Source organism: Daucus carota, chromosome 1, assembly GCF_001625215.2.
Source record: "Daucus carota subsp. sativus chromosome 1, DH1 v3.0, whole genome shotgun sequence".
NCBI lineage: Eukaryota > Viridiplantae > Streptophyta > Magnoliopsida > Apiales > Apiaceae > Daucus > Daucus carota.
Genome location: NC_030381.2, coordinates 5,021,877 through 5,155,754, shown reverse-complemented (window position 1 = coordinate 5,155,754; position 133,878 = coordinate 5,021,877). Strand labels below are relative to the sequence as shown.

The 133,878-nt window shown below is 34.9% G+C and overlaps 29 protein-coding genes and 1 long non-coding RNA gene across 44 annotated transcripts; 16 read left to right on the top strand and 14 right to left on the bottom strand.

Moving 5' to 3' along the window:
- Positions 1-1,905: 1,905 nt before the first annotated feature.
- Positions 1,906-2,887, top strand: LOC108216672 (protein PHLOEM PROTEIN 2-LIKE A2-like). The gene is made up of 3 exons (XM_017389502.2): positions 1,906-2,040; positions 2,185-2,278; positions 2,390-2,887. The coding sequence occupies exons 2-3, from the start codon at positions 2,229-2,231 to the stop codon at positions 2,754-2,756; spliced, it is 417 nt and encodes a 138-aa protein (XP_017244991.1). The 5' UTR covers positions 1,906-2,040; positions 2,185-2,228; the 3' UTR covers positions 2,757-2,887.
- A 1,095-nt stretch (positions 2,888-3,982) lies between these two features.
- On the top strand, positions 3,983-5,363 carry LOC108197202 (lectin). Its single transcript, XM_017364754.2, has 3 exons — positions 3,983-4,145; positions 4,229-4,317; positions 4,801-5,363. The coding sequence occupies exons 1-3, from the start codon at positions 4,050-4,052 to the stop codon at positions 5,165-5,167; spliced, it is 552 nt and encodes a 183-aa protein (XP_017220243.1). The 5' UTR covers positions 3,983-4,049; the 3' UTR covers positions 5,168-5,363.
- Positions 5,364-5,924: 561 nt separating this feature from the next.
- On the bottom strand, positions 5,925-14,314 carry LOC108203348 (lecithin-cholesterol acyltransferase-like 4). Its single transcript, XM_017372219.2, has 11 exons — positions 13,884-14,314; positions 13,543-13,634; positions 11,879-11,997; positions 9,317-9,452; positions 9,121-9,172; positions 8,636-8,736; positions 7,760-7,942; positions 7,090-7,247; positions 6,916-6,970; positions 6,758-6,811; positions 5,925-6,510 (listed from the first exon to the last, which is right to left on the bottom strand). The coding sequence occupies exons 1-11, from the start codon at positions 14,119-14,121 to the stop codon at positions 6,094-6,096; spliced, it is 1,605 nt and encodes a 534-aa protein (XP_017227708.1). The 5' UTR covers positions 14,122-14,314; the 3' UTR covers positions 5,925-6,093.
- A 620-nt stretch (positions 14,315-14,934) lies between these two features.
- On the bottom strand, positions 14,935-20,487 carry LOC108203339 (protein NARROW LEAF 1). 3 transcript variants are annotated; one of them, XM_017372197.2, is made up of 7 exons: positions 20,289-20,487; positions 19,987-20,169; positions 18,483-18,980; positions 18,063-18,206; positions 17,202-17,442; positions 16,166-16,666; positions 14,935-15,681 (listed from the first exon to the last, which is right to left on the bottom strand). In XM_017372197.2, the coding sequence occupies exons 3-7, from the start codon at positions 18,966-18,968 to the stop codon at positions 15,266-15,268; spliced, it is 1,788 nt and encodes a 595-aa protein (XP_017227686.1). In that variant the 5' UTR covers positions 18,969-18,980; positions 19,987-20,169; positions 20,289-20,487; the 3' UTR covers positions 14,935-15,265. The 3 variants fall into 3 exon arrangements, with proteins under 3 accessions (XP_017227686.1, XP_063947234.1, XP_017227690.1); XM_064091164.1 differs by lacking the exon at positions 20,289-20,487 and having other exon boundaries at positions 14,935-15,334; positions 15,433-15,681; positions 19,987-20,265; XM_017372201.2 differs by lacking the exons at positions 19,987-20,169; positions 20,289-20,487 and adding an exon at positions 19,307-19,454.
- A 5,578-nt stretch (positions 20,488-26,065) lies between these two features.
- LOC108227902 (protein EXORDIUM-like 7) lies at positions 26,066-28,406 on the top strand. The gene is made up of 2 exons (XM_017403296.2): positions 26,066-27,367; positions 27,839-28,406. The coding sequence occupies exon 1, from the start codon at positions 26,396-26,398 to the stop codon at positions 27,365-27,367; it is 972 nt and encodes a 323-aa protein (XP_017258785.1). The 5' UTR covers positions 26,066-26,395; the 3' UTR covers positions 27,839-28,406.
- A 460-nt stretch (positions 28,407-28,866) lies between these two features.
- Positions 28,867-32,894, top strand: LOC108207682 (pentatricopeptide repeat-containing protein At2g35130). 2 transcript variants are annotated; one of them, XM_017378122.2, is made up of 8 exons: positions 28,867-29,003; positions 29,847-30,034; positions 30,156-30,388; positions 30,703-30,952; positions 31,095-31,240; positions 31,553-31,758; positions 31,854-31,978; positions 32,123-32,894. In XM_017378122.2, coding segments are annotated over exons 1-8 (1,734 nt in total). In that variant the 5' UTR covers positions 28,867-29,001; the 3' UTR covers positions 32,707-32,894. The 2 variants fall into 2 exon arrangements, with proteins under 2 accessions (XP_017233611.1, XP_017233618.1); XM_017378129.2 differs by having other exon boundaries at positions 28,997-29,117.
- Positions 32,895-33,648: 754 nt separating this feature from the next.
- LOC108206709 (glycine cleavage system H protein 2, mitochondrial) lies at positions 33,649-36,123 on the top strand. The gene is made up of 3 exons (XM_017377099.2): positions 33,649-33,809; positions 34,882-35,141; positions 35,808-36,123. The coding sequence occupies exons 1-3, from the start codon at positions 33,734-33,736 to the stop codon at positions 35,934-35,936; spliced, it is 465 nt and encodes a 154-aa protein (XP_017232588.1). The 5' UTR covers positions 33,649-33,733; the 3' UTR covers positions 35,937-36,123.
- Positions 36,124-36,840: 717 nt separating this feature from the next.
- LOC108205781 (chaperonin 60 subunit alpha 2, chloroplastic) lies at positions 36,841-42,033 on the top strand. Of its 2 annotated transcripts, XM_064091123.1 has the most exons (10): positions 36,850-37,027; positions 37,144-37,312; positions 37,999-38,120; positions 38,203-38,410; positions 38,519-38,664; positions 39,098-39,404; positions 39,637-39,887; positions 40,563-40,763; positions 41,089-41,145; positions 41,316-41,441. In XM_064091123.1, exons 1-9 carry the CDS (start codon positions 36,974-36,976, stop codon positions 41,101-41,103), a joined length of 1,473 nt encoding a protein of 490 aa, XP_063947193.1. In that variant the 5' UTR covers positions 36,850-36,973; the 3' UTR covers positions 41,104-41,145; positions 41,316-41,441. The 2 variants fall into 2 exon arrangements, with proteins under 2 accessions (XP_017231343.1, XP_063947193.1); XM_017375854.2 differs by lacking the exon at positions 41,089-41,145 and having other exon boundaries at positions 36,841-37,027; positions 41,316-42,033.
- A 492-nt stretch (positions 42,034-42,525) lies between these two features.
- On the bottom strand, positions 42,526-45,529 carry LOC108204636 (immune-associated nucleotide-binding protein 9). Of its 5 annotated transcripts, none has more exons than XM_017374177.2 (6): positions 45,371-45,529; positions 44,525-44,772; positions 44,140-44,417; positions 43,350-43,514; positions 43,168-43,257; positions 42,526-42,983 (listed from the first exon to the last, which is right to left on the bottom strand). In XM_017374177.2, exons 2-6 carry the CDS (start codon positions 44,754-44,756, stop codon positions 42,714-42,716), a joined length of 1,035 nt encoding a protein of 344 aa, XP_017229666.1. In that variant the 5' UTR covers positions 44,757-44,772; positions 45,371-45,529; the 3' UTR covers positions 42,526-42,713. The 5 variants fall into 5 exon arrangements, with proteins under 5 accessions (XP_017229666.1, XP_017229675.1, XP_063947198.1 ...); XM_017374186.2 differs by having other exon boundaries at positions 43,168-43,254; positions 45,371-45,528; XM_064091128.1 differs by having other exon boundaries at positions 44,525-44,789; positions 45,371-45,494.
- A 952-nt stretch (positions 45,530-46,481) lies between these two features.
- LOC135151941 (uncharacterized) lies at positions 46,482-48,950 on the top strand. The gene is made up of 3 exons (XR_010290922.1): positions 46,482-46,767; positions 46,884-48,351; positions 48,745-48,950. It is a non-coding gene; the product is annotated as an uncharacterized LOC135151941 (long non-coding RNA).
- A 4,364-nt stretch (positions 48,951-53,314) lies between these two features.
- On the top strand, positions 53,315-54,250 carry LOC135146796 (lysine--tRNA ligase, cytoplasmic-like). The gene is made up of 6 exons (XM_064091811.1): positions 53,315-53,395; positions 53,479-53,514; positions 53,597-53,644; positions 53,714-53,776; positions 53,864-53,989; positions 54,104-54,250. Exons 1-6 carry the CDS (start codon positions 53,315-53,317, stop codon positions 54,248-54,250), a joined length of 501 nt encoding a protein of 166 aa, XP_063947881.1.
- Positions 54,251-55,154: 904 nt separating this feature from the next.
- LOC108216664 (lysine--tRNA ligase-like) lies at positions 55,155-56,608 on the top strand. The gene is made up of 6 exons (XM_064087866.1): positions 55,155-55,312; positions 55,412-55,508; positions 55,595-55,751; positions 56,065-56,208; positions 56,312-56,380; positions 56,474-56,608. The coding sequence occupies exons 1-6, from the start codon at positions 55,291-55,293 to the stop codon at positions 56,594-56,596; spliced, it is 612 nt and encodes a 203-aa protein (XP_063943936.1). The 5' UTR covers positions 55,155-55,290; the 3' UTR covers positions 56,597-56,608.
- A 3,938-nt stretch (positions 56,609-60,546) lies between these two features.
- Positions 60,547-61,311, top strand: LOC108216653 (uncharacterized). Its single transcript, XM_017389481.1, has one exon. The coding sequence runs from the start codon at positions 60,547-60,549 to the stop codon at positions 61,309-61,311; it is 765 nt and encodes a 254-aa protein (XP_017244970.1).
- Positions 61,312-63,122: 1,811 nt separating this feature from the next.
- LOC108216644 (immune-associated nucleotide-binding protein 9) lies at positions 63,123-66,319 on the bottom strand. Its single transcript, XM_064087863.1, has 5 exons — positions 66,076-66,319; positions 65,449-65,726; positions 64,321-64,485; positions 64,160-64,246; positions 63,123-63,790 (listed from the first exon to the last, which is right to left on the bottom strand). The coding sequence occupies exons 1-5, from the start codon at positions 66,305-66,307 to the stop codon at positions 63,398-63,400; spliced, it is 1,155 nt and encodes a 384-aa protein (XP_063943933.1). The 5' UTR covers positions 66,308-66,319; the 3' UTR covers positions 63,123-63,397.
- Positions 66,320-67,034: 715 nt separating this feature from the next.
- Positions 67,035-67,484, top strand: LOC135151929 (uncharacterized). The gene has a single exon (XM_064091177.1). The coding sequence runs from the start codon at positions 67,035-67,037 to the stop codon at positions 67,482-67,484; it is 450 nt and encodes a 149-aa protein (XP_063947247.1).
- Positions 67,485-73,055: 5,571 nt separating this feature from the next.
- On the top strand, positions 73,056-80,822 carry LOC108195430 (uncharacterized). 2 transcript variants are annotated; one of them, XM_064091114.1, is made up of 7 exons: positions 73,056-73,288; positions 74,450-74,751; positions 75,905-76,481; positions 76,838-77,026; positions 79,082-79,201; positions 79,339-79,811; positions 80,037-80,822. In XM_064091114.1, the coding sequence occupies exons 3-7, from the start codon at positions 75,905-75,907 to the stop codon at positions 80,649-80,651; spliced, it is 1,974 nt and encodes a 657-aa protein (XP_063947184.1). In that variant the 5' UTR covers positions 73,056-73,288; positions 74,450-74,751; the 3' UTR covers positions 80,652-80,822. The 2 variants fall into 2 exon arrangements, with proteins under 2 accessions (XP_063947184.1, XP_017217885.1); XM_017362396.2 differs by lacking the exons at positions 73,056-73,288; positions 74,450-74,751 and having other exon boundaries at positions 75,833-76,481; positions 80,037-80,821.
- A 2,737-nt stretch (positions 80,823-83,559) lies between these two features.
- Positions 83,560-86,776, top strand: LOC108204242 (uncharacterized). Of its 2 annotated transcripts, XR_001803728.2 has the most exons (3): positions 83,560-84,231; positions 84,632-84,763; positions 86,542-86,776. XR_001803728.2 is itself a non-coding variant. In XM_017373586.2 (2 exons), exon 1 carries the CDS (start codon positions 83,635-83,637, stop codon positions 84,211-84,213), a length of 579 nt encoding a protein of 192 aa, XP_017229075.1. In that variant the 5' UTR covers positions 83,565-83,634; the 3' UTR covers positions 84,214-84,231; positions 86,542-86,776. The 2 variants fall into 2 exon arrangements, 1 of the variants encoding a protein (XP_017229075.1); XM_017373586.2 differs by lacking the exon at positions 84,632-84,763 and having other exon boundaries at positions 83,565-84,231.
- A 43-nt stretch (positions 86,777-86,819) lies between these two features.
- Positions 86,820-89,207, bottom strand: LOC108204245 (sulfiredoxin, chloroplastic/mitochondrial). Of its 2 annotated transcripts, none has more exons than XM_017373588.2 (5): positions 89,005-89,207; positions 88,706-88,860; positions 87,620-87,653; positions 87,246-87,357; positions 86,820-87,170 (listed from the first exon to the last, which is right to left on the bottom strand). In XM_017373588.2, the coding sequence occupies exons 1-5, from the start codon at positions 89,066-89,068 to the stop codon at positions 87,155-87,157; spliced, it is 381 nt and encodes a 126-aa protein (XP_017229077.1). In that variant the 5' UTR covers positions 89,069-89,207; the 3' UTR covers positions 86,820-87,154. The 2 variants fall into 2 exon arrangements, with proteins under 2 accessions (XP_017229077.1, XP_017229078.1); XM_017373589.2 differs by having other exon boundaries at positions 87,264-87,357; positions 89,005-89,206.
- A 25-nt stretch (positions 89,208-89,232) lies between these two features.
- On the top strand, positions 89,233-92,872 carry LOC108204243 (14 kDa zinc-binding protein-like). Its single transcript, XM_017373587.2, has 6 exons — positions 89,233-89,388; positions 89,579-89,683; positions 89,894-89,980; positions 91,256-91,403; positions 92,343-92,460; positions 92,603-92,872. Exons 1-6 carry the CDS (start codon positions 89,354-89,356, stop codon positions 92,668-92,670), a joined length of 561 nt encoding a protein of 186 aa, XP_017229076.1. The 5' UTR covers positions 89,233-89,353; the 3' UTR covers positions 92,671-92,872.
- Positions 92,873-92,994: 122 nt separating this feature from the next.
- Positions 92,995-97,583, top strand: LOC108204241 (uncharacterized). 2 transcript variants are annotated; one of them, XM_017373585.2, is made up of 6 exons: positions 92,995-93,162; positions 93,954-94,563; positions 94,860-95,048; positions 95,167-95,286; positions 95,665-96,131; positions 96,825-97,583. In XM_017373585.2, the coding sequence occupies exons 2-6, from the start codon at positions 93,954-93,956 to the stop codon at positions 97,437-97,439; spliced, it is 2,001 nt and encodes a 666-aa protein (XP_017229074.1). In that variant the 5' UTR covers positions 92,995-93,162; the 3' UTR covers positions 97,440-97,583. The 2 variants fall into 2 exon arrangements, with proteins under 2 accessions (XP_017229074.1, XP_017229073.1); XM_017373584.2 differs by lacking the exon at positions 92,995-93,162 and having other exon boundaries at positions 93,572-94,563.
- A 1,007-nt stretch (positions 97,584-98,590) lies between these two features.
- Positions 98,591-102,233, top strand: LOC108214515 (uncharacterized). The gene is made up of 5 exons (XM_017386538.2): positions 98,591-99,312; positions 99,651-99,845; positions 100,414-100,533; positions 100,838-101,304; positions 101,389-102,233. The coding sequence occupies exons 1-5, from the start codon at positions 98,694-98,696 to the stop codon at positions 102,013-102,015; spliced, it is 2,028 nt and encodes a 675-aa protein (XP_017242027.1). The 5' UTR covers positions 98,591-98,693; the 3' UTR covers positions 102,016-102,233.
- Positions 102,234-102,551: 318 nt separating this feature from the next.
- LOC108197418 (ankyrin repeat-containing protein At5g02620) lies at positions 102,552-105,887 on the bottom strand. Its single transcript, XM_017365058.2, has 6 exons — positions 105,774-105,887; positions 105,256-105,337; positions 104,658-105,146; positions 104,406-104,558; positions 103,872-104,317; positions 102,552-103,522 (listed from the first exon to the last, which is right to left on the bottom strand). Exons 2-6 carry the CDS (start codon positions 105,308-105,310, stop codon positions 102,893-102,895), a joined length of 1,773 nt encoding a protein of 590 aa, XP_017220547.1. The 5' UTR covers positions 105,311-105,337; positions 105,774-105,887; the 3' UTR covers positions 102,552-102,892.
- Positions 105,888-107,363: 1,476 nt separating this feature from the next.
- Positions 107,364-108,744, bottom strand: LOC108197480 (protein PHLOEM PROTEIN 2-LIKE A1-like). Of its 2 annotated transcripts, none has more exons than XM_064087857.1 (3): positions 108,518-108,744; positions 108,128-108,222; positions 107,364-107,970 (listed from the first exon to the last, which is right to left on the bottom strand). In XM_064087857.1, exons 1-3 carry the CDS (start codon positions 108,578-108,580, stop codon positions 107,613-107,615), a joined length of 516 nt encoding a protein of 171 aa, XP_063943927.1. In that variant the 5' UTR covers positions 108,581-108,744; the 3' UTR covers positions 107,364-107,612. The 2 variants fall into 2 exon arrangements, with proteins under 2 accessions (XP_063943927.1, XP_017220607.1); XM_017365118.2 differs by having other exon boundaries at positions 107,368-107,973; positions 108,518-108,741.
- Positions 108,745-109,112: 368 nt separating this feature from the next.
- Positions 109,113-110,444, bottom strand: LOC108199443 (pelargonidin 3-O-(6-caffeoylglucoside) 5-O-(6-O-malonylglucoside) 4'''-malonyltransferase). Its single transcript, XM_017367254.2, has one exon. The coding sequence runs from the start codon at positions 110,442-110,444 to the stop codon at positions 109,113-109,115; it is 1,332 nt and encodes a 443-aa protein (XP_017222743.1).
- Positions 110,445-116,376: 5,932 nt separating this feature from the next.
- Positions 116,377-116,850, bottom strand: LOC108216636 (pelargonidin 3-O-(6-caffeoylglucoside) 5-O-(6-O-malonylglucoside) 4'''-malonyltransferase-like). The gene has a single exon (XM_017389459.1). The coding sequence runs from the start codon at positions 116,848-116,850 to the stop codon at positions 116,377-116,379; it is 474 nt and encodes a 157-aa protein (XP_017244948.1).
- A 195-nt stretch (positions 116,851-117,045) lies between these two features.
- Positions 117,046-117,714, bottom strand: LOC108216627 (pelargonidin 3-O-(6-caffeoylglucoside) 5-O-(6-O-malonylglucoside) 4'''-malonyltransferase-like). The gene has a single exon (XM_017389446.1). It carries the CDS (start codon positions 117,712-117,714, stop codon positions 117,046-117,048), a length of 669 nt encoding a protein of 222 aa, XP_017244935.1.
- A 1,639-nt stretch (positions 117,715-119,353) lies between these two features.
- On the bottom strand, positions 119,354-120,427 carry LOC108196503 (protein PHLOEM PROTEIN 2-LIKE A1-like). Of its 2 annotated transcripts, none has more exons than XM_064091080.1 (3): positions 120,198-120,427; positions 119,940-120,034; positions 119,354-119,785 (listed from the first exon to the last, which is right to left on the bottom strand). In XM_064091080.1, the coding sequence occupies exons 1-3, from the start codon at positions 120,258-120,260 to the stop codon at positions 119,428-119,430; spliced, it is 516 nt and encodes a 171-aa protein (XP_063947150.1). In that variant the 5' UTR covers positions 120,261-120,427; the 3' UTR covers positions 119,354-119,427. The 2 variants fall into 2 exon arrangements, with proteins under 2 accessions (XP_063947150.1, XP_017219298.1); XM_017363809.2 differs by having other exon boundaries at positions 119,354-119,788; positions 120,198-120,425.
- A 271-nt stretch (positions 120,428-120,698) lies between these two features.
- LOC108196494 (pelargonidin 3-O-(6-caffeoylglucoside) 5-O-(6-O-malonylglucoside) 4'''-malonyltransferase) lies at positions 120,699-122,236 on the bottom strand. The gene has a single exon (XM_017363796.2). The coding sequence runs from the start codon at positions 122,122-122,124 to the stop codon at positions 120,793-120,795; it is 1,332 nt and encodes a 443-aa protein (XP_017219285.2). The 5' UTR covers positions 122,125-122,236; the 3' UTR covers positions 120,699-120,792.
- A 1,426-nt stretch (positions 122,237-123,662) lies between these two features.
- LOC108216618 (pelargonidin 3-O-(6-caffeoylglucoside) 5-O-(6-O-malonylglucoside) 4'''-malonyltransferase) lies at positions 123,663-124,136 on the bottom strand. Its single transcript, XM_017389434.1, has one exon. The coding sequence runs from the start codon at positions 124,134-124,136 to the stop codon at positions 123,663-123,665; it is 474 nt and encodes a 157-aa protein (XP_017244923.1).
- A 121-nt stretch (positions 124,137-124,257) lies between these two features.
- On the bottom strand, positions 124,258-125,007 carry LOC135151317 (salutaridinol 7-O-acetyltransferase-like). The gene has a single exon (XM_064089490.1). The coding sequence runs from the start codon at positions 125,005-125,007 to the stop codon at positions 124,258-124,260; it is 750 nt and encodes a 249-aa protein (XP_063945560.1).
- Positions 125,008-133,878: the final 8,871 nt, after the last annotated feature.

The window sequence follows — 133,878 nt, the reverse complement described above, 5'->3', positions numbered from 1 at the left end:
TTTTGATAATACTGATTATATATTGATCGATTATATCTTAAAAAAAGTATATTATTCTTATTATTCAAGTTATTGTATATAGATAATATTGTTTTAATATAATAATCGATGGCGTGACATTTGCTACAAATCTGTAGCCGTTGGACTAATATAGTCATCCACAAGAGATAAGAGGAATGTATGTTGGGAATGTGAGAGAAACTCCAAGCATATAAAACTCTAATTAAAAAATGAGTTGGTATATCAAAAATAAAAATATTAGATAATCTCCTCAAAATCATAGTACCATCGAAACAAAATATGTTACAAGTTTGGCAATATTTGCAACTATATTTAAAATATAATTAATCAATATAATCAGTACTATCGAAACAAAATATGTCACAAGTTCAGCAAATTTTACATAATACTCCCTCTGTTTTTTAATGTATGACGTTTGACTTTTTGACACACACTTTTAAGTGTTTTGACCGGATCGTTAAAAGTAGTATTTTTAAAATTTTCTTTTTCTGAATAAAAATATGTAATCAAAATTTTAATTCACAAAAAAATCAATTAAGAATAATAATTTTTTCTATCCGGTCAACCCATCTAAAGGTGCGTGCTCAAGTCAAAAGCGTCATATAAAAAAACAACAGAGGGAGTCTTTTATAAGTCCAATTTAGCCGATCATTATAACCAACAAAATTCACATAATGTCTTACACACGTATAATTTAGCCGACCCGTATGTTCAGAGAATTTTGAGATTATTATTTATATTTTTTATTTTTTATATGTCAACTCATTTTTTTAACTAAAACTTTTACAGATCGGAGTTGCTAAGATAAAATTTTAATAAAACAATTTGGTTTTGTTTTCATCGAATCTTCATCAGTCATTTCTTACTATCTCCGGACAAAAATTTAGCAAAAACTTCTTTATAGTTACCACCAGAAGTCAGAATTGTCAGATTTACAAATAACTGGCCATCACAACTCACAAGCTTAAAAGTCAAGTTAGTTTCCATAAACAAATCATGCAATAAGTGACTCTTGAAGTACAATGGCATAGTATCATAAATCAGGCACTTCTATAATTTTCAGTAATTCGTTAAATGTATAAATTTTACGGAATTTTGTGGAATATATAAATTTGATGAAAATCTGACATTACCAATAGATTGTGTCATGGATTTCTGACAAAAGTAATAAATCCGATAGAGAGCCTGCCTGGAATAATAATATCTTCAAAAAAAATTTAACTAAATTTGGGTGGATTAATTAAATTTCTCTCTGCTTCACTTGCCAGAAAATAAATTCAAAGAAGAGTCGGCGCATTTATAAAATTTAATAGGATAAATTTGAGGTGAATTAAGTTCGACAGAATCCCCTCAAATTTAATTTATGTCAAATTTAGCTGTTTTGCTTGCAGCGAGAGCTTAGCAACAGAGACTCTGTTCTCATCCAGACTTGTTTGATTTGGAAGGATTTTTTTAGCAGCTACAGAAACACTAACATTAATTAGTTGAATATGCTTAGCACTGTTTTTCATGCACTAAATTATGTTTGTTAAGAATATAATTTCGCTGCTGCATGATTAGTGAGTTCTTAGTCATGCCATGTTTCATGTATCACTGATCACTGACCTTAATCATGCACATGCCATAATACAAATTCTTCTGGTATTTTAACACTCATGTTGGATTAAACAAATAGATGTCATAAGATCAGTATCCATCTCCAAGATTCAAAAAATATTTAGCTGCCATTTGATGATTAACATAATTTTACAATATTGTTTAAATTAATCCAATGTCAACTGAAACGAATAATGCATGATTCAGGAATCAGGATTAACGAATCAAAATTGTACTATAAATACTGCTCTCATGATAGAAAGATATAATATGACAAGCTAGCTCTGCAAAAGAAAAAAAAAGATTAGTGCTAAATAATCAAGATTAAGAAAGGATACATATATGTCTCAACATGACATCCATTCATTATGGTCTCATGCCACAGCAGGCAAGAAACTCCACAGTGCCAATCACACCAATAGGGTACTTAATTCAGATTCTGATATTGTTAACTCTGAATATTATTACTTTTTTTTACAATATTACATGCAAATATTTTGCTACATATATTTGTTATACTAATATTAAGATGTCGTATTTTTGTGTTACCGCGCCTTAAATTAAAAGACTGCCATTGTGGGCAAGCTGAGTGCAAGGGATCTCTCAATTGTATGGAGTTCAGACCCTCGTCAGTACTGGAAATCATCTCTGAGGATATAGGGTAAGCTGAAAAAACCCGAAAATTTGGTCATGAGATGGCTGAAATATAAACTGCTCAAACTATTTTTTTTTCTTTTTTTGGTTGATAGATTATGTTTGAAACAATTTGCAGAGGTCGAGTGGTTGATGTTACTGAGCTAGTGAAGGTATGCTGGCTACAGATTGATGGGAAATATGAGGTTAAAAAGCTCACTAAAGGAGTGCATTATGAAGTGATGTTTGTGGTTAAGCTGTTGGATGATCTTAACATTAAGAAACCAGTGACCTTTCGCCTCACTCCTCCTGGTGAATGCACTCAGGTGCGTCGAAAAAAGTTGATGGAAATGCCCAAGAACCAAGTCATAGGCATCACAGTGGGAGATTTTCAGCCCCGGGAGGTGTTTGGAAGCAGTGAAATCAAGTTTTCTATGGTGCAGGTTGATGATTGTTGGAAGCACGGCTTGGTTATAATGGGTGTTCTTCTCGTGCCTAAACTATAACATTTGTTTTGGTTGTTTTCTTATTTGGTTGGAAGCACGATTTGTTAATATCGCAGGATTCTTTTCGAAATGGTAACTTGGCAAGCAAATTTTTATGTGATCAGAAATCAGATGAATATGAAAATTTATTCTGAAGGGTTTTTTCAGTTCAAAATGATAAATTGGCAAGCAAATTTTTATGTGATCAGAACTGGGAAGAATATGAAAATTTAAGAGAGCTGTATATACCAGAATCTATGATGTCATTATTAATACTGTGAGTAATATATTTCCTTGAACAAATATTTAATCCAACTAGACATCACAGTTGACCTGGACAGTGTAAACCCTAACAAACAAAAGTTTGTCATCTTATGAAAATTGTTGTAGTAATAAATAGACAATGGGTACATAATCACATAAGCGTGTTGACGTCACATATGACATCTTGCCTGTACGTAACTATGATGATCATCAGCTGTATCCTTGACCAATTTCTTTGCAAATGTCAGATTTTATTAAAATTCACAAGTTAAATGACATTCAAAAACATAAACCTGAAATTCAAACTATTAAACGATAACTCGATCATATCACCTTAAATATACATTTAAAACTATTTTTGTGTTTCCAGATAAAACCATAAAATGAGTTGCCATAACTGGGACAACATAGTGATGATCAAGACTATCCATAAATGGGACAGCACGGTGGATGTTCTCTCACAATTTTGTTTACCAACCAAATAGTTTATTTAATTAGATGAACCTATCAAAAATTCGTTGGTTACATTCTGGCCTAGTCTGGCCATCACAGCTTGACCTAGACAATGTAAAATCCTAACAAACAGAAGCTTGTCATCTTATGCAAATAACTCAAATAAATGAACAATGGAGAAGTAATAAGGTGCACCAAATAAACTGACATGTTAACCCGATCATCAGTAAATAATAACGGATATTATTTTAAGTTACGGATAGAATAATGAGCTCCTTCGTATAAAAATGACGTTTTAATTCTATTATCTGTAAATAATAGCGGATTGATCAATAGTTGCAGCTATTTTGTTGGAGACACCAGAATTATGAATACGTCATATTGTTATACGTTTTAACATGATAGTATGACACCTGGCATTCATGTAATCCTGATCAGCTATACTTCTTAAACAATAATGTCAACTAAAACAAATATATACTAGATGACTAATACTCATTTTGCCAGCTATAAATACATCTCATATGTTGAGTGTTCAATGCATCAACAACATACAACAGCAAAGCTAGCTGCTCTGAAAATCAAGAATCCATCAAGATGGCACTATCAAATTGGTCTCCACATGATATCTCTTCGCTATGGTCTCACGCCTGTAATCGACAGAGGCTCCACTGTCCTTCCCAGTGCAATACAGTAATAATAAGCATTGTGATTTGCACCACATCGATCCATTAACATTAACTTTTGTCTTTAATTTTTTTTAATTTTTTTTTTAGAGTATTGTTGGGCATATGGGTGCTGGCGGTCTTTCAATCAGCTGGGGTTCAGACTGTCGTTACTGGAAATGCACTACCACACAGATTGGGTAAGAACTAGGAAGCAGGCTGGAAATTTTCATTCATGTCAACTGATTAGTTCTATTTCTTTATATACTATGTTCATTATACTCGTTTAAAATCTTTAAAATAATTTTAGATTGTGTTTAGGAACATGTAATTCATTTTAAATTTTGGATTTCAAATAACATGATTTGGACTGTCATTTCAAATTCTCAATTTTATTTTAGTATTTGAATTTCCTGAATTTCAAATGAAATCCAAATCCAACTTTTTTGCATATCCAAACACGTCATTTTGCTTAAACCCAAAATTTCAATGAAAGTCAAGTGCTTAAACAAGTCATCATATTATTTAACACTCCCTCCTAATCGTAAGATTGAACAGACAATTGAACATATATAACCAAACAAACAAAAGTAGCCATCACATCTAAAACCTTAAGGTGCTAGAGGAAAACTCCAACAAGATCTTATTTTTTCTGATAAGCTTGTCTCGACACCTATGTGCAGTTGCCACTGTGTGACTTGCTACGAATTAACCAACGTATGCTGGCTACAAGTGGACGGAAGATACGGCATCCATTGTCTGACTGAAGGTATGCACTACGAGGTAAAGATCGTGGTGAAGCTCTTGAGCTGCCTCTGCATCACCGGACCGATCACATGCACCCTTGTCGATCCTAACGGATGCAAGCAAGTGTGCAGAAAGAACTGCATGCAGATGCCAAGAAACCAGATCATCTGCATCAGTCTTGGCCAGTTCTGTGTGCGCAAGTCTTCTGGCTGTGGGGAAATCCAGTTCTCAATGGTTAACACTGATAGCAACTGGAAGCGTGGGATTGTTGTGATTGGGGCTCTCATTGTGCCCAAATATTGAGTCCAGCTGATGAATTCTATGTATTATTCATGATTTTATGTTTTTGATAAATGGTGGTTGTGATTTTCTGTGATTTGTGTTTGTGTCTTGTGATAAGTTATGATTTTGGCCCCGGTTTACTTTGGTACTGGGTGTTCATGTAATAAACATTGAATTTGTTGGTGTCAAGAAAATAAAATTTGCGTTATGTTTGAAATTTTAGGCATATTTAATGGTGCCTAAAGCATGGTTCTAAAAGTCCTTATATTAGTATTCTGTAAGGTGTATACTCGATTCGATTTTTAAACTCTCATTATTTTTTATAAATTTTAAACGAACAATTTTAATCCGATTAACTCTCAATCATCACGTTAATTTCTAAGCAACACCTTAATTTCTAAGCAACACCTGTAGCTGATTTGCGAATTCTACAACCACGAGGATAAGTATTAAGTAAGATATTTTTTAAATTTTTTTAGCAAGAAATATATGCAAACAAGAAAAAGAAGGTAGTAAGATTTATTTTTTTGCCTTGCGCTCATTAACCGTTCAAAGTATCATTTAGAAATTGGGGACAACTTTTTTGTCATCGGTATTCTCATGAACTATGTGGTCCACCAAATAATATATAATTAAGAAATTAAACAATATTGTTTTGTCCAAACTGTAAATCAACTCAATTAGTCAAGTAAACGCGCAAACAACTTTTTTTAAATATCTTGAATATTCTACAGGACTAACAAATCATATTATTCCAAGGATACAAAAGAAGATAGAATGAGCAGATACAATTTGATTTATTGCTTTTATTTCTGATAATATAAGTATTTAGTAGTTACAGATATTTGGGTGATGCGGATAAATATAGACATAGCACACAGCACCAACAATGACACATAGATCCCAAGCAAGACATATTTACATGCACATTACAACAGTCTCTTATTTTAAGCACCCGCAGATACACCGACAGCATTAAGTTCAATATGTTGCTTACCCTCACTCTGCGGATGAATTGTAAGAGTCGCTCGTGCTGTTTCACTGGGAGACTGATCATCCCCCTTATGAGAAACAGCTATTGAACCCACCATGGGCTTTGAATTAGCAAATGTATCGTCTTCTGCTTCATCTGCCGTGAGAATCTCCCACTCCTCTTTGAGGGAAGTAACTTGTAGGCCTTTTTCTTGGTGACTTTCAATCTCAAAAGAGGTTGGGAGGATAACATAATCATTTATAGGATTGTAGAAAGGATCATGATCGGCTTTCAGCCAGTGCTTGACAATACGGAACACATGACGGTCACAAAGGATTCCTCGGTGCTCACCTGGGACCCCAACTCTGGCTACTGCATCAAGCCCATCTGCCTGCAAAATTATATTACCAACTTTAAACCCCATTGGCATTAATATTTACAATTGATACAAGTTGAAGTCAGGTAAAAGAAAACAAGAAAACTACACATGCTATGAATGAAACAAATAAAAAAAGATTGAGGAATGGATTTCAAAAATATGGCAAGTCTTGCTGAGATTACTCATAACGAGATCACAATTGGTAATTTGGTATCTCTGACACAAGAAATATTTAGGGGGAAAATGCATTATAGTGTACCTTTGCAGATTCCATTGGGACTGTACCATCACCATCAACACATACGTAATTGGCCTGTAAGGATGTGGATGCAAAATACATATACAATTAAAATAACGTATTTACATATCAACAACAAAAGTCACACAAGTAAACAAGTTTCGGTAGATGATTACTACCAAGAGCAACGGTATCTCACGAATGTCTGTTATAGGTGCATCTTCACTTCCATAACTGCAGCAATGACCAGGAAATATTTTTTTTTCATTCTTAAAGCAAAGTGTAAAGTAAAATGCTGACAACTGAAGTATTGTCTAATTATATTATTAAAATATAAAGTGTTACAGCATTACCACACAGTATGAGGTGTGTCGAGATTAGTGCCATATATATTGTAGAACTTAACTCCAGGAGGAACCTTGGCACGAGATAGGACCTTTTTTGTCTCATTCGCCCATTTTAATATCTCTAAGTTAAATGGTAAAGGTATATCCGCCCCATCGTAGTTAATCTGTAAAAGAAAAGTCACTGTGTCATATTAAAGCAAAGCATAAGCTCAAATCTTTCGTGAAGACAACTGGTAAACCAGTTGAAATTCTCAGCGGAATTGACGATGTAAGCATTTATTAAAAAGAATGTAGCATCAGAGCCTGAACATAATTTTTTATATCAGGTTTTCTTGGGCATAATTAGAGGTTGGTGCAAAATAAAAAAATGGGGAACAGAAGTCGAGGAGAACACTTAGACTAGTTTATAGTATATAATGGAGGCTCAAGTGCTCAACATATAAAAGAACTCGGGTTGAAACTTCCAGATTGCACATGAAAATGACATCATGCAATAGATAAAGTACTGACTTACTTTAATTCTTCTATGACATCATGAAAACATTACAGTTTTTCAAATAAATAACAGTATGTATAATGAGGTCAAAATTATGCCTTGAACTAGACAATCATGCCAAGTTTATTGAATATCATCCTCCTTTGAGAAGATACCATCCACAAAACAAAGATATTATACCTTATTTACTGAGAGTGCTTGAGTGAGAACTGATACAGCTTCCACTGGGGAATAAGACTCCAATAAAATGCTGGAGTTTCCATCAACATCGAGATTCTCCTTCCAAAATTGTAAAAGTGGAACGTGTTCCCAACTAAAATCGGGACAAGCCATCAGTTCATACAATGACGGACATTCGATTAACTGAAACATGAAACACTGTCAGTCATCAATTACAAAGACAAAAATGTCAAAACATGAGATTAGAAATTTATTGTATACAATATAATAATTGACAGTAATGTTTTATTTATAAAAAACATATTAACAGTAAAAATACACAAGTGACTTGCAAAGAGGACTATTATGGACCTGGGAGTCCATGAACATAACCAGTGTACTGAACTTTTAAACCAAAATAAAGATACTTCGAATATCCCAAACCAAATCGTACCAAAGATACTTCATATTAGCTTTTAGGAAGGGATATAACCTGAACAAATACTGGCATTCCCAATTACCAAACCCAGGAAATAATTGGGACAGTAGCAGCCCCATCCAAGTATGTCAAATAGATATATTAATTAATTGAAGAAATATAAAACATTCGAAAGTGTTCATTGTCAATAGGGAGGGTAATATTTGCGATGCGAATAGCAGTAAGCACTACAGTCACTCTGACAAGTCCTACATTTCTCTGTAAAGATATCCATATGGGTTCACCATAAGATTGAGGTTCATAATCCTATCTACATTTCTCATAAGGGAACAGATTTAAGTTTAGCTTGCCTTGAATACAAACGAATTACCATTACGGAATATAGTTCCAATGATATCAAGTAAAACAATATCCCGTAAGTAAGATATAATTTAAGATGAGTGTTCATCAATACATACCAACTGGTGCATGTGCCATTTTGAGACGAAAAAATTCTGTTGCCATCCTTCTACAAACGACATCCCATTCAAAAAGGAAGATGTGACATAACCAGGTGCACCTGCAAGTAATTAATATATAATATAGCGAGTCACTACTTTTATCATTCACTATTTTAATTAATGATTATTTCATATAATAAATTATAGGAAACTGGATTGATACTCAGCAGAATGCATATAAGGGTAGTTCGCATAATGTCAACAACTTGTGTATTATCTTATATCTAGGTGAAAGTAAAGACAATGAATAATTTGTTGGATGAGATGCTTTAGTCCTTACAGGGACTAATCTATAACATGAGTTCAGATTCTAAAAGTCATGACCTACTAGTATTTTTACAAGAATCAATTTTCAGCTTATGTATGTCATTTAAAGTAGTTGTGCAAGATATCCACCCAGAAGCTTACTCTGTACAAATGCTACATACTAAAGGGCTAAATACCTTGAAATGGAGCGGCAATTGCAATCCAATTCTTCACATAACGTTCAAATAACTGCATGATGATAATATTCTCCAACGTGAGTTACATTTAAAGACCAACCAGGACATGGAACCAAGAAGCCCACATTAAGAAGTCAAGAAAAATATAGCAAGATAGTTTTAACGAGTAAAAATATTAAAATATGTGCATGCATACATCGCTATGCAGGCTCATGAAGCATTTAACCAGGAGGCCGCCCATAGAATGGGATATAATGTTAATCTTTTTTCCTCCTGCAGCAGTGAACATAAGCTCCAGTTTTGCAGCAAACTGCTCCAATGTTTCTTTAAACCTAATATATGAACAGGTAAGCAAGCAAGTGGATATCAGGGTATCATTTACAATAATAACCACATAACTGAGAGGATGTCCAATATCTTAATTTCTAACACATAAGAGAATAAGTAGCTAATAATGATAGCCCTAGGACAAAACTTCTCATCAAGAAGAAAATTATGGAATCATTGTTTGATCAATATAAATTAGAAACAAGATACACCTTGACTCGACCCTGATATCACTTTGCTTGGTGCTACATTCATAGAGAAAGCCACAATTTACAGTAAGAATGTCCAAATATATTCCAACAGAAATCATCTAGCTGTCACTTTAGTTACCCCTAAAAAAAAGAAGACTCTAGACAGCAGAATGTTTGGACAAAATTCTTTCAACTGCTAACCAAAGACTTAATTTCCCAGAAACCGCTAAAAATGTTTTCGAAAAGAATCTCCCATGCAGTTCTAGTGGTAATTAGTTATGTTATCACAACTCTGCACCGTGATTGACACTCAACAGTTATACAAGGTCATGCATGCTGAAGGAATCATTTTAGAGACAGCTAAACGTCTGGACCAAAGTTTTTTAGCTGCTAACTGCCAACAAAAGACATGTTTTCCTAGAAAACAAATAAAATATATATATATATATATATATATATATATATATATATATATATATATATTTTACAAGAGTCTCCCATATGGAATTAGCGGTAATTAGATATGTTACAAGTAGTGTTCGACACCAAGCAGTTAGACATGGATATGCATGATAGACAATTCATTTTATGACTTGTTTGGGAACTTGGATTTGATTTAAATTATGGACTTGCACAAATAACATGTTATAATAATCAAGAGCATTTGGATTTAGATTTGAAAAAATTCCAAGTATTCAAATTCAACTGTAAATTTGAGAATTTGAAATGGCAACTCAATTCATGTCACTTGAAATCTATAATTATAAATGAGTTTCAAGTTACCAAACACAATCTCAGGGTAATTGACAAAGTTGGGAGTACATGTGGTGGACAGTGCCCATCTAATGAAGAATGCATTAAAGACATGGGTTAAAGTGATTGTATGCCATATATGATATAATGGATAACAACAGGGCTGTAAAGGAAATGAGCAGAGCCTGCAAAATATAAAATTGTAGTGTTCAAGGAACCAAGTTCAATTTAAACTCGAAATTGAGTTTGGTTCATTAAGTTTGATGGGTTCGAGTTCAACTTGATATAAACTCTGAATAGCGGTGTTGGTGACATTCTATCAGAGAACTTCGCTTCAGTTGGATACGACATAAACTTGATTATCAGGGTTTAACATTTTTCAAGTATGATCACAATGCTCAGTTACATGCTTTATTATCGAAAAAACTGAATAGGTTTGGGAACATCTTTTCATGCCACTCACTGGCTTTATTTAACAGATCTGCCATTGTTTGTATTTGGCTTTTTTATATCTTTGAGTTCGATTTCTCCTATTTTAAGTTTAGAGCTGCTAGGGAAGACTTTACCTAATCGAACAACAACTGGTCAAAAACGACTCAGCCCATTCAAGGGCTAGGTAGCAGCTGAAGGAACACGGAGTGATAAATGAGTTGCACAATTTTCGGCAGAACCCTCTTGAGGTGAGAATGTTTCCTCATTCCGCGTGAAAGATATACTAGTAGTATTACCAAGGGATTTAATAAATTCCACAGCCTAAATCATAAGTTTATAAAAGGAGAATCAGTTCGTAGATGTAAAGAGACTAATTCTTAATCTGACCACTCAGAACTCCAGAGAGAGGCACATTATACGTCATCTCGTATAGTGAGATATGCAGAGATATGTCATTTATAATTTAGATGTACGAGGCAACCATAAGAGATACGAGGGCATAGTGTAGGCATACACAGCTACGACAAATATGATAATACAATATACAGGTGTGAGGTGCTGCTGCATATTTAATAAATTATAAATATATATTTAATGTTATGAATGATGTAAACGATCAAAACTAAAAACTTTATGTACATTGAGTCATATGCATAACATAAGCATCAACAAAAATTCATGTAAAAACTTTTAATACTTACAGAATATAAATGAACATTAGTACTGTTAAGCAGGGATTGTAAAAATAATTTGAGTATCAGTTGGGGGTGCGTTGGGTAATCTAGTATCCCAGCTTCCTGGATTTAAAGTATCTAAACAAGAAAAAAAATTAAATAAAACAAAAAAGTTATGTATATGTATAAAAAGGAATTCCTTATAGCCTAGTTACAGCACTTCATACCCCACCCTTCCCCCTGACAAAATTCATGGGACTAGATTTTCATTCCCCCTCCCCTTGTACTTAGAACTAATAAATTTCGATATATGTATATCTTATGACAAAATAAATGACTAATTTCATAGTTAAAACATATTGCTAAGCTATGAGATGCTACCTGTTGCTTTGTCGAAAATCATATCCAAAACCAAAAAGTGTTTTCCCCTCTTGGTAACCCCACTTGGTCATTTCCACAATCATATCATGAAAATAATTTACCCCATCACGCCCAATGATCTGCAAAAAAAACAAAATATAAAATCAGAATACCTTACCCACGATCATATACTAAAACTGATTAGCAAGTACGAAAATGCTTAGGTAGATTAAAGTAGGTCAAAAAGTTAAAATGATGTGTTGTTGAAGTTGACTTAAATAATTGCATATGACTTCTATCGAGTATATACAAGTAAAGCATTTAATTTAGTTAGTATTCAAGATTCAACTTATGTTTGGGTGTGTTTATTGGATACAGATATGTGAAACTAGGCTATCATTCATTTTTTTAAAGTAAATTGCAAAGTCAATATGACCCTTTGCCACTTTAGCTACCACTTTAAATCCAAATCCCGAATTTCGGGTTCAGGAATATCCAGTCGGATCAGAACAGATCTGTAGAGAACCAATTCATCTAAAACCTTAAGGTGTAAGGGGAGGCCCCTTTATGGATCTTATGCTTATATTTAAACACTCCCCTTCACTCGAAATCCCATTATTTGGGTTGAAGAGTGGATCACGGGCACCCATCTTTGGGGTATAAATTGTCTTCGTGACCATTTTAAATTATGAGAATATTGGGGGTGGCAGGGGCTCAAACCCGAGACCTCCCGCAGACTAGAGCTCTAATACCATGTAGGGAACCAATCCATCTAAAACCATAAGGTGTTAGAGGAGGCCCCTTTATGGATCTTATGCTTATATTTCAACAAGATCGGGTATGCATCAGACCGGATTATATTGCCATCCCTAAACCCTATTAATTGCAGCTTTGATGACTGGAATCTCCGAATTGCAATGTGGAGGCCATATACGACTTCGGTCTTTCAAAAAGGTGGCTATTAGTAAAAATGATGGCTCGACTTTGCTTTTATTATTTACAGAAGTGGGTGTGAGCCCTGTTGAAAACTTTTTACAAAAATAAAAGCAAAGCTTCGCCAACAAATATTCAGAAACTTAGCCACCAAAATGCTTTACGACGGAAATTTCATCCGACACGCTTATTTTTTTCGGACAGAGCACTTCAACTATACATTCCTCATTTGCTTTTGTAAGCAATTTTGTTTGAGTTTAATATGATCCTCTTCCTTAGGTTTTTGGTAAATGGTTAACTTAATTACTTAATATGGTATCATATCAGAGCTCGGTTTGGGTTTCAATTCTCTGACACCCCGAATATTCTCATAATTTCTATTGAACGCATTCTCGTGATTTATTATGAATGCAAAGGCAAATTATTGCCCCAGAGATGTGTGCGTCTGATCCACTCTTCGACCCAATATATGGCATTTACAGTGCACTGTTGGATCCAATATATGGCATGTACATTTCTTACTCATTGCCTAAGAAAGAATTCATTCTCCTTATTTAATCTACTTCAGCATTTGCACTGCTACGCTATCATGTTATTGCATATTAGATGTAGTCTTTCTTATCATCATAAAAGCCTACACAACTCACAATTTAAGTTCCAATTATTCAGCCACACCAAAAACAAAAAATACAATCACAAACTCTTAATAAGCTAAATCAACAACTACACCGCAGATATGATACAAAACGTACCATATCAGGATCCAATACATCAATTGCATAAAGTCCATCTCTATCCTCAGGGACCACAATATTCGTCTTCTGATCCAAAGAAACAGATTTTCCTGTTACAACAAAACCCGAAACATCAGACTCCACATCACTTATTACACTACCAAAACGCAATATACACTCCGATCACTACCGTAAAATCAAATATCTACTTCAGTCATTCAATTCAAGTATTCCAAATTACAACTAACAAAACATATACAGAGAGAGAGAGAGAGAGGGAGGGAGAGCGAGGGACAGAGGGAGGGAGGGAGGGAGGGAGAGAGAGAGAGAGAGAGAGAGAGAGAGAGAGAGAGAGAGACCTGACTGAGGATCAAACTTGGACCAAAGCTTAGTGCAAAACTCACGATCCGACCCGAAAATCCGGACCCAAACACGCTCCTCCTTCCCCTTGTCATCAACAGCTTTCAATATCGATCCAGCAATACCCGGAACTAGTAAAACCGGGTCAAGATTCGGGTCAACATAAGGCTCCGGTTTCTTCAGTAGCTTCAACCAAAGCTCAATTGCTCGCACTAGGTCTTCCAACAACACCGCCATATCTCAAAACCCTAATCAATTACAGACACAAAGTTACTTGCAATCGAATTGAGATTTGGGGAATTAGGGTTTCAAATTGGGGAAAATTAGGGGTCAAAATAGATAAGGTGATGATATATAGATACAGATAGATACAGAGATGGAGAATGAGTGTGATTTGTGGTACGTAATTATTGGTTATTTTGTCGACTAGGAGTCTTGTTCAAACTTTATTTCGGTGTTTTATGCAATTGCGTATTTAAATTGAGTAGTTGAATATTTATTATTACGCTTCGAGTCTTTTTCAATATTATTTATGATCAAATATGTCAAATTGGTTGATTACTAGTTTACTATTCCTTTTCTTTTATTTGTTGTTTTAATATTACTGTAGATAAAATTATAATTTGAAGTAATTTATGGGAATTCGATTTCGTTGATTTTACTTTTAGCTTTGGTGTTCACTTTTCATGAAGTGTCATTTATATTTTATTTTAAAATAATTATGATTATGATATAAAATGTGTGGGATCGGGTTTTTAATAATTTGTGGTTATTGAAATTTCTTTTTCTCGAAAGAAAAAAAGAAGAAAGAGATATTTAAGTAAAATTTGGTATCTTAAAGTTCACAAATACAATTTGTCAATTTTGGGCGTGAGATAAAGTCGAATTCAGAAAAATGTTAGATTAGTGTATTGGTTAATAGTTGATTCGGCGTTAATAAATGATATTTTAGATCATTTATTATCGATTCTTGGAATATTTCATATGAAAATTGTGGTATATGAAGTTTTTCTCCTTCTTGCTGTGATGTTCAATATTCAGAACTTCAAATTTTTCGGAACATGAAATTATTTCATATTATGAAAATATACATATACTGCACCATGTGTCTTGATCTTATAATTTATACACATTTCAAATTACAAAAAAGCAACTTATTCATGCTAATTGACTACTAGTACTCGGATTTTCTACATACAAATATCTCCTAAACATTAGGATCCAGAGATATTGATAGCACATACCAGGCTACCACAGGTATTAGCAGAGGGTAGTCACTCTCGACTTTATTCTATATTTTCTGCTGACAAAACTTTAGTTTACTCGCAACCTGAGATTCGAGGCATCGAATGTACTTACAGTACCAGGCAAAAATTCTCCGTTAGTTTTGATCTTCAGTGACCGATAAATAATCAAACTGTTTCCGTCTCTTCTGCCCGGGCTCGCCCAACTGCAGTGAAATAGAAATATCTTCACAACTCCTCAATGCCGGAAGGCTTTCTGAATCTACATTGTCCTGTTTATTGTTTTGATGCATGATAGATGTACCTGCTGCGCTTGGAATATATTGATGTTCAACATTTGGAGCAAGTGTACTACCGCCTTCAATGTGAAACTCCCTGCGCATGAATTGGCGGGTAATCCTGCAATGAGATGCACCTTCTGTAGGAATTGTCTCGAGTGGCTTGGATACTTTTTCAGCACATGCTTGAAGTTGTTGCATCTCATGGGGAGAAGACTCTCCAAAAGCCAAATTCATTCCAGCAGTTGAAGCATTCCTTTGATCCCGTACAGATGCTGTTAAAAAACAAGCCGATAAGGTTGTAAATAGAAGGAAAATGTCTGTTTGATGAGAAGCCATGCAAAATATATACTGCCAGTCTAGAACATGTCGAGTACTTGAGTTCGATTAAACACCTCGAAAACGAATTTTGTTATGTAAATATAACATACATCCTGCAGAAATATAATAAGCTAATTTACAACCAATTACCAAATGCTACTACTTGGCAGGCAAAGATATATGACAAGGTGATATGGCAGATCCTATGCCCTAGTTAACTTTGATACATGATACGTCTATGCTAAACTTTTTGGCTCTTTACTACCAATTGGCCGGAAATAAACCTTATGTCTAGATGGTGCCCTCAAAATGAAGAGGATATGCGATATGCCTAACATTTAACATAACAATTTTTTTCTCAAAATTTTTTTAGAGTGATCCGAACTTTTTTGAATAAAAGAAAAAAGAAACTATTGTGTATTTTTAAAATTGCAAAACCTTGAAGAGCTTCTGCAGTTGTTATGAGATCAAGTTCGAGGAGATCAAGAAGGCGCCCCAGATCAACTCCACTTGTCCAATTCTCTGGAGGTTGACCAACCTTTAACTTCAGACGACCACGATTAGCTGTGCCACCCCAAATGATCCCAACAGGCCTCGGTTTGTCACCATTTTGACCTGCAAGAAGAATTAGGCTTCCACTGTCACCTTCAAGATCAAAAGTTTGCTGGTTCTCCCCAACTACAAGAAAGTCAGTTAAGAAACAGATCCCTTTCTCGTCATTGTACTCCAAAGCATAAGCCATTATCGTCCCAGTTGTCAAACCAGAGCTTCGTCCTACTTTCATCACTTGTCTGCCAATCAGGCTGTTAATTGAAGACTGCAAGTCTATGGTGTTGACTTCACCAATGTCACCTATGCCCTTTACAGATGTAGATACGTTGGATATATTGAAGCTTTCCGCAAAAGCAATGAAAGCACCATCAGCTCGAACAAAAGTTTCTGCAAAATCACTGTCTCGATTATCATACACGGAAGCAAGAGTACACGAGGATTTAGGAAAAACTAACTTCAGAATAATATTTAAAGATAACTTAATCAATAGCAATATTAGCAATTGTGAAACTAGCTACTTGTATAATAAATTTGTACAGAAGTAGATTGATATTTAATTTAGGGCTAAGGTTACATGGAACTGGTTTCAATCAGAGTAATTGAGAACTGACAGAGATTGCTTTATGAAAACAAACCAAAATATTCTACAATTAAAGTGACACAGACGAACTCATGTGCCATGCTAAACAGACCACAGTATTGCAATCTTTTTCCGCGACTCCAAACCCATGTCTACAAAAAAATTGTTTCACTGAATCACAGAAAATTACAGGTTGATTTTCACAGGTCCTAGTTAGTTTGTTGCTCTTGTTTTCTAAAACAATATTATACCTAGTCTAAATGTATTAGGAATATCCTTACAATGGTGAAGTAGAATATATAGTTGCTGCAAATTAGACATATGTGATTTATATATAAGTACCTGGGTTCGTCCCAGCAAAGATGCCATACCAAAGATCATCTGTTATGAAAGATGTTGCTCTCTCAACCGCACCAAGATACACCCCAGGTCCAAGGCTTGGTGGCAAAGGATGAAACATTTTCTGGTTTGGGTAATCCAGGTCAACTGCCACATGTCGGTTAGTCAGGAAACCAACTTGTCGCTTTCCAGAGCGGCTTTTCACGATAGCACCCAAGGTTCCATATGTCACTTGGCTAGCAACCTAGCTATGGAAGAAATTAATTTTAAAAAGATGAACAACCAAAAGAAAAAAATAATGGAATTAGAAAAACAAACACCACAAAAATATGCTGTCAGGTTCATTTAACTTAATTTAGTGTCAGGTGCCTCACTGCCTTGCATACGGTGCAAAGTCCAAAAAGTCAGAAACAATCAATCTCTAAAATATCCGGATAGTTTAGAAGATAACAGTGAACATTTTCTGGTCAATTCTCAAATTAGCTTAATACCTTACACGAGTGAGAGTAATACCTGTAGGAAAACAGCGGCTCTAACTGACAAGTTTTTCAGCAGCAACAGTTGCCTATTGTCTACAGAAACTACTCACCTCAGTGCAAAATCGCAATATGTGTGACAAAAACAGTAGACAAAGCTATCTCATTGTACTATATCACCGTACTAACTTGTGCTGCCATTGATTCTCAAGCAGAAAAGGTTCCTTTCCTATATAATTTTGTACACTAACATTGTTGAGAAATATAATGATAAATTAATGATAGCCTTCCCCTATCACTAGAACTGTGATAAACTGATGATAAAATAAATCATATACAAATTTCTTCACAGCCCATACTTTTGAATGAATATATATGAGAACGGCACCTGGGAACCAGAGCCAAGGAATGGATCACTTCCACGCAAACCATCTGCCAGCTCTGTGTAAAATTCTTCCTTAGGAGTTACAGCAGGTGCACCAAAGTAAGAAAACTCAACAACGTCTACATCGCACCATACACCTCCAGGTCCCTGTTCAATTAAGCAAAGGAGTCTTGTCAAGTTTAAATTTTAAAAACATATATATACGGCAAAGATGTAAAGATCACTGAAGCCTGAGCATTTAGGGCAGTTGTCTTGTCAAGTTTAAAGATTTAAAAAAGAATGTCACCAAGAAGTTACATAAATTTATGTTCCTTCTAGCCTGGGACCACCACAAGTAATAGTCAAGTCTTGAAATGTATTAGGGAAACATAACATGTATATAGGATATAAGCAAATACTTGAAGGCTAAAACAACCGAGTTACCTCAAGAGCAGTGGGTAAACATTGATTGTAGTTAAGCCACTGGCTGTTAACTTTTCGAGCAACAAAGACAAGAATGGCCGGTATGTTAGTCAGACAACCACCCCGAATACGAAAACCAACTGCTGTCCCAAGACTAAATCGACGCAAGATTTTGCTATGGTAGGCCCTGACTGTCATAACATCAAGTAAAGTGGTAGCCTGCTGCCCCTCAGGCAGTCGCCCATAAGTTTCTGGCAAAACACCCTTCTGCAGGTTTCGAAAGTATTCTAACCTATCATCAGCTGCATCATTCAAGCGGCTGCTAGTAGGCCACGAGAAGTAGGCAGCACTGCTCTCGCTAAACTGACAACATGATGGATAAGCCTGTAACGGTGAAGAACTTCGTGTAGTATGTTTGCAGTAGTTTCTTTCCAGATCCAGAGATGATTCGGCTGATGGTGCTGAACCAAAAGGATTATGTTTTGAATCACTTCTTGTTTTCTCCATTTTCAAGCTTCCCTACATAACATTGGTCCAAGTACTCGTAAAAGTGTCAAGGAAAAACCTCAATCTAGTATATATGTTAAGTATTAGCATGCATGAGCTTTAGCCAGCAAAAAAGAGGATAAGAAATCTAGTAGTGAAGTAAGAGTTAAATTGCTAGCTTCTAACATAACATTAATAACTTTGATCATTTCGAGCAAAAAGCCAAAAGGAAGCCATGAACAAAAAACTCATACACCAAACTGATCACACCACAATCATATATATATAATTTATATATCTGTCAGAAACCAATTTATGAAGTGAAAATGATGAGAATGATAAAAGTTCGAAGTAATTACCTATATGAAATTTCTTAATCAAAGAACTCTGACACTGAAAAGTTAAGAGTGATACAAGAAAAGCAACAAAATAATTTAGAGGTGTCCAATTAAGTCAGTCAACCCCACTCATGCTGATCATATACAAGTCAACCCACTCATGCTGCTCCTGTACAGCAGAGACTCCATTAAACTAAAAACAAAATAGCTGAGTAATGACTGTGATAATGTTTTTAAATTGGTGACAGCACGAAAAGAAGAAACTTAACCGAAAAAACTAATAAAGGCTTGATAAACTCATTTTTATTCTGAAAAACCACATGAGGATGAAAAATCTGAATGCACTGAGCTAACTAATTTAACATAAAGAAATGGGGAACATGGTTAACATATCCCAATCACCAGTTCAAGGACAATACATGAAATCTGCAATATTTGATACATGAACTTCACAAAGCAGTATAGTGACAACTATAAATTCAAATAAATTCTAAACATGTTTATATACATTCTCCAAATAGTTGCGCACATCCTGCTCTCCTCAGAACCCGCTCTAAGCCGGATAACTGAGCATGTACCTTTTATATATCTATATACATTCACATACCAAGCAAGACCGATCAACCATATAAATCAAGCAAGCAGAAACAGACATTGGGCTCAAATAAAAATGGTGGCTTTGCAGCAAAAAAAAATCTCACCTTTTAGCAATGGTGACACTGTTGAATTTGAAATCAACAGCAAGCCCTCATCAAGATTTCCATTCCCTAGCAGGCTAGCACCCACTCAACTATCTTTATCTAACCAGAAGCTTGTGCAAGTGAAACACTTGATCAAGAATCAAATAGTGGCAGTATGAACACAATCAACAAATGATCACAAAACTGCAAAAGTACACAACTTTATTTAGTAAAAAGACTGGCATATCAATAGCGAATGCTGGTTTTGTGCAAGAATCAAGAATTGTGATAAAGATGTGAACTTTTTTTATTTTCTTAAGTACCCTTTATTTGTTTCTTTCCTTTTGGTGTCAAAGTCAATAATGCAGTTGATTGGCACTCAGTTGGGTCAATGACACTGCTGATGGGGGGGAAGGGGTGAAGGAGAGAGAGGAGAGATTTCAATGGGAGAGAGATGGGGCAGAAAGATACAAGAAATTCTTGGATGCCATTGATGGTAAATATTGGTGGGGTTTAGGAATGAGGGAAGGGGCCATTCTTATTTGCTCCCCAAAAGCTGTTCACTTTTACTAGAAGCTTGTTCAAGATTAACATCATGGGTGAATAGTCCTTTTTTTCTCTCTTTTTTTCCCTCTTTTCTTATAATGAATAAATAAAACAATTCACATTGATATTTACAGGAATAATTTAGTAAATATATTACAAAATAAATATAATACGAATTTCATCATCAAAGTTGCAAAGTTGCAGGTGGATTTTAGTGTGCTATACACATATATATATATTTAATTTTATATAAATATAAAATTTATTTCACTTGTGAATAAATCACTTCATAAAATCTGTTGATACATTCGGAAAATTAGAGTAAATAGAATCAGAATATAGAATAAAATCTACTTTAATAATCAAATCATCAATCAATCATCAATATATACTTATATAAAGGAGAAGCGAGGGGCGTGTAGGTGGCGCCTCTCACGTCGCTCTGTTCTATTTTTCTAATTTTCTGAAATTTTTGGATGTTTTTCTAATTTTCTGGAATTTTTGGATGAAAAATATCAAAAAATTAGAATTATCTTTTTTAATTTTGGGTATATTAGAAGTAAGGTTCAGAATCTGATTTTGGTGATAGTCTTGCTCGATTTGCAAGGGTAGCTATACACCACTATCTAACGGATCTAAGTTAGATGATTTTGTGCACAATCAATCCAAAAAAATTGGAGGAAGGTGACAATGTAAGAACATGATTGTTTTTTTTGAAAACATAAATAAAATTAAGATTCGTCGTACACTTTAACCTGTTAATTACGTGTATAAATTTATTTTCATTTTTTCACCATGAATTATAGTCCAATTTTGCAATTTTATTTATTATTATTGGTATTACATCAAGATTTTTATAATATAAAATTTATTTTATTCTACAAATATTAATTTTGAATCATTAATATATACTTTTTATAGACAGGCACAAAATTATTTTACCATACAAATATTAATAATAAATTATTAATATAATTTTTATAGGCCGCCGCAACGCGCGGCTTCTCAACTAATTTTTTTAAATGATTAAAACAAATAGTGGTATCTTTTTAAAAAAACATATATTAATTACATGAGTTTATTCATAAATAGACTAATTTATATCTATAAAATATATATTTAACAATAAATTACCGACTAAGAAAATTATTTTGAACGTCGATCTCTATTTTACTCCTTTCCCATCAGGAAATTGAGGATGAGTATTAACATATTAACATCATTTCATATGCGATACTATCCAGTAATTATATTATCGATATATTGTTGAAATAGTCTTTTTGATTTTCCTATTATGATGTTTTTTGTTTAAATAATGATTATATAAATCTCTATTTATCATAATAATATAAAAATAATAATAAATTTATACTTATAATCGAGGGGCTTGCCCCTCTGTACCGTTTGTGTAAAAAGTATTACTTATAAGTCTTACCTAGTTTTCAACTTCTATTTCATTTTTTTTACTTTAAGTAAGAAATACTTATTTTAAACTCATTCAAACAGTTCCATTAAATTTTAAGTTCGACTTTTTAGAATAGAGTGTTTGATCAATAACATTTAATACTTTAGCTAAATATTTTTGTTTCAAAAAAATACTTCAGATAAGTATTTAATATTTTATTTCTCGAAATTGAAAAAAAAAAAGGGAAAAAATCACAAATAGCAACCGAGCAATCTATTGACACATGGCACCTGAAATACAATGATAAGGAAATAAAATGCTCAGTGGGCCCAATATTTACTTGATAGGGACTTATTATTTGGACATTGTACCAAAAGATAACGTAATATAGCCCACAGCCGGCCCATTAACAGTACCGGTGAATAATTAATTGTTTTTTTTTAATCATTTCTGTTATCAAAAGGCCCGCGGCTTTTAAGGTACATGATTAGTATCTTCAATTATTTTATATATTTTGATAAAATATTATCATGATAATACCACGATAATAATATATATTTGTATGTCTTTTATGTGACAAAGCATTTTGCCATCAATAATTTTGCAATTTCTTTTTTTTTTTTAATTAACAGCTGTGAAGTCTATTAATTTATATCTGAACATCATATGTTTTTTTTTTTTTTTTGACTGAAATTCACTTGCTCGTATTGAGAATATACCATACTCCGAGGAGTTTCTTTCATTCAAAAAGCTTATTATCTAACCGAAAGACATGAAAATGTCTCCGGAAGTTTAGACAATAACACTTAATGTCCGAAAAGTGAAACGTCCCATCTTGTAAGATCATGCTACCTGAAACAAGAACAATCCATTAATAACAAGAAAAATAATTATAAATTAATTATTAAAAAAGTATGATTCGTCAAAAGAAGGTAGTTGGATGAAATAATAAATATAAAATAAACTGGCAAAATAGATGATAAATATAAAAAGCAAAAATATATCTAACCAAAGGGAGACCCTTTGGCTAGATATATAACAAGCTAAATAATTGCTAAGAATATAATTAATAAGTACTAAAAAATAAATATTAAAATAAAACTTTGATATTCAAAATAATATTTAAAATTTTAGATAACAAGTTAAATATAATAAATAAGCCAACAAAATGGCACCAAATTACCCCTGCTAGGCCAAGAATATATGCCATCAATCATGGCCACCCATAAATGGTACATAGATTTAAATGCAATCATTTACAAGATTCAAAATTCAAAATAGTACGAATAGATTTAAATGCATTCATTTACAAAATTCAAAATTCGAATCTTTTAATAAATCTTCTAATGACTACATAAAAGTTCAAAATAAAGTATGAAGAGAAAATTCAAATTTCAAAACCAAATAAATTAAAGAGTCAACTTGCCATTCACAAAACTAAAATTAAGATCTACATTTATTAATATTAAAATCAAATAAATTCCAAATTTTCATGTCTAAACTAAAATCATGCAACAAACTAAGTCAATCAGAATAATCTAATACTATCAAATATCAAAACATGCGCTAATTAAGTCGTCATTACACCACCTCCACCCTCACCGTGCAAGAACCAGAATAAAGCAAACAATCATCATGGACACTAGCGAAAACTAAGAATCGAAAATGAGAATCCAGAACTCAAAAATGCAACTAATCATATAATATAAAAATGATTACATACCCAATCTCCTCCAAGTCAGGCAAAATAGATTAAGGAATGACAAAATAGGATACAAAACACATACACTAATAGATTCAAGCACATCACCCCATTATACTTAATCATGAAATTATGAGCCACGCTATAACAATATATACTGTGAATCTATAAATAATCACATAACCATAATCATAAAATTTTATGTACTGGAAAGATCGCATCTTGTCGAAAAGACTAAAAGTTTCATGAAACTCGACAATCTGTTCTTGATTCGTTATTTGTGCACCATACGGAGATTAATCAGACACAAGCACAAGGATTATCAACAACCACCTGATCATCCTCATCACCACTCCGAAGCATAAAATATCCGGCCGCGATTCCGACGACAATCGCGATGAAAACGCGGCCATTAGACGACATGATCGCAAGCATCAGCATGTAGCCTATAGCTGAGTTAAGTCCGAAAACTACGGCACCAGCAACTTTTGACGGTGACTGTTGGATTGGATGAGGGGAAGTGTTCGATGTGAATAGAAAAATTAGGAGGGCTATCCGGCTATATTTTTATTTTTCATTATAGAAAGGGGTCATCATATGTTGAATTGTGGGACAGATGACAAAATCTTGATGATGTCTAAGTGGGCTGTTGAAATATCTGGGCCAGAAATGATTTAAAAGACAGAGCCCACAAATATATAGCAACACTGATAAAACCATCCAAAGAGCCCATTAGCAACGAGTTATTGGAGGCCTTTTTTCTTTTTGACGACTGCTGGGGATGGATTGAATCTATTGTCAGTAAAATTGTTGTTAAAACAAATATTTTCATAAAAATCATATAATTGTTTGATAATATATTTTGATATTTATATATTTTAAGTTATAATATAAAATAACAATATTTTTGATGATGTTTGATAGTGAAATTTGTACCATCTACTTTCAGAAAATGAAAAACAGATTTACTAAAAGCATGAACAGATACTTTTTTCAAGAACAGCTTCTAAATTAAAAGATACTTTTAAATTTATTGAACTGTTTTCATCTATTTTTATACAAAACATTGTTGTTGTCTTCTGCAATAGCAACGCCAAATGAAGTCTTAATCTAGTTTTATTTATAATAATATTTAAATTAGAATATAAATAATGTATATATTTTTTTTTATTCAGAGAAAAAATAATACTACTTTTTGGAGTGCAGAAAAAAAATAAAAAAAATATCACTTGTTATAATACTATTGATTTTAATAAAATTTCTTCTCTAAGCATCGTGTTAACATGTCACTTGTTGACTTTCCTGGTTAATAAAACTTCTTCTCTAAGTAATAATCTTGTATGCAAAAGCTAAAAATCTATTGGGAAGGAGTAAAATCCAAAACTTATATGTAGCTGTCTAGCTGAAGACTTGTACAGATTCATTTATTTTTTCCTCAAAAAGAAAAGCAAAATTGAAAACAAAAAAGAAGACACATTCCTTGAAAAATGGTGAAGATTGAAGATTCTTGCCTGCTAGCTTGCACCTCACATGAGACTTCTCCTAACTTTACATGATTAAAAGTCCTATCCTCAACAATAATTAGACAACATCATTTGACTAATGACCCCATAAAAGTATCACTGGTCCTAGATTTAGAATATTGAACATTTGATTCTCAGATATTAATATAATATTTGAAAATTCATTTTAAGTATAAATATAATTATTTTTAAAAATTTATAAAATTTTCATGACCGACACTTTCAGTCAAGTTTAAGAGAGAAATTTCTTTTTCATGAGATTTTGGGTAAGATTTTCAAGAAAATAATGGCAGTTGGACAGTTGGTCAAAGATTTTAACGAGTGGTAAGAGTCTTCCAAAAGGGTGAAATAATAAAAAGGCATCACTCACATGGACATGGTTGCTTTATCTTCTATAGCTTTTTGCTAAGCACAGGGCAATATTGAAAGTGAAAAATCTCCCCCTTCAATCAAGATCCTACTATAATCAAAAGTAAACATCGATTACAAAACAGATTATTTTTTTTCTTTATTTTCACGAAATAACGAATTTGATGGAGTATTACTAAAACGTGAAATGCGAAACATCGATCTTTTTTTATGAAAAGATTTTGTACAAAACATTGCTCGATATTTCGAATTATTAGCTGATTGAATTGGTCTATCTGTATGAGCACAATATGTAAGACTTCACTAACACAATCCTGTGCCATGACTATTGAGTATTGACTATGATTCTAAAGATGCAACAAAAATATTTCTTTCATGATCCCAATGCTTTTACTAAATCTTTTATACTGCTACACAGACAAATATGTCATGTCAGCATTATAAAATTTCATGGGAAACAAAGAAAAAGTGTTGATTATGAGTCATGGCAATCAATCAGAAAGTAATCCATAATTAAGTTCTCTTTAATCATCATTAGTCACAGGCCTTTGTTTCCCACAAATCACAATAACCTAAAAGAAACAAAGAATCCAAGAAGTGGTCCATGGTTATTGGTTATGAGTTAGCGGAAATCAGAATCTCAAAAACTCATCTACTGGTATTTGGATTAGTCATTTCGTGATATGAAATGAGAATTTCATTCTCATTTGATGTCAAATCATTTCTTCCGCACCCTTATATACCGGTTCTCATACTTCTCATTCTTATTTACGATTCTCATTCTCACATCCCAACGTCGCCTAATATTCTTATATTTCTCATTATATAACAAACCTCATGTAACTGTTGCTACTTGCTACTCCTTACCAGTTACCACACACAAAAATGCAGAGATTTTCTTTGCTTCTGCTCTCTTTTTTCTGTTCTGCCTCTCTAGCTCTTTCATGGAACTACCAAAAATTCCAAGACCCTGAAAATTATGAAGGCTCTTCTGATCTTGTCAACCTGCAATATCACATGGGTCCGGTTCTCGCTTACCCCATAAATCTGTACATTATATGGTATGGAAACTGGAACCGGAACCATCAAGCTACAATCAAAGATTTCATTTATTCAATTTCTTCTCCCGCGCCTCCTCCTTCTGTCGCGGATTGGTGGCAGACTGTTCGCCTCTACGCTGATCAGACAAATTCCAACATCACAGGAACTGTCAGGCTCTCAGGTGAATTTCATGACATGCATTACTCGCATGGGGCGAATTTGAGACGCTTAACAATGCAGTCTATTATCAAACATGCTGCATTGCCTCTAAATTATCAGAATGGTGTGTATTTAGTACTAACATCTGGTGATGTTCAAGTTGAGGATTTTTGCAGAGAAGTCTGCGGTTTTCACTATTTTACATTTCCAATTATTGTTGGTGCCACAGTGCCTTATGCATGGGTTGGCTACAGTGGCACTCAGTGCCCTGGCTTGTGTGCTTACCCCTTTGCATGGCCTAAGTATTCAGGCAATCCGCCACGAAATGGTGGCAACAGCATCATGAGGGCGCCTAATGGTGACGCGGGTGTGGATGGGATGATTAGTGTGATTGCACATGAGCTGGCTGAGGTGTCAAGTAATCCGCTAGTGAATGCATGGTATGCAGGGGAGGAGCCAAGCGCGCCTACTGAGATAGCGGATTTGTGTGTGGGAGTGTTTGGATCAGGCGCGGGGGGAGGGTTCGTGGGGGAAGTGTACAAGGACTCATGGGGAGATGGGTATAATGTGAATGGAGTGAAGGGGAGGAAGTTCCTTGTTCAGTGGGTTTGGGATCCTGTAAAGAGAAGATGTTTTGGACCTAATGCTATGGATTAGGTACTATTAGTTTAGCATATTTGTTTTGTGAATGTTGAATTAAATTCGGGTGCTTTACTTTCAGTGTTGTTCATATTCCTACGCTAGGTATCTTAAATATTCTTCCAGGTTACATACCAGATATGTTTGGTTTGATTCATTATCACGATCAATCCAAGTAATTACCAGGCATTTCCCAGAAGTTTTCGCTGTGGTCTTCACTTTACAAGAAGCTGTTGTGAATTCTGGAAAGGGAAGAAAAGTGAAGACTTATAGCAAAAGAGGAACCGACAAAAATTAGGCACCAGTGCATCCAAAATTAACAAGACTTTATTTCTTCTTTTTATACACTGTTTTGTTTCTGATGGTGTGTCTTGGAGATTTTACTCCTACTCTCCACTTTTATCCATGCAAGAATATATCTTCAGTCGCTTGATATATTTCTGCAATACTAAAATGAACTGAGGTTAATTTAAGTGATAATCAGTGCAGGTGCGGATACAGGAATGCACAATCTAGAATAATAGGAGAACTGATCAATCAGGTGATTTTCGGGTTTTGTCTCAGTAAATCGGGTTGCGGGTTGGGGGTTGGATCGGGTTCGGATCGGGTTTCGGGTCGTGTCCGGTATTGCCGCCCGTGTATGATGATCATGATTCATGCATAAACCACAAGATACCTTCAGAATACTTAAAATTTGCAGCTGATCACTAGATAAATGAAAACAGATTTTCAGTTTTCGAGCTGCAACATACAGTTCTCAATTAGGAACAGCCTAAGAACATCCTACTCTACATTTCTCGTACTAAGCAATTAAGCAAGTATATTGCTTCTCATAAATCTTTGAAGATTTTACCAGAAGTCCACAACAGAAGAAAAACACTCAGTGAAATGTTGACTTTGGATTAGAGATAGAAAAACAGAGAAGCCACAGTGAAGGAGAAAAGAATTGTATTAGCTCTTGCCTGTTTGGCCCACTCACAAAAATTACTGTTGTTACTTAAATTTACCCCTACAATTTATAGAAAAACAAATACTCCCTCTGTTTTTTTTTATATGACGCTTTGACTTTTGGCACACATATTTAAGTGCTTTGACCGGGTAGTTAAAAATATTATTTTTTAAATTTTCTTTTTCTGAATAAAAATTTTGATTATATTTTATTATTCAGAAAAAAAAAATTCAAAAAATAATATTTTTAACTACCCGGTCAAAGCACTTAAAAGTGTGTGCCAAAAGTCAAAGCGTCATATAAAAAAAAACAGAGGGAGTAACATTTAGTTATAAGAAAAATACACAAAAGTACTGAAACATATGTAAAATAATATTTTTATAATTAAAACACTCACCCATGTTTTGACAAGATTCGAAATTTCAAAGATCGACATAGTCTGTACCGGTACGTAAAATAAATTACAATTTTCATGTACAGTATATTACAAGCTTCCACATATGGCTGAGCTTAACCGTTATGGATATCCTTTTGTTGTTATTCAACCTTAAAAACAACACTACTGTACATACACTCTCACACACATATACACATGTCACATGTGTGTGGATAGATATTCTAGTGTAACATTTCACACTGGGAGCAGATTGTTTGAGTTCTATAACAACTACTATATCTGGGCAGGACACACAAGGCCTTATCTATGTACAAACTCTTATCTTCAAGCCTGCTAGTTTCACAATTCTACTTCTTGCATATTTACTTATCCAGTTATCCTTGTCTGTAATGTATCTGCTTATGAACTGCACTTTGGCCCATGTATGTTACATGTAATTCTTTCATTTGATTATCTAGTTGATACTTTACTCATAATTTGTATCTTTAAGACTATAGATTTTTGTTGTTGGATTGTTTCTTAGAGGTACATGATACTAGCATTTTGACCTTAGGATAAGTATCTAAGAACCATGTATTGCAAATTTCAGCTGTGTAATTTAGTGTTATAGTGCACAATACAGAGATAAGAACTTTTTTAGCAGGAATTTATTTAGCATGTTAATAACACTTCTTTTTGTCCTGCAACATGTTTGTATTTAAGCTTGAAAGGTACTTGATTGTATATGTTTTCTTTGTTGCTTCTAGTACATCTGTGCATGGTATGGTGTCGAAGCGAATGGATTTCTTTTTCTCTTTGTGTTAAGTATGATTGTGGCCTAGTAATGAATTTTTGTAGAAGTGATTTATGATACGGAAACAGTGCAGTTATATTCCTCTATTCATGGTTCATTTCAACAACGTTACATTTGGTGGTTTGAAGGGCTGAATAGTTTTTACTTCTATTTGATAAGACTGCATTATCTAAGCATCACATTGTCACTGCTTTTTTCGAGTTAATGGGACTTAAGCTTCGATATTCTAAGATGTTGAGCTTAAGCAATCCTAGAATATAGCATTATGTCTTGTTTCTGGTGGCCATTCTGGTGCGGAACAAATTTAGTTAGTTTCCAGACAGATTAGTCTGACTGTTTTATATCTTCTTTTGTTTAGGTTGATTTCCAGATGTGCAGCAATTTATATTGTCACTAAGGCAAACTTTTCCAAAGGCGGTTTCATATGCAGAGCAAATAATCCAACCGAGGAGCCTACTGAGAAGAAGTCCAGACGTGACAGTCTTTTTATCGATAAAAAGGGAAAATTAACACACTTCAACCATAAAAAGGTGTCCAGAAAAAAAGGTAGCGACGATATTCAACACTTTTGGTTCCTAAAATATGTAAAATAGCATAACATTATGTGCATAAACATATATTGTTCCTTCCGAATTTCTTTAAGAACTTTGTAAATAATCAATCTTAGGTGGTTCTTTAAGAGGACAAGGATGGAAATATGGATCTGGTTTTGTTGATGGTATATTTCCAGTGCTGAGCCCTATTGGTCAGCAGATGCTCAACTTCTTGAAGAGAGAAAGGAACGTAGATAGGATTTGGGGTGCACTTGACACGCTTCCTCCCACGAATGCCACTTGGGATGAAATCATCAGTGTAGCTGTTCAACTTCGTATGAGCAAAAAGTGGGATTCTATCATACTGGTGAGAATCACATAATCAGAATTCATTTTTATAACTTTTTTCCACTCCCCTTGAATTAATCCATTCTTCTTCTCGATGAGGCTTGTCTGTATATTAAGCTATAACAGTAAGCATGCTAAACAAAATCACAAGTGCAAGGGTCCTTAATTGCTTTTCAGTATTACGAATGTTTAGGTACAGAAAACTGATCAATGTATAACGACAAAATTTGAAATTCTGCAACAAACTGAATCGTGATATCTATTCCCTTTGTGTAACATTTTCATTCTATGATTTATTTTGTTTAATGACTTTCAATCTAAACATATTTCCAGATGTGTGAGTGGATATTGTACAAGAGTTCTTTCCAGCCTGATATCATCTGCTACAATTTGCTTATAGATGCTTATGGGCAAAAGTCACAATATAAGAAGGCAGAATCGATATATCTAGGACTTCTTGAAGCTAGATGTATCCCTACTGAAGATACTTATGCCCTCCTTATAAGGGCTTACTGCACATCTGGACTACAAGATAGAGCTGAAGCGGTCTGTATTGAGATGAGGAAAAATGGCCTTCCTCCAAGTATGTTCCGCTTATAAACTTGTAGCAAATTTAAGTATTTAACCAAGCAAGTGTTGTAATAATTATTTAAAATATCTGAATCTTGATAGATAAGTATCACCGATGTTCAGTTGTAATAGTTCAATTGGTGTAATTTTCGCAGGTACAATTGTGTACAATGCTTATATAAATGGACTAATTAGAGGAAGAAACACGTCAAAAGCAGTAGAGATATTTCAAAGGATGAAGACTGAGCAGTGCCAACCATCTACCGACACATATACAATGTTGATCAACATGTATGGAAAGGTATGTCATGTTATGAGACCTGTAATCTAAATGGCTGTTTCTTGTGAAAATAAATTGTTCTCAGATAATGGAATACAATTAACATTTCTGCAACTTGAGTACAGATTATAGATATCTAGAATATCAGGTAGTAGTAATTCCCACAACAATATGTGCTCCTGTCTTAAGCTTAATGTCTATTAAAAGCATATCAAGAATATGCCACTACAATTTTACAGTTCGAAATATTACCAAGGTCAACCAAAAAAATAGAGAATTACAACTGAGACCAATATTTTCTCAATTCTTCGTTTGATCCTTGTTTATTTTCAGGCAAATAAGTCCTACATGTCCTTGAAGGTTTTTCATGAAATGAAAAGCCAAAAGTGTACACCTGACATCTGCACATATACCGCTTTAGTGAATGCATTTGCTAGAGATGGACTTTGTGAAAAAGCAGAGGAAATTTTTGAGCAGCTGCAGGAAGCTGGGTATGAACCTGATGTTTATGCTTATAATGCCCTCATGGAAGCTTACAGGTTATTATCAAAATCAGCCATGACTTCTCTTGCCTGGTCAAGTTCTTAAGTCAAGCAGGATTTCCTCAGCACTGCTTAATGTTTTCTTCCAACAGTCGTGCTGGTTATCCTTATGGCGCGGCAGAAGTGTTCTCTCTCATGCAGCACATGGGGTGTGAACCAGACCGAGCTTCATATAATATTATGATGGATGCATATGGAAGAGCTGGTCTCCATGAAGGTAAAAATCAAAATAAAATCCCTCTTCTTTTTTTTGGGTATTGAAGAGTAATGCCACCACAAGTTGGTTTCTATTCCATAAGTTTTTTCACTTTACACACATTGGTCTATTCTTCTCCCTAATCATGTCTTCTCCGTGTTTTAGATGCAAAATCAGTTTTTGAAGAAATGAAGCGGCTAGGAATGACACCAACAATGAAGTCCCACATGCTTCTTTTATCAGCCTACTCCAAAGTTGGTAATGTACCCAAATGCGAAGAACTTGTAAATCAGATGCATAAATCTGGTGTGGAGCCTGATACTTTTGTCCTCAATAGTATGCTCAACCTGTATGGCCGAGTAGGCCAGTTCAAAAAGATGGAAGAAGTCTTAAGCGCCATGGAAAACGGCCCATATCTCACAGATATCAGTACCTACAACATTTTGATCAACATATATGGCAGGGCAGGATTTTTTGAGAAAATGGAGGAGACATTCCATTCGCTTCCTGCCAAAAACTTAAAACCAGATGTAAAGACGTGGACTTCTCGCCTTGGAGCCTACTCTAGGAAGAAACAGTACATGAAATGCGTAGAAATATTTGAAGAAATGATTACGGAGGGTTGTTATCCAGATGGAGGAACAGCTAAGGTACTTCTTTCAGCTTGTTCAAGCGAGGAACAAATAGCGCAAGTCACTGCTATAATCAGAACAATGCACAAGGATATGAAGATCGCCTCGCCAATTTAAGCCACAGCAGTGATACAGCCTGAAGAATTCTAACTAGAAATGTTGAAGAAAAGGAAGATATATACCAGTTGCTCGAATTTTTCATCTGACATTGTCTATAGACTAAAGAAAGGTTAGTGTTCTTCGCAACTTCCTAGCATGGTTGTGTTGAATATCAGGGGAAAATGCAATTTGAGTTTGTAACATATTATAAATAAACATTATAGAGAACTATCTGTTGTTACAAAAACATTCAAACAAACGCGACATCATGTATATCTCACTCAGAAGCACCATATGACTTTCGACATCTTAGAAATACTGTATGACTTTCTGCATTTTTGTGGGACCTATGTCAGCAAGACTCGGCTAGAAGTGTCCTACATAAATACTTGTTCACATTTTGGATCCGAGACTATTTTGAAAAATTTACGTGCTTTTGGTTTAAAATAAATTTTATACTCAGATCAAATATCTATATCTGAATGTCGAGTATCAGAAAAGAATACATCATCATTGAGAACCAATACAATATGAAGAGCTGGAGTAATGTAATTGTTGGGACATTACGTTTTTTCCAAATTTTAATGCTAGAAAAGTGTGCCATTACTTAGTGTTATCTTTGAATTTTCTAAAGCAAAAGGCTGTGCCCTACCACTTTCTAATTTGCCAAATTACATCACGAAATTAGGTTTGTTGAGATGTAGCATCCATGCACCTACTCCTTGTAACTTTTTTTTAATCAATTTCCATATTATTTTTTTTCTCGTACCTACCGGAAAAAGTTGTTTAGATAAATATTTAAAACAATAATTATAACATTTATAAATCCACAATCCATCGAACAATTTTATAACAAAAACAGATTTTCTGACTATAATCTTGCAAAACTTCTTATAAAGCATAATAGAATTAAAATTAAAATATTTAAATATGTATGAAACAATTAATTATTGGTTAATTTATTCATTAGTCACCAACTATGTACGCAAGTATATAAACAAGAGAAAAATAGCAGAGGGGTTGTTTGGTGGGCGAATAAAAAAAGATGGCACTGAGACTGTGGGCATCAAGGTCTGCTTCGTACCTCAAGATCTCAACTTTCAACAGAGCCTTTGCTACTGGTATACAATTATTAATCAACCCTTCTTTTAATTTCATTTACATTTTGTTTTTTATTAATGTTCTTGGAAGTTTTTTAATTTTTTTTGGATATGCATTTTTTTTGGTCGATTTGGAGGCTTGATCTGTGGTTCTTTGGTGTAAAGATTTGATATTTTTAAGTGGGTTGTGCTTGTTTTTGGCGTTTGCTTGATAGAATGATTGTTGGGTTGTTTGGGTTCTTTTGTAGGGTTTGATCTTGTAGGGTGGTGGATTTTGTGTGTTTCAATATGTTAAGATTTTTGGTTGTGTGTGTGTGTGTGTGTGTGTGTGTGTGTGTAGGTGTTTGTTCGGATGCAAAGTAGTTTAGTCGACAAACTGTTATTTATACTGAAACAAGTGATTTTGATGGGGATTTTCGTATGGTGATTTAGCTGTCATGTGGATCATGGGACTCTAACGTGGTTAACGGGAATGGGAATGAGATTCTAATACATTTCTTATATTTAAATGGCATTTCCATTAACCAGGTTGGAATCCCATGATCTAGGAGGGTGATTTTAGCGTTGTTTGGATCATGGGATTATATCGTAGTTAATGGTGGAATGAAAATGAGATTTTAATACATTTTTTTTATTGAAATTTCATTGTCATTAATCGGATTGGAATCCCATGATCCAAACCCCCCTCACAGTCTGTGACGTCTGATTTGTAGCTAGTTGCAGAGTAAATAGGTTTGCGTTGGAACGTATATCCTATGTGTATGTGTGTGGGAGTGAGTGTTTATATTGAAAGATGAATTACATTATTTTAAGTTATTTTCTTGTATTTGTGGCTCAAGTCGAAATGACAGTTTTTTTTTTGGTGTAGTAGTATAATTATAGTGGGTAAAAAGAATCATCTGGGCCAACTTAGGTATACTTTGCAGGTTTTCTCCTGTAATTGATTTTTACTGTTCTAGTATTAGTCCGATTTCGAATTGACACTTTTTGAGGTAAAAAAATCATGTTGTTTGGAGGTACCATGAATGTTGATGTTCTCTGTTATGCTGTGTATTTAATTGACAGCACATATTTTACCTTCACCTACTTGCAGTCGTGAAAGATCTGAAGTATGCTGACTCACACGAATGGGTGAAGGTCCAAGGAAATTCTGCTACTGTAGGCATCACTGACCATGCCCAAGATCATTTAGGGGATGTAGTGTATGTTGAATTACCCGAAGTTGGAACTGATGTTACACAGGGAAACAGCTTTGGTGCAGTTGAAAGTGTCAAGGCCACCAGCGACATCAATTCTCCTGTTTCTGGAAAGGTGGTTGAGGTCAATGAAGAGCTCAATGACTCTCCTGCTTTGGTGAGTCATCTTTAGCTAAATAAATTTGTTGCATTAATTTTATGTGTTCTGTTTGTTACATGAATTTGAAATACACACACTTGTGCGTTCGACGAGCTTCAACCCTCAACCTCATGGGACCAACAGGAGATGTGTAGGGTAACTGCTAGGCTTTTTACCAAGGGTTGACTGTACACTTATTGCTATGTAGGTCTCAAGACTCGACTTATATTTCCCTCTTCTTCAAATGCCATGCTAATATTTTTCTAAGTTTTTGCTAAATAAGCCATGCTAATATTGGTGGACAAGTAACAAACATTTTTAATGTAGTCTGTGAAAGCTTAATCTTCGAAACGAATTGCTCAATGACATTGTACAACATTATTTCGCAGTTTACCTTCCCAACTATTCCGCCAAAATACATCTAAACAACTAAATCAGTGCAATTGATTATGATTGTCGATGACATTAAAGGCATGACTTCGTAAAACAGTGAAGTAATAGATGCAAACCTTTATAATCTGTAATATGATCTGATCTTAGTGTCTGTCGAAACTGGAGGACAGCATCTTCGTATATATGTTGAATGACTATACACATAAGCTCTTAATACTGATTACTATGTTTCCCTTCTTATTACGTGTATTGTGCTCACCTCATAGAAGTTGACCTATTTTTCTTGTTTAGGTGAACGCCAGCCCTTATGAAAAAGGATGGATTATAAAGGTCGAATTGAGCAACAATGATGAATTGAAATCCTTAATGGATTCAGACGGATACTCTAAGTTCTGCGATGAAGAAGATGCAAAGCATTAGTGATCCATGCCGCCGGCAAAAGCGGCTTTTCCTCAAATCATGTTGCACGTCAGCTCGAGTATAAGTTGGAGGAATGCATTTTTGCATCTGTTTTCTTGATTAGTTTTAGCTGCATTCCTCTTCTACGAGCAAATGCTTTATTGTTGGATTTTCCCCCCTAAGAATATTATACTTGATTTTGCATTCCTATCGGAACCATTTTCACAGTCCAGAGTCCTCGAGGGCTCGTCTGTTCTGTTTGTCTAGTCTTATAATGGTGGATTATGTAGGACAAGTGTGGCTATGTTTACAGTATGCCACCACCCCCATTTACAACTTCATACTTGAATGCTAGACAAAAGTAAGTAAATAACGTAAGATCTTGGGGAAGTAGAACCAAATTGCAGGTACACAACTCCAATTCGGGCAACATGTTATATGAAAATTATAGCTGTGCCTTCTTAGAATGAATCGTTAGTGTTTCAAGTTGGAAGCGACATGGTGAATGCTTTGGACAAAATTATATTTGGTGAATTACAAATTGGAATGTCGTGTTGCAACATAATTTAAATTTGATTAGTTACAAATCCATGATTGATAAGACGTAAAATCGGAAATTGTAACTAGTCAGTTTACCTAAAAATTCATGATTTATTAAATATTTTTTCTTTAAATAATAGATTTTTGCTAAAGTCAGGATGTAATTATCAAATTGATAATATATTTTTTAATAACTAATCATTTTTTTTAAAAATAAATCGGGATCTTTTATATCCCAAGCAAACAAAAGTTACCTACATATTCAACTTGAATAAAATAGAATTTTTAGTTTGCAGTCTATTACGTAAACTCGGAAAAAAAATAGAATTTTTTAAAATAGAAACTTGAATAAAAATATAAAATAGACACCGGGAAGAGGCAAGTAAGAATATAAACATTGCTACATTGAGCAATTGCGCAGCTGAGCCGACTCGGAAACTCGGGTGCCCAGCTCGGTCAATCTGCAAGTAAAACCCCCTAAAAACCTCCGGAGAAATAGCACTTCAAACAGTGTAAAAATGTCCATTTCCTACTCTTCCTCACTCTTCTTCCCTCCTAAAGTTGCAAGCTTTGTATGTAATTCTCTCTCTCTCTCTCTCTACCACTCTCTCTCCCCCTCCCTCTCTTGTTTTATTCAATTTTGTTCTGAAGTTCTCTCCTTTTCTTGTCAAAATAAATCTTACTCAAGAATTTGAGTGAAAGAAGAAGTGGGCTATGGAGAAGCAAAGAGAAGATGAAGAGATGTGTAATAAGAGCAGGAGCCAAAAGGGTTTCATTTGATAAAGAATGCAGAAATGGGTTATTAGCTGGAATCAACAAACTTGCTGATGCTGTTTCTGTCACTATTGGCCCTAAAGGTCTCCCCTTTAAAGACTTCTTGATTCTGCAATTCTTGATTTTTCTTCATATTTAAGTTGCAATTCTTGCCTCATTATGTTTGTGTATATGTATATGTATGCCTTTTTAATTTAAATTGTCCTAAATTTTGTTAGCAATATATTCTTGTTTAAAAAAGTTGAGCCATTGGGAGAAATGTTTTTTGATTAATTTTTTTTGTTGATGAGTATATTGAATGATTAGACTGGGATGTAAAGTAAGTGAGCAATAAGCTGCACTGCTAGGCCTTACTGGATGAAAGAGCTAATCACTGCGTTCGAAGACCTGGCAGGCATACCTTTAGTTCTTGGAATTGTGGGTGCTAAACTGCTAATAATTTTTGTTATGTTGTGGATACTAATTATTGTAGAATTGTTTTTAGGGGAATATTTCCATATCTTGCTAGATTTTAGTTTTCCTGTTACGCGGTTTCCCCGAATTTTTGAAAATAGTGCTGTGTTGAACAAATGAAACTGAAGCCCGAATTTCATTCCTCTCTCTATGTGTGTGTGAGTGCGTCTCTGTTTCTAATGAAACTGCAAACAAAGTCAGAGTTCTCTTGTGCCTGGTTGTAAAACACCGTCACATATGCATCATTTTACATTAAGTTCCAAATATTTATGCTGTTTGTAAACTAATGTAATAGTTTTGACATTGGGTTGTGCAGGACGTAATGTTGTACTTTCAGAGTCAGGAAATCTTAAAGTTATTAACGATGGTGTTACAATAGCAAAAGCCATTGAGCTTCCGGATGCAATTGAGAATGCTGGTGTTTCGCTAATCCAAGAGGTCATTCTAGCTAGTCAAACAATTTACTTTATTAAGCAACAATTTCCATACTTGGCCTATAATCATTAAATCACATCTTCAGGTCGCAACCAAGACAAATGATTCAGCTGGAGATGGAACTACAACTGCAATCATATTGGCTCGAGAAATAATTAAATCTGGGTTAGTTGCTGTTGCTTTTGGGGCAAATCCTGTTTCATTAAAAAATGGAATGGAGAAGACTGTAAAAGAACTGGTCAAAATTTTAAAAGAGAAAAGTTTACCAGTAACAGGATCGGATGACATAAAAGGTGTGTAAATGTGTGTGTGAGAGTGAGTGGTGCACTGGTGTGTCCTTGCAATTTATGGTAATATAAAGCTGACATTTTAATCTTTTTTCATTTATATATTTGTTTCAGCGATAGCTTCAATTTCAGCTGGCAATGATGAGTTTATTGGAAACCTGATCGCTGAAACAATTAACAAGATTGGCCCTGATGGAATCATCTCCATTGAATCTTCATCATCGTCTGAAACTTCTGTAGTAGTAGAAGAAGGAATGAAGGTAATTTGTGTATTCTCCTGGCCGTTCATTCTGTCAGGTACTATTATGATCTATTGATCTTATTGAGTTGCTGTGTCATATCCTTCACAATTACCTGTAGTAGCATATTAACATTTCAATTCTGTGCCACCATATTTTCAGTGATTCTCGATATACGCATGGAACAAAATTTGAAGTTGTAAAAACTGGAACTCGCAAAATATTTTTATTATTTCTATGAAATTGAGTGATTATACAGAGATGAAAATGTTTGTCTACTCCTAAACGAGCTTGTCATGCTATATAGTGAGATATTATTTGCAATATAATTTTCCCAATTAGATTTATCATCATATGCCATTTCTTTGTTTCATGATTTATATTGGCATAATCCAGCTTTCCCATATTCCATCTTTGAATTTTTGAACTTCTATTGTGCTTTTCTTCTCTACAGATTGACAAAGGTTATATGTCACATCAGTTTATCACAAATCATGACAAGGCTATTGTCGAATTCGAAAATGCTAGAGTGCTGGTAACCGATCAAAAGATATCAACTGTCAAATCTATTGTTCCTCTGCTAGAAAAGACAACCCAACTGAGCGTTCCTCTGCTTATTATAGCTGAGGATATTTCAACACAAGTGCTGGAAACACTAGTCATGAATAAAGTGCGAGGTTTACTTAATGTTGCTGTTGTTAAATGTCCAGGAATGGGAGAAGGAAAGAAAGCATTATTGCAAGATATAGCTCTTATGACAGGTGACTTTAAACGCAGTGTTCTATTTTTAAAAATGAATCAGCTCAACAAAATTCTCTTATTCACCCTTAAGTTTTGTAAGTGCTTACCAGCATGAAAATCGATGCAGAAATATTGACCTCTAATTCTCATATTGTGCATCTGCTTAATGTAGTCTAAGTCTAGTGAGTGCTTATACCAGTAGCAAATAATATTGCACCTTTATCTAAGTCCACATCATCTTATTTTGATCAGGAGCTGATTATCTTGCCGGGGATCTGGGCCTGAGTCTTGAGGGTGCAACCTCTGATCAGCTTGGTATTGCAAGGAAAATAACCATAACTAGTGATTTTACAACCATTGTTGCTGATCCTTCAACCAAAGCTGAGCTTCATGCTAGAATTTCCCAGATAAAGAAGGATCTTGCTGAATCAGATTCTAGTTATATGTCACGCAAGCTATCTGAAAGAATCGCAAAACTTTCTGGTGGTGTAGCTATTATTAAGGTGTGAAGATATATAAAAACTATACCTTTCAGATCTACTTTTCCAGCTTTTCAGCCGGTTAGTTGCTTAACAGTGTTGCTATATCAAGTACAACTGTGAACACTGATGGGATATTAGTTTTAAAGTATACAGATGATTTTGTTAAAGTTTTTTCCATGACTCAAATCTTTTACCTTTTTTTCCTAAATCGAAACCAGTTTGGTTCTACTTCTAATAAATATAATATTTTCTTCTGTTGAGTTTTCATTGAGATATACTTTTTTTTTTTGTCATATTTTCTTGATGATTATGGAATTATTATAGCAGGTCACTCAAGTAATTAGGAATTTCCTCAGAAAGCTTTAACTTGTGTTTCTTTGGTTGTCTGTCTGGTACATGCCCCTTCTGTAATATGTATCTGCAGAGTTTCTTTTTCTTTGTAATGAAATATGGATCGCCTGATTGAAAGTGTTAATGAAGAAGAATATATATGTATCTTGTGGTAGAGTTTCCTGATTACAACTAAATAAATTCTTGATAATAGTAACTCGTAAGCAGTGATGTTAGATGCAACTTTTGTTTCTAGCTTATTTATATCTAATCTAGCTGGAAAATTAGTTGTAGGAAGGAAATTACTATTAATTACTCAAAAACAAGCTAAAATGCCTTTGTAAAGCCATTTCTGTGTGTTTTTAGGTAGGAGCACATACTGAGATGGAGCTGGAAGACCGAAAGCTTAGAATTGAGGATGCAAAAAGTGCAACTTTTGCTGCCATGGATGAAGGTATTGTACCTGGAGGTGGAGCTACATATGTCCATATTTCGGAACATATTCCCAATATAAAAACCTTTTTGATGGACCCAGATGAGAAAATTGGCGCTGACATTGTTGGGATGGTAAGACGTTATCTAGTCATCCTTCACCGGGCACTCTCCACATCTAGAAATTGAGTTAGCCTACCTCATTTTTATTCCTTACTGTTTTCCTTGATAAGAAATTGATTTTATATTTCACATATGAGCATAAAAATAAGATTCTAAAAAAAAAAATTAAGCATAAAAATGAGTTGGTGCTATGCACTTATCATGCTTTTTAGATGTATATATTTTTCATGAAAAAACCTCAAATTTTTGTTTAATGTGCAGCCGATATCTGGCTGTGTTTTGGCAACTTGCCTCGTTTGTATTCTTAAGTTAGAATTCCTTTACATGTTACTTGCAGAAAGAACTGAGATGAGGTCTCATAACAGTCACCAAGGAAGAAATATACATCAAGGAGGTCGTGTGTTATATGTCAAGGATGAAATATTTATCTATGAAATGTCAAATAAAATACAATATCTATGATCAAATATCTAAACGTCTTTAAGGAAACCAACAAATTTATCGTATATACTAGTTACTGCGTGTACCTATTAACTTATTATTATTATATTAAATAAATTTCAGGCACTTCTTGCACCTTCGAAATTGATAGCAGCTAATGCAGGAGTTGATGGAGATATAGTTGTGGACAATATACGGGCGTCTGAGTGGCAAATAGGTTACAATGCAATGAACAACAGATATGAAGACCTACTTGCTGTTGGAGTAGTTGATCCATGTCGGGTTTCAAGGTGTGCACTTCAGAATGCTGTCTCCGTTGCTGGTATAATTTTGACCACTCAAGCTGTACTGGTGGAGAAGATAAAGACTCCAAAACCACCCATTCCTCTTGTTCCCGGAATAACTCCTTAGGAAAATTCGTCAGAGAATCAGAAAAGTAGAAACTATAGGGGTAATATGTACAGTAGAGATACATATGAGTATACTCCACTTTGCTGCTTGGCGGACGCTTAAAACTAGCACAGTATAACATAGACGAAGCAGTCATATCCTTCTCTAGATGGATGATGGATGAAAAGGTACCAACTTTGTTATTTATTGGCAGTCAGAGAGCAAAGTGCTTTGGAATCCCAAGCACTAGTGGGAGTCGGTTTTTGTATGTTTCATACTTGGGAAGTTTTTACGTCCTCTACGTTAATTAGGTATAGAAAGAAATTTTACCTGTAATATTGAAAATGCTGTGAACATATTAACACCCGACCCTTGGGCCCGAATACACCAAGCATTAACAGTAATCATTATTGCTGGTTTCTTCTGTTTTTCGCAAATTATATTTATCTAATATGCATTCAGTTGTAGTCGGTGTAGTATATGTTCCGACCCTGTGCCTGTGCCTGTCAAGTAATATAGCATTTTTGGTTAGTCATTCCTTCAACTAATTGTTAGCTATGAACCATCTTTACAAATTTCTAAGTTTTGCTAGAACAAAAACTAGTTGGTCTTTTGCTAAATGTCTGTTGTATATTCAGGTTCAAATTTCGAAATCAATGTTTCTGCAGTTTTGTTTAATGCATGCCTATTAAAAGCGATTTTTTCACCTGCAAATATAAATTGTTCTAAAAATGACAAAATTATACATGCATCTGTAAATATGATAAACAAAGTTAGAGGCTTAGAGCTGTTGAGAAGTACAGATAAAAGTTACATTTGCCAGGATAAAAAACCTATTAGCAAAATCATCATAAAATAACACAATTTTTTCTTAGAATACTTTATTAAATAATGCCAAGTTAGCCTAAAATAATTAAAATATGACATTAACCAACACCAACCCTCGTCCAAAAACATTAAGCAGATTTATATTTCTGCTTTCATAAAACTTAGTGATACAACTTATAAGATCTAAATAGTTTAACCATCCACACAAATACACAATCCATAGCAATTTGACATGCCAAAACTCCAAAAGTACAGATAAAAGTTGCAAAGTAGCAAAAGTATCAGTAGTTAAACTGCATCTCATCACTGAATAACACAGTTAATCCTTCCAGCAGCCTCCCTTAGCTGCCGCTCTACGTTCTCCAAATTCCCTTTCATTTTATGAATTTTATCGTTTGACTTCTCTTCAGCAATCTGCATCATCTTCTCTGTACTTTGTCTAGCAGCCTTCTCTTCCGCCAGCTGCTGCTCAAGCCTTGACCTCTCTTCGACCATCTGCTGCTCAAACCTTGACCTCTCTTCGACCAGCTGCTGCTCAAGCCTACTGATATTCTCTTTAAACTTTAACTCAATCTGTAAATAATAGTTTTGCAATCATTTTTCCCAAATATAGCTACTAGATTTTACATCTAGAATGTTTTGAGTTACAAGTAAACAACAATGCACAATGTCTGTCAGAACTAGAAAAACTTAAATTTAGCAAGCACCATATAGTGATAAACTCTATAAACAATAAAATATATACTCTTAGCTTTACCATTTCTGTTAATCGCATAATTATTTTCTCCTCATTCTCCTGTTTGGTTCCTTCATCTGTCTGATCTTTACCCTTTGGAGCTTCATTCTGCTGGGGCAGTCAGTATTAGTTTAAGATGTACACTTACCATAAGGATTAAAGCATAAAGATGTAACATATCTGCATAACAACTATGGTATCACCTTCCATTCGACGAATAGCTCATCTTTAAATGGTTTTCCACCATTCTTCACTACGACAAGATTCACAAGAGACAACAACTCTTGAAGCTGCTCATCTTTCTTGTTCTGGTCACGTGTTCTGTTATCAAAGACAACCCTTCGATCTTCACATTGATGAAGAAGTTTCTGAATAATAGCTCAAATAAAACATTACTACTGTTAATATCAACATTTTTATTCAACATATTAACATTTTATTCAACATATGAACATTAAGCATCGACTCCTATATATATAAATCTTTAAAACCACATTAATAACATAAATTTTTTGTTTGTTATTGCTTATATCGACATACAGGATTGGCTTTAGGATTCTGGGTGGGATTCAAGATGCGGACGGAAAGCAGAAGTGAATCACTCTTCATCTGGGTATCAGTAATCACACACAAGACACACAGACTACATTTCCTCACGGCACTAACATATAACGGATTCTACTTCAATATCAAAATTAATTTTCTTGAAATCCACTACTAAGTAATGGATAAGAGGTCTCAAATCTAACCAACAGCATAACTACACAAATAAGAAATCACCTAAAAATCAGTGGAGAGACATATATCCTAGTGTTGGCATCAAGTAAATTCACCAGGTAGCAAAATAAAAGAAAGAAACATATATATTGAGGGGGTTGAGAGTGTACCAGTGTCGACGGTTGATAAAACTCATAATACAATTTGACAGTAGGATACACAAGCAAATATATATATATGCAATCATAATTTCAACTGGCAGCATAGAAATATTACCTGTAGTGGTTTGGGACAATTCTGACCTAGATAGTCTTCCAATGTTTTCTCATCATAGTCGAGGTCATCACCGCCAGTGAAAACAATAATCATGTAATCTGTCAATTTGTTTCCAAATAATATTTTCAGGCTATTGATGACTTGTTCTTCCCCTTCTGAGAAACGAGTCTTGACTGAAAGAACAACAAGAACAGCATGGATACCATCCTTGGCCATGTTGATACACTTGGCAATTTCTTTGCCAGTGATTTCTGTTCTAACAGAGCAATCAAATAAACCTGCCATAGGTATTGTGTAAGATTTTTCATTTTGACTTGAGCACAAAATCACATACTTTTCAGAAAATAAAACATGATTTATGATTAAACCTAGAGGAAGATTGTACCTGGAGTGTCGATAACATTAAGGATCTGTCCGTCTTTAAGGACAGCAGAATGCAGCTCACAAGTTTGTGTGACCCCAGAAGATTGGGTCTTAGAATGAAATACCTTTCTTTGCAAAATAGTATTGCCGGTGGCACTTTTTCCATTCCCCGTACATCCTACTAGAACCAGAGTTCGCGGTGCAAAGGTATAAGAAGGAATCACACAGTAATCATCAACAGCACTCCCACCCATTATTAAATTAAGTTAACTGAAACAAGAAAATTACTGCAAGATTCAGATCAGAATCAAAGAACAAATGTTCTTTGTTGGTGGTACAAGAAACTGATCACAGGCAAGTAGCATATTAAGCACTTGTGTCATTTCTGCAATCAACAAAATTCACAACAAAGCCTCTTGATTCTTGGCCGTTGTTAATTTTTACGCATGTTAGTCACCAACAACAAAATGCTAAAAGGGTCCACTTTACATGAATTTAGGACAGCAAAATCACTCAACCAAGAACAAAATCTTATTTAGTTTTATAAAAGAAAAAAAAAACAAATAAACATTATGCTCAATCTCATACTGCTGATGCATAAATTTAACATTTACCAACATTCCTCTGCAACATATAACATTTTTACAGGATCTGAAGAGCCAAAATAGTTGAGTAAAAATAACGCAAAGAAATGATATGATTTACTGTAGTGAAGCTAACACATGTAAAGCCTGTAAGTGACTTTGTAACAAGATAAACAAGTAGTGGCGGATCCAAGATTTGTAATTACAGGGCTAAATCCCAGAAGATTAAAATAGTTTAGTATTACTGAAAATAAAGTAAACAATATAAAGCATGTAGATCATACCTTTGATGGTGAAGACCTCTAAAGTTCTTGTGAGAAGCTGTAAAGCTTGACTAGATATAAGGTTGTGTAGCTTGTTATTGTGACGGTTGGAGTTTATATAGCACCGAGACAGAATGTGAGGGGACGCATTTGTATTCTTCTAGGCACAAAGAAACTGTAAAGGTTAACTTACAAAACAATTTTTCATATTATTTTACTATTAAAAGTTGTTTCTTAGTCTGTAAGAAAAAAAAAAGTTGTTTCTTTTTTTTTTTTGAAATTAAAAAGAAAAAAAGTTGTTTCTTGTTGTGTATTTATGTTCCGGCACATTAACAATTATTTTTTTAATCAAAATAATATAATTGTGCCAGATTTATGTGGATGCATGTCATCATTATAAATGACGTAAAGCCAACATGAATTCACAGTCTAATTGATGGTTAGTGTATGTTCATGTTAAAAAAGAATAATATATTCAAATTAAATTATGACAATCGGTATATGCTGATATTTTTTCATACATTTTTTTACCATTTTATGACTCGATAATCCCTTAAATATTAAATCCTGTTGCCAAAAACCAGCCCTTTTTACACCTCCTACCTCAATAGTTGCATCTTAATTACAAAAAATGCCATCAACTTTTCCTTTTTTATACACTGTTTCAGATACAAACTGTGCCACTGAAAAGATGCTATGCTCATCTTTCTCCTACGCTGAATATCATTAAAAAAATATACTCCCTCCTTCCCATTTTAATTGTCCACTTAGCAAAAAAAAAATTTCCCATAATATTAGTCCAGTTCTTCATTCAAAGCAAATATTGTAGTTTCAAGAATTGACTATTACTCCCCATATGCACAATCCCCATAAATTTCCTACGGCAGTACGTAAAGCTGGCTGTGAAGCTGGAGTATATGTGAACAAGTCTAACATTGTATTCAGTAAGTAATTAATATGACAGATGAGTTTTATCTTTTTTTTTGTGTAATCCGTGCAATGATAGTAGACAAAATGAGTTATATTTATGATTTCTTAATATGTGTGATTTTGGCTAAGTGGACAATTAAAAATGGGAAGGTGGGAGTACATCTTTCTTTGTTTCCACATGACGTGTCTTAACTTTCCTCAAATGACCTAACATTACACATGTTCTTGGTCTTCCCAGCACCTTCCGCTTCCACTTTGAGATCATACTCTTCAAACCCATTTTGCTCTCTCCTTTGTTTTTTTCCCGGAAAAAGACTAACTGTGCACAGCTTACCAAATAATCATGGTTATAAACAAATTTCTCACTGGCAATCAGGATTCGCCTGCAATTCTTTCTGCTTCAGTGCATATTTGATTGTCCAAATGAATTAAATTCAAATTCAAATGAATTCAAATTCGCGCTGAAGTACTCCAGCTAATTACAAATGGTTGACGGCTTCTTTAACACACATTCGTTAATGATAAGTGCATATTTCTGTATATTTTAAATGCCTAATTATTGCTTGTTCTCACTTATTTATTTGTTTATTTGTATTTTTTGTAGGAATATTGCAAATGCTTGGAGAAATAAAAGAATAAAGCAAAAAAGAGAAAAAGATGGAAGAAAAGGATCATAGGGGAATATTCTCAAGGAAGCATCTAGATGGGACACCTACACCCCCCCTCTACCCTAATTTCCCCTTATAAATACACACCTCCCCATCATGTTTCAACCTACCTAGGATTTCATATTTTTAGTAGCCTCTTTTTTATGTAGTAGATCTAGTAGTAGCACTCTAAATTTGTAAACACTTTTATTATATCAATACAAGTATTCATTTTTGTTCTTAAATCTTGCTCTTTACTTTTACTTCTAGGCTATGAAATCTTTCTCTAACCACATGAGACTCAAAATTACTTGTGGATTGAAAGGAGCCTAATTATATGTTTTACGCTTGCATTTTTTAGTATTTAGATTGAGCCCCTTTTAATTCTCAATATTATTAGTGGGTTCAATGGTTTAGTATTCTGGATTTTGATTTTAGCTTGTAGTTTGATGGGGTTTGGTTAGAGACTTGGTAGATAAGCTAGTTTTGAAGTTTTGTGTGATTTGGAGTTAGTTTGGTAAGATTTGGTGTTCTCTTTGTTCTTGATTTTGGGGCTTTTGGGTGTAAATTTTAGTTTATGATTTTGACTTGAGGTTAGTGGGTTTATGTTGAAAATATTATGTTTAGGCTAGATTTGAAATTTGGTGTAGTTTAGAGTTGATTTGGTTTGATTTGGGTCTTGTTTTGTAAAAAAATGGGTAGTTTAGAGACTATTTAGTGTAGAATTTATTGTTAAATTTGGTTTAGAGTTTAGTGGGTTTTTATTTGTTATAGTTGGAATAGCTAGATTTTCCAGTAAAATTAATTTTCCGGCGAGATTTAAGCTATCCCGGGCACTCTCATAAATTCCGGCGGGGTTATACTTTCTTGTCCGCCACCAGCGCCGCCCCTTTTTCTCTGTTTCTGTTTATCGTTTTAGTTTTACGCGTGTTCACACTAAGATAAACTTAACTTATTCACTGTATTGTTTTCATTCACGCACGCGTACTGTTTTATTTTATTTTATTTTTGTTTTATAATTTATTTTTTTGTTTTGGTTATAGATATTAATCGTTATTCCCGTTGTAACTAGTTAATTGTCGATTAGTCATTTTCTTTAGTAGATATTAATCATGAATTTATAATTTAGATTTTAGGCATTAGCTTTTAGTTTTAATTTAGATAAATCAAAACCTCTCCAAAAATCTTTTGTCTAATTCGATTAAATTAGAAATTAAGTTTTCGCGAAAATAAATTTAGTCCTTGGAACGAATCTTATATTACTAAAACGGGATCGTGCACTTGCGATTAAAATCATATTTTGAGCACATCAGTTAACACACTTTCATGGGCTTTGTCGCGATCTCATCATCGAGAAAGAAGAGATTACCGCTACTTCTATAGATTAATTTAGTGATTGTCAGCCTCTTTTGCAATCATGAGAAGGTATATTCTTCTCCTCAATGTCTTTCCCCATTTCTATATTTGTGGAACTTTTAGGTGAATCTCTTAATTTTATTAGCACGGGAAGTGTTTGATAAAAGTCCAAACACAAGTTTCTGTCTTTTTGCAGATTTAATGTTTTGCGAGGTTAGTTTACTCATCAAGTATTTGATATAAGAGCTTGATATGATATTGATCTTTAGATTTATTTTAGTTATATATAATTGTGGAATGATTTGATATGATTTTTCATTATATTAGTGTGTTTTTGTATGATTTTGAAATTTTTATTAACGATTTAGTCTTCATATGAGAATATTGTCCAAGTATATATAGATTTATGTAGTAGATTAGTTATGATTGTTATTTTATATTACAATGCATTGTTGTTTCCAGGTTGTAGTAATGGAGCCACAATAAGTGATAAGTGGAGGGATTCTTCAAGGCAAGTTTTTTGACATATTGTAATGCATCTCATTATTAGTGTGATGATTGCAAGCTTTTTTTAAACTTTCAATCGAAATATTAGCTTATCCTAGCAAACAATGCTGCTCCACTATTTTATCTGAAGTGTCTGTTTTTTATTTTTAGTTATAGACTTGCAGACATATATATATATATTTATATATATATATATATATATATAGGGATAGGATCAAATAAAAACTTTTTTTAGTTACAAACTTACAAACTTTTTTTTATTCTCCCATCGTATTAATCTTTAGTTATATAAAGTATCCATGTTGAAAATTCTTCAAAAAACATCACAATTTTTAAAAACAACGCATAAATAAATCGCGTTTTCAACACATTTATAACTGGGGTTCAACATCGGGTGTTGAACACTAATTATCATTGTGTTGAATATATCTAAAAAGATGTTTAAACTATACCTCTAGGGTTTGGGTAGGGTCTAGAAACATAAATATTAGTTATATAACATGTTTACCTTAGTTCTTACATTTAAAAATTTGTTTATGTACTTCTCCACCACTATTTTAGTCGATGTTCAACAAGATATGTTAAAAAAATGTTGAACTCCAGTTATATATATGTTGAACAAAAAAAGTTTGTAAGTTTGTAAGTTTGTACCAGAACCCTCCCCTATATATATATATATATATATATATATATATATATATATATATATCATGACAGAATCTTTGTAAATGGTGCTCTACGCCCTTTGGTTCCAAAATCAATTCTACTTCCCTATATCATTCTGATTTGTAGCAAATCAATAGATTTGACAATGCACGAGTTTAGATAAACACACTATTTGTGAGTAATATAGTGTATTAACAACTATATGCAAAATTTTTAATCACTTATTTTCAGTACCTACATAGGGGGTATTTGTTCGAGTCTTGCCAATAATGACGTCAGTTTTGCCAGGGTGCAATATGTGTATATTTGAATATGAATGTAGGCAAAATTGGCTTCGATTTTGGATGGATATAATGTATGTGTGTGTACTTGATAGTAATGTGTATTTCCCATTTTGGAGGTTTAAAATATGACGTTTTATCGATTTTGGATGGATGGATATAATGTATGAAGAGTTTTAAATATGACATTTTATCTATTTGTTTGGATTTTAGTCCCTGTGTTTCATTTATGTGTGTGAGGGTGGGCGGGAGTTCTTAGTGATCGGAAACTCGGATCATTTATTTATTATACTCTTTTTTGCATTATTTGCATTATGGTCAATTATAAGAATATAAGCTCTCATACACACATGCCTTCACCTGGACTTAAATTATTAATTATTTTTGCATAAACTGTATAGTTTATAGGTCATCGACTGGCAGGAATTCAAGGGCCAATGTACAGGGGAACAAATTGTTTCCATGCAAGAAAAGTTATATACAAGCTTTCACCTGATCATAATATTACACACTGGTATGTAAAATAGGCTGTTGGGGAAGTCACCAATTATTTCTTATATCTTTTACATTTGGTCTCATTCCCTTATGATGGTACAATTGTAAATTTATACGATTTCATGTTAGTCAACATGCTTTGTCTCTTCTATGTCTGATTCATGTTATCAACTAAGCAGAGTGCGACAGCTAAATAAAAGATGTGTTATTTGTTATTGTTGATCTGCAGAAACTTTAGTTATAAGTCTTTTACTTTGTAGCTGAGAACCTTCAACTTTAATCTCTGTATTAGTCTGTTTGATTTGCATGTTTCCTCAAATTTAATGATTAGGCCACGGTCAAGCGTGATTTAAAAAATACTGGTCTGGCATTAATTGAATTAATTAGGTAATCTTAGGTATTCTAATTATATTTGTGTCCTAGGTGTTTTCGTGAAGATCTAGGGGACTTTTGGTGCTGGTAATCTATGTTTATTTAATTTGCAGAAAATGAGGTATTTGAAAGAGATGCAAGCTACGGAGTACGGACTACTGTCAAATATTTATTCAACCATTGAAGAGTGACTTTCGGATTCCGTCATTTTAAAACATTGAATATTTATATATTCATAAATGAGAAGTAGTAGTTGGATTAATTTTAACGTTTTAAAAAGCATCACATTCAAAAAATTAAAATTTTTAAAATCAAATTAGAAAAAAACTCTTAAATTTGTAATTTAATTGATTTAGAAAAACAAAAAATGAGTGCACAAAAATATGAAAACATTAGTTTAATCATATTATAACATAAAATAAATCTTCATTTTCAAAGCCCTTGCGTACCTGGCACAAATACTAGTATGTATAGATTCTAAATAATATTATTATTTATATTTAATTTTATAATAACTTTCTTTGTTTTACTTACAAAATAAATACTGAAAAATGTATTACTTGAAATACTAAGAATCATTAAATTTACTTAATTGTTCTTAAAAATGGCGTAAAACTATTTAATAATAATTTTACTTACCGAATGCATAGTTGCATGTCTAATATTATTACGATTGATAGTTGATGATTCCAATCGTAGTCATAAATCGTTAATACGGTGAATAAAATGATATACCTTCACTTGTTCAGTGACCAGTTTCATATTTAACTCCAAAATTTTATAAACAATATATTAATTAATTAAATATTTCTTTGATGTTGAGCCTATATATACTTAATAGTATTGTTTTACAAAAGATGACAGTCTAATTATAAATTATATATCAATATAAAAAAATCATATTAATTTTATTTTGATGATCAAATTTTTGAAAATAAATCTAATACTACTTATCATAAAATTAAAATAAAATATGCATATTTCCACTTAAAAATTTAAAATAATATGATTTTATTTTTATTTATATAAAATTTTTGACTTTTAGCGCCTGTACATCATCATCAACGAAATTATAATAATTATTTTTTATTATAAATATTAATATAGTTTTACTTTTACAACTTTTAAAATATATATATCGGTGCACTGCACAGTTTAAGATATTATTTATATAAAAACACAAACGATTTTTTTATCACAATAAATTCACCACGAACAGTCCTTCCAACAAAAACTTAAAAACTATACTCCGCATCTTCCTAATGCTCGGGTATTCTTGTCATCACCTTCTCCCTCTTATCTGCACGTAAACAAATTTGTGAGCAATATTCATACCCAAAATATTTACCATAAAATTTTGTAAATTTCGAGAACTATACAGTAGCGCATTCATAAATTGAAAAGTCACGTCACGGTTATATGTAAACGGACTTCTTGACACTGACACGTACTAACAATCATTTTTTATTTTTAGTTAGGTGATGAATTTATAATTTTTTAATCTGCACACTAGAAAAATCCATATGTAAAACGGTTTGGCTAGTGTGTGCCCATGGGCACATGCTAAGCGCGGAAATTTTTGGATTTGGAAGATTTTGATTGGTGTGGTTGGTGTATTTGCAGGGGGGTCCACCATTATCATGAGATAGGAGCCAATCAAAATGATCCAAGCACAAAATTTTCCGTGCTTAGCATGTGCCCATGGGCACACCATAGAAAAACCGTATGTAAAATACCATCGGCGAGAGTTTTGGACAGACGACAAGGAGGGTTGAAGCAACAGTGAGGATTGCACGTATCTTTATCGGGGCACTCTTGAATACAAAGCGTAAAGCATATAATGCTTGGTGGCCCTTCTCCGCAACAACCAACTTGACAATCTTCACAACATTCACTCTTCGAAACAACACTTCCTGCGCACATTATCAATAATAAAATCACCATCATCACATTCAAATTTAATTTTACACCGTTCATTTTTCACTTATATATTTTAGACACTCTGTGCTTATTACAACCTCGCCTTTTATAGGCTTCTGACCCCAAGAAGGTACAATCTTTAACGGTTGTTAGGAATAAAATAAAGAATCTTGAAGAGTTTCAAGTTATCTAGTAAACGTACTCTTGGATATTATTTTGAATATACGTGGGTGCAGTGGCAGATCTGACTATAAAGTTAAGGGGGTCAAATTTTTTATAAAAAAGAATAAGAGGGGTCACAAAAAAATTAAAGGGGTCAATTTCAATTTTACAACCTAAAAATATGTGTAATATTAAAAAAAATAAAAAAATTAAGGGGGTCAGTTGTCCCCCTTGCTCCTTTTAAGATCCGCAAATAAAACTTAGCGATTTTTATGTTGATGAAGAAGTTTCCGCTTAGCAGCTAAAATAAAACAAATGGTTGTTACTAATAGTATTCAGATCTTCATTCAACATAAAAATCGCGCCAAGCTTGTAATAATTCTTTGGAATCCCTCACATAACAAAAATATATTTCACATAAAATTAGCACGGCCATATATATTAACGGATTCAGGAATGTGTTATAAAGCAGTAACTTGCTATGTAGAGGCAACATAGTTTACAGCACACTGCAGGAACACAGGGTTTTACTGCACATTGATACTATATGTTTGATTGCGCCTGGAAATATTTATAATTGTCTGTTAAAAGTCATTCCTGTCATGTACTTTATACCAGTCCCTATCTTAATGGTTATGAGATCTGATGTGGGGGATGAATATGTTAAAATCCAAGGGATTTTCTTGAAATTTGCTAATTCCGATTTTCAGGTATAAGCAAAAGGGGGGAGCTGAGTGTTTTCCCAAAATCCCTCACAGTGCTGTCTCATTGTCTGCATATGTTGCCACGCCAGAAACCTGCCACAAGTTTGGATACTAAAAGTGTGAAGGTAAGAACTATCTCTTGGCCGGCTCTCTGTTTTAATTTTTTTCAATGAGAGCACTGTGAATGATTTTTGGGAATATACTCAGCTCCCCACTTTGAAACCTGCCACAAGATTGGATACTGAAAGTTTGAAGGTAAGAACTCTCTTGACCAGCTCACTGTTTTAATTTTTTCAATGACTGCATAACTTATACTTTTGGTAGAAAAAGGATGCATGGATCCCCGGAAGGGGCAGATATCCTGAAACTTATGTTTTGAAGGACCAGGTACGATAATAGTTCATACCTGTCTGTCGGTTGTCTTCCTCCATGCTCCTCTCTGCCATTTTTTGACTTTTGTCTTCCATATGATAGGAAACTAGATATCGTCTACGGTGTCTGGATTTGATGGTAAACATGGAGGTGCGACACATATTCCAGACCCGCGCCAAGGTCATTTCTTATGTCCGACGGTTCCTTGAAAATTTAAATTTTCTTGAGGTATGCCGCTTGCCCGTTTCAATACCGTTTCTTTGATGGCTATCTTTTTCGCTGTTCTACCTTAAATTGTTTGCTTTTCAAGGTTAATTTGTAAATTTTTCTGTTAATGTTGAGACACCTATGATGACCATGATTGCTGGAGGAGCAGCTGCACGTCCATTTGAGACTTATCACCATGACCTGCACATGAGGCTTTTTATGCGCATAGCACCTGAGCTTTATCTGAAGCAACTTGTTGTTGGTGGATTCAACCGTGTATGAAATTGGGAAACAGTTCAGAAATGAAGGAATCGACTTGACGCATAACCCCGAGTTCACTACATGTGAGTGCTATACAGGGCCGGCTCATAGTACAGGCCATTTAGGCGACCGGCCCCATGTACAAGAGGCCCCCATTTTACTAGTATATATGTATAAGTATACATAAGAAAAAAATATAGTTTCATTGTATTAATATAAAAATAAAAAATAAGATATGAATTAATATCTAATTTTTTTGAAAAATTTAGTGTGATCAACTTTTTTAAAAAAATAATTAATATACTATTATTAGTATTATTAATCATATTTTATTTTTTGTGCTAACTTAATAAATAATTTACTTGAATCTATAACCTAATAAATATGTAAATGATTGTTTTATGTGGTGTAATCTCATTCTTGTGAATATAAATTTTAGTTGTCCGAAATGAAAAGAAACATTAGAACTTCTATAGTTTTTCCCTTCGGTTTATTTAATTTTTAAATTTAGATTTAATAAATGAATATACTAAAATATAATAACTAAATAAAAGTTCTTATTTTGAAGTTAAATCCTAAATAAATTATATATATATATATATATATATGAATATTATATAACTAATTTAGTTTTATTTAAATTGTTGTTTATAATCCTAGCCTCTACTTTCTTGTTTTTAAATTATTTCTTTGAAGAAAAAAGTGAATTTGGAAGAGTTAATATGACGAAACAAGTAAAGGTGGACAAAACTGCTGAACTTCTGGTGTTTGCTGCTTCTTGTGCATGAAGACCGGTAAAACCTGATATAAAAATACTATTTTGTAATATATAATTTTTCTGTAACTGTTTCATTTTAATTTTATATATAGTAGTGTGTTTAGGGTGATTTTATGTTTGTAATGTTTAAGTACTGTAAAATTTTGTATTTATATTATTAATATAATATTAGTTTTTTGAAAAAAAATTAGGCCTCATTTTTTTTATTCGTCTAAGGCCCCAAAGTTTCTTGAGCCGGCCCTGGTGCTATATAGCTCATGAGGACTACACATACCTGATCGAGATGACGGAACAAATGTTGAGCGGTAAGTTGCAACATATTCATGCTTGCATGCTGTTTTGTCAACACTTGAATAGTTTTTATGGGATATTTATTCTCTGGCTTCTTGGCAAATATTGAACAGGAATGGTGAAGGAGCTGACAGGAGGTTATAAGATTGGATATCATGCAAATGGCTTCGAGAATGAAGCAATTGAAATTGACTTCTCTCCCCCTTTCAGGTTTTATAACCGATAAATAAAAAGTGTTTGCTATGTGTTGAATTGAAGTGGCTATACTAAAGCATGCTAGTTTTAAACTTCTGCAGGAGGGTTGATATGATTGAAGACTTGGAGAAGATGGCTGGGCTCGACATTCCCAAAGACCTTGCTAGTGATGAAGCCAACAAATATTTAGCCGAGGCTTGGGCAAAGTTTGACATCAAATGCGCCCCTCCTCTAACAACTGCTCGTTTGTTGGATAAAGTATATATTTGTGATATTTTTTCGAATATAACCATATTTATATACTATAAACATATGCAAAAGTTTACCTGTATGTTTATACTGATGGGGATAACTTACAAGCATATGGGGTACGGACTGGAACAGTTTTTTTTTTTTTGCTTGATTGTAAATCATGTTAAAGTGACCGGGTGTTGTACTAAAATGAGCTGCATGTAGGCATTCCAGTATACTGTTGTGCAATTTTAACGCCTCCTGTTCTTTATCAATTGGAAATATTTTGTTGACTTTGTGAGATGATTATATAACTGTCCATTAATCTTCTTTTTTGCAGCTTGTGGGTCACTTTCTGGAGGAGACTTGTGTGAACCCTGCTTTTATTATTGATCATCCTGAGATAATGAGTCCACTAGCAAAGTCGCATAGATCCAAGCCAGGCAAGACCGAACGGTTTGAATTATTTGTCAACAAGCGTGAAGTAAGTGATACCACGTCTTTCCAATATGCCATATGAATATCCCTATTGTTCCATGGAAAATCCAATAACTTGGGAGTCTGTGGTTTCTGGAATTACTTTACAGCTTTGCAATGCTTACACGGAGCTGAATGATCCCGTGGCGCAGCGACGTCGGTTTGCGGACCAGCTGAAGGTAATTTCATTACAAACTTATGTTGTGGCTTCTTTTCATTACAAACTTATGGAACATCTGTTCTCACTCCCCCTTGATATTTTTTACCCTCAGGATCGTCAATCAGGTGATGATGAAGCGATGGCCTTGGATGAAACATTCTGCACGGCTCTTGAATATGCACTGCCTTCGACAGCTGGGTGGGGCATGGGAATCGATCGGCTTGCATGTTGCTAACAGATTCACAGAATATCAAGGTTAATTTAAAAAAACAATAAGAAACTAAACTTTATGTTATCCCTCTGTCTGACCTAGTCTTTTGAATGTTTTGATGAACAGGAAGTCATACTCTTCCCGGCCATGAGACCACAGGATGAGCCTGCAGTTAAATCAGTACAATGAAAATGGTAATCATTGATCATTGGCTCAAATGGACTCCGTGCTTGGAGGCTCTAAGATAACAGAAGATTTGCTCCTGGTGTTATGTGTGTTAATTATATTATGTGTTATTGTGTCTTTTATTTATGTATGTTTCTATTAATATTAATCTATATGGAGCTAAAGACTAGTTTACAGACTAGTAAGTGTTTTTAGTCAACAAGGGTTAAAATGGACTTGAAAATGTGTTTTTGTGTGTGCGGGGTTGTGAAGTTCCATGATCGGACAGAAGGTGTCTTTAAATTCGAGAATGAAAAGCAATTTATTAAGCGTATAACTGAAATTCTGACTTTGAACTATATTACGTCAACTGTCGCTCGCTGATGTTATACATTACATTTAGAAGAAGAAGATGATTTAAATCCCCGGAGAACATCATTTAATCCGAATGGAAGTAAAAAAAAGGATATAGTAAAAATAATTTGACACATTGATGAAAAGATTAAAATGCTACGAGAAGCAACAAAAATTATATATATATATATATATATATATATATATATATATATATATATATATATATATATATATATATGAGCTCACTCCATTAGAAACTAAATTAGTCTAGAAACTAGTCCCTGGCCAGTTTTTCATCACTATTCTTAACTACAAAAATCATTCATTTGTATATCAGAAATCATTAACTTATATATGCAAAAATCTGACAAATATAGATGTATAAATACACATATATACAACGTACATCATCATCATATTCAATCATACTACATTGATGAAACTCCTGGCATCATTATCAACCCCTTCCACTACTGCCGCATTCACTTACAACCATGATTTTTGCCTATCACCGTTTGTCATCATAACTTGCCACTACTAATGACTATCTACCATCACCACATACCTCATCCCGCCATTTTCTACCATTATATATCTTCTACAACTATAATTGATCATCAATAATCGACCACCAATGTCAATCCTAAGTAAATTTTCTTCAATTATTAAAAATAAAAAACTGGTGAATATACTGTATAAATTAGTGATTAACAGCAAAGAAACTAGTGATTTCTGTAGTTATAAATAGTGATTTAAGGAGTGGTTTCTAGTTTCTAGAATAATATTAGTTTCTATTTGATCACTTGCCTATATATATATATAGATTTATTATTATTGTTGTTGTGAGTATAAATAAATAAAAGGTTTGTCTAGTGTGTGCTCATGCGCACATGCTAAGCACCAAATTTTATAAATTTGTTGGATTTTAATTGGCGCGGTTGGTGAATTTGCAGGGGGAGTCCACCATTATAAAAAGGGGGAATTATCTTGTATGCTGTTTTTTCAACCTTATTTTCAAAAATACAACCTCATATGCAATGGAAAATTGTAAGTTGCAACTGATGTATGGGTGCCCCTGGCGGGACCATTAGATTACAATAGAATCAACTGAATACAACCTCATATCATATGCAACCATATATGCAACTGAATTCCTGATTTCAAGTTCCAATTTTCATATATATATATATATATATATCATATGAGGTCGAAAATGACATTTTAAAACTGGAACTTGAAATCAGGAATTCAGTTGCATATATGGTTGCATATGCAACCAAAGTATTATTGAAAATATTTTAGAGAAGGTAGTATTTTTGAAAATAAGATTGGAGAAGGTAGTATTTTTGAAAATAAATTGAAAACGTGGTTATGAATAAAAAAAGCCCTATAAAAAAAGGAGCCAATCAAAATCATCCAAACTTATGAATTTTAGTGCTTAGTGGAAAAACTGATAAATAAATGAATATCACAAGAAAAAGTCTGCTCCACTGCACTAGGCACTAGCCGTACTCTGACATGTACGAATGTTGTTGGGGCTGTTCACGAGCAAGCTCGAGCTCGGCTCGAAAAAAGCTGGGTTCGGCTCGGTTCGTTAAGTACTCGTGCTCGAGCTCGAACATATAAATGTGTTCGTTAACAAAATGAGCTCGAGCCGAGCTTTTAGTGTGCTCGGCTCGAACTCGGCTCGTTAAAACTAAAAAAAAATGTAACATTTTCAAGAAATTTTTATAATACATACCTTATTTTTTTTTGAACGGTTAATATATTAATAATAATTAAGACAATACTTAATACAAACCGAGTCTTCTACACAACATCCCCTGCAACTACTAAGCACCGCAATAAATTAGTAATACTGCTAGAATGTGGAAAACCACTTAGGATAAGTACATATATTCCATACAAATAAGCAAATAAGGATTGTTGCTATTAGAGCATCTCCAAGTAAAAACCCTTAGCTAAAATTATCTAGGTGACGCTTATTTGGCATCTACATGTCACTTTTAAAGATTATGTGAAAAAATTGGAACTCCAACCCTCCCTCCCCTTTAGCAAAAAATATAGTCAACCATGTTTGGTTGACTATATTTGTCGATTCAAGAAAGCCTTTAGGTATAAATTTACATAAGCATTAATATAGATAACCCCATTGGAGTAATCACTAGAACCCTTAGCAAAAATTTACATATTCAATATAACCAATGAAAATAGCCAACCATTATACATATTACCCTTGGAGTTGCTCTTATAAATACAAATAAAGACATAGACAAAAGCTAGTTGCAGCAACATGTTGACCCCTACTCCAGCATAAGCTTGATCGACCCGTGCATTGAAAATCAAACAAACAAAACACAAATTCTTAAACTATATCAACAGCATATATCTTGATACAACCATACTATTGTGAATCTGTGATTGTCTTAAACTATATGTTGGCCAACAAGATTCGCTATTTTAACAGTCAAGTGGAGGTTTGACTAGTACAACTAATTAGTGTTTCAATTTTAATTTAGTGTTTTGATTTTTTTTAAAAATATTTTTCATCAATCCAACCGTATCGATGTTAACATATATAAATTTTAGTGAAATAACCAAAGTTTCGTGATTTTATTTTAACTATCAAATAGCGGTTCGACCTGATTTTTTTTTCTGGCTCGGCTCGACTTGGCTCTTATTGTTCGTGAACAAGCTCATGTTCGACTTGTTAGTTAACGAGCTCGAGTTCGAACACAATTTTTGTTCGATAAGAAAGCTCGGCTAGGTTCGGTTCGTTAAAAAAAAATATTAAAGCACGGCTCTGTTCGGTCAAAACTCGGCTCGGCTCGGTTCGTGAACAGCTCCAAATGTTGTTGCTGCAGATTCCAGTACCTTCCACCTTGCTATATAACATGCCTTATTTTTCATTTGTCACATGAAAAATCTGTCGAGGCAACAAAACAAAAAGGTACTAGAGCACAGCAAGCTTTCAGCAAAAAAGCCAAAGAGCACAGTAAGTGATGTCGCCGACTAACACTGATGAGTTGGCAACGCCACCGTTCGACCATCGAAATCCTCTCCAGGCTGCCGGTAAAGGATATAATCCGTTCAAGCACAGTCCACAAGTCTTGGTACTCTCTTATTCACAAACCAGCTTTCATATCTTCCCAAATTCATAAACATGCAACGGTAATCTTATCTGCCCTCCTTATACTTGTCATCCGTATACCTCTGTCCGAAACTATTGTTATTTAATCTCTGCTGATACTAATTATGTTGTTATCAAAACGTATGAGATTCCTTTTGATACTCCTACTCGTGGCTTGAAATTAGTTGGTCAAATACATGGAATGGTTTTGTTTACTGATACTCACAAAGATTATTGTTCTAAAGAGTTGTATCTATAGAATCCCTGTGTTAGAAGTCATAGGCTGCTTCCTTCCACTTGTTACTAGGAACATCTCGATAATATGAATCATTATTTGGTTGGGTTGGGTTTTGACGAATTACACAAGGATTACAAAATTATTAGGGTAATTTATGTTAGGGATGATAAGGGTATGCACTTTGGGGAGGTAATTCCTTTTGTCGAGATTTTCAGTTTGAAGGAAAATGTTTGGAGACAGATACCAAATTCTAGAGTTTCAATACTTGTCGACAAAACTGAAGTATATGCTAAGGGTGTATATTACTGGGTGGAAATGACACCCGAAATGCCTACCCGTAATGTTTTTATTATGTTTTTCGATTTTCAAACGAAGATGTTTAGGGAATTCGAAATTCCTACTGTTGTCCCCCATGTTCCCGATTCCCCGTTCACCCTTATGCGGTTCCAAGATTCAGTTGCTGTGTGTGCTGTAGACGCAGCCGTCACTGATTTCAACCTTTCAATCTGTTATCTTTTATGGGTGATAACACATGAAAATGGTGTTGTCACCGTGACTGATCATTTCATGACGGTGCTCACTGATTTCGGGATTCCCTTGGGCATCACGGACAATGGAACGCTTATCATAGAAGCATTTTGCCCGACTAATGGTGGCATGACCAGCATTGTATCCTTTCACCTCCAGAGCTTGGTCTATAAAGACCATGGATATGGTCATCTCAAGGGTTTGGATATTTCTCAGTCTCCTTTTATTTCGACGAGTGTTCACACTTCCTTCCCCCATAGCTTGATCATGCTTCCGGGACCAACACTGCCGCTAGATGTTACTCCCTCCTTCCCATATTAATAGTCCACTTTGTCAAAAAAAAAATTCCCATATTATTTGTCCATCTTCTTTGTCCAATACAAATTATAACAAGTTTCAATGTTAACATTACTAGTTCACACAATTTTCATTATTTACGATGCAAACTATGTTGACTTTTAACCAAAATGAATGAAAATTTAGTACTTCTTAATGCATAACAATGATAACAACATAATACATTTAATACTTCTTAATTTGTGTGATTTATGCAAAGTGGACAATTAAAATGGGAAGGAGGGAGTATTTTTTAGCATATGATCTTGAGATGTTATATTAATGAGCTCATCCAAATTCTGCCGTAAAAAAGGTTTCTGATAACCATAATCCATGTCAAATTTACAAAGAGGCACTTTGGACTTGTACTCCCCATATATATGTTTAAATATATGAATGGTTTTCTCATTTATGTTCCGTAAAATTCAAATTTGTTCGTATTGGAAAAGTTAGATTGTCATTTATAAGGAGTCTTTATTATTTTCTTAACGACAAGAGGTCAGAAGTTAAAGTTTTAAAATTTTTGTAATTAACCCTAACAAGATAACAGTAAAAGAGACACTCATAATGTAAAACCATTTGGAAATTTTAGTGAAATTGTAAAAAAATTGACAAATCGATGAATGTGGATTCTGTACATGCATGTAAACTTATAAATTGTTTAGGATTGATATGAGAATCAAACAAACAAACAGAAATTGCAGAGAATGCCTAAGCTGAACGTATAGAGATATGTTGGACTCGTATAATAGTGGGACTGGGCATAGGAGGACAGGACATAGTGGTGGTAAGGCAAGATAAATCATCAAACTTGGAGGCATCAAGATTTAAGAAGAATATGTACTTTGACGGTGTTAAATAATAAAAATAATTCTAAAATAATAAACGTGCAATTATATTAATATATATATATATATATAATTATTGCTTTTGTAAAATTATATATATATATATACATATATATATATATATGTATATATGTATAGGGGATATGATATATATATATATATATATATATATATATATATATATATATATATATATATATATATATATATATACACACACATATATATGAGTTAAGTTCTATGGAGTACAAAAAAAATTGGAGTATTGGAGTACAAAGTTTGATAAAATGTAATTTAGTCATCTAAATTTCAATTTTTTTTGTCCAATAATATTTGTAAATATTTGACAACCTGCACATTATGTTCTGCAACATAAACATCGTGATCAAATGGTACAATAGTTACTTTTATAAATCATAGGACTCTATGTTCTGCAATATAACTAATAAGCAGAACAATAATCTTAATACTTGTTAAAGTTGAAAGATATTAATGATTAATTGACAATTATGTGCAAGACAACTTATAAATGATAGATTATATCAAAATTTGGATAATCAAAGATATTATATAGGATCAAACCAAAAAATTATGATTTGTACTCCAATACTCCAATGTTTTTATGTACTCCATAGAACTTAACTCTCTATATATATATGATTTATGCTGTAGATATATTGACATTACAATCAACTATATATATTTTAATTATAATACAGTTTTAAATAACCCGTGCAGTGGCTAACAACTTTTTTATTATGTATATAAAGAAGAGAGGTGATAAGAAGCAATATGAAATGTCGGAAATACAGGCAATCATAACTTTGACTGGCAGCATAAAAATACCTGTAGTGGTTCGGGACACTCATCCCCAAGATAATCTTCCAAACTTTTTTAAGCATCTTCTAAATCATCGCCGCCAGTGAAAATAATAATCATGTAATCTGTCAATTTGTTTCCAAATAATATTTTCAGGCTATTGATCACTTGTTCTTATCCTTCTGAGAAACGAGTCTTGACTGAAAGAACAACAAGAACTGCATGGATACCATCCTTGGCCATGTTGATACATTTGGCAATTTCTTTTACAGTGAATTCTGTTCTGACAGAACAATCAAAACTCAAAAGCATTTAAAATGACAAGGCCAAAAGTGCAGATTAAAGCTGCAACTGAGAGAGGATAACATTTGCTGCATATTAGTAAAAGTATCTGCTAAAACCCATCACATAATAGCACAATTCCATTTTCCACCTTGCTCCCGGAGCTTCTGCTCTGTTTTCTGCAAGTCCTCCTTTATCTTGTGAATTTTTTCTTTCGATTTCTCTTTAGTAGTTTGCACCTTCTTCTCAGCTTTCAATCTGGCAGCCTTCTCTACATCCAGCTGTTGCTCAAGCCTAGACTTTTCTTCCTTGAACTGCTGCTCGAGCCTAGACTTCTCAGCACTCAATCTCGCAGCCTTCTCTTCTGCTAGTTGCTGCTCAAACCTAAGCTTCTCTTCTAGCAGCAGCGCCTCAAGCCTAGACTTTTGTTCCACCAGCTCGGCTTCGAGTCTAGACTTCTCTTCTCGCAGCTGTGCCTCAAGCCTAGAATTGGTCTCTTTAAACTTCAGCTCAACCTGTGGAGCAACAGTTTTGCAATCTGAAACGGGCTACTGATTTACTATATTTCTCAACTAAAATGTTTAAATATTTTAGTAGCATGTAAATATGCTCAATGCAGTAGCTAATGATGTCAAGACTATTAGTTCCAAACTCCACAGTGCATCTATGCACAACATACAATAATATGCATACTCATAATTACCGAAAGATAAGTCGATCTTCCCAGCATTATATTCTCTACTCATCAAAAAACTTATGACCTCAACTCAGCCTTTGTAAACAACAGGGTAATAAAAAAATCCAACTGTAAGAAAAAAATTAGGGAGCACCATATAATGATATATACCCAATAACTTTATGAAAATTACTTTAGTTAGTTATACCATTTCAGTTAGTCGCTTGTTTAGTAGCTCCTCGTTCACCTGCTTGGTTCCTTCTTCTATCTGATCATTAGGCTCCATAGCTCCTTTCTGCAAGGGCAGAAATAATCATTTCAGATGTACACTGACCTTAAGGAGCAACATGACTGCATACGAACTATCACCTTCAATTCCACAAATAACTCGTGTGTATAAGGCTTCCCACCATTCTTTGCAACGACAAGATTCACGAGATACAACAGCTCTTGAACTTGTTGGTCTTTCTTCTCCTGGTTGCGTGTTTTGTTATCGAAGAGAACCCGTCGATTTCCACATTGATCAAGAAGTTTCTGAATAATAGCTCAAATAAAACATCAATTTATTAGTAATATTAACATTTTTTTTCTTCAACATTATGCCATTAAGCATTGACTTAATTCAATATTAATCATGTTCAGGCAAAAAAAAAAATATTAATCCTGAAAACCATATACATGGATTGCTACTGCTTCTATTAACAGACATGAATGTGGTCGGGCCTCTGGGAACACCATGGAAGGATGCAGAAGTGTATCAATCTTCGTAATGGAATCAGCAATCACATACATGGCACACAATTGCTTCTTATCTCAGCAGTAACACATAACAGAACAGAATTGTAACTATTTAGCAAATTAGAATTAATTAAGTTAATACCATAGGTTTTGTTAAAAAATAAAGGGTTCAGTTTCAGCATTAGTTGGAACTTTGATCTCTTATGGTTAAGCCAAGTTTTAAATCCATTACGGTCTGCTGAGAAAATTGAAAAATTGCTCACGTTTTGTTTAGTGACCGATTCTCCTAAACCTTAAAGGTTGTAGAGGAGGGCTTACCAATACTATGTTAATTGACCATTTCCCCTAAAACCTCAAGGTGTTAGAAGGGCTTAGCAGGATCATATTGTATTCTAACACTTTATAGAGTAATTTATGATACAAAAAGGACCTAACACAAACATACCAAGAGGAGAAAGTAGCGGTCAAACACTACCACAAAACTTGGGTACTGTAGTTATCTTACAAGTATTTTTAATTAACTATCCTAATAAATGGACAACAGGTCTCAAATCAACCGAGAGCACAACTACACAAATGATACAGAACTTCAGCAAAATAAATTCCACTAAGAGTTAATTTTTTGATAATAGGTGGCAAAATAAATGAAAGCACCTTATTAAGGAAGTGCAACTGTTAATAACTGTAACAACTCATACTACAAATTTGAAATGTCGGAAACACAGGCAATCATAACTTTGACTGTCAGCATAAAAATACCTGTAGTGGTTTGGGACATTCATCCCCAAGATAATCTTCCAAAGTTTTTTCATCATCTTCCAAATCATCCCCACCAGTGAAAACAATTATCATGTAATCAGTCAGTTTGTTCCCAAATAGAGCCTTAAGGCTATTGACAACTGCTTCTTCTTCTTCGGAGAAACGAGTCTTGACTGAAAGAACAACAAGAACAGCATGGACACCATCCTTGGCCATGTTGATACATTTAGCAATTTCTTTTACAGTGAATTCTGTTTTGACAGAACAATCAAATAGACCTGCAATAGGTATTGTGTAACATTAGTTATTTTTTCAATTAAGCACAAGGTCACTTTGGTTTATAAATGAAACAGGGGTGGCAATTTCGGGTAACCTGTTGTGTTCGGGTTATAATCAAGTCAAGCTAAAATCACTTACAATTAAATAAAACTGAAAATTAGATAAAACTGAAAATTGAAGTTATTAGAAATGAAATTTTAATTTTGGGTCAATTCGGGTCATTCGGGTGATTTTCGGGTCACTTTCGGATTTATGTCTCAGTAAATCGGGTTTCGGGTTGGGTCGAGTTTTGGGTCGTGTATGAGATTGCCACCCCTCTATAGACTTAAGCTTACAAAGAAACTTTACCTGGGGTGTCGATAACATTTAGAACCTGGCCGTTTCTTAGTACAGTTGTTTGCAGCTCACATGTTTGAGTTACACCAGATGACTTGGCCAAGGACACAAATACCTTCTTTTGCAAGATACTATTTCCTGTAGCACTCTTTCCATTTCCGGTACATCCTACTAAAACCAGAGTCCGAGGTCCACTGGTAAGAGAAGAGATCTCCCAGTTATCCTCGACCGAACTTCCGCCCATTATAGAATTAAATTACCTGTGACAAGAAATCTACAAGCTTCAGATCATATACACAAATTTACATAAAAAGAAAATTTACATAGAATTGGGTCCATTTGAGCATTGAGCTTTAAATTTTTGTGAATGTGGGCTGAATAAAAATATCTCATATATACAAATCTAAAGAACCAAATGTTATGGTTAATAGCTAAAAATAAATAAAAGAAAAGACCAAATTCACTGTACTAGAGCAAGATCTAACACAAAATGATGGTGCATGTAGATACCTGTGAAGTTGAAAAGTTTTGAAATTTCCTCCGAGAGATGTAAAGTTTACTTGATATCAGGGCTGTGTAACATCTCATGTATGACTGTAGGCGTATATATAGAATGAGAGGGAATGCGTAGGGACTCATCGTATATGCGTAAGCCAATAAAAAATTTGTAAACCCAAGAATTATTGCTACTCCCTCCGTCAAGAATAAGTGTAGCTTTAACTTTTTTTCACGTAATTTGAGGTATTAAAAAAATACGCCTTTACATATTATTTTTCATATTTTTTTTAATTAAAATTTAACATTTATATTTTTATTCAGAAAAAAATTTTTAAAAATAATATGTAGAAATATATTTTTTTTAGACCTTAACTCTGAGAAAAGTTAAAGCGACACTTAGTATAAAATGACGTGGTCATTACCAGGCTATCCTCAACCCTCGATTCAGCTTCAATTTAATTTTAATATATTCCATGATAGAAGAGATCATTCTAATAGCTAGAGTTCTATGGGGCATCTGGTTTTTCCGAAACAAGAAAGTCTGGGAGAATAAAACGGTGAATGATATGGTAGCAATGGAATGGAGTGCAAAGTACTTTGCTGATTGGAGAATGGCGAAGGAGTCCAGGATTGCAAGCTCCTCCAGTAGGAGACCCAACATTCTAGCTGATGTTTGTATATGGAAAGCACCAGCTGTGGGTCATCTTAAGCTCAACACGGATGCAGCAATCAAGCTAGGAGAGAGTACTTTTACAGTGGGTCTCATATTGCGTGATCACATAGGAGATTTTGTAGGCGGCAAGGTGAGGAGTCTGCCGATGGTTAGCTCAGTTTTTGAGGCAGAGATCACTGCTATCAAGGAAGGCCTCCAGTGGTTATCTACTCTACCTTACCAGCATGTCACTATCGAGTATCGAGTCTGATTCCATGCTCGCAGTGAAAGCTCTCACCCAATCCCATGACAATGTTCTGGAGATTGGCTTCCTGCTGGATGAATGTCGTGATATGATCTTTTCTAGTCCAGGATTTTCACTTACTTTTGCTAAAAGGCAGGCAAACAAAGCAGCCCATTTGATGGCTCGATTACCTTGTTTGCCAGGTTGCCAAAGCATTTACACGTCTCCTCCGAACTTGTTGTTGGAGACTTTATTGTCTGATATTTCTTCTTAATGGATATCAGGTTTTTTCAAAATATATATATATATATATATATATATATATATATATATATATATTCCATGATAATAATTTTCAGATTGCTGTTTAAATAGTTTATACTTCTGTTGGCTAAAAAAATATTTTATACATCTCGTGTCTTCTTAAATTTTTTATATTGATGATGAAGAATTTGAGGCACATTTTAAGGTTATTGTAAAAACTAATGATAGGAGTCTGTTGACATATTATATAATTTTATAAGTTGTTGTAATTTTTTTATTATGAATAAAATTCAAAATGGTCAATACATTACAAGACTGTAAGCTATTATTTTATTATTTTATAAAGGGATATTCACAATGCTACTTTTTAATTTTTTACTTTTCCACATGATGTCTTTTTTATTTTTTAGTTACCGGTAATTTCCTTTTATTTTAATTATTTCATATATAGTTGTTATTATATTAATTATATATTAAAATTTAAGTAAATAATTTATTTAGTCTTTTAAATTTCAATTTTTTTTCACACTTTCAATGCTCATAACAATATAAAATTTTTAAAATACAATCATAATTTTATATGAGAAAATTAGATTTAAATCCGTGTTTAAATAATATTTTTTTTGTTATATCCTTGTTTTATTAATTTTTCCATCAAACATCATTTTATTTTTTCACTTTTATTTTTTGCTATTTTTTTTTTTTGACTTTTACATGTGATACTTTTATAATTTAACGAATGAAGCTCTTAAATCAATTTTTAAAAAATAAATAATATAATTAATAGATGATTTCTAGTTAGTTAATATATTGAATATCGTAAAAACAAATTTAATAAGAATTGGAGTAAAATTAATATTATATTCAATCATAATAATTTGAGCGTTTAGTTACTTTTCAAAAGATAGGAGAGAGAAACTTCTAAGAGTAACTAGCTGGGAATTCATTAAATTTGTCAAAAATACTAATTTTTCTAAGTTTTTTTGCGATTTTACTATATCTTGAAAAAATTGCAAAAATACTAATTTTTTAGAAAATATTTGCAAAAATAAAGTCTGCAACTAGATTCAACCAGATGCAACTTCAGTTAATTGGCCCATTGCATGAGTATTTTTGCAAATATGTCAAAAGTTTGGTATTTTTGCAAGATATTTAAAAAAGATATAGTATTTTTGCAAAAATAATTTTGAACTTATGTATTTATGAGAAAACCTCTTCATTAAATCGTTAATTTTTTCATTTTTCTTTAAATTTTAATTAAAAACCTGTTTGAAGAATATACAGAGATTCTTTGACCAGTGTTTGAGTAACAAAAGGATATAATATGTATGAAACTTAAAATATAAATTATCACTCATAAATTGAAAATACATAATGTCAGCTGAACACCTTAAAAAAAAAAAATCCTTTTTATAAAAAACACATACAAGTTTAATAGGATATATAAATTCACCACAGTTCACAAACTTCAGAAAACGATACAAAATACCCTCCACGTCTACTTAATGCTTGGGTTTTCTAGTCATCACCTTCTCGGCTTCTCCCTCTTGTTCTGCACATAAACAAACTTGTGAGCATTATACATACACAAATTTAATAACGAATTTTCTATGGTGTGCCCAACGGCACACAATAGTCACTAACTCCCATGAGAATTCTTGCTTTTGATTGGTGGATGGATAATAAATGTAAATGGTCCTGCATTCACATCAATTCCACCAATCAAAACAAACCATGAAAGTTGATATTTATTGTGTGCCCTTGGGCACACATTAGAAAGACCGATTTAATCAATCTCGATGCAATCATAAATCAAAAAGTCACTATATGCAAAATACCATGGGTGAGATTTTTGGACAGACGACAAGGAGGCCACTTAAAGCAACAAGTAGCATCGCAGTATGGGCAATCTCGAGTACAAGCCACAAAGCACGGAATGCTTGGTGGCCAATCTCCGCAGCAACCAACTTGACACTGTTTGCAACATTCTGTCTCAGCGTTTGAAACAACACTTCTTGCACACATTATCAATAATACTACCACCATCATCACACTCGTAGGATTTGTTTTTACACCACTCATCTTTCAGTTTTATTTTTTAGACCCTCGTGCTTATTGCAACCTCGTACGTATGTCCCTTTTGTAGGCTTTTGGGCCCAAGAAAGTCTAGTCTTTACTCTTTAGCGGTTGTTAGGAATATAATAAAGAATCTCGGAGATTTTTAAGTTATCCATAAATTCTTGGATATTATTTAAATATGGGTTTGTCTTGTGTGTCCATGGGCACGCGGAAATTTTTAGATTTAGAACATTTTGATTGGTATAGTTGGTGTATTTACAAGGAGGTTCACCATTATTAAGAAGTAGGAGCCAATTAAAATGTTCCAAATACAAAAATTTCCGCGCTTAGTATGTGCCCATGGGCACACTACATAAAAACCGTTTAAATATATATAAGTGCAGGTTGTTTTGGATTATGGATAAGAATTTATCCTTTTTTTTCTCTGATCATGTGTTCTATTGTCAAATAGAACTCAGCGATTTTCACATTGATGAAGAAGTTCCCGGGTAATACCTAAGATAAAATAAATGATTGTTTTTCTTTTCGAATAAAAAATAAATGATTTAAATAAACTTGAAGATAAGGAGACTTCCCTTCTTCATCCGGGAATTAAAGACAAGTCACAAGTAATTTTAACACGAAAGCTATTAATGAATTTTCTCGGAAAAGAATATCGAATGAATTTCACCCCTAAAATATCTCGGTTATTTTTTCTCGAAAAATGTCTCTGAAAATTTTGAAAACAATATTCTCAAAATATATTTCAAGAATTTTTCTGAAAAAGTCTCGTAAAATTTATTTTTTTTGGGAAAATATCTTTCTTTCTGAAGATTAGATTAAAATTACTTTTTCTTGAAAAATTTGTTTCAATAGTCGCATTTTATGGGGAAAAAAATTCTTGGCGTATTTTGTGACATAATTTTTTTTCATGAAAAATAATTCATAGGAAAACATTTTTTAAGAAAAATATATCCTTGGAAAATATTTTTTATGAAAGCCGCTATTTAGTAAAATAATTTTCATAGAAAACATTTTCATTAAAACTACATGATTTCAGCTAAAACAATCAATTCAATTAGGTGATTATTTTTTTTGCCGGAAAAAAAGCACTTATATTAACCAAAATGGAAAGTCGGGACAAACCGCCGTCTGCCTGTCGATACAACCAAGTGAAAAATAATAAACATATTAAAAATACTTAGCTGTTATATTTACTGAACATTTATCACATTGCACCAACATCCGAGAGAGTACAACATCCCCATTGTTACATAAAATTTATTATAAGATCATTGTACAGAAATCCTAATCGCATAAATTGAGATTGGAGTAGTGACACACCGACTATCTTATTTTGGTGATTATTAGTTACTCCCTCCGTCCCTGTTTATCTGTCCACTTTGGAAGTAAAAATTTGTCTCTATTTATCTGTCCATTTATACTTTCAAAACTAATTTAATGATAGTTTTTCAAATATATCTCCATAATTTCAATTTTCAAGGCTTGACTTATTTAAAACTTGGTTGAATTCATGTTTTCAAGACATAAAGTAGGGGTATTCCACCATTTTCAAGATATTAATTAGAGGTATTTAATGAAAAAGTTTATACAATCAATTATTCCTTGGTATGTGTTTTTTTTTCCAAAATGGACAGATAAAAAGGGACGGAGGGAGTAGTTTTTATAGTGAAATTTTGCAATTAATATTTATCTTTTTTTAAATTTTTATCATTACTATTACTAAAACAAAGCCTACCTTATATCAGCACTGTCATGTGTCACCTTCTCCTTTAATTAGTGACATCATCTTCCACTAATTATTTGACCAATTAACTTATTTTCTCTTCCTCATTAATTACAGTCTCATTAATTAGGGCTTTTACTAATTTTCTCTCATCCTCATTTCTCACCTACTTCATCCTTTTTTAATTATAGACTAATGTAAATTCTTTTCGGTTCTCCTTTCTCATCTACAATCTTAATTTCATATTATTTTGTTTTTATAAATGCTTATCAGTTATTTTTTTTAAATTCAAAAAAACATCATAATTACAAACATTCAAAATTTTTCAAGTTTAACTTTCAAATTTTTGTTTAAATTTGTAATCATACTTATACAAATAAATATATGATATATAAATTTAAAATATACTCCATTCACTTCATTTAAAACTTATATTTTATAAAAATTTTAAAGTCAAACTAACTCACTTTTAACTTATAATATATAAATATAATCCCATTATAAAAAGTATAAAATAAATATCATTAACAAATTATATTTGATTTATCTATCATACTTTATTTTAACATTTGTAAAATTGTGGATTTATATTGTATAGTTTGTAGACAAACTTTGAATACTGACTCTTCAATATATTATATCCATTTTTTGTGTGAAAAATATGGAGTAATATGAATAGAAAAAAAGACCGACTTCCAGGAACTAAAATAATATATTTTGTACTCATAAAACAAATAGAATAGTATACATTTAAGTAAAATGATTTTTTAAATAATTAATAAGCGTGTTTGAGTTAGTACCCTTTTATTGATGTATAAAATAGAATTTTTATTTAACACCATTGAATGATATCTTAATAATCAATTTTAATAAAGTAATAATTAGAATTCGGACCGAACGTATATTCTTGAATAAAATTAAATTAGTTTATGTTCAATTTATATAGTAAACTGCGCATGTGTCGTTTTCTCATTTTTTGAATATTTAATATTATACATATGTTTAACACCATTATTCAATGGTGTTATTTATGCCCCAATGTATATTCATGAATGAAATAAAAATAATTTATTTTCAAGTTTTATAACAAATTGTATTACTAACGATTATATATAATTATATGTGGTTTGTTTAGAAAGATTATAATAATTTGTCAATGTTTAATTTTAATATAGTGTTAATATCATTTCTATATTTCAAATTAATAAAAATATTAATTTCATAAATAAGAAGACATAATCAATAAAAATAATGCCAATTAATTAAATAATAATATGAAATTTATTTTAAGTGATTACTTTAATACTTTAATTTTTTTATTTATAAAATATATAATAATATTTTTATTAAAACCGTGCATATGCACTGGACTAATCTAGTTTAAAACAATGTGATGTGATGCACCGACATGATATAAATTTTAAATTTTCATTAATTAATAATAGTACTAGATTTGTAACTAAAATAAAATAAAATTTGATTTTGATAAGAAGATCCGAAAATGAGAAGATGAAAGATTATGAAAAATACCGGCAGGGCTTGATTAGGCTTAAAGGGAAACATGGTGTGGATGGGAATGCCGCAATACGATGGGGGCGTTTGAATTAATGTATACGATTATGATAATGAATATTTTCAAATGATTTACCCGTCAAGTGGGAATGAGGATTTCTGTTAACCGGATTCATTAACGATGAACCAAGTAGCCCGTATATATAAATTGTCATGGTGGTTGCATGCTGAGAGTGGACTTGAATTAAGGGTAAGGTTAATTAGGGGTAGGGTTTGCTATTTCTGTTTTAGTTTGTTTTTCGTATGTAATTTTACTGTTATTACAGCTAACAAGAGGGCTTTACTACGGAAATTTTATATCCGGAAATTTTAGAACCAAGATGAATGACCATTTGCCTTTTGATTAAATTTTGAACCAAAACTCATTGAACTTGGGATCAATTATCAAAATCATGTTTGAATTTTATGCTAGAGCAAAAATGACCGAATTTTTCCGTTGTAATTGGGCTATTAATGACCATTTGACTGTCAAAATTCGTAGTAAATAGTTGAAAACCCCTGATTGTTGTAGCATGTCTCGATTTTTTGTTCCATTTTATTGGTTTTGTTATAATCGTTATAGTACCATTTTTTGCTAGACATTACTAAATTGCACTATCTGAATAACAGAGCACCTGTGTACGTGTTATGACATTTGAGTTTTGTGAATGCGCTTGGTGTTTAGACTGCTGAGTGTTGTGAATATGGTTATTTATGATGAATTACTTGTCTATGTTTAGTGTTCTATTAATATATTTTACTTCGATTGTAGTTGATTTTACAATAATATTGTATGGTGATGTCGACCGAAATACCATATCTAGATGTAATTCTCTGTACTAAAGTATCTAATAAACTTTGGAATGTAAGAAGTCAGTAAATGTTATTCACATGAGACGTTTAAGAACGTGGCCAATAGTAATATGTACATAGCAGGCTGGGTGCTCTGAAATGCGGAGTGGTGAGTAACGTAGCATTTGGTTTGGCATTTGTGAATTGGCATTTTGAATTTATTAATTGATCATCAGTTTCCTAAGAAACGGTTGGTAAGGTAAGGCTTTGACCTCTTCTCCATGAAGATTCAATTGCATAGGATTAAAAATTAAAAGAAGCTAACTCATTTTTTTTAATCTCAAAGAATATCTAGTATATAGAATTGGATTGTTCTGATGCTAAACTACCAGTTTAGGATTATTTTTAGTCTGCATAATTTGACTATTTCTTTTTATTACTGATAATGCAAACTATATTAGGATATATATGTATATGAGATGGATTTAGGCTTTGTGTTTACTCTTTAATGGTTATGCCAATATATACTTATCTCCCCGAACTTGACCCCTTGTCCTTATGCTGCTGTTTTCTTTGACAGTTGCCAGTAAGATCGAGATGGAACAATCAATGAGATCTGACACCAAGTTTTCTCAGAATTCCCACTCGTTAAACTGATGATCACCAACCGTGACAAATGGCTTGTAAAGAGAGAATTGAGTGAGCCAGAGTGCTCATGTTGGTGTTCAACTCAAACCAGTCAGGGATCTATTCCACGTTATATGTTGCTCATATTATATTTTATAATGCAAAGCCTCTTCATAAAGTCTTTACCAGCAGCAAGATTTCCATGGTCTGGCTGAGAGAGATGACTTCCGGAATTTATATTAAATACATAATCAGGTGAGAATGATGATTAATTTGGTCATCTGCAATCATTCTTTCGATAGTTGCTGAAAAGGTGCAACACCTTTAGTTTACTATACAGGAGCCATTTTTTTAAACTGTACATCTTTTGTGGTCATAAGTTCAAGCTCTCCTGAGATATTTGTGAAGATGTGGTTAAATTTCTGATCTATTTGTACTTGAAATATAAAATTTCTTTTACCTGTCTGAGATTCTTGACTAATATAATCCATCCTCTAATGCCCTCCATCTTAACTTTTTGAATTAAGTATCAGAACATATTACTACAATAGGCAAGAAAATATTAATTAGATTTATATATATGAACATCTAATAGGCGATAAGTGATGTATTCATCCTGAATACCAAGTTAATCGAGATATAAAGTCTATCCAGAATATATGATCACTCAGTATGAAAAGCTGGAATATGCACTTATATGTTTTAGGTTTAGGAAACTTGCAAACTTGAGTGTTTTTTAGGTACTCGAGTTTCTGTAGCATGTAAACAAAAAGCATAATTGAAAGTAAAATCAGAGTAATAACAAGAAATCATAAAAAGATATGAAAGTACATTCTAAATTTGATTGCATTCTGTAATTCTGGTCACAAGCCTCAGCTGTTACTTTAGTTTGGAGAGAAGGTCATAATTAAAAATCATATGAGAAATATGAACTTGAGAATCGGAACCAGTTTAGTGTTTTCCTTTAATTAGGATGAATTCATCTTTAGTAATTGAAATGAGATAACCATAAACTTTATTTAAGTAAAACATGGATTCCTTTAGAAAGATTCTTCCTGCCAATGATCAGAGCATCTTTCTATATGTGTTCTTTACTTGTATCATAAAATATTCACTTTGGCTTGAATCTGAAAGGAAACATGAAGAATTTCAAATATGGCTTGAATTCAGGGTAAGTAATATTCAGTGTGAAACACATGTTTTCTAATTATTGTTCACTATTATTTATGCTTTACTTCAAACATTCAAATAGTTTTGATTCTTTTTCTTTGACATCTAGCATGTATCGATATATATAGTATCACTTCTGTTTCGGGAAGCATGCATAACTTTCAACTACAAATACTATTCACATCTATACATTGTTATTAAGAAAATAATCAAGGCGAACATGCTAACTGAATTCCAGATGGGAGAGGAAAACTCAAGAGCACGTCATGACATGCCTCTCAGGCGGACACGTAGCAAAGTTTACAAAAGTATAGCAAGTAAAAAGCTGGTGTCTCTTGAATTTCTTTGCGAGTACTGGAATGAAGAACCTGCAGAACCACTAGATTGTGAAGGCAACACACTTCTTCATTTGCTAGTTATCAGCAATAGTGAGAATGCTTTAAGGAAACTGATGGATGATGGTGATGTTAGCCAAGCACACCTCACTAAACAAAACCTTAGAGGTGAAACAGCGCTACACGAAGCTGCAAGGCATGGTAATTTAGGTATTGTTGTATTGCTGTTAGAAAAAGAAATGAAATTAATTCAAATGCTCAGCTGTTCAGATCCTATGTGCAACTGTGAAGAATGTGCCGAAAAAGGAAATTTAGCTTCTGTCCCAAATAATTTAGGAGAAACGGCACTCTTCCTTGCGGCTGCATGTGGAAAATTGGATATTTTCAAATTAATTCTGAAATATGGCAATGATGATTGTACGACACAGAGAAAAGATGGCTGCACTGTTCTTCATGCTGCTATTATGGGGGAACACTATTGTAAGTCTTTATTCAAAATTTTATGTATTTTGAATTTATGTATATATAATTCAAAAGAAAAAAAGAAGACAAGAACAAGGCTTTTCGAATATATAATTCTTTCTAGGTCATTCTTTTTCCTTGTAGGAAATTAATGTAACAAGTTTATAAAAGTATTGTTGTTTAGGGCAGTACTATATATATCCATCTTCTCTTGTGATGTTTTTCGAAAGAAAATAAAAATATCTTTTAGGCAATGCTAACAGTTGTCTATTCTGGTTTCTCCTTCTATTTTGTGTAGAATTTTTTGTGTGATCTCAGTCTTGGATTTTACTGTCTCTAGTCACTTATTTGATGCCTCTGGTTTCAAAATGCAGTCACAGCTAACAAAATATTGCGTTTGGACCCTGTGCTTGCTCAAAAATATAACAAATCCGGGGATACCGCTCTGTATATCCTGGCCTCATCACCATCTTCGTTTCTAGGCTACTCTTTTTATAAAGCAGCAAATATGGGCAAGGTTTCTATGATTATTCTCCGGAGTTTAAGAGCTATATTGTTCTGGTGTAAGTGTGCTTGCCCTTTTTTAAATAGCATTACGTGCATTAACACATAATTATGCTGAGATATCTATGCATAATTTCCTTATTTGAACATTTTACTTGGTTAATCCATTCTGTGAAGTAGTCATTTGTACAATAGTCCCTTGTTTCCTTAACCGTGGCTCAGTGCAAAGATTATTAGGATCATTTTGGTAGTGAAAAGGTCCTAAGGTATTACAATAACAATAACAGGTTTTACATAATAAAAGTGAAAAATGCACAATATGTGGGTGAAAGCCGAATCCTCTACATGTAATTTAAAGCACAATGATTGTTTTTAATGCATTAAGTTCATGATCAAACCTAGCATTGTAGAATAATAAACACTCTTATTTTTCAGGTAACAACATGTTGAGGGTTAAATGCATGCGTGAGTATGGTAGATAGTGTGAATGAGTAAAACTGTTCGCAAATCGTATAATATCTAAAACTCTTTTATATGGATTATATATTTTTATTCTAAAAGGGAAAATTCTAAAACAATATTCCATATTTTTAATAATTTTTATAATGCGGTCAAAGTACTTAAAAATACGTGTGTTTTAGATGGAGCAATAAGCTCTGAATTGGTGCTATATAATATAGTGTAGTATTAAGTTGGAAAAAATTAGTCATAATTATTTGAAAAAATCAAATTTGAACTTAATCCAAATTTCGAGCCATAAATTCGAATCACAACCTAAAAGGCCAAATTTTAATTTAATAACTCAAATCATAATCCAAAATTTGAACCAATATTTGAAAAGAAGCATAAATTCCATATATACATGCATATTAGCCAAACTCGTCAAACTCAAACTCGATTTCGAACTATTTAGTGGAGTTTGAACTCGAGACTGACAGTGTTTTGCTTGATTCGACTTCGAACTGTTTAGTCGAGTTCGAACTCAAGTCTGATAGTATTTTCAAATGAGACTCTTCTCATGCACAACCATTTCTTTTATTTACCTTCGGTCAGAACATATATCTATAGCCTTGATGTTGTGTCTGAACATGTCTGTACAGCAACAATAGGGCACTTATATAGATTAACATGCCCAGTATAGGCAAGGGCATTTATATAGATTAACAAGGATAGTCATCCGAATAATTAACAAACCAAAAAAATGAAGGCTTATAAGTTATATGATACAAAGAGACTGTAATAAAAAAGGAGGAGGAGCACTTAGAAATCACTGTCACTTTAACATATATAAGAAGATAGCTGGGTCGCCAAACTCTAGAACTCTAGAGAAGAGTTGATTGTTCTTGAACAGTTTATTGTCTCACTTATATTGTGATGAGTTACAACAATATCACATGTTTAGGGAAGACTTACTATTCTTGAATAGATTATTACCCCACTTACGTTGTGATGGGTTGCAACAATATCGCTTTTAGGATAAAAACGACTTTGAGTAATTAAGTACTTATAAGGATTTTCTCAATTGTATGTGTCAGAATATACATCAGTCACAATTTACATAAAGGATGGGTTTTAGTCATCAGAGTTTGTTAAGCTCAGAAATGTTAAAATTTCTCACCCATGTCGCCTGGCGGACGTGAGACGCCAAGATATTCGCCTAAATCGCCCTTCGACCAGTGGCATGACGTGGCAAATCTACACAATTACATTTCACTCATTTCAAATAAGTAACTTCTCCTCAATTTCTTTTATTATTTATTCTAAGAAAATGTCTTAGATCCAAACATGAAAGTTTAGGTGCTTATACTGATTAAGGAACAAGCTCCATCTGTTAGTTATATCAATAACATATATAAAATAAGTATTAAACTTCCCATTTTCTAACAGTTTCTCTCAGAAACCAAAAATAAGTATCAATTACCTAATAATTTATAGATTATACAAAACTTCCTTATTCCAAATTAAATAGTTATCAACTTAACATTATTATTTAAGACAGATATATTGATAATTTTTAGAATAGATGATTCTAAATTTTAGACATCTCGTTATCGCACATTAAATAAATATAATGAACTCCTGTATATTTTGATTTCTGTTGTGTCATCAAGCAGGTATACCACACATGTATACTTTGGAATCAGTGAGAAAAGGTGATGAGGAGGATTCAGATAGAAGATGGAAAGCCGAGATCCTTGAAAAAGAAAGAAATCCATTTGTCAACCTACTTTTGAGTAAAGTTCTTATTCCTTTGCTTGAGGTTCATACAACATTATGAATGAATGTTCTAAATTATGAACTGAGAATTGAATATGATATATTTTGTACAACTGATGAGCCAGTTAGAGCATGTCTGCGTTATTTTTTCCAGGATTGCCTTGGATTCAGGAAATTGATGATAAGAAGCGAAAGAAGTTTCTTGCAGTGGCACTTGCAAAGCAACTTCTGGAGGAAGAGGTAGATTGGAGTCGTTACACATATTCTTCACCTAAAGACCAGGATCAGAATAAAACTCCGAATAAAGTACATTCAAACCCTCTTATGCGAGCCATTGAAATGGGCATACCCGAACTAGTCGAGGAAATCCTCCGGTATATTCCTGGTGCTGCCAACTCTATTGACAAGGATGGAAGGAATGTCTTCCATTATGCAGCCGAGCATAGGGCTGGTGACATTTATGAGAAGCTGAAAGTTTCTGTGGTTAACAAAGACAGAATGTTGTCAGATGTTGATTATAAAGGAAACACAATATTGCATTATGCAACAAAAATCATGCTTTCCAGTTCCACTAATCTTTCTATAGGAATAGCGAACCTGCTGACTTGGGAAGTCTTTTGGTTTCAGGTAAAAAATACTTCTACTTTAGATAACTTAAAATGCATGTCTCTTCTGGAAGCATATGAACGCACCAGCAGAAGTATTGAGGCATAATTTTATAATTGTTGAGGTGTGAGTATTTACTTTTGTCTCATGCATCCCACAATTAATTAAAAAAAATTGTCACCATTACAATATTCATTTCCTTTTTCTTTATTATCACCATCGTGTTGATTACCATGATTCAAACAGCGCATAAGACATGACTGTCCTCCACATCTATTTCATATGCGGAACAATGATGGATGCACAGCAGAAGATTTATTGTTGAAATACTACAACAATAAACGAGAAGCAGTGGTGAAAGAAGTGAAAGAAATGAATCAAGGCGTAATGGTTGTGGCAGCATTGATTGCCACAGTAAGTTTTGCAGCTGTTTTCACTATACCCGGAGGATTTGATCAAAATAATGGCACTCCCCTGTACTATAAGCAAAAAGACCATCATTATCATGAGCTGAATCAGTTTTTCGATGCTGTTTGGTTTACTTTCTTTGCTTCTGTGACTTCCCTGGGAACTCTTCTAACAACTCAGTTGTCGCGATTTCATTGGGAAGATTTATACCTTGTACTGCCACTGAGGTACTTGATTGCTTTATTGACTCTCTTCCTCTCTGCAGGCTCTATAGCTCTCACGTTTCACCGGGCCTTAATACTTATGGGTTACTTGACTCTAAAAATCTTTCGAGCCCTCCTCATCATCTTCAGCATCTCGGGCCTATTTTATGTTGATCCCACATGTTATGTCTTCAGTTACATTGTGGAGGTACTTCGACATTCAAAGCCATACAAGAGTGTACGTACGTAGTATATGTGTTCCATATGTCGTCAAATAAATAAAATTGTATGAAAAGCCGCTATAAACTTCACACGTTGTATAGAGCACTTCTCTACTTCCAGATATACGGCTGGCTTGGTCATGGACTCATGTCCTACTGTTTTCTACTTGACTGAGAATGAATTTATGATTGTTATTGTTTACTTTCTTTGCAGAGTTACAGCAAGTCCAAAAATTTTTTTTTATGTCTCAATTTAAAAAAAGTTAATCATAATAGTGTCAGAATAAAATCAGTCATGCTTTATATCAAGACAACTTCAAGTCTTATTTTTAAGACATCTCTCTTTTCATTTGTTTTATATCACTAGACAACTTCAAGTCTTATTTTCAAGACATCTCGCCTTTTATATTATCATGTATTTATCATGTATTTTATAATAAATTATTACACACGTTCACTTTATATTGTCTCTCTACTTTATACTGTATTTTAATGATGAAAGAATATTTTTAATAATAAAATATTAAATATATAGTTAGAATAAGACATTTTGAGGTTAGTTAAATATGTCCTAGGTATCATTTTTATATTATATTTAAAGTCTGCACTAATCTCATTGTTAGACTTGCTCTTAATTACACAAAATTATTAAACCTGAGAACGACACGCGAGCCAGAGCGTTTCCATGTTGTCCTTTTCATTCCTTATTTTAAAAATAAATAAAATTTTGTTATAAAAATAATGAAAAAATAAATTAGTATATTTGTTTTCAATTATAATATGTTTTAGTCATCATATAGATGAAAGAAGTATTGTACTGTTTGTTACAAATGGAGAAATGAGATATGAAAAGGTTTGATCTAAAATTATTTAAAAAGGGATAAAATTATTATCTCATCACTATTAATATTTGACAAATATTACAAATAAATGATAAAGATATATTTTCACAACCTATTTATAATATGAATAAAATATTATGAAAGTCAATTCTTTAATATAAGATATAACTAATCAGCAAATAATATTTAAAAAAATTTAATATATTATTATAAAATTACTCAAAACTGAAACGTGAATATCTAATAATACTAAATCAACAATAAAATGATATTGAAAATTAAATTAAAATTATTATTGAGAAATTAATATCGAGATTTTATAATGTTATTAGAGCATCTCCAACCATTAAAAACCCTTAGCTAAAAGATGACATGTCATATTATAAATAAAAAAGTTTAGCCAGCAGCACGAAAAACTATTACTCCAACCATACCGAGCTGTTGTCTATAATTTTAGTCAACCTCCTATGGATGACTAAATTTGTCGAAACTCCACAGGTGTGTAAGAAATTTGTAAGAAGATTGCACATCCTTTATTACCATATTGAACTAATATATACTATTTTAACAATCTAAAATATTAATAACATACTATTTATAAATTATATCCAACCAATATAGCCAATATCATTGAAGCAAAATGTATTACAAGCTCAGCAAATTTTACATAATGTCTTACCAGTCTTATTTAGCCAACGATTACAGCCAACGCAGTTGGAGATGCTCTTAGGATAAAAACTAACGGGGGTGTATTCGATTGGGATTTTAATGGATTGTTTTTAGTCTATGGATTTTAATGGATTGTATGGGATTTTGATTTTGTGTGGATTCTTGATAAAATGTTGCAGAGTTGATGGGATTTAGGTACAATGCTTCAAAATCCCAATGATTTTGATGGGATTTCAAAAAACTTATAATACACTGAAGAATGCCATAAAATCCATCATTTTATGAAATGAAAAAAAATCCATCAGCATTTGAATACTATCAGATTTTAATGGATTTTAAACAATCCCAATTGAATACCATCAGATTTTAAAGCATAATTTAAAATCCCAATTGAATACCACCAGATTTTGTAGCATAATTTAAAATCCCAATTGAATACCTCAAGATTTTAATGGATTTCAAACAATCCCAATCGAATACCCTCGGATTTCATGAATGCAAAAAAATACTTTAGAATCTCAATCCAATACACCCCTCTAAGATGACTCAACAAAAGATGTGATTTGTGTATTACATTAGGATTTTAAAGCATTTTTTTTCATTTGTGAAATCCAAGGATATTCGATTCAGATTGTTTGAAATTCATTAAAATCGTGGAATATTCAATTAGAATTTTAAATTATGTTACCAAATCTGGTGTATTCAATTAGAATTTTAAGTTATGCTTTAAAATCATAAAATCAGAAAATATTCAATTGGAATTGTTTAAAATTCATTTAAATCTGATGATATTCAAATGTTGATGGATTTTTTTGAATTTCATAAAATGATGATTTTGTGGCATTTCTCAGTGTATTTTAAGTTTTTTGAAATTCCACCAAAATTCATAAGATTTCGAAGTATTGTGCTTAAATCCTAGAAAATTTATATCAACTCTACTAAGTGGGTGTTTGTTTCCCGCTTTTAAGCCGGGCTTCTAGTTTATAAGTTAGAAGCACTTATTTCGTACCGTTTGTGTAAAAAGTCAAGAAGCACTTATAAAAAGCTAGGAATGCTAGCTTTTGTTTCAGGGTTTCTGCTTATTTCCCAAACACTTTGATCACTTATAAGTCTTAACTTGCTTCTAACTTCTATTCCACTTTTTTATTTTAAGCAATAAGCACTTATTTTAAGGTCACCCAAACGGCCCCTAAATTTTATCATAAATTCGCACAATATCAAAATCACATAAATTTATTAAAATTATTTTATCAAAAATTCGCGCAAAATAAAAATCACACGCAATTCATTAAAATTCATAAACCGAAAAAATCTATTTTCATAAACCGAAAACAATCTATTGACATCCCAATCGTTTTGATATGCTAGTTTTCCCGATTTCAATTCGACATAGAATTTGATTTTACTATTCGAAACCCTTGAGCAGCGCCTAAAATAAAAAGTAAAACGACATCGATAATAGCCCTTCAGATTTCTTCTACTATCAATCTATCGCACTCTAATGGGCGACCGCGACGCCTATCGTGACCGCGAGAGAGATCGAGATCGAGATCGAGAGAGAGACACCAGAAAACGCGACCGTGACCGTGAGCGCGACCGAGACCGTAGCAAACGCTCGCACACGCCGGACCGGGCCAGATCGCGCCACGCCCGGTCGAGAACTCGCTCGCCGGACCGGTGGCGAAGCCGCTCCCGCTCTCCCGACCGGCACAGGTCTCGCCGCCATCGCTCTCCCTCCCCGGACCACTCACGGAAGCGACAGAAGCGCGGAGAGAGCAGTGAGAGAGACCGCCGGAGAGACTCATCCTCCGCCGCCGCCGCCGTGTCGGAGTTTGTGGACGGGATAGTAAAGGAGAAGAAGGAGAAGAAGGGAGAGAGTGTGGAACCGGAGATGGATAAGGATGAAGCTGAGATGATGAAGATGATGGGGATACCGGTAGGTTTCGATTCGACGAAAGGGAAGCATGTGGATGGCAATGATGTTAGCGGTATTAGAGCTGTTACGAAGCGGATGCCGAGACAGTATATGAATCGTCGTGGCGGGTTTAATCGTCCCTTGCCTGCTGAAAGGAATCGTTGAGTTTTACTTAGGCCTAAGGTTAGGTTTGCTATTTCTGTTTCGGTTTTGGTTCCGTAATTCGTGTTTTTAACTATTTGTTATTGCAATTCGTGGTTTTAACTGTTTAATATTATTGTTCTATAACTGCATTATCTGAATTAGAGTGTGGTTGAGTAATAGGATATTTGATTTGACTTTTGTGATCGGGCTTTATGTTCAGAGTGATGTTATGATGATAAGTTACTTGGCTAGGTTTAGTTTTTTTTTATTATTTCTATTTTTATGATTTACTTGATTATGGTTGATTTTATTAGTAGTGCATTTTATTTTCCTAATTACAGAGTGCACTAGTAATCCATTCTCTGGTTTGGCTTTTGTGAATGAGCTACGTGTTTAAATTGCCTCTTAATTATGGTACATTATTCGTTGGTGGTTCCAGGTTCCTACTTATTGAAGGTGGATAGTTCCACTGTTACTCAAATGCTGATGCAGTGAATGTGTTTGAACTTATAAATTTATTAGGAGTAATCTGAAAGAGGGGAGCTGGGGGGTTGGGGGTGCTGTAGATAAGGTAAGGCTCTGGACCTCTACTACGTGAAAGATGCTTAAATCACATATGATTAATCGTTGATACTTACAAGTTAAAACAATTGTTTGTTTATATAATTGGACTATTTCTAATCTTACTAATTATGGAATTTATAGTACTACTCATAAATGGCGGGATTTAGGCTCCGTATTTAGTCATTAGTGGATAAACCCATATATTTTTCATCTTCTTAATTTGATGCCTGACACTTTTACTGCTGCTTGCTTTTTTGTTTTGACTGTTGCCACACATCTGATATCGCCTTGGGTTCACTTGTAATTGCAGTTTACCACTAGATTTGTTGCTTATAAAGCTTTTTCTTAGAAACCCAATAATCCTTAAAACTGACAGACAACAAATTCATGCTGTGCATTTTGGAATGCTACAGCATATTGATGAATGTTCAGGGTAAATTATTCACGCTGTGCATTTATAAGGTGTAGTGATAGTAAATTGAAGTTGATTTAAAAGCTATAAATGGAGTTGAGATTATCTGGATAAATATTTTGAATGAGACCAAAAATAACTTTAGGTTTAGTGTAAAATACAATATAGAATGTAAAGAAAATAAACTAATTTCTTTTACCTCATTAATACATCATGCTATGCATGGCTAGGACAACTAATTTGGGTGCACTGACTATCGAAAGACTCCTTACTAGATATGATGGAAATTTGATATTCAATGAGAATCATATTCATCTCTCCTTTTAGTGTGACCTGTCCACTACTGTGAAATGAAACCCCTACTTTAAGCTTCACTGAGATCTAGTTGTAAGTCTTTTCCTGCTTTAGTTTGCTAGCAGTTTCTTTTAATCTTCCCTATTATTTATATTAGCTTGAATGGTTAGTTGAGGAAAACTGCATTGGACGTTGTAGTTGAGATTTCTAAGAGATTAAGAGAGAATAACTAATGCGTGGTAAGTTTGGCTGGCAAATTCATAGAAGGTGTTCAGAGTAGTTTTGTTTGTTTGTAAAGATGGTAAATAATTATTTTTTGCTAATCACTTAGATGGAATGGAATGGGGGAGAATGGAATGAAATTTGTGTTATAAATTTGGGGTGATTAGAGAAAATTTCTTAAATTTTCATTTCTTCGATTATTCCATTCCAAACTATTAGAACTAAAAATCTAACCCCTATGTTTTGGAAGGAATGCTCATTCCACTTCTTCATCATGTTTCCCTTCAATCTTCATCATAAAATTTTAGATTTGCTCATATTTAATCACTATTGTCACATGATTTCTTATTTCTCCGTTAAACTTCTTTATAATCTTTCATTCCATTCTCTCCCCATTTCATTCCGTCTAAGTGAATGCAACCTTACGATTTGATTATATTAAGCTGTTTTATCTATGTGTTATTGTGTTACCTTTTTTTATTCCTGGTGGATGTAATATACTATTGTGAAGCATTATTTTCCAAATCTGTAACAATCTATTGACCTTTTGTTTGCACAACTACATGTTAATGTGAACACTTAATAATCTTTATACTGTATATGCAAAACTTCATTATCTGAAAAGATATGAATGATGTTAGGCTGCCTTTCTCTACGCATTCAGACAAATCCTTGTTTACCCTGTAAAATAATCTGTGAGTTTTTTCCCTATCCATGTATTTGACTTGTTTATGCAGTTTTTGTATGGTTACTTCACTTGTGCAGTTTACTTGTCTGAATTATGAATGTATTGGATATTGAATTTACTTTGACGTAATAGCCATTTACAGAATGCCTCAAGTTTTGCTTTTCTGCAGATGGAACATGGAATCAGGCTAATGAATCAAATCAATTAGGGAATGAGCAGCGGCTTGGTATTGGCGGAAGTGAATTTTGTAAAACACCTTTTGTATTCTTTGAATAGATGTATTGTACCTGAATCGGTTATTACTGCTAGTCAAGATAGTAGTCAGCTTCGCCAGTCTGTTGTAACATACAAAATCGGTCTTCACATTGTATTTCATGAATTACTCAGTAAGCCCTTCTCAACAACTTGTTCCGTAAATGTGCTCAATTGTCAACTTTAAATGTGCAATCATGCAAAAAAAATTAAAACATTCCAAGGATGAAGTGTGCCTTCTTTACATATGGTCAGAAAAAGTATAGTAGTAGTATGCTTTATATAATGCAGATGCATACTATAATACTAAGGATTCAGTTCTAAGCAACGTTCCAAATCTCCATCTTCAATTAGCAGAGTACTATATACATACATAAGTTACAATCTGATATTCTGATTGAGTGATCAGGATCAGGATCGGGCATGTATTCAAGTATACAAGCTATAATAATACTTGTAGTGAAACCCCCGTGAGATAGATGTCGAGCAATTGTATCATTCAGCCCTGTAAGTGAGCCCAGCTCTTGGACTCAGCGGAGGTGATGCCTGTAAAAAACGAAAGGGGAAAAATATATTAGTTGGTATATCAACATATAGAGAGAGATATAATCAGTAACGAACCAAAATATGAATGGAAACCTCAAAGTCTCCTTCGTTCCACGCCGAATTTTACAGCGGATTGTTGGAAGTCCTAAGCGCTGATGGGCTTCATACCTGTGACAGCCTGAGAAACCTGTAGGTGGAGAAACAAAGAAACTAAAATTTATGTATTTTAGACTTTTGTTCAAGGTTCTCTTAAGTCGACGTTGAAGCATCCATGCCACTTGTTGCCAAAATTCATATTTTCTTCTAATATATTGTACTGGGGATCAGGATTCTTCTACTGGTAGCGTAAAGATGAAACTACTACTCATGAGAAACTGCTCATATTTAGCAGGAAGCCATGAACATAAGTAAAAAACAGAAATGATGATAAAACAAAATTTTGCACATACCATAGTAGACACCATCTACCTCGAGCACATCAATCTGCATAAGAATTTCAAGGACTGGATTATAATCAATTATAGCCTGAAGTTTAGCGTTCAGTTTTGAAAGTATTTATTTAAACTGATTCAGGTAGACAAAACAATAGAAGTCTGCACTTTAGTAATACCAGAATGTTTAGATCTTGTATCATCTTTAGAACATTAGGACCAATTAGCACAACATGAAAAGTTATACACATTTATCCTAATTGCACAATCTGCAATACTTTAAACACAGTCGATGTAACAAGATTGTCTTCAATTGCTAGGAGATCTTTTCTGTTGAATAATTGAGTTCTGAATCATTTTCATGAATAAGAGCATCTCCAAGAGCCTCCTTGTTGGCTCCTAAATATAATATAAAAAATGTGGCTCTTAGTAATTTAGGACAAAGTTAAGAGTGTAAACTCCAACAATACTCTCTACATTTCTTCTCTATTTCATATTTTATTCATATATTGGGCTCCACTATAACAAAAGAGAGGGAAAGATGGAAGTTGATTGGAGGGAAGGATTTTTTTATTGTGAAAAAATAAGTTAGGAGCCATGTGGTGACTCTTAACTTTGAGGAGAGAGGAGAGAGAAACAAGAGGCTCTTAAGATTTAAGAGCCACTTAAGAGTCTCTTGGAGCAACATTTTGCTTCTCTCTCCTCAAATCTCAAGTTAGGAGCCTAAATGAAGAGCCTCTTGGAGATGCTCTAACGCTTGTTCTGTAGCGACTTGTCTGCAGGCAGACATACGTCACAACCTTAACACAACATCAAGACCATCGTGTAACTTGCAAGGTTGTCAGTTGTCACTAACTACTCTAAGACATTTACAGAGAGGAAACTTGCATTGGTCAGTGATTAGTGGCAACTAATATGAATTAAGGTTAGGTACCTTCACCAAATAACTATGAATCATAGACACGAGTACACAACTTGTGCTGCAGCAACAATATTAATGATAATAACTCCTTAATTAAACTTAAAATCTGTAGTCAATTAGTCTATATATGAGCAATAACAGAAGCAAAAAATGAAATGAATCAGAAAAGATAAGCTGCATACAGGCACTTGAAGACCGATTTGCGCGATGCTATCCATAAGATCCTTAACCTTTTCTTGATCATTCGATCGGGTACGCATAAGAGGTCTTCTTATTTTATCCAGGGGAAGTTCAAGAATCACTGGCCCTCCTGTCTGAGGCACACTTGGAGAAGCTCCTGCAACCATTTTATATCTTCTACTTAATTATTCTTCTAAATCACTAAATTCTCACGGACCCATCATCATATAAATCTTTATTGAACTTTTCCAAGTCATGAATTCATATATGTAAAGTAAAGAAGAGTAGAAGAAGAAAGTACCATTGGAGGAAGCTGAAACAGAGAAGGTCCTGAAATTGTTTGGAAATTGGAGAAGATAAGCCATTCTTGATCTGGGCTTATAGTTTCTTGAACCAGTACTATTGCTAGTGAATGATCAGAATTGAGATTTTGGTCTGATTATTTATTCTTTTTAATAGAAAGAATGAACAAGATAAATATCCAAAGCCTTATATATTATGAAAGAATGGCCTTTGAAAATGAAGGTTGATAATTGTTTTATTTATAAATTATTTGTATTGCTATAAAGTTAATGAAAAAAAATACAAAAATAAAATTGGAAATAGCAAGGTAATCTCTCTCTCTCTCTCTCTCTCAGAATTTCACTGCCATGGCTGCTGCTGTCAACCCTTTCTCCCTGTTAAGGTAATAATATCTCTCTCTCTCCCTCTCCCCCCTTCTCTCTCCCTCCCCCCTCTCTATCTCTCTCACTGCTCAAAGTCCCCCCCCCCCTCTCCCCCCCCTCTCCCCCTCTCCCTCCCTCTCTCCCTCTCTCTCTCTCTCTCCCCTCCCCCAGATGTTATCATACTAGCTCAATTCTCTTCTTGAATTATAGGGGTCCGCTAAGAGTTGGAGCTTGGGCAACAATTAAGGCCTCTAAAGAAGGCTTGTGTATCTCCCCATCTCACCCTATTCTTCAAAATGCTCCTCGTTTTCGTAGGTACAAACTAACCCCCTCTTTAACAATTTACATTACATACTGCAAATTGACAACTTTCGCAATAAAGATTGAAATGTTATTAGTTTATGTAATAGTTGATCTTTGATTTCTTGCAAAAAAAATTGCTCAACTTTTTTGAGGGAAAAAATGTTGGTATTATTATTAGTGTCTGTAATGCCAGTTTGCACTCGGAATGCTTGTGTTTTTCAGAACTATGTGTTCGGTGGGTTCTACAAATAATGAAGAAGCTATTGCCAAGGTAGCTGCAGCGAGTGCGGACAGTGGAGCTCCAACCATGTATGTACTGATTCTTCATAAAATGCTGGTATCTTAAGTATGAGATACTTATCATATTTAGTGATGTTTCATATGTTTTCAAACTTTATGAAGTTCGTGAAATGAACAACACGACTGTTTGAGACTTTGTGATAGTATTCTTATAAGGTATCTATATGGAGTTGTTATTGTTAAATCACAGAGACAATAGTTTTTCTCCCTGTGTCCTCCTTTTTTCGGTTAATGTGTAAATTTTTGGAAAACAGTGAAGGTTCAAAAGGTTCTCTTACCATCCTTCTGCTTGGAAGGAATGTAGTAAATTGAGGTAACAATGAAATGAAAATTTGAAAATATTTAGGCGCGCAAATTTATTCCTGAATCCTTCCTCCATGCCATGCCATGCCATATATACCACAGGTTCAAGGTTGACTAGAGCTCAACTTTTTCAATTTAGGATGAATGCATATGAATTCTTCCCATTTATTTCCTTCACAAACTTTATGGTATATAAATTTTTAATTTGCATTGGATCATGTTATTTTTTCATTTTAAGGTCTGTTATCATTCTCTTTCACCTCTAATGTTATCTGCTTCTCTTAAAATCCCATCCACTTCCATTCCATTCTGATTTCTCCCAAACAAATGATCGTAGTTTCTATTAATGGTCATTTTTTTCCTTGCATAATCTTCACCATATAATACCTTTATCACCTGTAAAATGAATACATCTGTTTGTGAGCCCTGATGGGGATGTTACGTACCACTCAGTATAGGTAATGAATGTTTGATTCATTATCCTACCACCCCTGTCCCACGGCAGCACCTGAGACCTAAGGCGGCTGCTGGAATAAAAATAATTAAATTAACAGATAAGTACCGCATGTTGATATGTCATTCAAGTAATTATGACTCCTTACTTGTAGCCAATCAGTTTTTAGTTAATGCAACAGATACTGGTTTCGTCAGTAATACTCATGCAACATCTCACAAGGAAGTTACTGAAATAATGAAATTTGAAGTTTTCACATGTTATTCAGTTATAATCTGAGACGATCATACTAGTTCTGCAACACCTCATTTCATCTTTCATCAAATTGTGAAAAATAACATTTGTATCAAGAAAGTTAGTGATGAGTTACATCATCACCTTAAAATTAAGAAGTATTTTCAATACAGCTGAACTGTGATATAAAAAATCTAAACTTAATGTGCTGCAACACCTCATTTTATTTTTCATCAAATTGTGAATTTGCTTATATCTCATCATTTTACATTCGTTGTACTATCTTTTTGTAGATTTGACAAAATTATAGCAAAAGAGATACCTTCCACGATAGTATACGAGGATGAAAAGGTCCTTGCTTTTCGTGATATCAATCCTCAAGCTCCTGTACATGTTGTAGTCATTCCAAAGTCTAGAGATGGGTTAACTCAGCTTGGAAAGGTAAACTTTCTACTGATAAAGTTAAATCAAAAGGATTCTATTGATCCTTATTTCTGGTTACTGATATACATGGCTGCACAAAACTGATAGCTAATCAACTATTCACTCTGTCACCTTGCATTTAGGCAGGCTGTTAGCTTGCATCGAATTTTCTGGTCTTACGAGATTTAGTGCCAACCTGATACCATGTTAAGTCACCAGTTCTCCTAAAACCTCACGGTGGCAGGAGGAGGGCTCACCATAATCATATTGAATATTCTAAGTTTCTAACAATATATGTATTTCATTAGGCCAATTTGTGCCCCCAAGGGCCAATGCCCATTTATCACTCTAAACTAAGCATGATTTAATTAAAGGTGATTTAGACATAATTAGAATGACTCACCTCTCTAATACTGAATCAAAAAAAAAATTACACTAAAGATATTATTAGCCATGTGAAACAACTCGATCTTCAACACATTCATACTGAAAACGACTATAATTTGTAAACCGTGTTGCCTAAATAATAAAAATGTCCAATGCTTATCTTTATGATCTCTAACATAGAGAAGGAAGATATGTGCTTGATGTGAATATTCATGAAGGAACAGAGTAGCATTTTCGTGACAAGTTAAAGTGAAACAACTTTTTTGCCACATAGAGTATATTACTACTTGCAGATATCTTAAATATGCATGATTGAATAATTTGTAGTTGTGATGAACTTCTGGCTTTACAAGAAGTTCTAATCAATTCAGGGTCTTATATATTGATGATGAGTATTAATCTTCTGGATGTTGTTTAACCTTTACATTTGCTGGCAAAAACACCAAGTACTTTTGTGATTTTATTAGCTTGCAGTTATAGAACTTGATTCAAAAAATTGTTTTAGGAGTCTGAGGCAAGTGATCTCTGATTTGAATTTAATGTGATATGGATGTTTATTATTTTTCTTAGGCCGAAGAAAGACATGGAGATATACTGGGTCATCTTCTCTATGCTGCTAAATTAGTGGCAGAGAAAGAAGGTATTGTGGATGGATTTCGTGTTGTGATCAACAATGGACCTGCTGCATGTAAGTTGATACAAGCCGTAGTTGCCTTCATTTAACTCTTACTGCTAGACTAAATATAAGAGTTTTACTCAGTAATTTTCTAGGTACAGTCTACATGACTCGATATCGTTTGTCATGCTGATTCATTACATCCTGATTGTAGGTCAATCGGTTTACCATATCCACTTGCACGTACTCGGTGGAAGACAATTAAAGTGGCCGCCAGGTTAAGTTCAGACTTGCAACAGAGCAGGATGGTTAAAGCATCTCTTGTTTTCTTCAGTTCCCCCCTTGTCAGTTCTAGTATATGCACTTGATTTCATGCTGATCCCATTTGTAGACTGTAATCATCGGAAACTATGTGCCATCACAGTTAGAAATTTCAGAAAGTTAAGAATTAGATTTCTCCTGTAATAATTTTTCTTTCCAGTTAGTTTCAGATGTTTTCATGCAGTAAAGAGGCCATGCTTCCATACAAAATCATCTGAAAATGAAAAGATGGAACCAGAAAAAAAAAACAAAAAACGACTAGCTGTATTTTTTAATTGGCATGCCATGAAATTCTAGAAAAACTAATCAATAATATCATGGCTATGTTTCATGGGCCAGAGAGCAATGCCTGGGCCAGAACTGGGGATGTTTTGAAGCCCAAATACCCAGAAAATGAGCACCCGTCTGAATGGAATCGGGTCGGGTCACCACTGACCCGGGTCATGGATCCGGGTAAGGCAGATTGTTCAATGTTCTTTCAGCCAAGCTGTATATTGAATCTTGTTAGGCCACCTGGGAGTGTGGGCCCAGTTTGGATTATAGTAAATTAGTGATGATTATAACAACGTTGGTAAAGTAAATAAGCTATCCTGAAGCTGAGTACATGGAGAGAAGTTCATCAGATGAAACACTAACTTTAATAAGTGAGTTTTCTTCCATGAAAAGCTCAATTTAGTACATAAAATGACCAAAAAATTAAAAAAAAAAATCCTTTGTTTTCCTTAATAAAGACTCTCCCTAGTCCCTGCCTTGCTGTTTGATTCTGTTAATAATTTACACGCACATATGCTTACTTGTGAATGCAGCATTCTTGAGACCTTAAAGATGCCAGTTTATCGCGACATTTTTAACAAGTGTTCGATTTCTTTAGAATACGAAAACTTCCTAAAAATGTCCCAAAATCAAAATATGATTGGCAATCAGTTATCGAACTTTTTATCAGTATATTCTTCTGTGTGTTAGTTCTTTACTTGTGATAAAATTTGGCCTGAGCCTGAAATGATACATAAGGCGATACAGTTATGTCTTAGTTTTATGATGTTACTGAGTGTGAAACACATGTATTTTGATTACTTTTCACTTTTATTTATACTTTACTTCAGACATTCATATAATCTTGATTCTCTTTTAACATCTAGCTAGTGTATATATTTGGACTCAGATTTATTTTAGGAAGCATGCATAACAGCTAACTGCAGGTACTTATAAGCTAGATAATTTACACCGTGCTGGCTGCATTCCAGATGGGAGAGGAAAACTCCAGAGCAGGTGGTGACAGGCCTCCCTGGCAGCAACGCAGCAAAATTTACAAAAGTTTAGCAGATCAAGACTCGAAGACTGTTGATTTTCTTTGTAAATGCTGGAACTCTAAACCTGCAGAACCACTAGATGGTCGAGGCGACACACTTCTTCATTTGCTGGTAATCTGCCAAAATGTGAAGGCTTTAGAGGAACTGATGAAGGTGAGGGATAGTGATGGTACCGAAGAGCATCTCACCCAAGAGCATCTTAAGAAACAAAACCTTAGAGGTGAAACAGCGCTGCATGAAGCCGCGAGGCATGATGATGTATGTATTGTTGATTTGCTGTTAAGGAAAGAAGCGGAGTTGATTTCAAAGATCGGCTGTTCAGTTCCTATGTGCAATTGTAAAAAATGTGTTGAAGCCATGTCGGCAAAGAAAAATAATTTGATTTCTGTCCCGAATGAATTAGGAGAGACAGCGCTTTACCTAGCGGCTTCTTCTGGAAAATGGAAAATTTTCGAGAAGATTCTGAAATATAGCAATGATTGTATGACACGGAGAAAAGATGGCTGCACTGTTCTTCATGCTGCTATCATGGGAGAACACTATAGTGAGTCTAACTTTATTTATTTCTTATACTTTTCAAAATCCTGGAATTTTCTCCTAAATAAGAGACAACTTAAGCTTTTTCTGATATATAATATTTCTAATTGCTTGTTCTTTTTTCTTATAGGACAATTGCAATAATAGCACTGTAGTCTATATTTTTATTTTTTTTGCTAAATCACTGTAGTCTATATTGGTTATCTTTTATCCGTACTTTGTTAATTTTATTTATTTTGTGATCCCAGTCTCGGATTTACCATCTTTACTTGCTGATTTGATGACTTTGGTTTCAAAATGCAGGCACGGCTGCAAAAATATTGAAATTGAAGCCTGAGCTTGCTTACATATGTAACAAAGTCGGGGATACCGCTTTGAATCTTCTGGCTTCGTCACCATCTTCATTTCGGAGCAACTCTAATTATACAACCGCAACTATGGGCAAGACATCGTTCATCCCCTTACAGAGTTTAAGAGTTCTATTCTACAACTGTAAGTGTGCATCATCCCCTTTGAAAATATATAGAAAAATTTGGGCACCTAAAAATAAGCTAATTAATTTTGTTATATACGGAGCTCCTTTTTTGATTCATGCTGTGTTGTCAAGCAGGTATACCACACATCTATACCATTGACTCGGTGAAAAAAGGTGACGAGGAGGATCCGGATAGTAGGTGGGAAACCTACATCAAAAAAGAAGAAAGATATCAAGTTGTCGACCTATTTTTGGGTAGAGTTCATTTTCCTTCTTCACTTGAGATTCGTACAATATTAAGATTGAATATTGTCGTAAGAAAAAATAAAGGACTGAACTGTTCTGAAAAAAATAGGATGTTCTTCTCTTGAAAAGGTGTCCATAGTGACAGGTCATTACCATCTCCAAGTAGATTTATGTAAATCATTATGAATTGCTGTGTCAGTTTTATAACTTGGAGAGCCTCACTGAAAAGGTGAGATAGTTTTTTGTCTTAGCAAAAAAGAAAAAGAAAAGAAAGTGATGTTTGATACTTGAACTGCAAATGTAATTAATCACCCTTTACTCGAATATGATATATTTCTTTGCACAACTGATTAGCAAGATAGAGGATGTCTATATTTTTTTTCCCAGGATTGCCTTGGATTCAACCAATTGATGATACGAAGCAGCAGAATTTGGTTGCAGTAGCACTTGTAAGGCAACTGCTGGAGAAAGAGGAAGATTGGAGTCGCTACACATATTCTGCACATAAATACCATGATCAATCTGAAACGTCAGATAAAGCAAAATTGAACCCTCTTATACAAGCCATTGAAATGGGCATACCTGAATTAGTCGAGGAAATCCTCCGTTATTTTCCTGATGCTGCCAACTCAATTGATATAGATGGAAGGAATGTTTTCCATTATGCAGCTGAGCATAGAAGTGGTGACATATATGAGATGCTGAAAAAATATGCGATTAACAAGGACAGAATGTTGTTAGACGTTGATAATAAAGGAAACACAATATTGCATCATGCAACAAAAACCAAGCCTGCCACTAATTTTTCTCTCGGAGTAGCTAACTTGATGGCTTGGGATATCTTTTGGTTTCAGGTAAATACTTGGACTGTATGAAACTTAAACTGCATATGTGTCTTCTAGGTTTATATATACTGCGGTCAAATTAATTCATATGTGGGCAGCTGGGATTACTATGTACAATTAGAGTGTGCCTAGATAATACACCTAATAGAATGTGTGGTCAATTTGGGGTTTCAATCGTACCGGTTCTGATAATGTGTATATGCATTTCACCCATTAGCCTGATATGCATTTTTAAGATGCCGATCCCCAGAGGTACTGAGTCAAGTTTCTGAATTGTAGTGTTTTTCTTACCTAATTTCATGAAAACGTGTTAAAATTTGCCAATGCGCAACCTAGAAATGGGCAGGTACACAAGATATAAAAAGATAATAGCAAAGTGCTACGATTTAAATTCTGCTGCTTATAACCTGCACAAATGTGTGCATAAGACCCAACATTCAAACCACTGAATTTTCTCTATGAATGAATAATCTACTGAAATTTTTACACATGTCAGACAATTACCCTTTTAAAACCTTGAAATTGGTTTTCTGGTACTTGTATTCAGATGCTCAGATATGCTTTGAGGAGTTTTTTCACTAATTTGTAATTAGTTGACTGATTCAAACTCCCAATCGCCTTATCAAAATATCTTCATGAAACTTTTTCAGACTTATAAATATACTTACCAAGGGTTCTTTTTCATTTACATGATTTAAACAGCGTATAAGACATGACTGTTCTCCACATCTATTGCATATTCGGAACAATGATGGGAACACTGCAGAAGACTTGTTGCTGAAAGACTACAAAAATAAACGTCAAGCAGCTGAGAAAGCAGTGAAAGAAATGAATCAAGGCTTAATGGTTGTGGCAGCATTGATTGCCACTGTGAGTTTCGCAGCTGTTTTCACTCTTCCTGGAGGATTTGATCAAAATAAAGGCAACCCCCTGTTTTTTAACAGAGAAGGTCATCATCATGATTTAAATCTGTTTCTAAGTTATGTTGGCCTTACTTTTTTTGCTTCTTTGATTGCCCTGGGAACTCTTCTGTCAACTCAGTTGTCGCGATTTCATTTGGAAGATATGTACTTTGCACTGCCACTGAAGTACTCGATTGCTATTTCATGTCTCTTCCTCTCCTCGTGCTCTATATTCACCACATTTCTCCAGGCCTTAGTACTTGAGCAGTACATGCCTCCTTATTACTTCACATCCCTTATCATTGGATGTACCATCATGGGCCTAGTTTATGTGGATTCCATATACGATGTCTTAACTTACATAGTGGAGGTTCTACGGCATTCAAGGACATACAGGAGCAATGAACAGTTATAGTTTACGTGTCTCGTATATGCTTTTTTTTCCTGAAAGCGCTTCTCTACTTCCAGATCTAAGCACTTGTGGCTTTCTCATTTCCTATTGTTTTTAACTTGATTGAATATGTATTTATGATTTTATATATGCACAAAATTTTCATTATTTTTCATGTCAACAATTAATCCATTCCCGTTCAGCATTGTAATTATATGACAGTGATTTGTATGTGGCTAGTTTCTTTTGGCATCTTTATTTCCTCTAAACACACACATCTAGCTAGATTTGAAAAATTCTAGTACTAGTCACTTGCAAAAATTTGAGTACTCAGAGCTCTCATGTCTCAGCTGAGCATTAAACACTCAACCTCTTATTTTAGCTAGTAATTATTAGTCATGTCATCGCAGCTGAGGATTTGAAAGCAGAGAAATAGATTTCCACAGCGAAGCATATGTCCCCTTTTGAATATTTTAGTTATGAATGCAGTTTAACCCCTAAGCTAGAAGGAAAAAGTCAGATTTCAGATGATATAATGAAACTTATGTGGTCTCTGTTTATGTCTGGTATCATGTTATCTAGGCAGAAGAACACATGTATGGCCACGAGGAATTAAAATGCAGATCAACTCCGAAACTAGAACGAAGAAGTCACAGGTATGGCCATGAGGAGTTCATAGAGTCTGTCATGAATTCTAGTATTAATATTCATGTTCAATTCTAGATATGATGCAGAATCTGATTGCTGAGTCTCTCCTGTCCTCTTTGGTCGGGCATAGCGGCCATTTTGTTAGTTTTTGCTCCGATTTTTTAATTATCAAGTCAAAGAAATTTATCTGATATATATCAAACTCTATGTTGTTATTCGCTTTCTCACATGAAAATCAAGAAAAAAACCTTTGTTTTCCTTAGGAAAGACTCCAATTATATGCTTACTTGTAGATGCAGCATTCTTGAGAACTTTCTTCTGTGATTTAGTTCTTTACTTGTAACATAAACTATTCACTGCTATCGAACTTTGACAGTACAAGTGCATATTGGCCTGAGCTGAAATGATACATTTTGAGGGTGTTGATAATATTCTGTGTGAAACACATGTACTTTGATTCCTTTTCACTTTAATTTATACTTTACTTCAGATATTCATATAATCTTGATTCTCTTTCGTTAACTTCTAGGTGTATATTTAGCCGCGGTTTATTTCCAGAAGCATGCACAATATTGAAGTTCAGAAACTTGTAAGAGGAGAATCTAGGCGAACGAGCTAGCTGCATTCTAGATGGCAGAGGAAAACTCAAGAGCACATGACGACAGGCCTCTCTGGCAGCAACGTAGCAAAATTTACAAAATGTTAACAAATAAAGACCCGGAGATTATTCGGCAAAAAAAAAAAGAGGAGATTATTGGTTTTCTTTGTGAATGCTGGAAATGTAAACCTGCAGAACCGCTAGATGGTCGAGGCAACACGCTTCTTCATTTGCTAGTTATCTGCAATTATGTGGAGGCTTTAGAGAGACTGTTGGATGAAAGTGATATTAGCCAAGAGCAGCTCAAGAAACAAAATCTTAGAGGTGAAACAGCCCTGCACGAAGCCGCGAGGCATGATAATGATGGTATTGTTGATTTGCTGTTACAAAAAGAACATGTGTTCATCTCAAAGATTGGCTGTACAGTTCCCCTGTGCAATTGCAAAAAATGTGTTGAAGCAGTGTCCGCGAAGAAAAATAATTTAGTTTCTGTCCGCAATGAATTAGGAGAGACGGCGCTCTACCTGGCGGCTGCTTCTGGAAAATGGAAAGTTTTCCAGAAGATTCTGGAATGTAACGGTGATGATTGTATGACACAGAGCAACGATGGCTGCACTGTTCTTCATGCCGCTATTATGGGAGAATACTACCGTGAGTCCTACTTTAATTAAATTTTATTATGTTTTTCAGAATTCTGTATTTATAACTTAAGGGACAACTTAAGCTTATTCTGATAATAACTTTTCTTGTCATCTTTTCCTTTTTAGTTTCATAAACCATAGCACTGTAAAAAACCGCTTATAGCTTGTTGCAGGGAGCGATTGTCAAGGACTCGGACCATATTATATAATGTCCTTGTTTGACATTATACATTCTAGTTTCTCCCTCAATTTTGTTTAGCTTTTTATCCCTGGTTTTCAATTATCTTATGTGTCTTGGATTTTACTGTCTCTATTTGCTGGTTTGATGACTTTGGTTTTAAAACGCAGGCACGGCTACAAATATATTGCAATTGAAAAAACATGGTCTTGCTACAAAATGTAACAAAAATGGGGAGACACCTTTGAATCTGCTGGCCTCTTCACCATCTTCATTTCGGAGCAACTCTTACTATACAACAGCAACTATGGGCAAGGCATCGTTCATTCCTCTACAAAGTTTAAGAGTTCTATTCTACACGTACTGTAAGTGTGCATTATCCCTTTCGAAAACAACTAGATAAATTTGGGGCCCTTAAAAATCTACTGTAGATTTTACAAAATAGTGACTGGATTTTCAAGATAGTGTTAATTTGGCTGGTAGTGGCCCCGTCAACTCCCATTAACGAGATGTTGTTAAGTATTAATGAGTAAATTTTAAAATGTTAAGGCTAAAATTTTTTGATTTTCATATAATATTGGCTGATTTATCAACGAACATTTTGTGAAATATTTTAAATTTTAACCACCGTTTAAAACTTACTCTTTAATTTTTAATACTTAACGGCGTACTGTTTATAGTAGTTGACGGCTGCCACTTTTTTAGTAAGTGGAGGAAAAGACGGGCCAAATATTGCTATTTTGAGAAATAAGCCAACATTTGTGGAAGTCTGAAAACTTTAGCCGCCACCTGAAATTTACTCAAACTCTATTTAATTGTGTTAGAAGGCTGGTTGTCTGTGCTCACAAGTTGCCTATTTTAGATATTTGATTCCCACACATTCTACATATATCATGGGATTTCTACTTTGATTTCTGTTATGTTGTCAAGCAGTTATACCACTCAAGTATACTATCAATTCGATGAGAGAAGGCGATGAGGAGGATCAAAGTAGCGGATGGAAAACCTACATCAAAGATAAAGAAAGAAATCGACTTTTCAACGAATTTTTGAGTAAAGTCTATACTCCTTCTCTTGAGTTTTATACAATATCAGGAATGTATTGTTCAAAATTGACATAAAAGAGAAAGAAAGAACTGGTCTAAAACAACCTAGATGTTCTTCTCTCACAATGTTGTTGGTTTTGTATGTAATTCGCGTACTGAAAAGGAGGGATAGCTTGTCTTAGCAAAAATAAAAAATAATAGAAATAACTAATAAGAGTGACAGTCTAATACTGGAATCAATTACCCTCTACTCGAATATGGCTATTTTTTTTTACACAACTGATTAATAGAGGATTTATTATTTTCCCTAGAATGGCCCTGGATTCAACCAATAGATGATACGAAGCAAAAGAATATGATTGCAGTAGCACTTGCAAGGCAACTTCTGGAGGAAGAGGAAGATTGGAGTCGTTACACATATTCTGCAGATAAAAACCATGATCAATCCAAAACATCAGATAAGGCAAATTATAACCCTCTTATACAAGCCATTGAAATGGGCATTCCTGAATTAGTCGTGGAAATCCTGCGTTATTTTCCTGATGCTGCCAACTCTATTAGTAAGGATGGAAGGAACGTCTTCCATTATGCAGCCGAGCATAGGGGTGGTGACATTTACGAGATGCTGAAGAAATCTGCCATTAACAAGGACAGAATGCTGTTGGATGTTGATAATGAAGGAAACACTATATTACATCATGCAACGAAGACCAAGCCTGCCACAAATTTTTCTTTAGGAGTCGCTAACCTGATGGCCTGGGATATCTTTTGGTTTCAGGTAAAATTTCATCTCTAGATAATTAAACTGCATGAATTGATTTTCATGATTTTCTTATAAATTGATTTTTCTTGATTTGAACAGCGAATAAGACATGACTGTCCTCCACATCTATTGCATACTAAAAACAATGATGGGAACACAGCAGAGGACTTATCGCTGAAAGACTACAAAAATAAACGACAAGCAGCTGAGAAAGCGGTGAAAGAAATGAATCAAGGTCTAATGGTGGTGGCAGCATTGATTGCCACTGTAAGTTTCACAGCTGTTTTCACAGCTCCCGGAGGATTTGATCAAAGTGAAGGTGAAACTCAAGGCACTCCCCTGCTCTTAAAAGGAAAAGACCATCATCACGATCTAGTTCTATTTCTAAGTTACGTTGGCCTTACTTTTTTCGCTTCTTTGATTGCCTTGGGAACTCTTCTGTCAACTCAGTTGTCGCGATTTCATTTGGATGATCTGTACTTTGCACTGCCACTAAAGTACTCGATTGCTATTTCGTGTCTCTTCCTCTCCTCGTGCTCTATATTCACCACTTTTCTCCAGGCCTTAGTACTTGAGGATTACATGCCTCCGTATTACTTCACATCCCTCATCATTGGCTGCGTCATCATGGGCCTAGTTTACGTCGATTCCATATACGATGTCTTAACTTATATAGTCGAGGTTCTGCGACATTCAAGGACATACAGGAGCCAAGAACGGTCATAAGATGTTGGCTGCATATGTCATCAAAGCAATATATTTGTTTGGGAAGCTGCTATTGTATTTTATTCTTATATGTCATCCCAGCACATTATTTTCCTGAGAGCACTTCTCTGAGATTAGATTTACGCTCTAAGCACTTGACTTGCTCCGTCGTGTTTTATTGTTCAAGTGTAGAGTATAAAATTGGTGCCCGAACTTTATCTAATTTTTCATTTTGGTGATTGAAATTTCATAATTACAATAATTACAATAAGGTGACCATATATTGTTCTAATTCATCAGAAAATTGGTTAAGGGGCAAATTTTTAGCCCTTATTCTTTAAAACATAAAAATAATATTTGGCCATCTATTTATAAATGTGAAATTCTGACACTAAAGTTCAAAAACGAATAAAATTACAAAGGTCTCGCGTTCCTTTTTATCAGCAATTAAGATATTCTCGGATGAAAGATATCTCATGATCTTCGTTCATCAGCACTTAAGATATTCTCGGATGCTTCTATATATTAAGATATTCTCGGATGAACACAGAGGCGGATCTAGACCCATAATCTTAGGGGGGCACCAAGCAAATTTTCAGGAAAACACCTATATATTTTCAAAATTTGGGGGGGCACTTCTATAATTTTGTAAAATTTAGAATGGTGAAAAAATGTAAAAAAAAATTTTAGGGGGGGCACGTGTCCCCCCGTGCCTCTTCCTAGATCCGCCCCTGGATGAACATGATCTTCGTTCATCAGCACTTAAAATATTCTCGGATGCTTCTATATATGTATAGTACAACTTAACTCACAAGCAATGATATACAAAGCATATATTATACTTGAACCTCAGAATTTAAAACTTGTTTACACAAGGCCACAAGCCTATATAGTTTATTTAATATATCCTCCTTTTTCTCTGGAACAACCGATTATTGGAACGAAAAAGGAAGCGGGAATCGTATGTTGAGCAAATTATGTCAACCAAGAGGGGAAACTTTATAAGAAAAGACATGATTGGTATGCAAGCAAATACTCCAAGGAGAATAGGGAGTAAGGTCGCTCCATCCTCGAAAGATAAGAATAAGGTAGTGCAAAAGGCTATGATCATGGCTGCTATAGAGAGAAATAGTGTTGTGATTGCAAGCATCAGCATGAGAGGTAAGGAGTGCAAGAAGTCCTTTTCTTGGTATCGCGATGTGAGGATGGATAGGAGCATTAAGATTGAGGTTGAAGAGGCAAACATACCGATGCCCTCGGATATGGCAAATACTTTGAAGAATGGCTCGTCTAACAGAACTGGAACTCCAACACTGGTATCAACGCCTCCTGGTACAGTAAAAGCTGCTGTGAATACTACTGTGGCGATGAGTGTGGCGACTACCAGACATGAACTGGAAGTACTTTTCATCCATTTTTCACCGTCCTTCATAAGGCCTTTGTGCGTTTCCTTGAATATGTCGTGGGGAGTTTGAGCGTCCTTGTTTTTCATAACTCTGTAGGATGGTCCAACTATACTCTGCACCTCCTGTCATTGGTAGATGCATTAAAAATAGGGAAATTTGCAAAAATACTCGTTTTCAGGTCGAAGTTGCAAATGAGGTTGATTTTCAGGTTACTGGAGTTGCAAACGAGGTTGCACCGTATTTTTGATGAAAAAATTGCAACTTGGGTATTTTTGAAAATAGCCCAAAATATTAGTGGAAGAAATCTTTGTTTGATTAGGAAAAATAACGATTAAGCTTAATGCCACGGATTAAGAGAACAGGGGCAACCGGCAACCACCAGGCTACAATGCCAGGGATTGCTTCTGAGATTTATCAACATACATTATTCTTATTTTTAACACTGCAGGGTTCTAATGATAAAAATATTACCATGTACCAGAGTAGATCTCGTTGCATTTGAAGTGCTGCGCCTGAAACTTTGTTGAGCTTCTCTTGAGGTGCTAATGTTGCTGCTAAATGCAACATATTGTTACCGTCAATCTTGTCTTTGCGAGTCGCCAGCAGGCTCCCAATGGAACCAATTTCGTGAATAAGGTTGAAAATCTTTTGATGACGATGTGAAATTGCAATATGAAAGATGCTTTGATTGCGGTAGTTTTCTTGCCATATCAAATCAGGATAGTAGTCTATAAGTGCAATCACAAATTCAGTATTTCCAACTTCTGCAGCTTCAAATAATAGCGTAGGAACATCTTCAACTAAGCTTGATATTTCACAGTCTTCATTAAGAAGAATATGATCCAAGATGAAGTATACAAGTTTGTGGGCATAGACTTGTTGTGACTGTTCCTCATTTTCCTCCTTCACGCGTAGGTCTAATTATAACATAGAAATTGAACGTAAATGTCATATTCATCCAAGAAACAAGTTAAAGTAATTTTATCATCTTTACAATAAACTTACATGATGATTTAATGATTCTTCTCCATAATCCTTCTTGGTGTACACCATTAAATGATGAAGACAGACGAGCAAGAACGTGCAGCGCTGTTAAGCCATTGCCGTCCTTGGCAGCAGCAAGAGTCGAGTCATTGTGGACCATTCTGAATGCTGCATCTGATTTTAAGAAAACAAAACAAGATTTTTGATAGATACTATACCAATATTGGAGCTTCTCAATGGAGGGCCAAATGAAAATGAAATTGTGGTACTCACCGTACAAGCCACTAGCGATACAGGTTGTGAGTAGGGTGGCCTTTTCATCTATACTCCAGTTAACCACTGTGGATAAAGGGTGAAGATACTTGACCATTTCCTTTTGTCCTAATGAAGCAGCCATATCAATTGGTTTCACCCCTTGAGGACCATGCAAATTGGGAAGCCTACTATTTTTCGCAATCATGAGTTCTGCAATTCTTACATTTCCATCGACAGCTGCAAAACAAAGGGCAGTATTACCCTGTCCATTCTGAATCTCCATGTCTTGTGCATCCATCTTTTCTACTATTTTTTTCACGAAATTAACGTCTTTGGATAAAGCAGCAATGTGAAGCGCAGTTTCCTTTCCTTCGGATATATAATCCCTCAGGACACTTGGGTATTTATCAATGACTTCCTCAGCAGCAGTCCAGTCATTCTTCAGTATGGCTCTGTACAAAGGTTGGTACTGATACAGGTATTTCTGTCTCTCCTCACTTAGGTAAGCTTCGATACAGATATATTCAAAAGAAAAAAATACGATTAAACAAAGTAATTAAGAAAACTTCTGGATATTACTTGCATGAGGAAAATGAAGATGTGAGAGTACACATACTCGAACCTAAATCAGGAAATGTGGTTATAGATTCCACGTCAACCACATCTGCCATTGCACTAGGCTGACCAAATCGAAGCAGCTGACATAATATAGTCATTACAAAGATTGTTACAGAGTTATCAAAAACAATTTGTACTGGTCGGTACTAATTTGTTTGAATATAATATGATCCTGATAAGCCCTGCTCCCTACACCTTGAGATTTTGAAAGAATTAGTCACTTAACATGGCATCAGAATTCAGACTTACGGGAGACTCGGGATCGACTCCTCACTTAACATAATTAACCATATTACCACAACATGCATGTTTATGAGATTATTAACTTGTAATTTGTAAAACCTTAATATATGCATGGAAGTGAGTTGAGCTACAGGAGTGAACACATTGGTGTGCCAAAAACGATCAAAATTTGAAAAGGTTGCGGTATCTGACCCGAAACGCATCAGATGTCATGTCAAATGATATATACACAATTAAGTTCATAGTACCTGCAGGCGAAAAGGTTCGGGATACCTGGTATATATCTGCAAGTCCTCGCTCAAAATGAATGGTGCAAAGAGTAATAAGACGTGCAGATGCTATTATACAATTTTCAGATGTTCTTCGCTTCTGGTATTAATACTCCCTCCGTCCCATGTTGTCTTATTTTTGATGACCCGAATGGGTTGGTTGTTTAGTAAGACAAAAAAGGAAAGTGTTACACTGATCAAAGTTAGCAGTGTGCTTTAATAAATTGCATGGAATTTCTTTAGTCATGTCATGTCCTTTTCACTTGGGATCTCAGTGTTCTTGCTTTGCAGATTCCAAAGCTTCAATGTAGCTGGTAATATGATTTGCACAGCACCTTCTTTTATCGACGATGGCCACAGTGCTTTAGTTAAACATACATAATTACAAAGTATCCAGAACTGGAATTTGTTCCTGTCATAGAAAATTATTGTTATTAAACATAATTTTTGATGATTAAACACACTCACTAATCTGCTCTTTGACAATGATGAATTTTTTAGATGTTACTCTCTACCCAAAGAGTACCGAAGAAAATGAATAATTCTAGTGCTTTCACGAGCACTAAGCAGCAAATCTCCTTTCTTTTGGAAAGCTGGTGGTCGTGTGTGAATACTCTCAAGACAGGGGATTCGACATTGTTGTTTACTCTAATCCACTTGAGATTGATAGAACCTAAAATGGATGACCTCGTCATTAGGATTTTTTTGCAGTTAATTAGGTGTAATGTCCGTCTCCTTTTGTTTCTAAGGCGGGCTTTTTTCAATTCTCCCGAATAGAAGTGCTTTAATTATAAACATTTTTTTTCAACACCGAAGGCTCAAAATATCTGTCATGTTTAAATCCTTTTCCTTCCTGATTTATGTGACCAGAAAGCTTTAATTCTTGGGAGATAAGACTCTATATTCATACTCCTCCTTTATAAAGGAAGGATCGAATATGTACTTTGCTTTGCTCGGAGACCCTTTCACTTGTTCATAAATAGTAGTAACAGGGAGCCAGGGAACGGTTCTTGACCCCATTTTCGACTGTCCAGGGCCATCTGTGATTTTCATTATCACTTCAGAGGAACATTACCCTTTTTTAAGGAATGTTATTACTGTATGCTTTATATGTCAGACCGGCAGGGCTGAACTGTCATCCTAGGATATAGATTTGGCTGACCATCGAAAATTAATAGATATTTTTCTGATTTTTTTCAGTTACGAATCAGTAAAATTTTACTTTTAAGCAAATACTAACATACAAAAATTAACGGCCTATTGTTTTAGCCTTGATTGTTTTGAAATTCTAGTTCCGCCGTTGTATATCATGCTTGGCACATTGTATACAAAAAAGCTTGTCTTCGTAAAAAATAACCTTACAGTTTCTTATTATTGACCACTAGATCTCTGTTCTTAGTAAATACCCTTCTTCTGGATCTGATATATATATCTGATGACTAAGAATTCGGGGATACTTATAATCTAGCAGAAAACATTTACCTACTTTTTTCTATGACCATAACAAACCAGCATACGAAAACATTTACCTACTTTTTCCTATGGCCATAACAAACCAGCATACTAAACCACTTAAGCACTCTATTCCGGAAGCTCAAATTAAACCCGAAAGGGGTATTTGCTTGCCATACAGTGCGAATAAAATGATAAACATATGATCAGAACCATATTGCTAAAGAAAACTACAATGATCTCACAACAAGAAAAGACCTAGAACCAGGTTATAGGTGGTATTTTTCAGGTTCACCAAATGATCTAGAACGTTAACATATTAGGTGATTTATTATTTAATACATTTAGTACATCTGATACATTCGTGTTGGCAGTTCAAGTTATGTAGATATCATACTGGCACAATTACAGCACCAAAGCAAGTAAGGCCGGTCTTCCAACTGGTACCCTCCCGTCCATTGAAAGAAAACCGGATAAATTTGTTGGTTCCTGAGCCAGTAAATTCACCGACCTTAAGCCCTATCAGTTCTTTCTTCGGCTGCTGCTTCAAATCCACCTTGTTCTCTTGGGTGTTTCCACTGGGACAAGTAAGCTTAAGAGTCACAGGACGGGTGATGGAATGATTCTCTTCGAGCTTAACAATGAAATAAACTCCATATGTCACTCCCTTAGCCAGGTTCTGGTCCCTGTATTTTCCATCGATCTGCAGCCAGCATACTTCAATTAGTTCAGCAATCTCAAGATCCTCGCTGCTGCATTTGCACACACAATTATGTGATTAATATGATGAATCAGACGATTAATACTAACTTTTTCCTAAAAATTACATGCATAACTAGTAAAAATCCAGTATATCTTATTATATAAACATCAGATTAAAGGCTTTTAAACCTGATTTTCATTTACCTTATCGGGTTGCTGATCCGTTCCCACTTCCAGTAACGACCATCTGAACCCCAAACTATTGACAGATTTCTTGCACTCAGAACCGCTGAACGTAACTGGACAATTTAATTAACAGAGATACTTGAAAGAAAATATGTGTAATCTTGAGTTCGAACTCATTTATTATTCAGGAAAAGCTTATGACAGAACAATATTTATCACTATATTTATCTATTAAACTTTATATTAATAAAACTTGACAACGGCTCGTTCAAATTTCAACATGTTTACCAAATATCCGACTTGGCTAGGCTCGAATTACAACCCTACCTATCTCAATGTTCACCTATAAATTATAAATTAATATGTGATACAGATACAGAATAAGGACATTCGAGAAAATTAATTCACCTCATTTTGGTGCATTATGCCTTTAGCCCATAACTGTATGCCATCTCCGTTCAGTTGAGCCATCTTGATTCCGAGTGCAAAACAACTTCTTAGTGTTACCTGTACCCGTCCTTGTTCTCCTGTAGAGTGTCTTTGCAGATGCTCCTTGCAAAAGCTGTATTTATAAAAGCACCTTATAATTAGAGGGTGCCCCTTAATACTTGGTTTAATTTTCTTTCATTTTAATTAAACAGTAAGGCTTGAATAGGATTTTTGCAGATATTGATGCCAATTGTGCGGTACTGGCCTGACTAGAATCTTATACCTTTCTTTCTGGAGCAAAAGCTCTCAGATGCAAAAATGAAATTGCTGAAGCATCTGGCCGAAAAGCCTAATTAGCTACGATCAATGAAAATCTGAAAAATCTACTACCAATGTGAATTAATATAGATTCTATCTGTTGCGACATAGCTTAGATATCACAGAGCATTCTTCCAGTCTACTGCTAGCCACTAATTTCAATTTCAACACAATGTGCCACATAAATTTGACATTATGGTTATTTTTGACGTGTTTGAAACAACTTATTAGTTTACAATGATGACCTTACAAATATTCAACTAGTAAATTCCAAGATGCTGGAATCCTGTTCAAATTTAGGCATGTCATCTATATGCAAATTCACCCAAGCTTCAATTCCTTCTCCAGATTTGTCGCTAAGAAGGCAAACACTATTTCGTAAGGGAACGTTAACACTACTGACCCAAACGGGCTTTCCCCAGCCAAAATCAGCTTCATAAAATGGAAACTTGCACCAGTCGGTGAAGAAACAAACACAAGAAATTCCAGGATCTGTATGACTTTTTAACGACTCATTGAAGCCTTGAGCTATAAATTCCCCTCCATCACCTCCTGATAATAACATTTTACATGTGTCCACGTCTTTCTTCACAGAACGTGTAAGCAGATCGACAAGACCTCCAAATTCCACCCCTTCATCGCCTGCCACAGACCGAGCAGGGGATACCAAGTAGAGGTTTCCACATTGATGCTTTGGAATGGGGGGATCGGTTCTTTCTCTCATATTCACTGCTTGAATAACCAAAAATCCCCTAGGCTTTTCACGGTTAGCAACATGTATATCAATAATAGCTTTCCCTATTAATCCACATACAGACTGTACCCTTGTTGGTAATCCCTCATCTGACTCGTCTAGCATGGCCTTTTCACGGATTTTTGAAATTGCACTATTACTAAACAAAAACTTCTTTGTAACAATTCCATGATCTGCAATATTTTCTTTAGCCCGGGGCAATCCAAGAGCAAGGCCAGACATTTTTTGTCCAGGAAACAACGAGGCTGAGTTCCAATTAGGCGACACTGGAACTGGAACACAACGTTCATCATCGCCCCCCAAGAGTATCTTTGCATCAACAGCCCATTCCATAACAAGTGTGCTGGTGGTTGCAATGTCAGCAATCCGGTGTGAGCTCAACACCCCAATGGCACATCCTCCACAACTAAAAGTACTCACTTGCACCGCGAGCACTGGATCACTAATTTCACCACCTGCACCTATTGGACGCGAAACTAGAGAATTAAGCAGCTCAGCCTTCAAATTCCTCCCCTGGCAAATTATGTCGTCGAGTCCAACGTCAACTCTGGCTTCCACAAATTCAGCACCTTGATCACTACAATCAACCATGTAGCTTTCTTTCATGTACCTTCCAGCAAATGGATAGAACCTGGTTAAGACCTTCGATAACGAGGTTTTCAAGTGCATGCATCTTGAGATACCACCGTGAAGGCCAGCAGGGTAATATAAGATGATGGGAACATTCATTACAGGGGAGAGCTCATCTACCATGGAGATACTGTAATGCCGGAAGCTCGGTGGAGTAGGAGTAGATGGTTTTATAAGCTCTGTGGAAAGGATTTCAACTTTCATCTTGCTCAGTAATCGAGTTCTGTAATCTAGCTTCAGCAAGCGCTACATTTATAGTTCTTAACCTGCTGAAGCTAAATTACGAATTCCACAATCTGCACTAGTCAAAATCTTCTAGTACAGTCGGGTATTAACAAGAAATCATATTGGACCAATTTATATATAGTTAAAATACAGCTACTCTTAACAAATAAGGAGAGACAAGGAGAAATCCCTTCAAATGATAATAAACTATTTATTGTATTATGTATCGATAGTCAAAATATATGTGCTCAAACTATATTTATCCTACTGATAACTATGTTCATATAATCCAAATTTATGGGCTCACCAAAAAATTGCTATATTTCCAGGATTGGATTTCATATTCGAAATTAATAATATTGAATTTAAAAATAGAGCAGTGTAATTAGTAGATATAATATTTATTTTTATTGTATATGTATCATAATAATATGGTAGTATTTAGAAAAATCTAGATCAAAGTATCATAATAATATGGTAGTATTTAGAAAAATCTAGATCAAAGAACATCAGAAACAACTCTTTATCAACATGATATGATAGGGAAGTTTATATAAATTTCAATGTATTTTGACTGGACTCTTAAAATTATTATTTTTAAAATTTTTTAATCAAAAACTTTTTATCGTTAAAATAATAATTTTAAGAACCCGTCAAAACATATTAAAATGGGCACAAAGAACCAAACATCAGTCCAATAAAAAAGAGGGAGTATTCTATATTAACAGGGGAGAGAAGCCATGATCTAAGTACTTGCTCTGAATTTAAGTATCTGATAGACTCAAAAATCAACCTTATAAGTAGCCAAAGGACCGTAGGGTCTGAGGCCGTCTCCCCTAGGAACCCAGCCTACCCTGCGATCCCTATCACGTCTGCTTAGCCTACGACGAAGACACGTGCCTTCCATCCGTAGCAACACCTGCCCCCTAATCCCTGTTGACTCACCTGCCTGCCTGTATAGTAGTTTCAAACAGTCACTTGCTCTATAAGTAGTAGAGTCACCCAGATGGCACAAGGGGAAGAAAAGCAGGAATGACTCAGTGAAAAGAAGATATAAAAGGAAAAACCCTAATCTTCATCTCAGGGGGACACAAAAATACACACAGATACATAGACACAAAAATTGCTCTCCCATTCTAGAGAGAGAAAGGGACAGAAACCAAGTCCATCAAATGGCGCCGCCGCCGGGGATCGAGAAAAAAGAGAAACCCGTGAAATTCACCGCCATACCACAACGACTAGGAAGAAAACTCTAAACGAAGAAAGGTGAGCGAAGAATCGAGCACCTGTATAGCATCACTCCCGTATAGCACCTTCACCACCTTCACCATCTCAGTCTTCTCACCACTCGTATAGCATCACTCCCTCATCATCTCACTTCCCGAATTTCGATCGCTTCGACCAATATGAAACTCAACAACGACATCTACAAGAGCAGGTGGATAATTTGGCCTCCTAGATGACCACCTTCATCGGCTAAACCGCTTTTTCTCTAGGTCTCGAGTCTCAGCAAACTCCCACCACTACCCATATAGCAACCGCAGTCCCCGACATGGACGAAAAGCAAGGTCAAGGTCCTCCGACCACTGAAGAGTGCTTTCAAATTCAGCAATCCATTAGATTCGGCTTCTCCGCCACTAACAATTGCTCTAAATACGAAGCCCTTCTAGCCGGCCTCCGCATAGCTCACGATCTCAAGGCTGATTGCATACAGGTATACAGCGACTTTCAGTTAGTATACAAATAACACATCTGTATGTAAATTTTTTCTATCACCCCATATATCTCACATTTTCCTTAAGCGTTATCTAACACAGAATGAAACAAGGCCATCATACGTAGCCCTACAATAGCTACGGCCCAACTGCGAAGAGCCCCCTTACAACTTAGGGCTTATTCGCCAAATGGCCAACATAAGTAGCCCTACAATAGCTACGGCCCAACTGCGAAGAGCCCCCTTACAACTCAGGGCTTATTCGCCAAATGGCCAACATAAGTAGCCCTACAATAGCTACGGCCCAACTGCGAAGAGCCCCCTTACAACTCAGGGCTTATTCGCCAAATGGCCAACATAAGTAGCCCTACAATAGCTACGGCCCAACTGCGAAGAGCCCCCTTACAACTCAGGGCTTATTCGCCAAATGGCCAACATAAGTAGCCCTACAATAGCTACGGCCCAACTGCGATAAGCCCCCTTACACACAGGGCTTATTCGCCAAATGACCAACATAAGTAGCCCTACAATAGCTACGGCCCTACAATAGCTACAATTCTACATCTAAGAGCCACCTTATGCGTGAGGCCAACATAAGTAGCCCTACAATAGCTACGGCCCAACAGCGAGAAGCCCTCTTACACATAAAGCTCATTCGCCAAAAGGCCTACGTATATAGCCCTAAAACAGCTACGGTCCTACAATAGCTACAACTCTACACGCTCGCTATGGATACTCTACCACAAGGCCATCATACATAGCCCGACAATCGCTAGGGCCCAACAACAGAGAGCCTACATACATCGCACATTCGCTCGCTATGGCTACTCTACCACAAGGCCATCATACGTAGCCCTACAATCGCTACGGCCCAACAACAGACAGCCTACATACATATGAAAAACATAAAATCCATACCGAACATCCTGAATCACGATAATAGGCTGCCTAAATAACAACAAAGGGAACACCATTGCGCGTTTACGACCCAAAAATAGAATATTATACCCATCACATGGAAGGAACACACAAAAATTTCAAACAGACCCCGTCCCCAACACTTGGCATATCTCCAACCTTGGCCACTTCTACCAATGAAGACGCCTCCCTGCCCCCGAAGTATGTATTAGGTGATTATCAGCTTTCTATATACCTAACACCTCTGCTTGTAAAATATCCATCACTTAATCTACGTTTTCTGCCGCATTGAGCAACTCACCCATATATGCCACTCCACTTTCGCTACAGCCATAGGATTCACTGCAACCCACACAACCTTACGGGTTTCAACAAAGAGCAACATACATAGCCCTACCCTTGCTATGGCTCCTTTGAAAAAAAATAAAAAATAAATCCAACCTGAGCAGTCTACAATAGCTACGGCCCGTTATAATAAACACTCTATTCCAACTTCAGGGGTAACCTAAAAGATTACTTCCTCCATCGAGGGCACTATGAATGATAATCCCACCAGTACAACATAAGCTCAATAAAATCAACATAATCAGTTTAAATATAAAAACATCCTGATAAAACGATTGCACAAACCATCTGGGACAAAGTCATAAAACCCACACAATCTTACAGATTTAACCAAACGGCCAACATATGTAGCCCACCTTCGCTACGGCCCTAAGGTTCACCGCAACCCAGAAAACCCTACGACTATAACCCAACGGCCAATCACTACGGCCCTCAGGCTCACCACAGCCCACGGGCTTTACCCATATACCTAACACTCTATTCCAACTTCAGGAGTAACCTAAAAGATTACTCCACCCCTGTTGGCGGTACACATACCCTGCCTACGATTCTTACAAAGGCTTACACGCCTACGATCCTTACAAAAATTTACCACGATTCTTACAAAAGCTTACACACCTACAATTCTTACAAAGGCTTACACGCCTACGATCCTTACAAAAATTTACCACGATTCTTACAAAAGGCTTACACACCTACAATTCTTACAAAGGCTTACACGCCTACGATCCTTACAAAAATCTACCACGATTCATACAAAGGTTTACACGCCTATGATGCTTACAAAAAAATTTTTGCCACGGTTCTCACCAACAAACACGAAAAAGAATAGCACAAACTCCACTAAAATTCCCCCAAACTCTTACTCACTCAGTGTAGTTCGAAAAGTGGATAGTAATCACGAGATGCCTGCAACCGATGTAGATATCAAAACAAAGACAAAGTCGGCTCCAAGCTCAAGCCCTGTACACCTAGCTATAAAAGCACATATCTTCCGAATAGAATTCGGCCCTAACTGCCCCAAAGCTAACCTCATATTAACAAACAGTGTATGAATGAACCTATGTAAAGGCAACTGTAAGCCTGCCCCAAAGTATTCCAAGGGAATCCCAACCCACATATCATTTCACCCACTTCCGGCAACCTCACCTCATAAGCCTCGGGTATCTGAAAAGCTGCTTTTATCACTAGGAAATAAGTTGGATCAAAATTGCACGACATGATTATATGTTCCAGCTCTCCCAATTCCTCGCTCAAAAAGTCATCTGCAACTACATCCAACTGAGGCTCATAATAACAAGCCACTCCATATAACTTAAATACTCTTTCACTACTCTTCGTCTCCGAACTATCCCCGTCTGAACCCTCCCCTACACTACTGGACGCAGACAACGACTACTTCTCTGAATCAGTAGCACCAGCTTCAACGTCTTCCCCAACTTCCCTCCTACTTTTAACCATGTCTTCTCCCTGCAATATCTACAGGAGAACCAAAGACACGTTGATAATCCCCAAAATGAACCCATTAATCTCTAAAAAACTCACACATTCAAAGAAAATCTATGAGAAGAAATGAAAAATTCCTCCGAATAGATAGACCATAATTTAGACATTAACACGCCGAAGACACTCTTCTTGACCCTTTAACGGTCATATCACAGCAGGCTACGGATCCGTAGAATCATAGTCTTGGAGAACTCTCCCCAAACACACCAACGCCAGGATTGACCTATCCTCCAACCCTTCAACCTTACAACCCAACGACCTAAGGTCCAACCAACTGGACACGTGTCAAGGCCCCGTAGCTACAACTTCCCTTCACTTTCCAGCCCACCCGCATGGCTTGATAGACCGTAGGCTTTACAGCCGAAACCCCCAATGATGTCACAGAGTCCTAAAAAACCGACCCCTATCCTACAACCTAAACAACCCCTCAGATCTACTGTAGCCCAACCTGAAGCATCGCCCAGACAACTCCGTGTAGGTACCTGCAAAGCTTTCACCCTCTCCAAAACAGAACCTTCCAATTCCACTACTTTCCCTTTCCTTTTACTCCTTGAAATCTCCCCCATTTTTTGCTTCTCCCCTGTGATTGAAGGCTTCTTACGAATCAACTCATACTCTCTCCACCTAAATCTCCACCCGCAATTAAAGCCTCCTAAAGAAGGCTCCTCGACCACGAGGGCAAATGATAGACTCAAAAATCAACCTTATAAGTAGCCAAAGGACCGTAGGGTCTGAGGCCGTCTCCCCTAGGAACCCAGCCTACCCTGCGATCCCTATCACGTCTGCTTAGCCTACGACGAAGACACGTGCCTTCCATCCGTAGCAACACCTGCCCCCTAATCCCTGTTGACTCACCTGCCTGCCTGTATAGTAGTTTCAAACAGTCACTTGCTCTATAAGTAGTAGAGTCACCCAGATGGCACAAGGGGAAGAAAAGCAGGAATGACTCAGTGAAAAGAAGATATAAAAGGAAAAACCCTAATCTTCATCTCAGGGGGACACAAAAATACACACAGATACATAGACACAAAAATTGCTCTCCCATTCTAGAGAGAGAAAGGGACAGAAACCAAGTCCATCAGTATCAACTACAGTCTTAAACATGGCCAACTTGTAAGTATGTCACAAATAAACTTGCAGAGCAGCCGAGGAATCCTATTAATCTAAACACCCACTATGTACTTGAAACCATTATATTCAAAACTCATTTATTTAAAGCTTCTGCAGTCTGTATCCTCCTCTATTTTTAACTGGTTAATTAATTATCTTTTTCGAACAGCGGTTGATTAATTGACTGAGTGCAAAGTGATACCATTGATTAACAACAAAAAAATTGTATTATTATAACAAGAAGCAACAACATTATTGATATGCTGATGAAAGTACAGGTACTTGAGAAATGTTAGCTCATTTGTAACCTGCAAGCTTTCAACTGGTGAATTCCATGATGTTTGCATCTTGCTCGAATTTAGGCATGTCATCAACACTCAAATTTAGCCATGCTTCGATCCCTTCTCCAGATTTGTCGCGGAGAAGGTAGATCATGTTTCGCAGAGGAACATGGACACTGCTGACCCAAGAGGGTTTTCCCCAGCCGAAATCAGCTTCATACAAGGGAAACTTGCACCAATCAGTAAACATAACTACACTCGAAATCTCAGGATCTGCAAAAGTTTTTGCCACCTCATTGAACCCTTGAGTTATCATCATTTTATTTTTCTCCCCTTTAATTGGTACTATTTGTTCACAGTTTGCAAGTTCTCTCCTGACAGAGTCTGTCAGAAGCTCAACAATGCTCTCCAATTCCACCCCTGCTTCCCCTGCCACGGACCGAGCAGATGCAACCAAGTAGAGATTGCCGCATTGTTTCTTTGAAATTGGTGGATCGGTTCTTTCCCTCATGTTCACTGTCTGACTGACTAAAAATCCCCGAGGCCTCCCGGCGTTTACACAATTAATGTCAATAATAGCTTTGCCTAATATTCCAAACACAGACTGGACTCTGGTTGGTAATTTCTGGCTTGAGCTGTCCAGTCTGGCCTTCTCACGGATTTTTAGAATGGCTCTGTTACTGAAGGAAAATATTTTCGTAACAATTTAATCATCCGCGACGTTTTCTTTAGCCCGAGAAAATCCGAGACGAAGGCCAGGCAATTTGCATCCTGGAAACAGCAGAGCTGAGTTCCAGCTAGGCGACACTGACAAGTCATGGTCAAGATCTAAGGCCTCGAGGAGTTGCTTGGCCTCCCTCGCCCATTTCATAACAAATGAGCTCGTAGTTGACATGTCTGCAACTCTGTGTGAGCTCAAAATCCCAATGGCGTATCCGCCACAAGCAAAGGCACTCACTTGAACAGCTACCAGAGGGTCCGTGTCTTCATCACATGCACCAACTGGCCGCGGAAGCAGGCAATTAAGCAGCTCAACCTGCACATTTTTGCCTAGGCCAATAAGTTGATCAAGTCGAATATCGACTTGGGCTTGCACAAATTCAGCACCTTGATCACTACAATCAACCATGAAGCTTTCTTTCATGTATCTTCCAGCCAAAGGATAGAATCTGGCTAAGGCCATCGAAAGCGATTTTCTTAAGTGCATGCATATCGAATTAGTTGTGACATTCTCTTCAGCAGGGTAATATAAGATGGTGGGAACATTCATAGCTGGAGAGAGCTCATCTACTAAGGAAATATTGTAGTGCCTGAGGCTCAGGGGAGTAGAAGTATATGGTTTTATGAGCTCTGTGGAGAGAATTTCAACTTTCATCTTAGATGCTTAGTATGGTATGTTGCTAAGTATGGTATGGTAAGTAGAATAGGTGTGCAATTATGCTGCTTGGTGTACTGGTATATATAGGGGCCGTTTGGGTGAGCTTAAAATAAGTGCTTATTGCTTAAAATAAATAAGTGGAGCAGAAGTTAGAAGCAAGATAAGACTTATAAATGATTAAAGTGTTTGGGAAATAAGTAGAAGTCCTGAAACAAAAACTAGCATTCCTAGCTTTTTATAAGTGCTTCTTGACTTTTTACACAAACGGTACGAATAAGTGCTTATAACTTATAAGCCGAGAAGTCCGGCTTAATATGGGTTGCCAAACACCCACATAGTTGTCAACTTTGTTATCTTATTATTAACCGAGGATTTTAAAAAAAAATTATCAATGATTAGTTTTAAAACATATAATAACTTATTCTTGTATAGAAATGGGATGAGCTGATTGAGGATATTTATGTAACATATTTATTATGATTCCCGCATGGGTTAAACATATTTATGTACAATTATTGTTCTTGCTTTTATTTATCTAATTCGTTCATATATTTATTATGATTCCCCATTATATAGTATTATTATTTTTATCAACTATCTACTAAAATTGTTTTACGGGAGTCTCTCTAGATGTTCTAATTGAAAATGGTCGATTAAATTAAAAATATAAAAATGTTAAAAGTATTTTTATCCATTTTTGTTGAGTTGGCCAAATATTGTAGATATAAATATCTATCTTTAGCAAGATAGCTATATTTTTTTATTTCCTATAGGATTCTTTTGCCGAGGATTTTTCAAATATAATATAACAAGAAAAGCCTACTATTATTTTATTTTTTACTATAAAATAATCCTTATCATGCATTTTTCGTAAAAAAATAGAAGTGTGAATATAATCCTTATATGCACAATAGAAGCTAGTTTACCAATGTTGAATATAAAAATGATTCCTTCTAAAAAAGACAACTATTTAATTTTAATATGTAACATGTAATAATGTCTTGCTTAGTAGGTTTTTTATCGGAAAATGTTGTATACAATTGTGTAAAGGTCAAAATATTGCTTAAACTTTTTATTTGTGTTATAAGAATAATTTCTTCAAGAAAAGACAACCATGCATCTTATTTAAAGGTACTGCCTCTTGCCTCTCATTTCTTAATATTATTTTTTGGTAGGTTTTTGAAAACTCACTTAAAATATAATTTCATATTATATTTTCTAAATTTTTTTCCTCAGAATTTTTATAATATATTTTTTAAATTTTTTCCCTCAAAATAAAAGTTTGATATTTAAATTTTTATTCAAAAACAGAAAATTTTAGAAAAAAATTATAAAATTATACATGATAGAAGTTTCAAAATGCTTTCAAATAGTGGTAAACAACCTTAGGGAGACCGAGGGAGTATCATTTAATATATTTTCTTATGGATAAATGTTGTGCACAGTTGTGTAAAGGTAAAAATATCGTCATAAATTTATTTATAGTATTACAAAATTAATTTCTTCCGAGACAAAGCCATCTGATTTATCTCACAACAAGAAAGACCCGAAACCAGGTTATAGGCGGACGCGGTATTTTTTAAGTTCAGAAAATGATCTCGAACGTTAACATATCAGGTCATTTATTATTTAATACATTTAGTACATCTGATACATTTCTTATATCACAGGCATAACAGGAGGGTGTTGGCAGTTCAAGTTATATAGAAATCATATTGGCACAATTACAGCACCGAAGCAAGTAAGGCCGGTCTTCCAACTGGTACCCTCCCGTCCATTAAAAGAAAATCGGATAAATTTGTTGGTTCCTGAGCCAGTAAATTCACCGACCTTAAGCCCTATCAGTTCCTTCTTCGGCTGCTGCTTCAAATCCACCTTGTTCTCTTGGGTGTCACCGTTGGGACAAGTAAGCTTAAGAGTCACAGGACGGGTGATGGAATGATTCTCTTCAAGCTTGACAATGAAATACACTCCATATGTCACTCCCTTAGCCAGGTTCTGGTCCCTACATTTTCCATCGATCTGTAGCCAGCATACTTCAATTAGTTTAGCAACCTCAAGATCCTCGCTGCTGCATGTACATACACAATTATGTGATTAATATGATAAATCAGACGATTAGTACTAACTGCTTCCTAAAAATTACACCTAACTAGTAAAAAAACAGCATGTCTTATCAAATAAACATTAGATTAAGGCTTTTAAACCTGTTTTTCATTTACCTTATCGGGTTGCTGATCCGTTCCCACTTCCAGTAACGACCATCTGAACCCCAAACTATTGACAGATTTCTTGCATACAGAACCGCTGAACGAAACTGCACAATTTAACTAGTTTTAAAAGTATTCCAGCATGTTTACCAAATATCCGACTTGGCTAGACTCGAATTACAACCCTACCTATCTCAATGTTCACCTATAAATTATAAATTAATATGTGATACAGATACAGAATAAGGACATTCGAGAAAATTAATTCACCTCATTTTGGTGCATTATGCCTTTAGCCCATAACTGTATGCCATCTCCGTTCAGTTGAGCCATCTTGATTCCGAGTGCAAAACAACTTCTTAGTGTTACCTGTACCCGTCCTTGTTCTCCTGTAGAGTGTCTTTGCAGATGCTCCTTGCAAAAGCTGTATTTATAAAAGCACCTTATAATTAGAGGGTGCCCCTTAATACTTGGTTTAATTTTCTTTCATTTTAATTAAACAGTAAGGCTTGAATAGGATTTTTGCAGATATTGATGCCAATTGTGCGGTACTGGCCTGACTAGAATCTTATACCTTTCTTATTAGAGCAAAAGCTTTCAGATGCAAAAATGAAATTGCTGAAGCATCTGGCCGACAAGCCTGAATTAGCTGCGATCAATGAAAATCTGAAAAATCTACGACCATGTCAATTAATATAGATTCTATCTGTTGCGACATAGCTTAGATATCACAGAGCATTCTTCCAGTCTACTGCTAGCCACCAATTTCAATTTCAACACAATGTGCCACATAAATTTGACATTATGGTTATTTTTGACGTGTTTGAAACAACTTATTAGTTTACAATGATGACCTTACAAATATTCAACTAGTAAATTCCAAGATGCTGGAATCCTGTTCAAATTTAGGCATGTCATCTATATGCAAATTCACCCAAGCTTCAATTCCTTCTCCAGATTTGTCGCTAAGAAGGCAAACACTATTTTGTAAGGGAACGTTAACACTACTGACCCAAACGGGCTTTCCCCAGCCAAAATCAGCTTCATAAAATGGAAACTTGCACCAGTCGGTGAAGAAACAAACACAAGAAATTCCAGGATCTGTATGACTTTTTATCGACTCATTGAAGCCTTGAGCTATAAATTCCCCTCCATCACCTCCTGATAATAACATTTTACATGTGTCCACATCTCTCTTCACAGAACGTGTAAGCAGATCGACAAGACCTCCAAATTCCACCCCTTCATCGCCTGCCACAGACCGAGCAGGGGATACCAAGTAGAGGTTTCCACATTGATGCTTTGGAATGGGGGGATCAGTTCTTTCTCTCATATTCACTGCTTGAATAACCAAAAATCCCCTCGGCTTTTCACGGTTAGCAACATGTATTTCAATAATAGCTTTCCCTATTAATCCACATACAGACTGTACCCTCGTTGGTAATCCCTCATCTGACTCGTCTAGCATGGCCTTTTCACGGATTTTTGAAATTGCACTATTACTAAACAAAAACTTCTTTGTAACAATTCCATGATCTGCAATATTTTCTTTAGCCCGGGGCAATCCAAGAGCAAGGCCGGACATTTTTTGTCCAGGAAACAACGAGGCTGAGTTCCAATTAGGCGACACTGGAACTGGAACACAACGTTCATCATCGCCCCCCAAGAGTATCTTTGCATCAACAGCCCATTCCATAACAAGTGTGCTGGTGGTTGCAATGTCAGCGATCCGGTGTGAGCTCAACACCCCAATGGCACATCCTCCACAACCAAAAGTACTCACTTGCACCGCGAACACTGGATCACTGACCTCACCACCTGCACCAATTGGACGCGGAAGTAGAGAATTAAGCAGCTCAGCCTTCAAATTCCTCCCCTGGCAAATTATGTCGTCGAGTCCAACGTCAACTCTGGCTTCCACAAATTCAGCACCTTGATCACTACAATCAACCATGTAGCTTTCTTTCATGTACCTTCCAGCAAATGGATAGAACCTGGTTAAGACCTTCGATAACGAGGTTTTCAAGTGCATGCATCTTGAGATACCACCGTGAAGGCCAGCAGGGTAATATAAGATGGTGGGAACATTCATTACAGGGGAGAGCTCATCTACCATGGAGATACTGTAATGCTGGAGGCTCGGTGGAGTAGGAGTAGATGGTTTTATAAGCTCTGTGGAAAGGATTTCAACTTTCATCTTGCTCAGTAATCAAGTTATGTAATCTAGCTTCAGCAAGCGCTACATTTATAGTTCTTAACCTGCTGAAGCTAAATTACTAATCTGGAACATAAGATGTTTTGTTCCGCAAAAGACAGCCATTTGATTTAAACGTGAAAATCCGAATAAGTTTAGGGAATATGGGGACAGAAATGGAAATGAAGGGTATGGAAATGTATATTGAAAGAAGAGTGTATTCACTCCATATGAACCAAATTATTAAAGAAAAATGAAGCACCAAAAAATTGATATTCTAATTTGAAAACAAAACTTATATGAAAAGTTCATTTCATTTTAATATCAAAATTAACATACTATTTCAGTTAATAATTTCCTTTTCCATAAAATAAGGAGACTTTGTCTTAAAATAATCTCTTAAATAAAAAATAAATAAGAATTTCTACAAACAATTAAACACTGCAACTTCTTTTTTGATAATATGAATCATGATGCCTATCAATAGCAAGAAATGCATTTGCGCTGTACATATTCCACAATCTGCACATAGTCAAAATCTTCCAGTACACTGTCGGGTAATAATAAGAAATCGTATTGGACCAATTTATATATAGTTTTTTTTTTGAATCAACCAATTTATATATAGTTAAAATATAGCTATTCTTAACAAATAAGGAGAGACAAGGAGAAATCCCTTCAAATGATAATAAACTATTTATTGTATACATTATTATATATCGATAGTCAAAATATATGTGCTCAAACTATATTTATCCTACTGATAACAATGTTCATATAATCAAAATTTATGGGCTCACCAAAAAATTATTATATTTCCAGGATTGGATTTCATATTCGAAATTAATAATATTGAATTTAAAAATAGAGCAGTGTAATTATTAAAAATTAATATTTATTTTTATTGTATATGCATCATAATAATATGGTAGTATTTAGAAAAATCTAGATCAAAGAACATCAGAAACAACTCTTTATCAACATGATATATAGGGAAGTTTATACACATTTCAATGTATTTTGATTGGACTCTTAAAATTATTATTTTTCAAATTTTTTTATTAAAAACTTTTTATCGTTAAAACAATAATTTTAAAAACCCGTCAAAACATATTAAAATGCGCACAAAGAACCAAACATCAGTCCAATAAAAAAGAGGGAGTATTCTATATTAACAGGGGAGAGAAGCCTTGATCTAAGCCTTGATCCTCAACTACAGTCTTAAACATGGCAAACTTGTAGTATGTTACAAATTAACTTGCAGAGCAGCCGAGGAATCCTATTAATCTAAGTACTTCAAACCATTATATTCAAAACTCATTTATTTAAAGCTTCTGCAGTCTGCATCCTCCTCTATTTTTAACTGGTTAATTAATTATTATTTTTCGAACAGCGGTTAATTAATCGACTGAATGCAAAGTGATACCATTGATTAACAAAAAAAAATGTATTATGATAACAAGAAGCAACAACATTATTGATATGCTGATGAAAGTACAGTACTTGAGAAATGTTAACATTTGTTTGTACCCTGCAAGCTCTCAACTGGTAAATTCCACGATGTTTGCATCTTGCTCGAATTTAGGCATGTCATCTACACTCAAATTTACCCATGCTTCGATCCCTTCTCCAGATTTGTCGCAGAGAAGGTAGATCATGTTTCGCAGAGGAACATGGACACTGCTGACCCAAGAGGGTTTTCCCCAGCCGAAATCAGCTTCATACAATGGAAACTTGCACCAATCAGTAAACATAACGATACTCGAAATCTCAGGATCTGCAAAAGATTTTGCCACCTCATTGAACCCTTGAGTTATCATCATTTTATTTTTCTCCCCTTTAATTGGTACTATTTGTTCACAGTTTGCAAGTTCTCTCCTGACAGAGTCTGTCAGAAGCTCAACAATGCTCTCCAATTCCACCCCTGTTGCCCCTGCCACGGACCGAGCAGATGCAACCAAGTAGAGATTGCCACATTGTTTCTTTGAAATTGGTGGATCGGTTCTTTCCCTCATGTTCACTGTCTGACTGACTAAAAATCCCCGAGGCCTCCCGGGGCTTACACAATTAATATCAATAATAGCCTTTGCCTAATATTCCGAAAACTGACTGGACTCGTGTTGGTAATTTCTGGCTTTAGCTGTCCAGTCTGGCTTTTTCACGGATTTTTAAAATGGCGCTGTTACTGAAGGAAAATATTTTTGTCACAATTTTATGATCCTCAACATTCTCTTTATCCCGAGAAAATCCGAGAGGAAGGCCAGGCAATTTGCATCCTGGAAACAACAGAGCCGAGTTCCAGCTGGGGGACACTGACAATTCATGGTCTTGGTCATGATCTAAGCCCTCGAGGAGCCGCTTGGCCTCCCTCGCCCATTCCATAACAAATGAGCTCGTAGTTGACATGTCTGCAATGCTGTGGGAGCTTAAAATCCCCATGGCGTATCCGCCACAAGCAAAGGCACTCACTTGCACAGCCACCAGAGGGTCCGTGTCTTCATCACATGCACCAACTGGCCGTGGAAGCAGGCAATTAAGCAGCTCAGCCTGCACATTTTTGCCTAGGCCAATAAGTTGATCAAGTCGAATGTCGACTTGGGCTTGCACGAATTCAGCACCTTGATCACTACAATCAACCATGAAGCTTTCTTTCATGTATCTTCCCGCCAAAGGATAGAATCTGGCTAAGGCCATCGAAAGCGATTTTTTTAAGTGCATGCATATCGAATTAGTTGTGACATTCTCTTCAGCAGGGTAATATAAGATGGTGGGAACATTCATAGCTGGAGAGAGCTCATCTACTAAAGAAATATTGTAGTGCCTGAGGCTAAGGGGAGTAGAAGTATATGGTTTTATGAGCTCTGTGGAGAGAATTTCAACTTTCATCTTAGATGCTTAGTATGGTATGTTGCTAAGTATGGTATGTTAAGTAGAAAAGGTGTGTAATTACTAATTATGCTGATTGGTGTACAACTTTGTTTATCTTATCATTGACTGAGGATTTAAAAAAAAAAAATCTTATCAATGATTAGTTTTAAAACATATAATAACTTATTCTTGTATAGAAATGGGATGAGTTGAGTGAGGATATTTATGTAACATACTTATTATGATTCCCGCAAAGTTAAACATATTTATGTACAATTATTGCTCTTACTTTTATTTATCTAATTCGTTCATATATTTATTATGATTCCCTATTATAGTATTATTATTTTTATCAACTATCTATTGAAATAGTTTTATGGGAGTCTCTCTAGACGTTCTAATTGAAAATGGTCGATTATAGTTCTAATTGAAAATGGTCGATTAAATTAAAAATATAAAAATGTTATAAGTACTTTTATCGATTTTTGTTAACCTGGCCAAATATTGTAGATATAAATACTAGAGTATCTATCTTCAGCAAGAGAACTATATTTTTTATTTTCTATAGGATTCTTTTGCTGAGGATTTTTCAAATATACTCTAACAAAGAAAAAGCCTATTGTTTTATTCTTTACTACTACTATAAAATAATCCTTATCAGGCATTTATGTAAAAAATAGAAGTGTGAATATAATCTTTATCATGCACAATCATAGAAGCTAGTTTACCAATGTTGAATATAAAAATGATTCCTTCTAAAAAAGACAACCATTTAATTTTAATGTGTAAGATGTAATAATGCCTTGCTTAGTAGGTTTTTTGATCGGAAAATGTTGTATACAATTGTGTAAAGGTGAAAATATTGCTTAAACTTTTTATTGGTGTTATAAGAATAATTTCTTCAGGAAAAGACAACCAGGCATCTTATTTAAACAGTACTGCCTCTTACCTCTCATTTCTTTACATTATATTTATTTTGGGGCGCGTTTTTAAACACTCATTTTTAACGTTACATAATATACTTTTTAAATTTTTTTCCTCAGAATTTTTATAATATATTTATAAATTTTTTTCTCAAAATAAAAGTTTAAGTTTGATATTTGAATTTTATTCAAAAACAGAAAATTTTAGAAAAAAAATATGAAATTATAATTAATAGAAGTCTTAAAATGTGTTCAAATAGTGGTAAACAATCTAGGAGACGGAGGAAGTAGCATTTAATTTATTTTTTTCACTAGTTTTTCTTATCGATAAATGTTGTACATAGTTGTGTAAAGGTAAAAATATCGTCATAAATTTATTTATAGTATTATAAAGTTAATTTCTTCCGAGACAAAGCCATCTGATTTAAACGTATAATATTTAATTTTCGCCCTACTGCAGATTAGGTTTTCAAACATTAAATCCATCAATTTTATACATAGTTGTATAAAGATGAAAAATATTTCCATTTTTTATTGGTACAAATTTTAGAATAATTTTGTATTAATTATTTAGAATTATTTAAAAACTTTAACAAAAAGTATCTTGATTTGTAAGAATTAGAGAAAAACAAATTAACTATTAGTAATAACTTCCAAGTCTACTGATACACTCCAGTCAGGCGGGATTAAAATTTAAATAATTTTTTGTTACTAATTATTTAAACTTAGATGAAACTTTTATAAAAATATACTAAGTTCTGAGAATTAAATAAAATTAATTAGTAACAATTTTTTTTTTTTGAACAGCAAGCAATTCCATTAATAAAAACAATCCTCCATTTGTAGTAGGAGGCATACAAACCAGCATTACATACGAGGAAATTGACTGAGAAAACAAAAGAACCTACACGACCTAGAACCAACATAGACCAGATAGAAACAACAGAGCAAGACAGCAACAGACAAAAGCTAGAAAGACAACACCATTAGCTAAACCAAGACACAACAAATGCAACCTCCATAACCCACACTTCATGCAGATGTCATTTTAGCAGCCATAACCACGGAATCATCATCATCGTCCTCTTCATCTAGTTCATCTTCGTAAACGAGATCATGAATCTCCATTTCTCCCTGCACCTCCCCAGCTTGCAGCCCATGAAGACCCGCTGTACGTGTTCATGAACTGGGCGGCTTGCCCTGGACCATTAAGAGCTCCTCAGCCCTCATCCAATGCCTGATCAAACAGCTCCATCTCCTCTCCATTCATTTGCACTTCCTGATAACGTGGATCATGGAACCCTAGGCCGATATCCATATCCATTAGCTCTGCAGCTCTTCCCAGAGGCTCAAAAGACAGAAAGAGGCACCCAAAGAGATCACCTCCCAACAATGCCAAGTAGGTTGCCACCCTATTACGCCTTGGGTAAACGTACCTAATCTTACATTTCCAGGCCTTATCTTTTTTCAGGATCTTAATCTGCTGGATGATGTTGCGAGCTGTGATAGAGATGCCATTGTGTTGAAACTTCAGCATCCCAAAGGCTTCCAGGTTATCGGTTTCAACGATAACTTTCTTACAAGTTTCCTCGTAAGCACGCTTCATGCCAATGTGAATGGCTGCAAGTTGGTTTTCAACTGGAGACAAGTTGGGGATGGTTCCAGAGATACTGCTTGACATTCCCCCATTAGCTCTGCGAATAACAGCACCCATACCCGAAGTGTTCCCGTTAGCAGCTGGGACTGGGAGGGTAACCCCGTGAACATTCACCTTGACTTCACCAGGAGAGGGAGGAAACCAATGGATATTCATTGTGGGAGACTAAAGAGCTCAAAAAGAGAAGAAAAGTTGAAGTTGCATGAAGGGCAAGACCTCTATATATACCCTGGAGAGAGCCGAGCGCATGCTAAAACTACAATTCCCAAGATGTAGAGAGATAAGATGACTGCATGAGAAGCTCTCCACACACCTCCCAAAGACGGCTGCTTGTCTAGAAAAACACTGGTTCCCCAGAAAAGGTGCCTGGGAACACTCACCCATGCAGGAGAGTCTAGCATAGACTATCATGACCATAATTACCCTAGAGATCTAAACAAAACTGAAAGGAAACTCAAAATTATCAAAGAAAGCCTTCAACTATATGAGATTTCTTCACCCCTTGCTTCGCTAGAAAATCTGCCTCTTTGTTCCAGAGTCTACTTATTTTACAGGCCCAAATGTTATTTAAGTCCACATTTTCAATGCTTGAACCCAGAACAGGGCTTCTCACCCTAATAGACCCTAGTTTGAACTCCTGAAATTTTTTAACAGCGGTAGAAGAATCCGAGCATACCACTGCATATCTTCCTGGCCAATTAATCGAGATCTTAAGACTGACGTACAGCATGGACTCCAGCTCAATGTCTTCAATATTAAGACCTTCACATGGACCGAAAAAAAGGAAGGCCAACTCCTTGGAATTATCATAAACTACACCTCCCACTCCTCCTTTATAGAGTTGTGCATGATTTGGAAAATATGCACCGTCTGTAAAAGCAATAATTTCATATTTGTGTCTCAATATTGCCAGAAATCTCTCTTTCTTCTGGACTTGAACGAAATGAGCTGTGGATTTTGGATGACAGGCCCAAATGTTTGCAGATTGATGTGGAATAATATTGGCCAAATTGCACCATTCGAAAGCGCGCTTTGATAAGTGGTATTTATACGCACTTATAGGCCTTCATTTCCACTTAAATTGGTTGGTTGTACTTAAGTGTTTAGTGTCTTTTGATGTGTTTTTATTGTTTTTCTGTGCAGGTCACGAGTTGAGGTGATGAAGTGATTTTCTATCATTTTAGGTTGGTTTTGGTGCATTATTTGCAAGAATAGAGAATTGTGGATTCATCACGACTTGGGATTTTGTGGGTACATCTTCTACAAACCCTCACGAGAACACACTCGTCCACTAGAGCTATCTAGGGGTTTAAAGGGCTTGTTGCATATGCTAAATGCAACCGTGATCACCTACGGAAGTGGTACTAGAGCGAGAAAGGGCATGCACGCGAGAACGAGCTGAAAACGAAGAAACAGGCTGCCAGTGGCAGAAAGTAGCGCCCCCGCGCTAACTCTTAGCGCGCCCGCGCTAGTCCAAAGTCAGAAAGTAGCGCCCCCGCGCTAGTTCTTAGCGCGCCCGCGCTACATTAAAGCCAACTAGCGCGCCTGCGCTAGTTTAGCGCGGCCGCGCCCAGCAGAAGTGTTCCGGGCCGATTTTTACAGCTTTTCTGACGGATTTTAGCAGCAGTCGAGGCCCGGTTGACTTGGTCAATTTATTTTAAATTCTCATGTGTAAAACCCTAGCCTCCAAGTAGTGAGAATATCGAAACAATATCATAGCTAGTTTTCTTTAGTAATAAAACACATTATCAGTTGTATTGGATCGTTCTTAGCGAGGAAGTGACAGTTTCGAGCAAGATCGTGAACATCAAATCTGTAACGTGTGATCCTTATTATTATTAATACAAGCATTTTTATTCCAATTACTTATTGTTTTTATCTATCATGTTTTCATTAGAACCCATGATGTCGATTAGTTCGATTATGAACTAACCGCCTTCATGGGATTCTAATGGATTTATCGATGTAGTCTAGTAACGAATATTAATTGCTTGATTGTGTGACGTACGTTGATTTCTTTGCATGAGCCGTGCTTATTCTTCTTAGGAGCGTAGCTAACTTCTAAGTTGTTTGTTAATTCTTTCTGAAGCGAGAGTGGATGATTGAATTTAGAACTATGCCATGTAAACATAGGATTATGTGAATGAAACATAATTTGTGATAGACTTGAACTATTTGTATCACCCTGTGTAATCACGATAGACGACCTGCTATTAAACCTCTCTGCTTACACTACCGCTATAGAGATATAGGGTCTGAGCTTTGTTGGTGTCCATGAGATTTCTGTCTTAATTGCGGATTTTGATTGGTATGATACGTGTGCAACGAGAGTTGGCATGTATTACTTTCGTGTTGTCTGATTAGGATCAACAGTCGCATGTTAATCAGTAATTTCAATTCTAGATGAATTCGATAATGAAGTTAGAATCCCATGTGTTTTCCTATTCTGAATTTGATTAGTAATTTTAGTTATTAGTATAAAAGAAACCAATCATTGTTAATTGTCTTAGCAGTGATAATTGATCATACATTGTTGCATAGGTGCGTATTCTTAATTCACCAGTCTCTGTGGGATCGAACTTAATATATTACTTGTGATCGCGTACGCTTGCGTGTAGATTCAACCGAACAAGTTTTTGGCGCCGCTGCCGGGGACTCGGTGTTAATTAATTAGTTTATGTACTTGTCATCAGTGTGCATTAAAATTCACTGACTCGGATTCTTTTCTCACTTTTCTTAGTTGTTGTTGTATCTATTGTTTTTGTTTAGTTATTTATAATGTTTCCTTTGCCTCCTTGGGACTTCAGTTCCAAGTGAGGTAGCTTTTACTGCGTTCTTGGCTGTGTTTGTGCTGTTACAGGGTTACAATGGAAGAAGTCGATACCTTTGCACTTCTATCTTCCATAGTTGAGGCATATTCGTCGAAAGCTACAGAGCCGACCTTGTATCCGATGAGTGTCGATGAGATGTCACAAGTTGCCCCTACAACATACAGCTTCTGTCAAGTTTGTGGTGTTCAGGGTCACTATAGTTATGAATGCTCTTATAACCACTTCAACTCTCAGAATACTCAGTCGGGACATGGATATAATTATCAAGAAGGATATGAGTACAATCAGTATTCTAATTCTTGTGATCAAGAATGGATGGATCGACCAGATTTCTCTTACATGGACAACAATTTTGGTGATTTCCCATATCATGGTCAACATCAATTTCAAGAACAAAAATTTCAGCAACAATGTTATGAAGAACCTCCAATGCAACAATATGATCAGTTTGAGCAACAGTATTATCAGCCTCAATATGAGCAACCACAATCTCAACAGTATCAATATCCTCAAGTACAAGAGCTAAAGGTTCCTCAACCCACTGTAGAAGTGCTTTCTGATCAAACAAATGAGGTATATGATATGTTGGTAAACATAAACAAGACGCTTAAGGAACTCAAAGCTACACAACTGATGATGGAGGCTCGACTTGAGCGGTTAGCTAGTTCTTTTACTGTCGAACAACCCGATTCTTCTCCACTTATAGCCACCCAAGTTGAAGATGACATAAATGCTACCATTCTTGCAAATGATGGAGATTGTGATAGTTTTTCGACCTGGGATGATGATGTGCCTATTAATAAAGAGGAAGATCGTGTCGCTGACGGCAAAATCGATGAAGTTGTTGTTGTGGACCGTGTGGGCGATGATGAGGTGCGTGAAAAAAGCAATATCGAGTTGATCGTAGTTTCTCCTACACCAGGTGTGCTTGAATTACATTTCCTGAAGGGGATTAGCTCAATCAAGGTTGCTCCATGTTCTGATATTGAAAATTTGGCTTTCAATCCAACCTCTACCCCTATACTTGAGAGTACATGTTTTAAAGCTGACATGATGATTGTCCAAGATGATCTTACACAAAATCTGGTGGGTTATCCAGTCCAAATGGCTCTTACACTTCAACTCTTGGAAAAAGAGGATAGCAATTTCATCTCTTTATTCAGTGACATGAAAGGCCAAGAAGTTCTTATGACTCTTGTGAAAGTGAAGAGTTCCGAAAAACCACCACCCGAGCCTCCACCTTGTGTGAAAGTCGAAGGAGTTCGGTCCTTTAATGGATGTGAATTTTTTCGTTGTTTTATCACAAAGTTCTCTGAAAGTATAAATGTCGATCAATGGTTACTTCTTGAAGTGACAATTAAGTTTACTAACGTTTGTTTGGAGACTTTCTGCAGGACAAAGACAATATTTGATGCTCTTGATTTTATTTGTGGTGGCGAGATTTTGTTTGAGAAAGTGGATACCCCATTTCTTAAACCTAAGCAATATCCTCCATCGGATTCACCTCCGGCAGAGGAGGGGGAGGACTCGGACTCCGAGTAGGTATGTGGGTGCTCTAGCCTTTTTATCACTTTCAATGGGGACATTGAAAATTTTAAGTTTGGGGGTGGTATTCTAAGGAAGAGCATATTATTATAATGTAGTTTATTATTGCATGGTTTATTATTGCATGTGTTAGTTAGTTCATGTAGTTCACGTTTTTTTTTTATTATTTTGTTTTGATTATTTCTCATGTTTCTTTCTATTTTTCTCATTTTTTTTTTATTTTACATGTTTAGTGGTAATTGTCGTAGTTAGTATCACGAGCATTTGCATGAATTATGAAGTTAAGCCAAGTTAATTGCCTATGATGAGTTATGTGCGTAGTTCTTGATTAGTAGTTTCAATTGCAATGCTAGGTTAGTACTTGGAAATTGCTTGTGTTGGAAATTGTAATTCACATATGTTCTTGAGATAGGATTTAGACGAAATTCCATGAATTCTAGGATTGAATTGAGCATCCTTCAGCTTAGGTCTGTAAATCTTAAGTTTGGGGGAACTGAGGAGTAGATGTACCTTTCTAGAAAAAAAAAAATAGTAGTAAATAAATTCACTAGAAAAATAAGTGGTATAATTAACTAGGTTGAGCTCATTAGTACTCGAGTAATTAAGTCTGAGGGGACTTTGTGCCTAACAACCTAAAGCCCTTCGTGGTTTGGGATTGTTGACCCAACGCTCGCTACATGGGTACTAGTGCATAAATCTTTAGGGATCTCAACCATTGCACGGTTAAATAAACCACTAGAATAGAGTGAATAATTGGTGTGTGAAGTCTTGTGGTGTTCGTAACGCATTTACACTGCGAAGCGCTCTGACCTTAGACCGAGCAATTAATCACCAATAAAAAAGAAAAAAAATATAATAGTGAATAAAATAGAAGGGTGTGGACATTCTTTGGGACCTTGGCTTTTAGTTGGACTTGAGTGACGGGGTGTTAGTTTTAAACTTTTACGATTCTTGATTGGGATTCTGTTGGAGTAGTAGTTTTTGTCTTGTCTCAATAAAAGAGCATGCTTGCACACACTGGCACTCCACACTTGTAAATAGAAGAGTAATTGACTTAGTAGCGAGAGAAGTGAAACTCGAGAACATTAGCACAATCTGAGGTATTATAATTGGCAAGGCAATTACTTCATAGTTCACTCATTCATCACGTACTTGCATTCATGCATTGCATTGTATTATTGTATAGTGTCGTTGACGCTTGAGGACAAGCATCAGTTTAAGTTTGGGGGTGTGATAAGTGGTATTTATACGCACTTATAGGCCTTCATTTCCACTTAAATTGGTTGGTTGTACTTAAGTGTTTAGTGTCTTTTGATGTGTTTTTATTGTTTTTCTGTGCAGGTCACGAGTTGAGGTGATGAAGTGATTTTCTATCATTTTAGGTTGGTTTTGGTGCATTATTTGCAAGAATAGAGAATTGTGGATTCATCACGACTTGGGATTTTGTGGGTACATCTTCTACAAACCCTCACGAGAACACACTCGTCCACTAGAGCTATCTAGGGGTTTAAAGGGCTTGTTGCATATGCTAAATGCAACCGTGATCACCTACGGAAGTGGTACTAGAGCGAGGAAGGGCATGCACGCGAGAACGAGCTGAAAACGAAGAAACAGGCTGCCAGTGGCAGAAAGTAGCGCCCCCGCGCTAACTCTTAGCGCGCCCGCGCTAGTCCAAAGTCAGAAAGTAGCGCCCCCGCGCTAGTTCTTAGCGCGCCCGCGCTACATTAAAGCCAACTAGCGCGCCTGCGCTAGTTTAGCGCGGCCGCGCCCAGCAGAAGTGTTCCGGGCCGATTTTTACAGCTTTTCTGACGGATTTTAGCAGCAGTCGAGGCCCGGTTGACTTGGTCAATTTATTTTAAATTCTCATGTGTAAAACCCTAGCCTCCAAGTAGTGAGAATATCGAAACAATATCATAGCTAGTTTTCTTTAGTA

What these genes read in the sequence shown, in the direction of transcription:
- LOC135151929 (XM_064091177.1), top strand. Translation starts at nt 67,035, where the DNA reads ATGATAGAAGAGATCATTCTAATAGCTAGAGTTCTATGGGGCATCTGG.
- LOC108204245 (XM_017373588.2), bottom strand. Translation starts at nt 89,068, where the DNA reads ATGGCTTATCTTCTCCAATTTCCAAACAATTTCAGGACCTTCTCTGTT. An exon ending in AAATCGGTCTTCAAGTGCCT is followed by an intron (nt 87,654 to 88,705) that starts GTATGCAGCTTA and finishes ATTCTTATGCAG; the next exon opens with ATTGATGTGCTCGAGGTAGA. An exon ending in GGTAGATGGTGTCTACTATG is followed by an intron (nt 87,358 to 87,619) that starts GTATGTGCAAAA and finishes CTCCACCTACAG; the next exon opens with GTTTCTCAGGCTGTCACAGG.
- LOC108227902 (XM_017403296.2), top strand. Translation starts at nt 26,396, where the DNA reads ATGCAGAGATTTTCTTTGCTTCTGCTCTCTTTTTTCTGTTCTGCCTCT.
- LOC135146796 (XM_064091811.1), top strand. Translation starts at nt 53,315, where the DNA reads ATGGTTATGAGATCTGATGTGGGGGATGAATATGTTAAAATCCAAGGG. An exon ending in TGGATACTGAAAGTTTGAAG is followed by an intron (nt 53,645 to 53,713) that starts GTAAGAACTCTC and finishes TACTTTTGGTAG; the next exon opens with AAAAAGGATGCATGGATCCC. An exon ending in AAAATTTAAATTTTCTTGAG is followed by an intron (nt 53,990 to 54,103) that starts GTATGCCGCTTG and finishes GTTAATGTTGAG; the next exon opens with ACACCTATGATGACCATGAT.
- LOC108196503 (XM_017363809.2), bottom strand. Translation starts at nt 120,260, where the DNA reads ATGGCTCAACTGAACGGAGATGGCATACAGTTATGGGCTAAAGGCATA. An exon ending in GCATAATGCACCAAAATGAG is followed by an intron (nt 120,035 to 120,197) that starts GTGAATTAATTT and finishes TAAATTGTGCAG; the next exon opens with TTTCGTTCAGCGGTTCTGTA. An exon ending in CGGATCAGCAACCCGATAAG is followed by an intron (nt 119,789 to 119,939) that starts GTAAATGAAAAA and finishes ATGTACATGCAG; the next exon opens with CAGCGAGGATCTTGAGGTTG.
- LOC108204242 (XM_017373586.2), top strand. Translation starts at nt 83,635, where the DNA reads ATGGGCGACCGCGACGCCTATCGTGACCGCGAGAGAGATCGAGATCGA.
- LOC108203339 (XM_017372197.2), bottom strand. Translation starts at nt 18,968, where the DNA reads ATGGAGAAAACAAGAAGTGATTCAAAACATAATCCTTTTGGTTCAGCA. An exon ending in CTTTGCTGGGACGAACCCAG is followed by an intron (nt 16,667 to 17,201) that starts GTACTTATATAT and finishes GTGATTTTGCAG; the next exon opens with AAACTTTTGTTCGAGCTGAT. An exon ending in AACTGCAGAAGCTCTTCAAG is followed by an intron (nt 15,682 to 16,165) that starts GTTTTGCAATTT and finishes GTTTTTTAACAG; the next exon opens with CATCTGTACGGGATCAAAGG.
- LOC108196494 (XM_017363796.2), bottom strand. Translation starts at nt 122,124, where the DNA reads ATGAAAGTTGAAATCCTTTCCACAGAGCTTATAAAACCATCTACTCCT.
- LOC108195430 (XM_017362396.2), top strand. Translation starts at nt 75,887, where the DNA reads ATGCTAACTGAATTCCAGATGGGAGAGGAAAACTCAAGAGCACGTCAT. An exon ending in AAGAGCTATATTGTTCTGGT is followed by an intron (nt 77,027 to 79,081) that starts GTAAGTGTGCTT and finishes GTCATCAAGCAG; the next exon opens with GTATACCACACATGTATACT. An exon ending in ATTTGTCAACCTACTTTTGA is followed by an intron (nt 79,202 to 79,338) that starts GTAAAGTTCTTA and finishes TATTTTTTCCAG; the next exon opens with GATTGCCTTGGATTCAGGAA.
- LOC108216627 (XM_017389446.1), bottom strand. Translation starts at nt 117,714, where the DNA reads ATGAAAGTTGAAATTCTCTCCACAGAGCTCATAAAACCATATACTTCT.
- LOC108197202 (XM_017364754.2), top strand. Translation starts at nt 4,050, where the DNA reads ATGGCACTATCAAATTGGTCTCCACATGATATCTCTTCGCTATGGTCT. An exon ending in GTCCTTCCCAGTGCAATACA is followed by an intron (nt 4,146 to 4,228) that starts GTAATAATAAGC and finishes TTTTTTTTTTAG; the next exon opens with AGTATTGTTGGGCATATGGG. An exon ending in TGCACTACCACACAGATTGG is followed by an intron (nt 4,318 to 4,800) that starts GTAAGAACTAGG and finishes ACCTATGTGCAG; the next exon opens with TTGCCACTGTGTGACTTGCT.
- LOC108216672 (XM_017389502.2), top strand. Translation starts at nt 2,229, where the DNA reads ATGGAGTTCAGACCCTCGTCAGTACTGGAAATCATCTCTGAGGATATA. An exon ending in ATCATCTCTGAGGATATAGG is followed by an intron (nt 2,279 to 2,389) that starts GTAAGCTGAAAA and finishes AACAATTTGCAG; the next exon opens with AGGTCGAGTGGTTGATGTTA.
- LOC108204636 (XM_017374177.2), bottom strand. Translation starts at nt 44,756, where the DNA reads ATGGGTGGGAGTGCTGTTGATGATTACTGTGTGATTCCTTCTTATACC. An exon ending in TAATGTTATCGACACTCCAG is followed by an intron (nt 44,418 to 44,524) that starts GTACAATCTTCC and finishes TACCTATGGCAG; the next exon opens with GTTTATTTGATTGCTCTGTT. An exon ending in TTATGCGATTAACAGAAATG is followed by an intron (nt 42,984 to 43,167) that starts GTAAAGCTAAGA and finishes TATTATTTACAG; the next exon opens with ATTGAGTTAAAGTTTAAAGA.
- LOC108216644 (XM_064087863.1), bottom strand. Translation starts at nt 66,307, where the DNA reads ATGGGCGGAAGTTCGGTCGAGGATAACTGGGAGATCTCTTCTCTTACC. An exon ending in AATGTCCCAAACCACTACAG is followed by an intron (nt 64,486 to 65,448) that starts GTATTTTTATGC and finishes GCTATTATTCAG; the next exon opens with AAACTTCTTGATCAATGTGG. An exon ending in ACAAGCGACTAACTGAAATG is followed by an intron (nt 63,791 to 64,159) that starts GTATAACTAACT and finishes GTTGCTCCACAG; the next exon opens with GTTGAGCTGAAGTTTAAAGA.
- LOC108204243 (XM_017373587.2), top strand. Translation starts at nt 89,354, where the DNA reads ATGGCTGCTGCTGTCAACCCTTTCTCCCTGTTAAG. An exon ending in GACAGTGGAGCTCCAACCAT is followed by an intron (nt 89,981 to 91,255) that starts GTATGTACTGAT and finishes ATCTTTTTGTAG; the next exon opens with ATTTGACAAAATTATAGCAA. An exon ending in CAACAATGGACCTGCTGCAT is followed by an intron (nt 92,461 to 92,602) that starts GTAAGTTGATAC and finishes TCCTGATTGTAG; the next exon opens with GTCAATCGGTTTACCATATC.
- LOC108204241 (XM_017373585.2), top strand. Translation starts at nt 93,954, where the DNA reads ATGGGAGAGGAAAACTCCAGAGCAGGTGGTGACAGGCCTCCCTGGCAG. An exon ending in AAGAGTTCTATTCTACAACT is followed by an intron (nt 95,049 to 95,166) that starts GTAAGTGTGCAT and finishes GTTGTCAAGCAG; the next exon opens with GTATACCACACATCTATACC. An exon ending in GGGATATCTTTTGGTTTCAG is followed by an intron (nt 96,132 to 96,824) that starts GTAAATACTTGG and finishes TGATTTAAACAG; the next exon opens with CGTATAAGACATGACTGTTC.
- LOC108197418 (XM_017365058.2), bottom strand. Translation starts at nt 105,310, where the DNA reads ATGGCAGATGTGGTTGACGTGGAATCTATAACCACATTTCCTGATTTA. An exon ending in TATCGCTAGTGGCTTGTACG is followed by an intron (nt 104,559 to 104,657) that starts GTGAGTACCACA and finishes TCTTAAAATCAG; the next exon opens with ATGCAGCATTCAGAATGGTC. An exon ending in AAGAATCATTAAATCATCAT is followed by an intron (nt 104,318 to 104,405) that starts GTAAGTTTATTG and finishes TGTTATAATTAG; the next exon opens with ACCTACGCGTGAAGGAGGAA.
- LOC108205781 (XM_017375854.2), top strand. Translation starts at nt 36,974, where the DNA reads ATGTCCATTTCCTACTCTTCCTCACTCTTCTTCCCTCCTAAAGTTGCA. An exon ending in AGGATCGGATGACATAAAAG is followed by an intron (nt 38,411 to 38,518) that starts GTGTGTAAATGT and finishes TATTTGTTTCAG; the next exon opens with CGATAGCTTCAATTTCAGCT. An exon ending in TAGTAGAAGAAGGAATGAAG is followed by an intron (nt 38,665 to 39,097) that starts GTAATTTGTGTA and finishes TCTTCTCTACAG; the next exon opens with ATTGACAAAGGTTATATGTC.
- LOC108216636 (XM_017389459.1), bottom strand. Translation starts at nt 116,850, where the DNA reads ATGAGGGAAAGAACCGATCCACCAATTTCAAAGAAACAATGCGGCAAT.
- LOC108199443 (XM_017367254.2), bottom strand. Translation starts at nt 110,444, where the DNA reads ATGAAAGTTGAAATCCTTTCCACAGAGCTTATAAAACCATCTACTCCT.
- LOC108216653 (XM_017389481.1), top strand. Translation starts at nt 60,547, where the DNA reads ATGAATCATTATTTGGTTGGGTTGGGTTTTGACGAATTACACAAGGAT.
- LOC108216664 (XM_064087866.1), top strand. Translation starts at nt 55,291, where the DNA reads ATGACGGAACAAATGTTGAGCG. An exon ending in GACTTCTCTCCCCCTTTCAG is followed by an intron (nt 55,509 to 55,594) that starts GTTTTATAACCG and finishes AAACTTCTGCAG; the next exon opens with GAGGGTTGATATGATTGAAG. An exon ending in TATTTGTCAACAAGCGTGAA is followed by an intron (nt 56,209 to 56,311) that starts GTAAGTGATACC and finishes ATTACTTTACAG; the next exon opens with CTTTGCAATGCTTACACGGA.
- LOC108203348 (XM_017372219.2), bottom strand. Translation starts at nt 14,121, where the DNA reads ATGGCGGTGTTGTTGGAAGACCTAGTGCGAGCAATTGAGCTTTGGTTG. An exon ending in CAAGTTTGATCCTCAGTCAG is followed by an intron (nt 13,635 to 13,883) that starts GTCTCTCTCTCT and finishes TTGTTGTAACAG; the next exon opens with GAAAATCTGTTTCTTTGGAT. An exon ending in ATGTATTGGATCCTGATATG is followed by an intron (nt 11,998 to 13,542) that starts GTACGTTTTGTA and finishes TTTTTTTTGCAG; the next exon opens with ATCATTGGGCGTGATGGGGT.
- LOC108216618 (XM_017389434.1), bottom strand. Translation starts at nt 124,136, where the DNA reads ATGAGGGAAAGAACCGATCCACCAATTTCAAAGAAACAATGTGGCAAT.
- LOC108206709 (XM_017377099.2), top strand. Translation starts at nt 33,734, where the DNA reads ATGGCACTGAGACTGTGGGCATCAAGGTCTGCTTCGTACCTCAAGATC. An exon ending in CAACAGAGCCTTTGCTACTG is followed by an intron (nt 33,810 to 34,881) that starts GTATACAATTAT and finishes ACCTACTTGCAG; the next exon opens with TCGTGAAAGATCTGAAGTAT. An exon ending in TCAATGACTCTCCTGCTTTG is followed by an intron (nt 35,142 to 35,807) that starts GTGAGTCATCTT and finishes TTTCTTGTTTAG; the next exon opens with GTGAACGCCAGCCCTTATGA.
- LOC108197480 (XM_017365118.2), bottom strand. Translation starts at nt 108,580, where the DNA reads ATGGCTCAACTGAACGGAGATGGCATACAGTTATGGGCTAAAGGCATA. An exon ending in GCATAATGCACCAAAATGAG is followed by an intron (nt 108,223 to 108,517) that starts GTGAATTAATTT and finishes TAAATTGTCCAG; the next exon opens with TTACGTTCAGCGGTTCTGAG. An exon ending in CGGATCAGCAACCCGATAAG is followed by an intron (nt 107,974 to 108,127) that starts GTAAATGAAAAT and finishes GTGCAAATGCAG; the next exon opens with CAGCGAGGATCTTGAGATTG.
- LOC108207682 (XM_017378122.2), top strand. An exon ending in TGATCAACATGTATGGAAAG is followed by an intron (nt 31,241 to 31,552) that starts GTATGTCATGTT and finishes GTTTATTTTCAG; the next exon opens with GCAAATAAGTCCTACATGTC. An exon ending in AAGAGCTGGTCTCCATGAAG is followed by an intron (nt 31,979 to 32,122) that starts GTAAAAATCAAA and finishes TCCGTGTTTTAG; the next exon opens with ATGCAAAATCAGTTTTTGAA.
- LOC135151317 (XM_064089490.1), bottom strand. Translation starts at nt 125,007, where the DNA reads ATGAAAGTTGAAATTCTCTCCACAGAGCTCATAAAACCATATACTTCT.
- LOC108214515 (XM_017386538.2), top strand. Translation starts at nt 98,694, where the DNA reads ATGGCAGAGGAAAACTCAAGAGCACATGACGACAGGCCTCTCTGGCAG. An exon ending in TATTATGGGAGAATACTACC is followed by an intron (nt 99,313 to 99,650) that starts GTGAGTCCTACT and finishes TTTAAAACGCAG; the next exon opens with GCACGGCTACAAATATATTG. An exon ending in ACTTTTCAACGAATTTTTGA is followed by an intron (nt 100,534 to 100,837) that starts GTAAAGTCTATA and finishes TATTTTCCCTAG; the next exon opens with AATGGCCCTGGATTCAACCA.